Here is a 144179-nt window from a genome sequence, read left to right on the forward strand (position 1 = left end):
CGATGAAGAATGAACAAGGATCAATGATCAATGAAGAATGAACGATGAAGAATGAACAAGGGTCAATGATCAATGAAGAATGAACGATGAAGAATGAACAAGGATTAATGATCAATGCAGAATGAACGATGAAGAATAAACAAGGATCAATGATCAATGAAGAATGAACGATGAAGAATGAACAAGGATTAATGGTCAATAACGAATGAACGATGAAGAATGAACAAGGATCAATGATCAATGAAGGATGAACAATGAAGAATGAACAAGGATCAATGATCAATGAAGAACGAACGATGAAGAATGAACAAGGATCAATAATGAATGAAGAATGAACGATGAAGAGTGAACAAGGATCAATGATCAATGAAGAATGAACGATGAAGAATAAACAAGGATTAATGGTCAATGACGAATGAACGATGAAGAATGAACAAGGGTCAATGATCAATGAAGGATGAACGATGAAGAATGAACAAGGATCAATGATCAATGAAGAATGAACGATGAAGAATGAACAAGGATTAATGGTCAATGACGAATGAACGATGAAGAATGAACAAGGATCAATGCTCAATGAAGAATGAACGATGAAGAATGAACAAGGATCAATGATCAATGACGAATGAACGATGAAGAATGAACAAGGCTCAATGGTCAATGACGAATGAACGATGAAGAATGAACAAGGATAAATGATGAATGACGAATGAACAATGAAGAATGAACAAGGATCAATGATCAATGAAGAATGAACGATGAAGAATCAACAAGGATCAATGATCAATGAAGAATGAACGATGAAGAATGAACAAGGATCAATGATCAATGAAGAATGAACGATGAAGAATGAACAAGGATCAATTATCAATGACAAATGAACGATGAAGAATGAAAAAGGATCAATGATCAATGAAGAATGAACGATGAAGAATAAACAAGGATTAATGGTCAATGACGAATGAACGATGAAGAATGAACAAGGATCAATGGTCAATGACGAATGAATGATGAAGAATGAACAAGGATCAATGATCAATGAAGGATGAACGATGAAGAATGAACAAGGATCAATGATCAATGAAGAATGAACGATGAAGAATGAACAAGGATCAATGATGAATGACGAATGAACGATGAAGAATGAACAAGGATCAATGATCAATGAAGAATGAACGATGAAGAATGAACAAGGATCAATGATCAATGAAGAATGAACGATGAAGAATGAACAAGGGTCAATGATCAATGAAGAATGAACGATGAAGAATGAACAAGGATCAATGATCAATGAAGGATGAACGATGAAGAATGAACAAGGATCAATGATCAATGAAGAACGAACGATGAAGAATGAACAAGGATCAATGATGAATGAAGAATGAACGATGAAGAATGAACAAGGATCAATGATCAATGAAGAATGAACGATGAAGAATGAACAAGGATTAATGGTCAATGACGAATGAACGATGAAGAATGAACAAGGATCAATGATCAATGAAGGATGAACGATGAAGAATGAACAAGGATCAATGATCAATGAAGAACGAACGATGAAGAATGAACAAGGATCAATGATGAATGAAGAATGAACGATGAAGAATGAACAAGGATCAATGATCAATGAAGAATGAACGATGAAGAATGAACAAGGATTAATGGTCAATGACGAATGAACGATGAAGAATGAACAAGGATCAATGATCAACGAAGGATGAACGATGAAGAATGAACAAGGATCAATGATCAATGAAGAACGAACGATGAAGAATGAACAAGGATCAATGATGAATGAAGAATGAACAAGGATTAATGGTCAATGACGAATGAACGATGAAGAATGAACAAGGATCAATGATCAACGAAGGATGAACGATGAAGAATGAACAAGGATCAATGATCAATGAAGAACGAACGATGAAGAATGAACAAGGTTCAATGATGAATGAAGAATGAACGATGAAGAATGAACAAGCATCAATGATCAATGAAGAATGAACAAGGATCAATTATCAATGACAAATGAACGATGAAGAATGAAAATGGATCAATGATCAATGAAGAATGAACGATGAAGAATAAACAAGGATTAATGGTCAATGACGAATGAACGATGAAGAATGAGCAAGGATCAATGGTCAATGAAGAATGAACGATGAAGAATGAACAAGGATCAATGATCAATGAAGGATGAACGATGAAGAATGAACAAGGATCAATGATCAATGAAGAATGAACGATGAAGAATGAACAAGGATCAATGATGAATGACGAATGAACGATGAACAATTAACAAGGATCAATGATCAATGAAGAATGAACGATGAAGAATGAACGATGAAGAATGAACAAGGATCAATGATCAAAGAAGAATGAACGATGAAGAATGAACAAGGGTCAATGATCAATGAAGAATGAACGATGAAGAATGAACAAGGATTAATGATCAATAAAGAATGAACGATGAAGAATAAACAAGGATCAATGATCAATGAATAATGAACGATGAAGAATGAACTAGGATCAATGATCAATGACGAATGAACGATGAAGAATGAACAAGGATCAATGATCAATGAAGAATGAACGATGAAGAATGAACAAGGGTCAATGATCAATGAAGAATGAACGATGAAGAATGAACAAGGATTAATGATCAATGCAGAATGAACGATGAAGAATAAACAAGGATCAATGATCAATGAAGAATGAACGATGAAGAATGAACAAGGATTAATGGTCAATAACGAATGAACGATGAAGAATGAACAAGGATCAATGATCAATGAAGAATGAACAATGAAGAATGAACAAGGATCAATGATCAATGAAGAACGAACGATGAAGAATGAACAAGGATCAATAATGAATGAAGAATGAACGATGAAGAGTGAACAAGGATCAATGATCAATGAAGAATGAACGATGAAGAATGAACAAGGATTAATGGTCAATGACGAATGAACGATGAAGAATGAACAAGGATCAATGATCAATGAAGGATGAACGATGAAGAATGAACAAGGATCAATGATCAATGAAGAATGAACGATGAAGAATGAACAAGGATCAATGATCAAAGAAGAATGAACGATGAAGAATGAACAAGGGTCAATGATCAATGAAGAATGAACGATGAAGAATGAACAAGGATTAATGATCAACGAAGAATGAACGATGAAGAATAAACAAGGATCAATGATCAATGAATAATGAAAGATGAAGAATGAACTAGGATCAATGATCAATGAAGAATGAACGATGAAGAATGAACAAGGGTCAATGATCAATGAAGAATGAACGATGAAGAATGAACAAGGATTAATGATCAATGAAGAATGAACGATGAAGAATAAACAAGGATAAATGATTAATGAATAATGAACGATGAAGAATGAACAAGGATTAATGGTCAATGACGAATGAACGATGAAGAATGAACAAGGATCAATGATCAATGACGAATGAACGATGAAGAATGAACAAGGATCAATGATCAATGAAGGATGAACGATGAAGAATGAACAAGGATCAATGATCAATGAAGAACGAACGATGAAGAATGAACAAGGATCAATGATGAATGAAGGATGAACGATGAAGAATGAACAAGGATCAATGATCAATGAAGAATGAACGATGAAGAATGAACAAGGATCAATGATGAATGACGAATGAACGATGAAGAATGAACAAGGATCAATGATCAATGAAGAATGAACGATGAAGAATGAAAAAGGATCAATGATCAATGAAGAATGAACGATGAAGAATGAACAAGGGTCAATGATCAATGAAGAATGAACGATGAAGAATGAACAAGGATTAATGATCAATGAAGAATGAACGATGAAGAATAAACAAGGATCAATGATTAATGAATAATGAACGATGAAGAATGAACAAGGATTAATGGTCAATGACGAATGAACGATGAAGAATGAACAAGGATCAATGATCAATGAAGGATGAACGATGAAGAATGAACAAGGATCAATGATCAATGAAGAACGAACGATGAAGAATGAACAAGGATCAATGATGAATGAAGAATGAACGATGAAGAATGAACAAGGATCAATGATCAATGAAGAATGAACGATGAAGAATGAACAAGGATTAATGGTCAATGACGAATGAACGATGAAGAATGAACAAGGATCAATGATCAACGAAGGATGAACGATGAAGAATGAACAAGGATCAATGATCAATGAAGAACGAACGATGAAGAATGAACAAGGATCAATGATGAATGAAGAATGAACGATGAAGAATGAACAAGGATCAATGATAAATGAAGAATGAACGATGAAGAATGAACAAAGATTAATGCTCAATGAAGAATGAACGATGAAGAATGAACAAGGATCAATGAGCAATGACGAATGAACGATGAAGAATGAACATGGATCAATGATCAATGAAGAATGAACGATGAAGAATGAACAATGATCAATGATCAATGAAGAATGAACGATGAAGAATAAACAAGGATCAATTATCAATGACAAATGAACGATGAAGAATGAACAAGGATCAATGATCAATGAAGAATGAACGATGAAGAATGAAGAAGGATTAATGGTCAATGACGAATGAACGATGAAGAATGAACAAGGATCAATGATCAATGAAGGATGAACGATGAAGAATGAACAAGGATCAATGATCAATGAAGAATGAAGGATGAAGAATGAACAAGGATTAATGGTCAATGACGAATGAACGATGAAGAATGAACAAGGATCAATGATCAGTGAAGGATGAACGATGAAGAATGAACAAGGGTCAATGATCAATGAAGAATGAACGATGAAGAATGAACAAGGATTAATGATCATTGAAGAATGAACGATGAAGAATAAACAAGGATCAATGATCAATGAAGAATGAACGATGAAGAATGAACAAGGATTAATGATCAATGAAGAATGAACGATGAAGAATGAACAAGTAACAATGATCAATGAAGAATGAACGATGAAGAATGAACAAGGATCAATGATCAATGACGAATGGACGATGAAGAATGAACAAGGATCAATGGTCAATGACGAATGAACGATGAAGAATGAACAAGGATCAATGATCAATGAACAATGAACAATGAGGAATGAACAAGGATCCACGATCAATGAAGAATGAACGAAGAAGAATGAACAAGGATCAATGATAAATGAAGAATGAACAATGAAGAATGAACAAGGATCAACAGTCAATGAAGAATGAACAAGGATCAATGATCAATGAAGAATGAACGATGAAGAATGAACAAGATGAACGATGAAGAATGAACCAGGATCAATGATCAATGAAGAATGAACAAGGATCAATGATGAATGACGAATGAACGATGAAGAATGAACAAGGATCAATGATCAATGAAGAATGAACGATGAAGAATGAACAAGGATTAATGATCAATGCAGAATGAACGATGAAGAATAAACAAGGATCAATGATCAATGAAGAATGAACGATGAAGAATGAACAAGGATTAATGGTCAATAACGAATGAACGATGAAGAATGAACAAGGATCAATGATCAATGAAGGATGAACAATGAAGAATGAACAAGGATCAATGATCAATGAAGAACGAACGATGAAGAATGAACAAGGATCAATAATGAATGAAGAATGAACGATGAAGAGTGAACAAGGATCAATGATCAATGAAGAATGAACGATGAAGAATGAACAAGGATTAATGGTCAATGACGAATGAACGATGAAGAATGAACAAGGATCAATGATCAATGAAGGATGAACGATGAAGAATGAACAAGGATCAATGATCAATGAAGAATGAACGATGAAGAATGAACAAGGATCAATGATCAAAGAAGAATGAACGATGAAGAATGAACAAGGGTCAATGATCAATGAAGAATGAACGATGAAGAATGAACAAGGATTAATGATCAACGAAGAATGAACGATGAAGAATAAACAAGGATCAATGATCAATGAATAATGAAAGATGAAGAATGAACTAGGATCAATGATCAATGAAGAATGAACGATGAAGAATGAACAAGGGTCAATGATCAATGAAGAATGAACGATGAAGAATGAACAAGGATTAATGATCAATGAAGAATGAACGATGAAGAATAAACAAGGATAAATGATTAATGAATAATGAACGATGAAGAATGAACAAGGATTAATGGTCAATGACGAATGAACGATGAAGAATGAACAAGGATCAATGATCAATGACGAATGAACGATGAAGAATGAACAAGGATCAATGATCAATGAAGGATGAACGATGAAGAATGAACAAGGATCAATGATCAATGAAGAACGAACGATGAAGAATGAACAAGGATCAATGATGAATGAAGGATGAACGATGAAGAATGAACAAGGATCAATGATCAATGAAGAATGAACGATGAAGAATGAACAAGGATCAATGATGAATGACGAATGAACGATGAAGAATGAACAAGGATCAATGATCAATGAAGAATGAACGATGAAGAATGAAAAAGGATCAATGATCAATGAAGAATGAACGATGAAGAATGAACAAGGGTCAATGATCAATGAAGAATGAACGATGAAGAATGAACAAGGATTAATGATCAATGAAGAATGAACGATGAAGAATAAACAAGGATCAATGATTAATGAATAATGAACGATGAAGAATGAACAAGGATTAATGGTCAATGACGAATGAACGATGAAGAATGAACAAGGATCAATGATCAATGAAGGATGAACGATGAAGAATGAACAAGGATCAATGATCAATGAAGAACGAACGATGAAGAATGAACAAGGATCAATGATGAATGAAGAATGAACGATGAAGAATGAACAAGGATCAATGATCAATGAAGAATGAACGATGAAGAATGAACAAGGATTAATGGTCAATGACGAATGAACGATGAAGAATGAACAAGGATCAATGATCAACGAAGGATGAACGATGAAGAATGAACAAGGATCAATGATCAATGAAGAACGAACGATGAAGAATGAACAAGGATCAATGATGAATGAAGAATGAACGATGAAGAATGAACAAGGATCAATGATAAATGAAGAATGAACGATGAAGAATGAACAAGGATCAATGAGCAATGACGAATGAACGATGAAGAATGAACATGGATCAATGATCAATGAAGAATGAACGATGAAGAATGAACAATGATCAATGATCAATGAAGAATGAACGATGAAGAATAAACAAGGATCAATTATCAATGACAAATGAACGATGAAGAATGAACAAGGATCAATGATCAATGAAGAATGAACGATGAAGAATGAAGAAGGATTAATGGTCAATGACGAATGAACGATGAAGAATGAACAAGGATCAATGATCAATGAAGGATGAACGATGAAGAATGAACAAGGATCAATGATCAATGAAGAATGAAGGATGAAGAATGAACAAGGATTAATGGTCAATGACGAATGAACGATGAAGAATGAACAAGGATCAATGATCAGTGAAGGATGAACGATGAAGAATGAACAAGGGTCAATGATCAATGAAGAATGAACGATGAAGAATGAACAAGGATTAATGATCATTGAAGAATGAACGATGAAGAATAAACAAGGATCAATGATCAATGAAGAATGAACGATGAAGAATGAACAAGGATTAATGATCAATGAAGAATGAACGATGAAGAATGAACAAGTAACAATGATCAATGAAGAATGAACGATGAAGAATGAACAAGGATCAATGATCAATGACGAATGGACGATGAAGAATGAACAAGGATCAATGGTCAATGACGAATGAACGATGAAGAATGAACAAGGATCAATGATCAATGAACAATGAACAATGAGGAATGAACAAGGATCCACGATCAATGAAGAATGAACGAAGAAGAATGAACAAGGATCAATGATAAATGAAGAATGAACAATGAAGAATGAACAAGGATCAACAGTCAATGAAGAATGAACAAGGATCAATGATCAATGAAGAATGAACGATGAAGAATGAACAAGATGAACGATGAAGAATGAACCAGGATCAATGATCAATGAAGAATGAACAAGGATCAATGATGAATGACGAATGAACGATGAAGAATGAACAAGGATCAATGATCAACGAAGAATGAACGATGAAGAATGAACAAGGATTAATGCTCAATGAAGAATGAACGATGAAGAATGAACATGGATCAATGATCAATGAACAATGAACGATGAAGAATGAACAAGCATCAATGATCAATGAAGAGTGAACGATGAAGAATGAACAAGGATTAATGGTCAATGAAGAATGAACGATGAAGATTGAACAAGGATCAATGATCAATGACGAATGAACGATGAAGAATGAACAAAGATCAATGATCAATGAAGAATGAACGATGAAGAATGAACAAGGGTCAATGATCAATGAAGAATGAACGATGAAGAATGAACAAGGATTAATGATCAATGAAGAATGAACGATGAAAAATGAACAAGGATCAATGATCAATGAAGAATGAACGATGAAGAATGAACAAGGATTAATGGTCAATGACGAATGAACGATGAAGAATGAACAAGTATCAATGATCAATGAAGAATGAACGATGAAAAATGAACAAGGATCAATGATCAATGAAGAATGCACGATGAAGAATGAACAAGGCTCAATGATCAATGACGAATGAACGATGAAGAATGAACAAGGATCAATGATCAATGAAGAATGAACGATAAAGAATGAACAAGGGTCAATGATCAATGAAGAATGAACGATGAAGAATGAACAAGGGTCAATGATCAATGAAGAATGAACGATGAAGAATAAACAAGGATAAATGATCAATGAAGAATGAACGATGAAGAATGAACAAGGATCAATGATCAATGAAGAATGAACGATGAAGAATGAACAAGGATTAATGGTCAATGACGAATGAACGATGAAGAATGAACAAGTATCAATGATCAATGAAGAATGAACGATGAAGAATGAACAAGGATCAATGATCAATGAAGAATGAACGATGAAGAATGAACAAGGATCAATGAAGAATGACGAATGAACGATGAAGAATGAACAAGGATTAATGATCAATGAAGAATGAACAATGAAGAATGAACAAAGATTAATGCTCAATGAAGAATGAACGATGGAGAATGAATAAGGATCAATGATCAATGAAGAATGAACGATGAAGAATGAACAAGGATCAATGAAGAATGACGAATGAACGATGAAGAATGAACAAGGATCAATGATCAATGAAGAATAAACGATGAAGAATGAACAAAGATTAATGCTCAATGAAGAATGAACGATGGAGAATGAACAAGGATCAATGATCAATGAAGAATGAACGATGAAAAATGAACAAGGATTAATGGTCAATGACGAATGAACGATGAAGAATTAACAAGGATCAATGATCAATGAAGAATGAACGATGAAGAATGAACAAGGATTAATGCTCAATGAAGAATGAACGATGAAGAATGAACAAGGATCAATGATCAATGAAGAATGTACGTTGAAGAATGAACAAGGATTAATTGTCAATGACGAATGAACGATGAAGAATTAACAAGGATCAATGATCAATGAAGAATGAACTATGAAGAATGAACAAGGATCAATGGTCAATGATGAATGAACGATGAAGAATGAACAAGGATCAATGATCAAAGAAGAATGAACGATGAAGAATTAACAAGGATCAATGATCAATGAAGAATGAACGATGAAGAATGAACAAGGATCAATGATCAATGAAGAACGAACAAGGATCAATGCTCAATGACGAATGAACGATGAAGAATGAACAAGGATCAATGATCAATGTAGAATGAACGATGAAGAATGAACAAGGATCAATGATCAATGTAGAATGAACGATGAAGAATGAACAAGGATTAATGGTGAATGACGAATGAACGATGAAGAATGAACAAGGATCAATGATCAATGAAGAATGAACGATGAAGAATGAACAAGGATCAATGATCAATGAAGAATGAACGATGAAGAATGAACAAGAATCAACGATCAATGAAGAATGAACGACGAAGAATGAACAAGGATCAATTATCAATGACAAATGAACGATGAAGAATGAAAAAGGATCAATGATCAATGAAGAATGAACGATGAAGAATGAACAAGGATCAATGATCAATGAAGAATGCACGATGAAGAATGAACAAGGATCAATGATCAATGACGAATGAACGATGAAGAATGAACAAGGATCAATGATCAATGAAGAATGAACGATGAAGAATGAACAAGGGTCAATGATCAATGAAGAATGAACGATGAAGAATGAACAAGGGTCAATGATCAATGAAGAATGAACGATGAAGAATGAACAAGGATTAATGATCAATGAAGAATGAACGATGAAGAATGAACAAGGATCAATGATCAATGAAGAATGAACGATGAAGAATGAACAAGGATTAATGGTCAATGACGAATGAACGATGAAGAATGATCAAGTATCAATGATCAATGAAGAATGAACGATGAAGAATGAACAAGGATCAATGATCAATGAAGAATGAACGATGAAGAATGAACAAGTATCAATGATCAATGAAAAATGAACGATGAAGAATGAAAAAGGATCAATGATCAATGAAGAATGAACGATGAAGAATGAACAAGGATCAATGATCAATGAAGAATGCACGATGAAGAATGAACAAGGATCAATGATCAATGAAGAATGAACGATGAAGAATGAACAAGAATCAATGATCAATGAAGAATGAACGATGAAGAATGAACAAGGATCAATTATCAATGACAAATGAACGATGAAGAATGAAAAAGGATCAATGATCAATGAAGAATGAACGATGAAGAATGAACAAGGGTCAATGATCAATGAAGAATGAACGATGAAGAATGAACAAGGGTCAATGATCAATGAAGAATGAACGATGAAGAATGAACAAGGATTAATGATCAATGAAGAATGAACGATGAAGAATGAACAAGGATCAATGATCAATGAAGAATGAACGATGAAGAATGAACAAGGATTAATGGTCAATGACGAATGAACGATGAAGAATGAACAAGTATCAATGATCAATGAAGAATGAACGATGAAGAATGAACAAGGATCAATGATCAATGAAGAATGAACGATGAAGAATGAACAAGTATCAATGATCAATGAAAAATGAACGATGAAGAATGAAAAAGGATCAATGATCAATGAAGAATGAACGATGAAGAATGAACAAGGATCAATGATCAATGAAGAATGCACGATGAAGAATGAACAAGGATCAATGATCAATGAAGAATGAACGATGAAGAATGAACAAGAATCAATGATCAATGAAGAATGAACGATGAAGAATGAACAAGGATCAATTATCAATGACAAATGAACGATGAAGAATGAAAAAGGATCAATGATCAATGAAGAATGAACGATGAAGAATGAACAAGGATCAATGATCAATGAAGAATGCACGATGAAGAATGAACAAGGATCAATGATCAATGAAGAATGAACGATGAAGAATGAACAAGGATCAATGATCAATGAAGAATGAACGATGAAGAATGAACAAGGGTCAATGATCAATGAAGAATGAACGATGAAGAATGAACAAGGATTAATGATCAATGAAGAATGAACGATGAAGAATGAACAAGGATCAATGATCAATGAAGAATGAACGATGAAGAATGAACAAGGATTAATGGTCAATGACGAATGAACGATGAAGAATGATCAAGTATCAATGATCAATGAAGAATGAACGATGAAGAATGAACAAGGATCAATGATCAATGAAGAATGAACGATGAAGAATGAACAAGTATCAATGATCAATGAAAAATGAACGATGAAGAATGAAAAAGGATCAATGATCAATGAAGAATGAACGATGAAGAATGAACAAGGATCAATGATCAATGAAGAATGCACGATGAAGAATGAACAAGGATCAATGATCAATGAAGAATGAACGATGAAGAATGAACAAGAATCAATGATCAATGAAGAATGAACGATGAAGAATGAACAAGGATCAATTATCAATGACAAATGAACGATGAAGAATGAAAAAGGATCAATGATCAATGAAGAATGAACGATGAAGAATGAACAAGGGTCAATGATCAATGAAGAATGAACGATGAAGAATGAACAAGGGTCAATGATCAATGAAGAATGAACGATGAAGAATGAACAAGGATTAATGATCAATGAAGAATGAACGATGAAGAATGAACAAGGATCAATGATCAATGAAGAATGAACGATGAAGAATGAACAAGGATTAATGGTCAATGACGAATGAACGATGAAGAATGAACAAGTATCAATGATCAATGAAGAATGAACGATGAAGAATGAACAAGGATCAATGATCAATGAAGAATGAACGATGAAGAATGAACAAGTATCAATGATCAATGAAAAATGAACGATGAAGAATGAAAAAGGATCAATGATCAATGAAGAATGAACGATGAAGAATGAACAAGGATCAATGAAGAATGACGAATGAACGATGAAGAATGAACAAGGATCAATGATCAATGAAGAATAAACGATGAAGAATGAACAAAGATTAATGCTCAATGAAGAATGAACGATGGAGAATGAACAAGGATCAATGATCAATGAAGAATGAACGATGAAAAATGAACAAGGATTAATGGTCAATGACGAATGAACGATGAAGAATTAACAAGGATCAATGATCAATGAAGAATGAACGATGAAGAATGAACAAGGATTAATGCTCAATGAAGAATGAACGATGAAGAATGAACAAGGATCAATGATCAATGAAGAATGTACGTTGAAGAATGAACAAGGATTAATTGTCAATGACGAATGAACGATGAAGAATTAACAAGGATCAATGATCAATGAAGAATGAACTATGAAGAATGAACAAGGATCAATGGTCAATGATGAATGAACGATGAAGAATGAACAAGGATCAATGATCAAAGAAGAATGAACGATGAAGAATTAACAAGGATCAATGATCAATGAAGAATGAACGATGAAGAATGAACAAGGATCAATGATCAATGAAGAACGAACAAGGATCAATGCTCAATGACGAATGAACGATGAAGAATGAACAAGGATCAATGATCAATGTAGAATGAACGATGAAGAATGAACAAGGATCAATGATCAATGTAGAATGAACGATGAAGAATGAACAAGGATTAATGGTGAATGACGAATGAACGATGAAGAATGAACAAGGATCAATGATCAATGAAGAATGAACGATGAAGAATGAACAAGGATCAATGATCAATGAAGAATGAACGATGAAGAATGAACAAGAATCAACGATCAATGAAGAATGAACGACGAAGAATGAACAAGGATCAATTATCAATGACAAATGAACGATGAAGAATGAAAAAGGATCAATGATCAATGAAGAATGAACGATGAAGAATGAACAAGGATCAATGATCAATGAAGAATGCACGATGAAGAATGAACAAGGATCAATGATCAATGACGAATGAACGATGAAGAATGAACAAGGATCAATGATCAATGAAGAATGAACGATGAAGAATGAACAAGGGTCAATGATCAATGAAGAATGAACGATGAAGAATGAACAAGGGTCAATGATCAATGAAGAATGAACGATGAAGAATGAACAAGGATTAATGATCAATGAAGAATGAACGATGAAGAATGAACAAGGATCAATGATCAATGAAGAATGAACGATGAAGAATGAACAAGGATTAATGGTCAATGACGAATGAACGATGAAGAATGATCAAGTATCAATGATCAATGAAGAATGAACGATGAAGAATGAACAAGGATCAATGATCAATGAAGAATGAACGATGAAGAATGAACAAGTATCAATGATCAATGAAAAATGAACGATGAAGAATGAAAAAGGATCAATGATCAATGAAGAATGAACGATGAAGAATGAACAAGGATCAATGATCAATGAAGAATGCACGATGAAGAATGAACAAGGATCAATGATCAATGAAGAATGAACGATGAAGAATGAACAAGAATCAATGATCAATGAAGAATGAACGATGAAGAATGAACAAGGATCAATTATCAATGACAAATGAACGATGAAGAATGAAAAAGGATCAATGATCAATGAAGAATGAACGATGAAGAATGAACAAGGGTCAATGATCAATGAAGAATGAACGATGAAGAATGAACAAGGGTCAATGATCAATGAAGAATGAACGATGAAGAATGAACAAGGATTAATGATCAATGAAGAATGAACGATGAAGAATGAACAAGGATCAATGATCAATGAAGAATGAACGATGAAGAATGAACAAGGATTAATGGTCAATGACGAATGAACGATGAAGAATGAACAAGTATCAATGATCAATGAAGAATGAACGATGAAGAATGAACAAGGATCAATGATCAATGAAGAATGAACGATGAAGAATGAACAAGTATCAATGATCAATGAAAAATGAACGATGAAGAATGAAAAAGGATCAATGATCAATGAAGAATGAACGATGAAGAATGAACAAGGATCAATGATCAATGAAGAATGCACGATGAAGAATGAACAAGGATCAATGATCAATGAAGAATGAACGATGAAGAATGAACAAGAATCAATGATCAATGAAGAATGAACGATGAAGAATGAACAAGGATCAATTATCAATGACAAATGAACGATGAAGAATGAAAAAGGATCAATGATCAATGAAGAATGAACGATGAAGAATGAACAAGGATCAATGATCAATGAAGAATGCACGATGAAGAATGAACAAGGATCAATGATCAATGAAGAATGAACGATGAAGAATGAACAAGGATCAATGATCAATGAAGAATGAACGATGAAGAATGAACAAGGGTCAATGATCAATGAAGAATGAACGATGAAGAATGAACAAGGATTAATGATCAATGAAGAATGAACGATGAAGAATGAACAAGGATCAATGATCAATGAAGAATGAACGATGAAGAATGAACAAGGATTAATGGTCAATGACGAATGAACGATGAAGAATGATCAAGTATCAATGATCAATGAAGAATGAACGATGAAGAATGAACAAGGATCAATGATCAATGAAGAATGAACGATGAAGAATGAACAAGTATCAATGATCAATGAAAAATGAACGATGAAGAATGAAAAAGGATCAATGATCAATGAAGAATGAACGATGAAGAATGAACAAGGATCAATGATCAATGAAGAATGCACGATGAAGAATGAACAAGGATCAATGATCAATGAAGAATGAACGATGAAGAATGAACAAGAATCAATGATCAATGAAGAATGAACGATGAAGAATGAACAAGGATCAATTATCAATGACAAATGAACGATGAAGAATGAAAAAGGATCAATGATCAATGAAGAATGAACGATGAAGAATGAACAAGGGTCAATGATCAATGAAGAATGAACGATGAAGAATGAACAAGGGTCAATGATCAATGAAGAATGAACGATGAAGAATGAACAAGGATTAATGATCAATGAAGAATGAACGATGAAGAATGAACAAGGATCAATGATCAATGAAGAATGAACGATGAAGAATGAACAAGGATTAATGGTCAATGACGAATGAACGATGAAGAATGAACAAGTATCAATGATCAATGAAGAATGAACGATGAAGAATGAACAAGGATCAATGATCAATGAAGAATGAACGATGAAGAATGAACAAGTATCAATGATCAATGAAAAATGAACGATGAAGAATGAAAAAGGATCAATGATCAATGAAGAATGAACGATGAAGAATGAACAAGGATCAATGATCAATGAAGAATGCACGATGAAGAATGAACAAGGATCAATGATCAATGAAGAATGAACGATGAAGAATGAACAAGAATCAATGATCAATGAAGAATGAACGATGAAGAATGAACAAGGATCAATTATCAATGACAAATGAACGATGAAGAATGAAAAAGGATCAATGATCAATGAAGAATGAACGATGAAGAATGAACAAGGATCAATGATCAATGAAGAATGCACGATGAAGAATGAACAAGGATCAATGATCAATGAAGAATGAACGATGAAGAATGAACAAGGATCAATGATCAATGAAGAATGAACGATGAAGAATGAACAAGAATCAATGATCAATGAAGAATGAACGATGAAGAATGAACAAGGATCAATTATCAATGACAAATGAACGATGAAGAATGAAAAAGGATCAATGATCAATGAAGAATGAACGATGAAGAATGAACAAGGATCAATGATCAATGAAGAATGAACGATGAAAAATGAACAAGGATTAATGGTCAATGACGAATGAACGATGAAGAATGAACAAGGATCAATGATCAATGAATGATGAACGATGAAGAATGAACAAGGATCAATGATCAATGAAGCATGAACGATGAAGAATGAACAAGGATCAATGATGAATGACGAATGAACGATGAAGAATGAACAAGGATCAATGATGAATGAAGAATGAACGATGAAGAATGAACAAGGATCAATGATCAATGAAGAATGAACGATGAAGAATGAACAAGGATCAATGATCAATGTAGAATGAATGAAGAAGAATGAACAAGGATCAATGATCAATGTAGAATGAATGATGAAGAATGAACAAGGATTAATGGTGAATGATGAATGAACGATGAAGAATGAACAAGGATCAATGATCAATGAAGAATGAACGATGAAGAATGAACAAGGATCAATGATCAATGAAGAATGAACGATGAAGAATGAACAACGATCAATGATCAATGAAGAATGAACGATGAAGAATGAACAAGGATCAATTATCGATGAGAAATAAACGATGAAGAATGAAAAAGGATCAATGATCAATGAAGAATGAACGAAGAAGAATAAACAAGGATTAATGGTCAATGACGAATGAACGATGAAGAATGAACAAGGATTAATGATCAATGAAGAATGAACGATGAAGAATGAACAAGGATTAATGGTCAATGACGAATGAACGATGTAGAATGAACAAGGATCAATGATCAATGAAGAATGAATGATGAAGAATGAACAAGGATCAATGATCAATGACGAATGAACGATGAAGAATGAACAAGGATCAATGGTCGATGACGAATGAACGATGAAGAATGAACAAGGATCAATGCTCAATGAAGAATGAACGATGAGGAATGAACAAGGATCAATGATCAATGAAGAATGAACGAAGAAGAATGAACAAGGATCAATGATCAATGAAGAATGAACGATGAAGAATGAACAAGGATCAATAGTCAATGAAGAATGAACAAGGATTAATGATCAATGAAGAATGAACGATGAAGAATGAACAAGGATCAATGATCAATGAAGAATGAACGATCAAGAATGAACAAGGATCAATGATCAATGAAGAATGAACGATGAAGAATGAACAAGGATCAATAGTCAATGACGAATGAACGAAAAAGAATGAACAAGGATCAATGATCAATGAATAATGAACGATGAAGAATGAACAAGGATTAATGGTCAATGTCGAATGAACGATGAAGAATGAACAAGGATCAATGCTCAATGAAGAATGAACGATGAAGAATGAACAAGGATCAATGATCAATGAAGAATGAACGATGAAGAATGAACAAGGATCAATGATCAATGAATAATGAACGATGAAGAATGAACAAGGATTAATGGTCAATGTCGAATGAACGATGAAGAATGAACAAGGATCAATGATCAATGAAGAATGAACGATGAAGAATGAACAAGGATCAATGATCAATGAAGAATGCACGATGAAGAATGAACAAGGCTCAATGATCAATGACGAATGAACGATGAAGACTGAACAAGGATCAATGATCAATGAAGAATGAACGATGAAGAATGAACAAGGGTCAATGATCAATGAAGAATGAACGATGAAGAATGAACAAGGGTCAATGATCAATGAAGAATGAACGATGAAGAATAAACAAGGATAAATGATCAATGAAGAATGAACGATGAAGAATGAACAAGGATCAATGATCAATGAAGAATGAACGATGAAGAATGAACAAGGATTAATGGTCAATGACGAATGAACGATGAAGAATGAACAAGTATCAATGATCAATGAAGAATGAACGATGAAGAATGAACAAGGATCAATGATCAATGAAGAATGAACGATGAAGAATGAACAAGGATCAATGAAGAATGACGAATGAACGATGAAGAATGAACAAGGATCAATGATCAATGAAGAATGAACGATGAAGAATGAACAAAGATTAATGCTCAATGAAGAATGAACGATGGAGAATGAACAAGGATCAATGATCAATGAAGAATGAACGATGAAGAATGAACAAGGATCAATGAAGAATGACGAATGAACGATGAAGAATGAACAAGGATCAATGATCAATGAAGAATGAACGATGAAGAATGAACAAAGATTAATGCTCAATGAAGAATGAACGATGGAGAATGAACAAGGATCAATGATCAATGAAGAATGAACGATGAAAAATGAACAAGGATTAATGGTCAATGACGAATGAACGATGAAGAATTAACAAGGATCAATGATCAATGAAGAATGAACGATGAAGAATGAACAAGGATTAATGCTCAATGAAGAATGAACGATGAAGAATGAACAAGGATCAATGATCAATGAAGAATGTACGTTGAAGAATGAACAAGGATTAATTGTCAATGACGAATGAACGATGAAGAATTAACAAGGATCAATGATCAATGAAGAATGAACTATGAAGAATGAACAAGGATCAATGGTCAATGATGAATGAACGATGAAGAATGAACAAGGATCAATGATCAAAGAAGAATGAACGATGAAGAATTAACAAGGATCAATGATCAATGAAGAATGAACGATGAAGAATGAACAAGGATCAATGATCAATGAAGAACGAACAAGGATCAATGCTCAATGACGAATGAACGATGAAGAATGAACAAGGATCAATGATCAATGTAGAATGAACGATGAAGAATGAACAAGGATCAATGATCAATGTAGAATGAACGATGAAGAATGAACAAGGATTAATGGTGAATGACGAATGAACGATGAAGAATGAACAAGGATCAATGATCAATGAAGAATGAACGATGAAGAATGAACAAGGATCAATGATCAATGAAGAATGAACGATGAAGAATGAACAAGAATCAATGATCAATGAAGAATGAACGACGAAGAATGAACGAGGATCAATTATCAATGACAAATGAACGATGAAGAATGAAAAAGGATCAATGATCAATGAAGAATGAACGATGAAGAATGAACAAGGATCAATGATCAATGAAGAATGCACGATGAAGAATGAACAAGGATCAATGATCAATGACGAATGAACGATGAAGAATGAACAAGGATCAATGATCAATGAAGAATGAACGATGAAGAATGAACAAGGGTCAATGATCAATGAAGAATGAACGATGAAGAATGAACAAGGGTCAATGATCAATGAAGAATGAACGATGAAGAATGAACAAGGATTAATGATCAATGAAGAATGAACGATGAAGAATGAACAAGGATCAATGATCAATGAAGAATGAACGATGAAGAATGAACAAGTATCAATGATCAATGAAAAATGAACGATGAAGAATGAAAAAGGATCAATGATCAATGAAGAATGAACGATGAAGAATGAACAAGGATCAATGATCAATGAAGAATGCACGATGAAGAATGAACAAGGATCAATGATCAATGAAGAATGAACGATGAAGAATGAACAAGAATCAATGATCAATGAAGAATGAACGATGAAGAATGAACAAGGATCAATTATCAATGACAAATGAACGATGAAGAATGAAAAAGGATCAATGATCAATGAAGAATGAACGATGAAGAATGAACAAGGATCAATGATCAATGAAGAATGCACGATGAAGAATGAACAAGGATCAATGATCAATGAAGAATGAACGATGAAGAATGAACAAGGATCAATGATCAATGAAGAATGAACGATGAAGAATGAACAAGAATCAATGATCAATGAAGAATGAACGATGAAGAATGAACAAGGATCAATTATCAATGACAAATGAACGATGAAGAATGAAAAAGGATCAATGATCAATGAAGAATGAACGATGAAGAATGAACAAGGATCAATGATCAATGAAGAATGAACGATGAAAAATGAACAAGGATTAATGGTCAATGACGAATGAACGATGAAGAATGAACAAGGATCAATGATCAATGAATGATGAACGATGAAGAATGAACAAGGATCAATGATCAATGAAGCATGAACGATGAAGAATGAACAAGGATCAATGATGAATGACGAATGAACGATGAAGAATGAACAAGGATCAATGATGAATGAAGAATGAACGATGAAGAATGAACAAGGATCAATGATCAATGAAGAATGAACGATGAAGAATGAACAAGGATCAATGATCAATGTAGAATGAACGAAGAAGAATGAACAAGGATCAATGATCAATGTAGAATGAATGATGAAGAATGAACAAGGATTAATGGTGAATGATGAATGAACGATGAAGAATGAACAAGGATCAATGATCAATGAAGAATGAACGATGAAGAATGAACAAGGATCAATGATCAATGAAGAATGAACGATGAAGAATGAACAACGATCAATGATCAATGAAGAATGAACGATGAAGAATGAACAAGGATCAATTATCGATGAGAAATAAACGATGAAGAATGAAAAAGGATCAATGATCAATGAAGAATGAACGAAGAAGAATAAACAAGGATTAATGGTCAATGACGAATGAACGATGAAGAATGAACAAGGATTAATGATCAATGAAGAATGAACGATGAAGAATGAACAAGGATTAATGGTCAATGACGAATGAACGATGTAGAATGAACAAGGATCAATGATCAATGAAGAATGAATGATGAAGAATGAACAAGGATCAATGATCAATGACGAATGAACGATGAAGAATGAACAAGGATCAATGGTCGATGACGAATGAACGATGAAGAATGAACAAGGATCAATGCTCAATGAAGAATGAACGATGAGGAATGAACAAGGATCAATGATCAATGAAGAATGAACGAAGAAGAATGAACAAGGATCAATGATCAATGAAGAATGAACGATGAAGAATCAACAAGGATCAATAGTCAATGAAGAATGAACAAGGATTAATGATCAATGAAGAATGAACGATGAAGAATGAACAAGGATCAATGATCAATGAAGAATGAACGATCAAGAATGAACAAGGATCAATGATCAATGAAGAATGAACGATGAAGAATGAACAAGGATCAATAGTCAATGACGAATGAACGAAAAAGAATGAACAAGGATCAATGATCAATGAATAATGAACGATGAAGAATGAACAAGGATTAATGGTCAATGTCGAATGAACGATGAAGAATGAACAAGGATCAATGCTCAATGAAGAATGAACGATGAAGAATGAACAAGGATCAATGATCAATGAAGAATGAACGATGAAGAATGAACAAGGATCAATGATCAATGAATAATGAACGATGAAGAATGAACAAGGATTAATGGTCAATGTCGAATGAACGATGAAGAATGAACAAGGATCAATGATCAATGAAGAATGAACGATGAAGAATGAACAAGGATCAATGATCAATGAAGAATGAACGATGAAGAATGAACAAGGATCAATGATCAATGAAGAATGAACGATGAAGAATGAACAAGGATCAATGATCAATGAATAATGAACGATGAAGAATGAACAAGGATTAATGATCAATGACGAATGAACGATGAAGAATGAACAAGGATCAATGATCAATAAAGGATGAACGATGAAGAATGAACAAAGATCAATGATCATTGAAGAATGAACGATGAAGAATGAACAAGGATCAATGATCATTGAAGAATGAACGATGAAGAATGAACAAGGATCAATGATCAATGAACAATGAACGATGAAGAATGAACAAGGATCAATGCTCAATGAAGAATGAACGATGAAGAATGAACAAGGATCAATAGTCAATGACCAATGAACGATGAAGAATGAACAAGGATCAATGATCAATGAATAATGAACGATGAAGAATGAACAAGGATTAATGGTCAATGTCGAATGAACGATGAAGAATGAACAAGGATCAATGATCAATGAAGAATGAACGATGAAGAATGAACAAGGATCAATGATCAATGAAGAATGAACGATGAAGAATGAACAAGGATCAATGATCAATGACAAATGAACGATGAAGAATGAACAAGTATCAATGATCAATGAAGAATGAACGATGAAGAATAAACAAGGATCAATGGTCAATGACGAATGAACGATGAAGAATGAACAAGGATCAATGATCAATGAAGAATGAATGATGAAGAATGAACAAGTATCAATGATCAATGAATAATGAACGATGAAGAATGAACAAGGATCAATGCTCAATGAAGAATGAACGATGAAGAATGAACAAGGATCAATAGTCAATGACCAATGAACGATGAAGAATGAACAAGGATCAATGATCAATGAATAATGAACGATGAAGAATGAACAAGGATTAATGGTCAATGACGAATGAACGATGAAGAATTAACAAGGATCAATGATCAATGAAGAATGAACTATGAAGAATGAACAAGGATCAATGGTCAATGAAGAATGAACGATGAAGAATGCACAAGGATCAATGATCAATGAAGAATGTACGATGAAGAATGAACAAGGATTAATGGTCAATGACGAATGAACGATGAAGAATGAACAAGGATCAATGATCAATGAAGGATGAACGATGAAGAATGAACAAGGATCAATGATCAATGAAGAACGAACGATGAAGAATGAACAAGGATCAATGATGAATGAAGAATGAACGATGAAGAATGAACAAGGATCAATGATCAATGAAGAATGAACGATGAAGAATGAACAAGGATTAATGGTCAATGACGAATGAACGATGAAGAATGAACAAGGATCAATGATCAACGAAGGATGAACGATGAAGAATGAACAAGGATCAATGATCAATGAAGAACGAACGATGAAGAATGAACAAGGATCAATGATGAATGAAGAATGAACGATGAAGAATGAACAAGGATCAATGATCAATGAAGAATGACAATAGTCAATGAAGAATGAACAAGGATTAATGATCAATGACGAATGAACGATGAAGAATGAACAAGGATCAATGATCAATAAAGGATGAACGATGAAGAATGAACAAGGATCAATGATCATTGAAGAATGAACGATGAAGAATGAACAAGGATCAATGATCAATGAATAATGAACGATGAAGAATGAACAAGGATCAATGCTCAATGAAGAATGAACGATGAAGAATGAACAAGGATCAATAGTCAATGACCAATGAACGATGAAGAATGAACAAGGATCAATGATCAATGAATAATGAACGATGAAGAATGAACAAGGATTAATGGTCAATGTCGAATGAACGATGAAGAATGAACAAGGATCAATGATCAATGAAGAATGAACGATGAAGAATGAACAAGGATCAATGATCAAAGAAGAATGAACGATGAAGAATGAACAAGGATCAATGATCAATGAAGAATGAACGATGAAGAATGAACAAGGATCAATGATCAATGACAAATGAACGATGAAGAATGAACAAGTATCAATGATCAATGAAGAATGAACGATGAAGAATAAACAAGGATCAATGGTCAATGACGAATGAACGATGAAGAATGAACAAGGATCAATGATCAATGAAGAATGAATGATGAAGAATGAACAAGGATCAATGCTCAATGAAGAATGAACGATGAAGAATGAACAAGGATCAATAGTCAATGACAAATGAACGATGAAGAATGAACAAGGATCAATGATCAATGAATAATGAACGATGAAGAATGAACAAGGATTAATGGTCAATGTCGAATGAACGATGAAGAATGAAGAAGTATCAATGATCAATGAAGAAGGAACGATGAAGAATGAACAAGGATCAATGATCAAAGAAGAATGAACGATGAAGAATGAACAAGGATCAATGATCAATGAAGAATGCACAATGAAGAATGAACAAGGATCAATGATCAATGAAGCATGAACGATGAAGAATGAACAAGGATCAATTATCAATGACAAATGAACGATGAAGAATGAACAAGGATCAATGATCAATGACGAATGAACGATGAAGAATGAACAAGGATCAATGATCAATGAAGGATGAACGATGAAGAATGAACAAGGATCAATGATCAATGAAGAATGAACGATGAAGAATGAACAAGGATTAATGGTCAATGACGAATGAACGATGAAGAATAAACAAGGATCAATGATCAATGAAGGATGAACGATGAAGAATGAACAAGGATCAATGATCAATGAAGCATGAACGATGAAGAATGAACAAGGATCAATGATGAATGACGAATGAACGATGAAGAATGAACAAGGATCAATGATGAATGAAGAATGAACGATGAAGAATGAACAAGGATCAATGATGAATGAAGAATGAACGATGAAGAATGAACAAGGATCAATGATCAATGAAGAATGAACGATGAAGAATGAACAAGGATCAATGATCAATGAAGAATGAACGACGAAGAATGAACAAGGATCAATTATCAACGACAAATGAACGGTGAAGAATGAAAAAGGATTAATGATCAATGAAGAATGAACGATGAAGAATAAACAAGGATTAATGGTCAATGACGAATGAACGATGAAGAATGAACAAGGATTAATAATCAATGAAGAATGAACGATGAAGAATGAACAAGGATTAATGGTCAATGACGAATGAACTATGTAGAATGAACAAGGATCAATGATTAATGAAGAATGAATGATGAAGAATGAACAAGGATCAATGATCAATGAAGAATGAACGATGAAGAATGAACAAGGATCAATGATCAATAAAGGATGAACGATGAAGAATGAACAAGGATCAATGATCATTGAAGAATGAACGATGAAGAATGAACAAGGATCAATGCTCAATGAAGAATGAACGATGAAGAATGAACAAGGATCAATGATCAATGAAGAATGAACGATGAAGAATGAACAAGGATCAATGATCAATGAATAATGAACGATGAAGAATGAACAAGGATTAATGGTCAATGTCGAATGAACGATGAAGAATGAACAAGGATCAATGATCAATGAAGAATGAACGATGAAGAATGAACAAGGATCAATGATCAATGAAGAATGAACGATGAAGAATGAACAAGGATCAATGATTAATGAAGAATGAACGATGAAGAATGAACAAGGATCAATGATCAATGAATAATGAACGATGAAGAATGAACAAGGATTAATGATCAATGACGAATGAACGATGAAGAATGAACAAGGATCAATGATCAATAAAGGATGAACGATGAAGAATGAACAAGGATCAATGATCATTGAAGAATGAACGATGAAGAATGAACAAGGATCAATGATCATTGAAGAATGAACGATGAAGAATGAACAAGGATCAATGATCAATGAATAATGAACGATGAAGAATGAACAAGGATCAATGCTCAATGAAGAATGAACGATGAAGAATGAACAAGGATCAATAGTCAATGACCAATGAACGATGAAGAATGAACAAGGATCAATGATCAATGAATAATGAATGATGAAGAATGAACAAGGATTAATGGTCAATGTCGAATGAACGATGAAGAATGAACAAGGATCAATGATCAATGAAGAATGAAAGATGAAGAATGAACAAGGATCAATGATCAAAGAAGAATGAACGATGAAGAATGAACAAGGATCAATGATCAATGAAGAATGAACGATGAAGAATGAACAAGGATCAATGATCAATGACAAATGAACGATGAAGAATGAACAAGTATCAATGATCAATGAAGAATGAACGATGAAGAATAAACAAGGATCAATGGTCAATGACGAATGAACGATGAAGAATGAACAAGGATCAATGATCAATGAAGAATGAATGATGAAGAATGAACAAGTATCAATGATCAATGAATAATGAACGATGAAGAATGAACAAGGATCAATGCTCAATGAAGAATGAACGATGAAGAATGAACAAGGATCAATAGTCAATGACCAATGAACGATGAAGAATGAACAAGGATCAATGATCAATGAATAATGAACGATGAAGAATGAACAAGGATTAATGGTCAATGACGAATGAACGATGAAGAATTAACAAGGATCAATGATCAATGAAGAATGAACTATGAAGAATGAACAAGGATCAATGGTCAATGACGAATGAACGATGAAGAATGAACAAGGATCAATGATCAATGTAGAATGAACGATGAAGAATGAACAAGGATCAATGATCAATGTAGAATGAATAATGAAGAATGAACAAGGATTAATGGTGAATGATGAATGAACGATGAAGAATGAACAAGGATCAATGATCAATGAAGAATGAACGATGAAGAATGAACAAAGATCAATGATCAATGAAGAATGAACGATGAAGAATGAACAACGATCAATGATCAATGAAGAATGAACGATGAAGAATGAACAAGGATCAATTATCGATGAGAAATAAACGATGAAGAATGAAAAAGGATCAATGATCAATGAAGAATGAACGAAGAAGAATAAACAAGGATTAATGGTCAATGACGAATGAACGATGAAGAATGAACAAGGATTAATGATCAATGAAGAATGAACGATGAAGAATGAACAAGGATTAATGGTCAATGACGAATGAACGATGTAGAATGTACAAGGATCAATGATCAATGAAGAATGAATGATGAAGAATGAACAAGGATCAATGATCAATGACGAATGAACGATGAAGAATGAACAAGGATCAATGGTCGATGACGAATGAACGATGAAGAATGAACAAGGATCAATGCTCAATGAAGAATGAACGATGAGGAATGAACAAGGATCAATGATCAATGAAGAATGAACGAAGAAGAATGAACAAGGATCAATGATCAATGAAGAATGAACGATGAAGAATGAACAAGGATCAATAGTCAATGAAGAATGAACAAGGATTAATGATCAATGACGAATGAACGATGAAGAATGAACAAGGATCAATGATCAATAAAGGATGAACGATGAAGAATGAACAAGGATCAATGATCATTGAAGAATGAACGATGAAGAATGAACAAGGATCAATGATCAATGAATAATGAACGATGAAGAATGAACAAGGATCAATGCTCAATGAAGAATGAACGATGAAGAATGAACAAGGATCAATAGTCAATGACCAATGAACGATGAAGAATGAACAAGGATCAATGATCAATGAATAATGAATGATGAAGAATGAACAAGGATTAATGGTCAATGTCGAATGAACGATGAAGAATGAACAAGGATCAATGATCAATGAAGAATGAACGATGAAGAATGAACAAGGATCAATGATCAAAGAAGAATGAACGATGAAGAATGAACAAGGATCAATGATCAATGAAGAATGAACGATGAAGAATGAACAAGGATCAATGATCAATGACAAATGAACGATGAAGAATGAACAAGTATCAATGATCAATGAAGAATGAACGATGAAGAATAAACAAGGATCAATGGTCAATGACGAATGAACGATGAAGAATGAACAAGGATCAATGATCAATGAAGAATGAATGATGAAGAATGAACAAGTATCAATGATCAATGAATAATGAACGATGAAGAATGAACAAGGATCAATGCTCAATGAAGAATGAACGATGAAGAATGAACAAGGATCAATAGTCAATGACCAATGAACGATGAAGAATGAACAAGGATCAATGATCAATGAATAATGAACGATGAAGAATGAACAAGGATTAATGGTCAATGACGAATGAACGATGAAGAATTAACAAGGATCAATGATCAATGAAGAATGAACTATGAAGAATGAACAAGGATCAATGGTCAATGACGAATGAACGATGAAGAATGAACAAGGATCAATGATCAATGTAGAATGAACGATGAAGAATGAACAAGGATCAATGATCAATGTAGAATGAATAATGAAGAATGAACAAGGATTAATGGTGAATGATGAATGAACGATGAAGAATGAACAAGGATCAATGATCAATGAAGAATGAACGATGAAGAATGAACAAGGATCAATGATCAATGAAGAATGAACGATGAAGAATGAACAACGATCAATGATCAATGAAGAATGAACGATGAAGAATGAACAAGGATCAATTATCGATGAGAAATAAACGATGAAGAATGAAAAAGGATCAATGATCAATGAAGAATGAACGAAGAAGAATAAACAAGGATTAATGGTCAATGACGAATGAACGATGAAGAATGAACAAGGATTAATGATCAATGAAGAATGAACGATGAAGAATGAACAAGGATTAATGGTCAATGACGAATGAACGATGTAGAATGAACAAGGATCAATGATCAATGAAGAATGAATGATGAAGAATGAACAAGGATCAATGATCAATGACGAATGAACGATGAAGAATGAACAAGGATCAATGGTCGATGACGAATGAACGATGAAGAATGAACAAGGATCAATGCTCAATGAAGAATGAACGATGAGGAATGAACAAGGATCAATGATCAATGAAGAATGAACGAAGAAGAATGAACAAGGATCAATGATCAATGAAGAATGAACGATGAAGAATGAACAAGGATCAATAGTCAATGAAGAATGAACAAGGATTAATGATCAATGACGAATGAACGATGAAGAATGAACAAGGATCAATGATCAATAAAGGATGAACGATGAAGAATGAACAAGGATCAATGATCATTGAAGAATGAACGATGAAGAATGAACAAGGATCAATGATCAATGAATAATGAACGATGAAGAATGAACAAGGATCAATGCTCAATGAAGAATGAACGATGAAGAATGAACAAGGATCAATAGTCAATGACCAATGAACGATGAAGAATGAACAAGGATCAATGATCAATGAATAATGAACGATGAAGAATGAACAAGGATTAATGGTCAATGTCGAATGAACGATGAAGAATGAACAAGGATCAATGATCAATGAAGAATGAACGATGAAGAATGAACAAGGATCAATGATCAAAGAAGAATGAACGATGAAGAATGAACAAGGATCAATGATCAATGAAGAATGAACGATGAAGAATGAACAAGGATCAATGATCAATGACAAATGAACGATGAAGAATGAACAAGTATCAATGATCAATGAAGAATGAACGATGAAGAATAAACAAGGATCAATGGTCAATGACGAATGAACGATGAAGAATGAACAAGGATCAATGATCAATGAAGAATGAATGATGAAGAATGAACAAGGATCAATGCTCAATGAAGAATGAACGATGAAGAATGAACAAGGATCAATAGTCAATGACAAATGAACGATGAAGAATGAACAAGGATCAATGATCAATGAATAATGAACGATGAAGAATGAACAAGGATTAATGGTCAATGTCGAATGAACGATGAAGAATGAACAAGTATCAATGATCAATGAAGAAAGAACGATGAAGAATGAACAAGGATCAATGATCAAAGAAGAATGAACGATGAAGAATGAACAAGGATCAATGATCAATGAAGAATGCACAATGAAGAATGAACAAGGATCAATGATCAATGAAGCATGAACGATGAAGAATGAACAAGGATCAATTATCAATGACAAATGAACGATGAAGAATGAACAAGGATCAATGATCAATGACGAATGAACGATGAAGAATGAACAAGGATCAATGATCAATGAAGGATGAACGATGAAGAATGAACAAGGATCAATGATCAATGAAGAATGAACGATGAAGAATGAACAAGGATTAATGGTCAATGACGAATGAACGATGAAGAATGAACAAGGATCAATGATCAATGAAGGATGAACGATGAAGAATGAACAAGGATCAATGATCAATGAAGCATGAACGATGAAGAATGAACAAGGATCAATGATGAATGACGAATGAACGATGAAGAATGAACAAGGATCAATGATGAATGAAGAATGAACGATGAAGAATGAACAAGGATCAATGATGAATGAAGAATGAACGATGAAGAATGAACAAGGATCAATGATCAATGAAGAATGAACGATGAAGAATGAACAAGGATCAATGATCAATGAAGAATGAACGACGAAGAATGAACAAGGATCAATTATCAACGACAAATGAACGGTGAAGAATGAAAAAGGATTAATGATCAATGAAGAATGAACGATGAAGAATAAACAAGGATTAATGGTCAATGACGAATGAACGATGAAGAATGAACAAGGATTAATAATCAATGAAGAATGAACGATGAAGAATGAACAAGGATTAATGGTCAATGACGAATGAACTATGTAGAATGAACAAGGATCAATGATTAATGAAGATTGAACGATGAAGAATGAACAAGTATCAATGATCAATGACGAATGAACGATGAAGAATGAACAAGGATCAATGATCAATAAAGGATGAACGATGAAGAATGAACAAGGATCAATGATCATTGAAGAATGAACGATGAAGAATGAACAAGGATCAATGATCAATGAAGAATGAACGATGAAGAATGAACAAGGATCAATGCTCAATGAAGAATGAACGATGAAGAATGAACAAGGATCAATAGTCAATGACCAATGAACGATGAAGAATGAACAAGGATCAATGATCAATGAATAATGAACGATGAAGAATGAACAAGGATTAATGGTCAATGTCGAATGAACGATGAAGAATGAACAAGGATCAATGATCAATGAAGAATGAACAAGGATCAATGATCAAAGAAGAATGAACGATGAAGAATGAACAAGGATCAATGATCAATGAAGAATGAACGATGAAGAATGAACAAGGATCAATGATCAATGACAAATGAACGATGAAGAATGAACAAGTATCAATGATCAATGAAGAATGAACGATGAAGAATAAACAAGGATCAATGGTCAATGACGAATGAACGATGAAGAATGAACAAGGATCAATGATCAATGAAGAATGAATGATGAAGAATGAACAAGGATCAATGCTCAATGAAGAATGAACGATGAAGAATGAACAAGGATCAATGATCAATGAAGAATGAACAATGAAGAATGAACAAGGATCAACAGTCAATGAAGAATGAACAAGGATCAATGATCAATGAAGAATGAACGATGAAGAATGAACAAGATGAACGATGAAGAATGAACCAGGATCAATGATCAATGAAGAATGAACAAGGATCAATGATGAATGACGAATGAACGATGAAGAATGAACAAGGATCAATGATCAACGAAGAATGAACGATGAAGAATGAACAAGGATTAATGGTGAATGACGAATGAACGATGAAGAATGAACAAGGATCAATGATCAATGAAGAATGAACGATGAAGAATGAGCAAGCATCAATGATCAATGAAGAATGAACGATGAAGAATGAACAAGGATCAATGATCAATGACAAATGAACGATGAAGAATGAACAAGGATCAATGATCAATGAAGGATGAACGATGAAGAATGAACAAGGATCAATGATCAATGAAGCATGAACGATGAAGAATGAACAAGGATCAATGATGAATGACGAATGAACGATGAAGAATGAACAAGGATCAATGATGAATGAAGAATGAACGATGAAGAATGAACAAGGATCAATGATGAATGAAGAATGAACGATGAAGAATGAACAAGGATCAATGATGAATGAAGGATGAACGATGAAGAATAAACAAGGAACAATGGTCAATGACGAATGAACGATGAAGAATGAACAAGGATCAATGATCAATGAAGAATGAACGATGAAGAATGAACAAGGATAAATGCTCAATGAAGAATGAACGATGAAGAATGAACAAGGATCAATTATCAATGGCAAATGAACGATGAAGAATGAACAAGGATCAATGATCAATGAAGAATGAATGATGAAGAATAAACAAGGAATAATGGTCAATGACGAATGAACGATGAAGAATGAACAAGGATCAATGATCAAAGAAGAATGAACGATGAAGAATGAACAAGGATTAATGGTCAATGAAGAATGAATGATGAAGAATGAACAAGGATCAATGATCAATGACGAATGGACGATGAAGAATGAACAAGGATCAATGGTCAATGACGAATGAACGATGAAGAATGAACAAGGATCAATGATCAATGAACAATGAACAATGAGGAATGAACAAGGATCCACGATCAATGAAGAATGAACGAAGAAGAATGAACAAGGATCAATGATCAATGAAGAATGAACAATGAAGAATGAACAAGGATCAACAGTCAATGAAGAATGAACAAGGATCAATGATCAATGAAGAATGAACGATGAAGAATGAACAAGATGAACGATGAAGAATGAACCAGGATCAATGATCAATGAAGAATGAACAAGGATCAATGATCAACGAAGAATGAACGATGAAGAATGAACAAGGATTAATGCTCAATGAAGAATGAACGATGAAGAATGAACAAGGATCAATGATCAATGAACAATGAACGATGAAGAATGAACAAGCATCAATGATCAATGAAGAATGAACGATGAAGAATGAACAAGGATTAATGGTCAATGAAGAATGAACGATGAAGATTGAACAAGGATCAATGATCAATGACGAATGAACGATGAAGAATGAACAAGGATCAATGATCAATGAAGAATGAACGATGAAGAATGAACAAGGGTCAATGATCAATGAAGAATGAACGATGAAGGATGAATAAGGATTAATGATCAATGAAGAATGAACGATGAAGAATGAACAAGGATCAATGATCAATGAAGAATGAACGATGAAGAATGAACAAGGATTAATGGTCAATGACGAATGAACGATGAAGAATGAACAAGTATCAATGATCAATGAAGAATGAACGATGAAAAATGAACAAGGATCAATGATCAATGAAGAATGCACGATGAAGAATGAACAAGGATCAATGATCAATGACGAATGAACGATGAAGAATGAACAAGGATCAATGATCAATGAAGAATGAACGATGAAGAATGAACAAGGGTCAATGATCAATGAAGAATGAACGATGAAGAATGAACAAGGGTCAATGATCAATGAAGAATGAACGATGAAGAATGAACAAGGATTAATGATCAATGAAGAATGAACGATGAAGAATGAACAAGGATCAATGATCAATGAAGAATGAACGATGAAGAATGAACAAGGATTAATGGTCAATGACGAATGAACGATGAAGAATGAACAAGTATCAATGATCAATGAAGAATGAACGATGAAGAATGAACAAGGATCAATGATCAATGAAGAATGAACGATGAAGAATGAACAAGGATCAATGAAGAATGACGAATGAACGATGAAGAATGAACAAGGATCAATGATCAATGAAGAATGAACGATGAAGAATGAACAAAGATTAATGCTCAATGAAGAATGAACGATGGAGAATGAACAAGGATCAATGATCAATGAAGAATGAACGATGAAAAATGAACAAGGATTAATGGTCAATGACGAATGAACGATGAAGAATGAACAAGGATCAATGATCAGTGAAGGATGAACGATGAAGAATTAACAAGGGTCAATGATCAATGAAGAACGAACGATGAAGAATGAACAAGGATCAATGGTCAATGATGAATGAACGATGAAGAATGAACAAGGATCAATGATCAAAGAAGAATGAACGATGAAGAATTAACAAGGATCAATGATCAACGAAGAATGAACGATGAAGAATGAACAAGGATCAATGATCAATGAAGAATGAACAATGAAGAATGAACAAGGATCAATGCTCAATGACGAATGAACGATGAAGAATGAACAAGGATCAATGATCAATGTAGAGTGAACGATGAAGAATGAACAAGGATCAATGATCAATGAAGAATGTACGTTGAAGAATGAACAAGGATTAATTGTCAATGACGAATGAACGATGAAGAATTAACAAGGATCAATGATCAATGAAGAATGAACTATGAAGAATGAACAAGGATCAATGGTCAATGATGAATGAACGATGAAGAATGAACAAGGATCAATGATCAATGAAGGATGAACGATGAAGAATGAACAAGGATCAATGATCAATGAAGAACGAACGATGAAGAATGAACAAGGATCAATGATGAATGAAGAATGAACGATGAAGAATGAACAAGGATCAATGATCAATGTAGAATAAACGATGAAGAATGAACAAGGATTAATGGTGAATGACGAATGAACGATGAAGAATGAACAAGGATCAATGATCAATGAAGAATGAACGATGAAGAATGAACAAGCATCAATGATCAATGAAGAATGAACGATGAAGAATGAACAAGGATCAATGATCAATGACAAATGAACGATGAAGAATGAACAAGGATCAATGATCAATGAAGAATGAACGATGAAGAATGAACAAGGATAAATGCTCAATGAAGAATGAACGATGAAGAATGAACAAGGATCAATTATCAATGGCAAATGAACGATGAAGAATGAACAAGGATCAATGATCAATGAAGAATGAATGATGAAGAATAAACAAGGATTAATGGTCAATGACGAATGAACGATGAAGAATGAACAAGGATCAATGATCAAAGAAGAATGAACGATGAAGAATGAACAAGGATCAATGGTCAATGAAGAATGAATGATGAAGAATGAACAAGGATCAATGATCAATGACGAATGAACGATGAAGAATGAACAAGGATCAATGATCAATGAAGGATGAACGATGAAGAATGAACAAGGATCAATGATCAATGAAGAATGAACGATGAAGAATGAACAAGGATTAATAGTCAATGACGAATGAACGATGAAGAATGAACAAGGATCAATGATCAATGAAGGATGAACGATGAAGAATGAACAAGGATCAATGATCAATGAAGCATGAACGATGAAGAATGAACAAGGATCAATGATGAATGACGAATGAACGATGAAGAATGAACAAGGATCAATGATGAATGAAGAATGAACGATGAAGAATGAACAAGGATCAATGATGAATGAAGAATGAACGATGAAGAATGAACAAGGATCAATGATCAATGAAGAACGAACGATGAAGAATGAACAAGGATCAATGATCAATGAAGAATGAACGACGAAGAATGAACAAGGATCAATTATCAATGATAAATGAACGGTGAAGAATGAAAAAGGATTAATGATCAATGAAGAATGAACGATGAAGAATAAACAAGGATTAATGGTCAATGACGAATGAACGATGAAGAATGAACAAGGATTAATAATCAATGAAGAATGAACGATGAAGAATGAACAAGGATTAATGGTCAATGACGAATGAACTATGTAGAATGAACAAGGATCAATGATTAATGAAGAATGAATGATGAAGAATGAACAAGGATCAATGATCAATGAAGAATGAACGATGAAGAATGAACAAGGATCAATGATCAATAAAGGATGAACGATGAAGAATGAACAAGGATCAATGATCATTGAAGAATGAACGATGAAGAATGAACAAGGATCAATGATCAATGAAGAATGAACGATGAAGAATGAACAAGGATCAATGCTCAATGAAGAATGAACGATGAAGAATGAACAAGGATCAATAGTCAATGACCAATGAACGATGAAGAATGAACAAGGATCAATGATCAATGAATAATGAACGATGAAGAATGAACAAGGATCAATGATCAAAGAAGAATGAACGATGAAGAATGAACAAGGATCAATGATCAATGAAGAATGAACGATGAAGAATGAACAAGGATCAATGATCAATGACAAATGAACGATGAAGAATGAACAAGTATCAATGATCAATGAAGAATGAACGATGAAGAATAAACAAGGATCAATGGTCAATGACGAATGAACGATGAAGAATGAACAAGGATCAATGATCAATGAAGAATGAATGATGAAGAATGAACAAGGATCAATGCTCAATGAAGAATGAACGATGAAGAATGAACAAGGATCAATGGTCAATGATGAATGAACGATGAAGAATGAACAAGGATCAATGATCAAAGAAGAATGAACGATGAAGAATTAACAAGGATCAATGATCAACGAAGAATGAACGATGAAGAATGAACAAGGATCAATGATCAATGAAGAATGAACAATGAAGAATGAACAAGGATCAATGCTCAATGACGAATGAACGATGAAGAATGAACAAGGATCAATGATCAATGTAGAGTGAACGATGAAGAATGAACAAGGATCAATGATCAATGAAGAATGTACGTTGAAGAATGAACAAGGATTAATTGTCAATGACGAATGAACGATGAAGAATTAACAAGGATCAATGATCAATGAAGAATGAACTATGAAGAATGAACAAGGATCAATGGTCAATGATGAATGAACGATGAAGAATGAACAAGGATCAATGATCAATGAAGGATGAACGATGAAGAATGAACAAGGATCAATGATCAATGAAGAACGAACGATGAAGAATGAACAAGGATCAATGATGAATGAAGAATGAACGATGAAGAATGAACAAGGATCAATGATCAATGTAGAATAAACGATGAAGAATGAACAAGGATTAATGGTGAATGACGAATGAACGATGAAGAATGAACAAGGATCAATGATCAATGAAGAATGAACGATGAAGAATGAACAAGCATCAATGATCAATGAAGAATGAACGATGAAGAATGAACAAGGATCAATGATCAATGACAAATGAACGATGAAGAATGAACAAGGATCAATGATCAATGAAGAATGAACGATGAAGAATGAACAAGGATAAATGCTCAATGAAGAATGAACGATGAAGAATGAACAAGGATCAATTATCAATGGCAAATGAACGATGAAGAATGAACAAGGATCAATGATCAATGAAGAATGAATGATGAAGAATAAACAAGGATTAATGGTCAATGACGAATGAACGATGAAGAATGAACAAGGATCAATGATCAAAGAAGAATGAACGATGAAGAATGAACAAGGATCAATGGTCAATGAAGAATGAATGATGAAGAATGAACAAGGATCAATGATCAATGACGAATGAACGATGAAGAATGAACAAGGATCAATGATCAATGAAGGATGAACGATGAAGAATGAACAAGGATCAATGATCAATGAAGAATGAACGATGAAGAATGAACAAGGATTAATAGTCAATGACGAATGAACGATGAAGAATGAACAAGGATCAATGATCAATGAAGGATGAACGATGAAGAATGAACAAGGATCAATGATCAATGAAGCATGAACGATGAAGAATGAACAAGGATCAATGATGAATGACGAATGAACGATGAAGAATGAACAAGGATCAATGATGAATGAAGAATGAACGATGAAGAATGAACAAGGATCAATGATGAATGAAGAATGAACGATGAAGAATGAACAAGGATCAATGATCAATGAAGAACGAACGATGAAGAATGAACAAGGATCAATGATCAATGAAGAATGAACGACGAAGAATGAACAAGGATCAATTATCAATGATAAATGAACGGTGAAGAATGAAAAAGAATTAATGATCAATGAAGAATGAACGATGAAGAATAAACAAGGATTAATGGTCAATGACGAATGAACGATGAAGAATGAACAAGGATTAATAATCAATGAAGAATGAACGATGAAGAATGAACAAGGATTAATGGTCAATGACGAATGAACTATGTAGAATGAACAAGGATCAATGATTAATGAAGAATGAATGATGAAGAATGAACAAGGATCAATGATCAATGAAGAATGAACGATGAAGAATGAACAAGGATCAATGATCAATAAAGGATGAACGATGAAGAATGAACAAGGATCAATGATCATTGAAGAATGAACGATGAAGAATGAACAAGGATCAATGATCAATGAAGAATGAACGATGAAGAATGAACAAGGATCAATGCTCAATGAAGAATGAACGATGAAGAATGAACAAGGATCAATAGTCAATGACCAATGAACGATGAAGAATGAACAAGGATCAATGATCAATGAATAATGAACGATGAAGAATGAACAAGGATCAATGATCAAAGAAGAATGAACGATGAAGAATGAACAAGGATCAATGATCAATGAAGAATGAACGATGAAGAATGAACAAGGATCAATGATCAATGACAAATGAACGATGAAGAATGAACAAGTATCAATGATCAATGAAGAATGAACGATGAAGAATAAACAAGGATCAATGGTCAATGACGAATGAACGATGAAGAATGAACAAGGATCAATGATCAATGAAGAATGAATGATGAAGAATGAACAAGGATCAATGCTCAATGAAGAATGAACGATGAAGAATGAACAAGGATCAATAGTCAATGACAAATGAACGATGAAGAATGAACAAGGATCAATGATCAATGAATAATGAACGATGAAGAATGAACAAGGATTAATGGTCAATGTCGAATGAACGATGAAGAATGAACAAGTATCAATGATCAATGAAGAAGGAACGATGAAGAATGAACAAGGATCAATGATCAAAGAAGAATGAACGATGAAGAATGAACAAGGATCAATGATCAATGAAGAATGCACGATGAAGAATGAACAAGGATCAATGATCAATGAAGCATGAACGATGAAGAATGAACAAGCATCAATTATCAATGACAAATGAACGATGAAGAATGAACAAGGATCAATGATCAATGAAGGATGAACGATGAAGAATGAACAAGGATCAATGATCAATGAAGCATGAACGATGAAGAATGAACAAGGATCAATGGTCGATGACGAATGAACGATGAAGAATGAACAAGGATCAATGCTCAATGAAGAATGAACGATGAGGAATGAACAAGGATCAATGATCAATGAAGAATGAACGAAGAAGAATGAACAAGGATCAATGATCAATGAAGAATGAACGATGAAGAATGAACAAGGATCAATAGTCAATGAAGAATGAACAAGGATTAATGATCAATGACGAATGAACGATGAAGAATGAACAAGGATCAATGATCAATAAAGGATGAACGATAAAGAATGAACAAGGATCAATGATCATTGAAGAATGAACGATGAAGAATGAACAAGGATCAATGCTCAATGAAGAATGAACGATGAAGAATGAACAAGGATCAATAGTCAATGACCAATGAACGATGAAGAATGAACAAGGATCAATGATCAATGAATAATGAACGATGAAGAATGAACAAGGATTAATGGTCAATGTCGAATGAACGATGAAGAATGAACAAGGATCAATGATCAATGAAGAATGAACGATGAAGAATGAACAAGGATCAATGATCAAAGAAGAATGAACGATGAAGAATGAACAAGGATCAATGATCAATGAAGAATGAACGATGAAGAATGAACAAGGATCAATGATCAATGACAAATGAACGATGAAGAATGAACAAGTATCAATGATCAATGAAGAATGAACGATGAAGAATAAACAAGGATCAATGGTCAATGACGAATGAACGATGAAGAATGAACAAGGATCAATGATCAATGAAGAATGAATGATGAAGAATGAACAAGGATCAATGCTCAATGAAGAATGAACGATGAAGAATGAACATGGATCAATAGTCAATGACAAATGAACGATGAAGAATGAACAAGGATCAATGATCAATGAATAATGAACGATGAAGAATGAACAAGGATTAATGGTCAATGTCGAATGAACGATGAAGAATGAACAAGGATCAATGATCAATGAAGGATGAACGATGAAGAATGAACAAGGATCAATGATCAATGAAGCATGAACGATGAAGAATGAACAAGGATCAATGATGAATGACGAATGAACGATGAAGAATGAACAAGGATCAATGATGAATGAAGAATGAACGATGAAGAATGAACAAGGATCAATGATGAATGAAGAATGAACGATGAAGAATGAACAAGGATCAATGATCAATGAAGAATGAACGATGAAGAATGAACAAGGATCAATGATCAATGAAGAATGAACGACGAAGAATGAACAAGGATCAATTATCAACGACAAATGAACGGTGAAGAATGAAAAAGGATTAATGATCAATGAAGAATGAACGATGAAGAATAAACAAGGATTAATGGTCAATGACGAATGAACGATGAAGAATGAACAAGGATTAATAATCAATGAAGAATGAACGATGAAGAATGAACAAGGATTAATGGTCAATGACGAATGAACTATGTAGAATGAACAAGGATCAATGATTAATGAAGAATGAACGATGAAGAATGAACAAGTATCAATGATCAATGACGAATGAACGATGAAGAATGAACAAGGATCAATGATCAATAAAGGATGAACGATGAAGAATGAACAAGGATCAATGATCATTGAAGAATGAACGATGAAGAATGAACAAGGATCAATGATCAATGAAGAATGAACGATGAAGAATGAACAAGGATCAATGCTCAATGAAGAATGAACGATGAAGAATGAACAAGGATCAATAGTCAATGACCAATGAACGATGAAGAATGAACAAGGATCAATGATCAATGAATAATGAACGATGAAGAATGAACAAGGATTAATGGTCAATGTCGAATGAACGATGAAGAATGAACAAGGATCAATGATCAATGAAGAATGAACGATGAAGAATGAACAAGGATCAATGATCAAAGAAGAATGAACGATGAAGAATGAACAAGGATCAATGATCAATGAAGAATGAACGATGAAGAATGAACAAGGATCAATGATCAATGACAAATGAACGATGAAGAATGAACAAGTATCAATGATCAATGAAGAATGAACGATGAAGAATAAACAAGGATCAATGGTCAATGACGAATGAACGATGAAGAATGAACAAGGATCAATGATCAATGAAGAATGAATGATGAAGAATGAACAAGGATCAATGCTCAATGAAGAATGAACGATGAAGAATGAACAAGGATCAATAGTCAATGACAAATGAACGATGAAGAATGAACAAGGATCAATGATCAATGAATAATGAACGATGAAGAATGAACAAGGATTAATGGTCAATGTCGAATGAACGATGAAGAATGAACAAGTATCAATGATCAATGAAGAAGGAACGATGAAGAATGAACAAGGATCAATGATCAAAGAAGAATGAACGATGAAGAATGAACAAGGATCAATGATCAATGAAGAATGCACGATGAAGAATGAACAAGGATCAATGATCAATGAAGCATGAACGATGAAGAATGAACAAGGATCAATTATCAATGACAAATGAACGATGAAGAATGAACAAGGATCAATGATCAATGACGAATGAACGATGAAGAATGAACAAGGATCAATGATAATTGAAGGATGAACGATGAAGAATGAACAAGGATCAATGATCAATGAAGAATGAACGATGAAGAATGAACAAGGATTAATGGTCAATGACGAATGAACGATGAAGAATGAACAAGGATCAATGATCAATGAAGGATGAACGATGAAGAATGAACAAGGATCAATGATCAATGAAGCATGAACGATGAAGAATGAACAAGGATCAATGATGAATGACGAATGAACGATGAAGAATGAACAAGGATCAATGATGAATGAAGAATGAACGATGAAGAATGAACAAGGATCAATGATGAATGAAGAATGAACGATGAAGAATGAACAAGGATCAATGATCAATGAAGAATGAACGATGAAGAATGAACAAGGATCAATGATCAATGAAGAATGAACGACGAAGAATGAACAAGGATCAATTATCAACGACAAATGAACGGTGAAGAATGAAAAAGGATTAATGATCAATGAAGAATGAACGATGAAGAATAAACAAGGATTAATGGTCAATGACGAATGAACGATGAAGAATGAACAAGGATTAATAATCAATGAAGAATGAACGATGAAGAATGAACAAGGATTAATGGTCAATGACGAATGAACTATGTAGAATGAACAAGGATCAATGATTAATGAAGATTGAACGATGAAGAATGAACAAGTATCAATGATCAATGACGAATGAACGATGAAGAATGAACAAGGATCAATGATCAATAAAGGATGAACGATGAAGAATGAACAAGGATCAATGATTATTGAAGAATGAACGATGAAGAATGAACAAGGATCAATGATCAATGAAGAATGAACGATGAAGAATGAACAAGGATCAATGCTCAATGAAGAATGAACGATGAAGAATGAACAAGGATCAATAGTCAATGACCAATGAACGATGAAGAATGAACAAGGATCAATGATCAATGAATAATGAACGATGAAGAATGAACAAGGATTAATGGTCAATGTCGAATGAACGATGAAGAATGAACAAGGATCAATGATCAATGAAGAATGAACAAGGATCAATGATCAAAGAAGAATGAACGATGAAGAATGAACAAGGATCAATGATCAATGAAGAATGAACGATGAAGAATGAACAAGGATCAATGATCAATGACAAATGAACGATGAAGAATGAACAAGTATCAATGATCAATGAAGAATGAATGATGAAGAATAAACAAGGATCAATGGTCAATGACGAATGAACGATGAAGAATGAACAAGGATCAATGATCAATGAAGAATGAATGATGAAGAATGAACAAGGATCAATGCTCAATGAAGAATGAACGATGAAGAATGAACAAGGATCAATGATCAATGAAGAATGAACAATGAAGAATGAACAAGGATCAATGCTCAATGACGAATGAACGATGAAGAATGAACAAGGATCAATGATCAATGTAGAATGAACGATGAAGAATGAACAAGGATCAATGATCAATGTAGAATAAACGATGAAGAATGAACAAGGATTAATGGTGAATGACGAATGAACGATGAAGAATGAACAAGGATCAATGATCAATGAAGAATGAACGATGAAGAATGAACAAGCATCAATGATCAATGAAGAATGAACGATGAAGAATGAACAAGGATCAATGATCAATGACAACTGAACGATGAAGAATGAACAAGGATCAATGATCAATGAAGAATGAACGATGAAGAATAAACAAGGAACAATGGTCAATGACGAATGAACGATGAAGAATGAACAAGGATCAATGATCAATGAAGAATGAACGATGAAGAATGAACAAGGATAAATGCTCAATGAAGAATGAACGATGAAGAATGAACAAGGATCAATTATCAATGGCAAATGAACGATGAAGAATGAACTAGGATCAATGATCAATGAAGAATGAATGATGAAGAATAAACAAGGAATAATGGTCAATGACGAATGAACGATGAAGAATGAACAAGGATCAATGATCAAAGAAGAATGAACGATGAAGAATGAACAAGGATCAATGGTCAATGAAGAATGAATGATGAAGAATGAACAAGGATCAATGATCAATGACGAATGGACGATGAAGAATGAACAAGGATCAATGGTCAATGACGAATGAACGATGAAGAATGAACAAGGATCAATGATTAATGAACAATGAACAATGAGGAATGAACAAGGATCCACGATCAATGAAGAATGAACGAAGAAGAATGAACAAGGATCAATGATCAATGAAGAATGAACAATGAAGAATGAACAAGGATCAACAATCAATGAAGAATGAACAAGAATCAATGATCAATGAAGAATGAACGATGAAGAATGAACAAGATGAACGATGAAGAATGAACCAGGATCAATGATCAATGAAGAATGAACAAGGATCAATGATGAATGACGAATGAACGATGAAGAATGAACAAGGATCAATGATCAACGAAGAATGAACGATGAAGAATGAACAAGGATTAATGCTCAATGAAGAATGAACGATGAAGAATGAACAAGGATCAATGATCAATGAATAATGAACGATGAAGAATGAACAAGCATCAATGATCAATGAAGAATGAACGATGAAGAATGAACAAGGATTAATGGTCAATGAAGAATGAACGATGAAGATTGAACAAGGATCAATGATCAATGACGAATGAACGATGAAGAATGAACAAGGATCAATGATCAATGAAGAATGAACGATGAAGAATGAACAAGGGTCAATGATCAATGAAGAATGAACGTTGAAGAATGAACAAGGATTAATGATCAATGAAGAATGAACGATGAAGAATGAACAAGGATCAATGATCAATGAAGAATGAACGATGAAGAATGAACAAGGATTAATGGTCAATGACGAATGAACGATGAAGAATGAACAAGTATCAATGATCAATGAAGAATGAACGATGAAAAATGAACAAGGATCAATGATCAATGAAGAATGCACGATGAAGAATGAACAAGGATCAATGATCAATGACGAATGAACGATGAAGAATGAACAAGGATCAATGATCAATGAAGAATGAACGATGAAGAATGAACAAGGGTCAATGATCAATGAAGAATGAACGATGAAGAATGAACAAGGGTCAATGATCAATGAAGAATGAACGATGAAGAATGAACAAGGATTAATGATCAATGAAGAATGAACGATGAAGAATGAACAAGGATCAATGATCAATGAAGAATGAACGATGAAGAATGAACAAGGATTAATGGTCAATGACGATTGAACGATGAAGAATGAACAAGTATCAATGATCAATGAAGAATGAACGATGAAGAATGAACAAGGATCAATGATCAATGAAGAATGAACGATGAAGAATGAACAAAGATTAATGCTCAATGAAGAATGAACGATGGAGAATGAACAAGGATCAATGATCAATGAAGAATGAACGATGAAAAATGAACAAGGATTAATGGTCAATGACGAATGAACGATGAAGAATTAACAAGGATCAATGATCAATGAAGAATGAACTATGAAGAATGAACAAGGATCAATGGTCAATGATGAATGAACGATGAAGAATGAACAAGGATCAATGATCAAAGAAGAATGAACGATGAAGAATTAACAAGGATCAATGATCAATGAAGAATGAACGATGAAGAATGAACAAGGATCAATGATCAATGAAGAATGAACAATGAAGAATGAACAAGGATCAATGCTCAATGACGAATGAACGATGAAGAATGAACAAGGATCAATGATCAATGTAGAATGAACGATGAAGAATGAACAAGGATCAATGATCAATGAAGAATGTACGTTGAAGAATGAACAAGGATTAATTGTCAATGACGAATGAACGATGAAGAATTAACAAGGATCAATGATCAATGAAGAATGAACTATGAAGAATGAACAAGGATCAATGGTCAATGATGAATGAACGATGAAGAATGAACAAGGATCAATGATCAATGAAGGATGAACGATGAAGAATGAACAAGGATCAATGATCAATGAAGAACGAACGATGAACAATGAACAAGGATCAATGATGAATGAAGAATGAACGATGAAGAATGAACAAGGATCAATGATCAATGTAGAATAAACGATGAAGAATGAACAAGGATTAATGGTGAATGACGAATGAACGATGAAGAATGAACAAGGATCAATGATCAATGAAGAATGAACGATGAAGAATGAACAAGCATCAATGATCAATGAAGAATGAACGATGAAGAATGAACAAGGATCAATGATCAATGACAAATGAACGATGAAGAATGAACAAGGATCAATGATCAATGAAGAATGAACGATGAAGAATAAACAAGGAACAATGGTCAATGACGAATGAACGATGAAGAATGAACAAGGATCAATGATCAATGAAGAATGAACGATGAAGAATGAACAAGGATAAATGCTCAATGAAGAATGAACGATGAAGAATGAACAAGGATCAATTATCAATGGCAAATGAACGATGAAGAATGAACAAGGATCAATGATCAATGAAGAATGAATGATGAAGAATAAACAAGGATTAATGGTCAATAACGAATGAACGATGAAGAATGAACAAGGATCAATGATCAAAGAAGAATGAACGATGAAGAATGAACAAGGATCAATGGTCAATGAAGAATGAATGATGAAGAATGAACAAGGATCAATGATCAATGACGAATGAACGATGAAGAATGAACAAGGATCAATGATCAATGAAGGATGAACGATGAAGAATGAACAAGGATCAATGATCAATGAAGAATGAACGATGAAGAATGAACAAGGATTAATAGTCAATGACGAATGAACGATGAAGAATGAACAAGGATCAATGATCAATGAAGGATGAACGATGAAGAATGAACAAGGATCAATGATCAATGAAGCATGAACGATGAAGAATGAACAAGGATCAATGATGAATGACGAATGAACGATGAAGAATGAACAAGGATCAATGATGAATGAAGAATGAACGATGAAGAATGAACAAGGATCAATGATGAATGAAGAATGAACGATGAAGAATGAACAAGGATCAATGATCAATGAAGAATGAACGATGAAGAATGAACAAGGATCAATGATCAATGAAGAATGAACGACGAAGAATGAACAAGGATCAATTATCAATGACAAATGAACGGTGAAGAATGAAAAAGGATTAATGATCAATGAAGAATGAACGATGAAGAATAAACAAGGATTAATGGTCAATGACGAATGAACGATGAAGAATGAACAAGGATTAATAATGAATGAAGAATGAACGATGAAGAATGAACAAGGATTAATGGTCAATGACGAATGAACTATGTGGAATGAACAAGGATCAATGATTAATGAAGAATGAATGATGAAGAATGAACAAGGATCAATGATCAATGAAGAATGAACGATGAAGAATGAACAAGGATCAATGATCAATAAAGGATGAACGATGAAGAATGAACAAGGATCAATGATCATTGAAGAATGAACGATGAAGAATGAACAAGGATCAATGATCAATGAAGAATGAACGATGAAGAATGAACGAGGATCAATGCTCAATGAAGAATGAACGATGAAGAATGAACAAGGATCAATAGTCAATGACCAATGAACGATGAAGAATGAACAAGGATCAATGATCAATGAATAATGAACGATGAAGAATGAACAAGGATCAATGATCAAAGAAGAATGAACGATGAAGAATGAACAAGGATCAATGATCAATGAAGAATGAACGATGAAGAATGAACAAGGATCAATGATCAATGACAAATGAACGATGAAGAATGAACAAGTATCAATGATCAATGAAGAATGAACGATGAAGAATAAACAAGGATCAATGGTCAATGACGAATGAACGATGAAGAATGAACAAGGATCAATGATCAATGAAGAATGAATGATGAAGAATGAACAAGGATCAATGCTCAATGAAGAATGAACGATGAAGAATGAACAAGGATCAATAGTCAATGACAAATGAACGATGAAGAATGAACAAGGATCAATGATCAATGAATAATGAACGATGAAGAATGAACAAGGATTAATGGTCAATGTCGAATGAACGATGAAGAATGAACAAGTATCAATGATCAATGAAGAAGGAACGATGAAGAATGAACAAGGATCAATGATCAAAGAAGAATGAACGATGAAGAATGAACAAGGATCAATGATCAATGAAGAATGCACGATGAAGAATGAACAAGGATCAATGATCAATGAAGCATGAACGATGAAGAATGAACAAGGATCAATTATCAATGACAAATGAACGATGAAGAATGAACAAGGATCAATGATCAATGAAGGATGAACGATGAAGAATGAACAAGGATCAATGATCAATGAAGCATGAACGATGAAGAATGAACAAGGATCAATGATGAATGACGAATGAACGATGAAGAATGAACAAGGATCAATGATGAATGACGAATGAACAATGAAGAATGAACAAGGATCAATGATCAATGAAGAATGAACGATGAAGAATCAACAAGGATCAATGATCAATGAAGAATGAACGATGAAGAATGAACAAGGATCAATGATCAATGAAGAATGAACGATGAAGAATGAACAAGGATCAATTAGCAATGACAAATGAACGATGAAGAATAAAAAAGGATCAATGATCAATGAAGAATGAACGATGAAGAATAAACAAGGATTAATGGTCAATGACGAATGAACGATGAAGAATGAACAAGGATCAATGGTCAATGACGAATGAACGATGAAGAATGAACAAGGATCAATGATCAATGAAGGATGAACGATGAAGAATGAACAAGGATCAATGATCAATGAAGAATGAACGATGAAGAATGAACAAGGATCAATGATGAATGACGAATGAACGATGAAGAATGAACAAGGATCAATGATCAATGAAGAATGAACGATGAAGAATGAACAAGGATCAATGATCAATGAAGAATGAACGATGAAGAATGAACAAGGGTAAATGATCAATGAAGAATGAACGATGAAGAATGAACAAGGATTAATGATCAATGAAGAATGAACGATGAAGAATAAACAAGGATCAATGATTAATGAATAATGAACGATGAAGAATGAACAAGGATTAATGGTCAATGACGAATGAACGATGAAGAATGAACAAGGATCAATGATCAATGAAGGATGAACGATGAAGAATGAACATGGATCAATGATCAATGAAGAACGAACGATGAAGAATGAACAAGGATCAATGATGAATGAAGAATGAACGATGAAGAATGAACAAGGATCAATGATCAATGAAGAATGAACGATGAAGAATGAACAAGGATTAATGGTCAATGACGAATGAACGATGAAGAATGAACAAGGATCAATGATCAACGAAGGATGAACGATGAAGAATGAACAAGGATCAATGATCAATGAAGAACGAACGATGAAGAATGAACAAGGATCAATGATCAATGAAGAATGAACGATGAAGAATGAACAAGGATCAATGATCAATGAAGAATGAACGATGAAGAATGAACAAAGATTAATGCTCAATGAAGAATGAACGATGAAGAATGAACAAGGATCAATGATCAATGACGAATGAATGATGAAGAATGAACAAGGATCAATGCTCAATGAAGAATGAACGATGAAGAATGAACAAGGATCAATAGTCAATGACAAATGAACGATGAAGAATGAACAAGGATCAATGATCAATGAATAATGAACGATGAAGAATGAACAAGGATTAATGGTCAATGTCGAATGAACGATGAAGAATGAACAAGTATCAATGATCAATGAAGAAGGAACGATGAAGAATGAACAAGGATCAATGATCAAAGAAGAATGAACGATGAAGAATGAACAAGGATCAATGATCAATGAAGAATGCACGATGAAGAATGAACAAGGATCAATGATCAATGAAGCATGAACGATGAAGAATGAACAAGGATCAATTATCAATGACAAATGAACGATGAAGAATGAACAAGGATCAATGATCAATGAAGGATGAACGATGAAGAATGAACAAGGATCAATGATCAATGAAGCATGAACGATGAAGAATGAACAAGGATCAATGATGAATGACGAATGAACGATGAAGAATGAACAAGGATCAATGATGAATGACGAATGAACAATGAAGAATGAACAAGGATCAATGATCAATGAAGAATGAACGATGAAGAATCAACAAGGATCAATGATCAATGAAGAATGAACGATGAAGAATGAACAAGGATCAATGATCAATGAAGAATGAACGATGAAGAATGAACAAGGATCAATTAGCAATGACAAATGAACGATGAAGAATAAAAAAGGATCAATGATCAATGAAGAATGAACGATGAAGAATAAACAAGGATTAATGGTCAATGACGAATGAACGATGAAGAATGAACAAGGATCAATGGTCAATGACGAATGAACGATGAAGAATGAACAAGGATCAATGATCAATGAAGGATGAACGATGAAGAATGAACAAGGATCAATGATCAATGAAGAATGAACGATGAAGAATGAACAAGGATCAATGATGAATGACGAATGAACGATGAAGAATGAACAAGGATCAATGATCAATGAAGAATGAACGATGAAGAATGAACAAGGATCAATGATCAATGAAGAATGAACGATGAAGAATGAACAAGGGTAAATGATCAATGAAGAATGAACGATGAAGAATGAACAAGGATTAATGATCAATGAAGAATGAACGATGAAGAATAAACAAGGATCAATGATTAATGAATAATGAACGATGAAGAATGAACAAGGATTAATGGTCAATGACGAATGAACGATGAAGAATGAACAAGGATCAATGATCAATGAAGGATGAACGATGAAGAATGAACAAGGATCAATGATCAATGAAGAACGAACGATGAAGAATGAACAAGGATCAATGATGAATGAAGAATGAACGATGAAGAATGAACAAGGATCAATGATCAATGAAGAATGAACGATGAAGAATGAACAAGGATTAATGGTCAATGACGAATGAACGATGAAGAATGAACAAGGATCAATGATCAACGAAGGATGAACGATGAAGAATGAACAAGGATCAATGATCAATGAAGAACGAACGATGAAGAATGAACAAGGATCAATGATCAATGAAGAATGAACGATGAAGAATGAACAAGGATCAATGATCAATGAAGAATGAACGATGAAGAATGAACAAAGATTAATGCTCAATGAAGAATGAACGATGAAGAATGAACAAGGATCAATGATCAATGACGAATGAACGATGAAGAATGAACATGGATCAATGATCAATGAAGAATGAACGATGAAGAATGAACAATGATCAATGATCAATGAAGAACGAACGATGAAGAATGAACAAGGATCAATGATCAATGAAGAATGAACGATGAAGAATGAACAAGGATCAATGATCAATGAAGAATGAACGATGAAGAATGAACAAAGATCAATGATCAATGACAAATGAACGATGAAGAATGAACAAGTATCAATGATCAATGAAGAATGAACGATGAAGAATAAACAAGGATCAATGGTCAATGACGAATGAACGATGAAGAATGAACAAGGATCAATGATCAATGAAGAATGAATGATGAAGAATGAACAAGGATCAATGCTCAATGAAGAATGAACGATGAAGAATGAACAAGGATCAATAGTCAATGACAAATGAACGATGAAGAATGAACAAGGATCAATGATCAATGAATAATGAACGATGAGGAATGAACAAGGATTAATGGTCAATGTCGAATGAACGATGAAGAATGAACAAGTATCAATGATCAATGAAGAAGGAACGATGAAGAATGAACAAGGATCAATGATCAAAGAAGAATGAACGATGAAGAATGAACAAGGATCAATGATCAATGAAGAATGCACGATGAAGAATGAACAAGGATCAATGATCAATGAAGCATGAACGATGAAGAATGAACAAGGATCAATTATCAATGACAAATGAACGATGAAGAATGAACAAGGATCAATGATCAATGAAGGATGAACGATGAAGAATGAACAAGGATCAATGATCAATGAAGCATGAACGATGAAGAATGAACAAGGATCAATGATGAATGACGAATGAACGATGAAGAATGAACAAGGATCAATGATGAATGACGAATGAACAATGAAGAATGAACAAGGATCAATGATCAATGAAGAATGAACGATGAAGAATCAACAAGGATCAATGATCAATGAAGAATGAACGATGAAGAATGAACAAGGATCAATGATCAATGAAGAATGAACGATGAAGAATGAACAAGGATCAATTAGCAATGACAAATGAACGATGAAGAATAAAAAAGGATCAATGATCAATGAAGAATGAACGATGAAGAATAAACAAGGATTAATGGTCAATGACGAATGAACGATGAAGAATGAACAAGGATCAATGGTCAATGACGAATGAACGATGAAGAATGAACAAGGATCAATGATCAATGAAGGATGAACGATGAAGAATGAACAAGGATCAATGATCAATGAAGAATGAACGATGAAGAATGAACAAGGATCAATGATGAATGACGAATGAACGATGAAGAATGAACAAGGATCAATGATCAATGAAGAATGAACGATGAAGAATGAACAAGGATCAATGATCAATGAAGAATGAACGATGAAGAATGAACAAGGGTAAATGATCAATGAAGAATGAACGATGAAGAATGAACAAGGATTAATGATCAATGAAGAATGAACGATGAAGAATAAACAAGGATCAATGATTAATGAATAATGAACGATGAAGAATGAACAAGGATTAATGGTCAATGACGAATGAACGATGAAGAATGAACAAGGATCAATGATCAATGAAGGATGAACGATGAAGAATGAACAAGGATCAATGATCAATGAAGAACGAACGATGAAGAATGAACAAGGATCAATGATGAATGAAGAATGAACGATGAAGAATGAACAAGGATCAATGATCAATGAAGAATGAACGATGAAGAATGAACAAGGATTAATGGTCAATGACGAATGAACGATGAAGAATGAACAAGGATCAATGATCAACGAAGGATGAACGATGAAGAATGAACAAGGATCAATGATCAATGAAGAACGAACGATGAAGAATGAACAAGGATCAATGATCAATGAAGAATGAACGATGAAGAATGAACAAGGATCAATGATCAATGAAGAATGAACGATGAAGAATGAACAAAGATTAATGCTCAATGAAGAATGAACGATGAAGAATGAACAAGGATCAATGATCAATGACGAATGAACGATGAAGAATGAACATGGATCAATGATCAATGAAGAATGAACGATGAAGAATGAACAATGATCAATGATCAATGAAGAACGAACGATGAAGAATGAACAAGGATCAATGATCAATGAAGAATGAACGATGAAGAATGAACAAGGATCAATGATCAATGAAGAATGAACGATGAAGAATGAACAAAGATCAATGATCAATGACAAATGAACGATGAAGAATGAACAAGTATCAATGATCAATGAAGAATGAACGATGAAGAATAAACAAGGATTAATGGTCAATGACGAATGAACGATGAAGAATGAACAAGGATCAATGATCAATGAAGAATGAATGATGAAGAATGAACAAGGATCAATGCTCAATGAAGAATGAACGATGAAGAATGAACAAGGATCAATAGTCAATGACAAATGAACGATGAAGAATGAACAAGGATCAATGATCAATGAATAATGAACGATGAAGAATGAACAAGGATTAATGGTCAATGTCGAATGAACGATGAAGAATGAACAAGTATCAATGATCAATGAAGAAGGAACGATGAAGAATGAACAAGGATCAATGATCAAAGAAGAATGAACGATGAAGAATGAACAAGGATCAATGATCAATGAAGAATGCACGATGAAGAATGAACAAGGATCAATGATCAATGAAGCATGAACGATGAAGAATGAACAAGGATCAATTATCAATGACAAATGAACGATGAAGAATGAACAAGGATCAATGATCAATGAAGGATGAACGATGAAGAATGAACAAGGATCAATGATCAATGAAGCATGAACGATGAAGAATGAACAAGGATCAATGATGAATGACGAATGAACGATGAAGAATGAACAAGGATCAATGATGAATCACGAATGAACAATGAAGAATGAACAAGGATCAATGATCAATGAAGAATGAACGATGAAGAATCAACAAGGATCAATGATCAATGAAGAATGAACGATGAAGAATGAACAAGGATCAATGATCAATGAAGAATGAACGATGAAGAATGAACAAGGATCAATTAGCAATGACAAATGAACGATGAAGAATAAAAAAGGATCAATGATCAATGAAGAATGAACGATGAAGAATAAACAAGGATTAATGGTCAATGACGAATGAACGATGAAGAATGAACAAGGATCAATGGTCAATGACGAATGAACGATGAAGAATGAACAAGGATCAGTGATCAATGAAGGATGAACGATGAAGAATGAACAAGGATCAATGATCAATGAAGAATGAACGATGAAGAATGAACAAGGATCAATGATGAATGACGAATGAACGATGAAGAATGAACAAGGATCAATGATCAATGAAGAATGAACGATGAAGAATGAACAAGGATCAATGATCAATGATCAATGAAGAATGAACGATGAAGAATGAACAAGGGTAAATGATCAATGAAGAATGAACGATGAAGAATGAACAAGGATTAATGATCAATGAAGAATGAACGATGAAGAATAAACAAGGATCAATGATTAATGAATAATGAACGATGAAGAATGAACAAGGATTAATGGTCAATGACGAATGAACGATGAAGAATGAACAAGGATCAATGATCAATGAAGGATGAACGATGAAGAATGAACAAGGATCAATGATCAATGAAGAACGAACGATGAAGAATGAACAAGGATCAATGATGAATGAAGAATGAACGATGAAGAATGAACAAGGATCAATGATCAATGAAGAATGAACGATGAAGAATGAACAAGGATTAATGGTCAATGACGAATGAACGATGAAGAATGAACAAGGATCAATGATCAACGAAGGATGAACGATGAAGAATGAACAAGGATCAATGATCAATGAAGAACGAACGATGAAGAATGAACAAGGATCAATGATCAATGAAGAATGAACGATGAAGAATGAACAAGGATCAATGATCAATGAAGAATGAACGATGAAGAATGAACAAAGATTAATGCTCAATGAAGAATGAACGATGAAGAATGAACAAGGATCAATGATCAATGACGAATGAACGATGAAGAATGAACATGGATCAATGATCAATGAAGAATGAACGATGAAGAATGAACAATGATCAATGATCAATGAAGAACGAACGATGAAGAATGAACAAGGATCAATGATCAATGAAGAATGAACGATGAAGAATGAACAAGGATCAATGATCAATGAAGAATGAACGATGAAGAATGAACAAAGATTAATGCTCAATGAAGAATGAACGATGAAGAATGAACAAGGATCAATGATCAATGACGAATGAACGATGAAGAATGAACAAGGATCAATGATCAATGAAGAATGAACGATGAAGAATGAAGAAGGATTAATGGTCAATGACGAATGAACGATGAAGAATGAACAAGGATCAATGATCAATGAAGGATGAACGATGAAGAATGAACAAGGATCAATGATCAATGAAGAATGAAGGATGAAGAATGAACAAGGATTAATGGTCAATGACGAATGAACGATGAAGAATGAACAAGGATCAATGATCAGTGAAGGATGAACGATGAAGAATGAACAAGGGTCAATGATCAATGAAGAATGAACGATGAAGAATGAACAAGGATTAATGATCATTGAAGAATGAACGATGAAGAATAAACAAGGATCAATGATCAATGAAGAATGAACGATGAAGAATGAACAAGGATTAATGATCAATGAAGAATGAACGATGAAGAATGAACAAGGATCAATGATCAATGAAGAATGAACGATGAAGAATGAACAAGGATCAATGATCAATGACGAATGCACGATGAAGAATGAACAAGGATCAATGGTCAATGACGAATGAACGATGAAGAATGAACAAGGATCAATGATCAATGAACAATGAACAATGAGGAATGAACAAGGATCCACGATCAATGAAGAATGAACGAAGAAGAATGAACAAGGATCAATGATCAATGAAGAATGAACAATGAAGAATGAACAAGGATCAACAGTCAATGAAGAATGAACAAGGATCAATGATCAATGAAGAATGAACGATGAAGAATGAACAAGATGAACGATGAAGAATGAACCAGGATCAATGATCAATGAAGAATGAACAAGGATCAATGATGAATGACGAATGAACGATGAAGAATGAACAAGGATCAATGATCAACGAAGAATGAACGATGAAGAATGAACAAGGATTAATGCTCAATGAAGAATGAACGATGAAGAATGAACAAGGATCAATGATCAATGAACAATGAACGATGAAGAATGAACAAGCATCAATGATCAATGAAGAATGAACGATGAAGAATGAACAAGGATTAATGGTCAATGAAGAATGAACGATGAAGATTGAACAAGGATCAATGATCAATGACGAATGAACGATGAAGAATGAACAAGGATCAATGATCAATGAAGAATGAACGATGAATGAACAAGGGTCAATGATCAATGAACAATGAACGATGAAGAATGATCAAGGATTAATGATCAATGAAGAATGAACGATGAAGAATGAACAAGGATCAATGATCAATGAAGAATGAACGATGAAGAATGAACAAGGATTAATGGTCAATGACGAATGAACGATGAAGAATGAACAAGTATCAATGATCAATGAAGAATGAACGATGAAAAATGAACAAGGATCAATGATCAATGAAGAATGCACGATGAAGAATGAACAAGGATCAATGATCAATGACGAATGAACGATGAAGAATGAGCAAGGATCAATGATCAATGAAGAATGAACGATGAAGAATGAACAAGGGTCAATGATCAATGAAGAATGAACGATGAAGAATGAACAAGCATTAATGATCAATGAAGAATGAACGATGAAGAATGAACAAGGATCAATGATCAATGAAGAATGAACGATGAAGAATGAACAAGGATTAATGGTCAATGACGAATGAACGATGAAGAATGAACAAGTATCAATGATCAATGAAGAATGAACGATGAAGAATGAACAAGGATCAATGATCAATGAAGAATGAACGATGAAGAATGAACAAGGATCAATGAAGAATGACGAATGAACGATGAAGAATGAACAAGGATCAATGATCAATGAAGAATGAACGATGAAGAATGAACAAAGATTAATGCTCAATGAAGAATGAACGATGGAGAATGAACAAGGATCAATGATCAATGAAGAATGAACGATGAAAAATGAACAAGGATTAATGGTCAATGACGAATGAACGATGAAGAATTAACAAGGATCCATGATCAATGAAGAATGAACAAGGATCAATGGTCAATGATGAATGAACGATGAAGAATGAACAAGGATCAATGATCAAAGAAGAATGAACGATGAAGAATTAACAAGGATCAATGATCAACGAAGAATGAACGATGAAGAATTAACAAGGATCAATGATCAATGAAGAATGAACAATGAAGAATGAACAAGGATCAATGCTCAATGACGAATGAACGATGAAGAATGAACAAGGATCAATGATCAATGTAGAATGAACGATGAAGAATGAACAAGGATCAATGATCAATGAAGAATGTACGTTGAAGAATGAACAAGGATTAATTGTCAATGACGAATGAACGATGAAGAATTAACAAGGATCAATGATCAATGAAGAATGAACTATGAAGAATGAACAAGGATCAATGGTCAATGATGAATGAACGATGAAGAATGAACAAGGATCAATGATCAAAGAAGAATGAACGATGAAGAATTAACAAGGATCAATGATCAATGAAGAATGAACGATGAAGAATGAACAAGGATCAATGATCAATGAAGAATGAACAATGAAGAATGAACAAGGATCAATGCTCAATGACGAATGAACGATGAAGAATGAACAAGGATCAATGATCAATGTAGAATGAACGATGAAGAATGAACAAGGATCAATGATCAATGTAGAATGAACGATGAAGAATGAACAAGGATTAATGGTGAATGACGAATGAACGATGAAGAATGAACAAGGATCAATGATCAATGAAGAATGAACGATGAAGAATGAACAAGGATCAATGATCAATGAAGAATGAACGATGAAGAATGAACAAGGATCAATGATCAATGAAGAATGAACGATGAAGAATGAACAAGGATCAATTATCAATGACAAATGAACGATGAAGAATGAAAAAGAATCAATGATCAATGAAGAATGAACGATGAAGAATGAACAAGGATCAATGATCAATGAAGAATGCACGATGAAGAATGAACAAGGATCAATGATCAATGACGAATGAACGATGAAGAATGAACAAGGATCAATGATCAATGAAGAATGAAGGATGAAGAATGAACAAGGATTAATGGTCAATGACGAATGAACGATGAAGAATGAACAAGGATCAATGATCAGTGAAGGATGAACGATGAAGAATGAACAAGGGTCAATGATCAATGAAGAATGAACGATGAAGAATGAACAAGGATTAATGATCATTGAAGAATGAACGATGAAGAATAAACAAGGATCAATGATCAATGAAGAATGAACGATGAAGAATGAACAAGGATTAATGATCAATGAAGAATGAACGATGAAGAATGAACAAGGATCAATGATCAATGAAGAATGAACGATGAAAAATGAACAAGGATCAATGATCAATGACGAATGGACGATGAAGAATGAACAAGGATCAATGGTCAATGACGAATGAACGATGAAGAATGAACAAGGATCAATGATCAATGAACAATGAACAATGAGGAATGAACAAGGATCCACGATCAATGAAGAATGAACGAAGAAGAATGAACAAGGATCAATGATCAATGAAGAATGAACAATGAAGAATGAACAAGGATCAACAGTCAATGAAGAATGAACAAGGATCAATGATCAATGAAGAATGAACGATGAAGAATGAACAAGATGAACGATGAAGCATGAACCAGGATCAATGAACAATGAAGAATGAACAAGGATCAATGATGAATGACGAATGAACGATGAAGAATGAACAAGGATCAATGATCAACGAAGAATGAACGACGAAGAATGAACAAGGATTAATGCTCAATGAAGAATGAACGATGAAGAATGAACAAGGATCAATGATCAATGAACAATGAACGATGAAGAATGAACAAGCATCAATGATCAATGAAGAATGAACGATGAAGAATGAACAAGGATTAATGGTCAATGAAGAATGAACGATGAAGATTGAACAAGGATCAATGATCAATGACGAATGAACGATGAAGAATGAACAAGGATCAATGATCAATGAAGAATGAACGATGAATGAACAAGGGTCAATGATCAATGAACAATGAACGATGAAGAATGATCAAGGATTAATGATCAATGAAGAATGAACGATGAAGAATGAACAAGGATCAATGATCAATGAAGAATGAACGATGAAGAATGAACAAGGATTAATGGTCAATGACGAATGAACGATGAAGAATGAACAAGTATCAATGATCAATGAAGAATGAACGATGAAAAATGAACAAGGATCAATGATCAATGAAGAATGCACGATGAAGAATGAACAAGGATCAATGATCAATGACGAATGAACGATGAAGAATGAGCAAGGATCAATGATCAATGAAGAATGAACGATGAAGAATGAACAAGGGTCAATGATCAATGAAGAATGAACGATGAAGAATGAACAAGCATTAATGATCAATGAAGAATGAACGATGAAGAATGAACAAGGATCAATGATCAATGAAGAATGAACGATGAAGAATGAACAAGGATTAATGGTCAATGACGAATGAACGATGAAGAATGAACAAGTATCAATGATCAATGAAGAATGAACGATGAAGAATGAACAAGGATCAATGATCAATGAAGAATGAACGATGAAGAATGAACAAGGATCAATGAAGAATGACGAATGAACGATGAAGAATGAACAAGGATCAATGATCAATGAAGAATGAACGATGAAGAATGAACAAAGATTAATGCTCAATGAAGAATGAACGATGGAGAATGAACAAGGATCAATGATCAATGAAGAATGAACGATGAAAAATGAACAAGGATTAATGGTCAATGACGAATGAACGATGAAGAATTAACAAGGATCAATGATCAATGAAGAATGAACTATGAAGAATGAACAAGGATCAATGGTCAATGATGAATGAACGATAAAGAATGAACAAGGATCAATGATCAAAGAAGAATGAACGATGAAGAATTAACAAGGATCAATGATCAACGAAGAATGAACGATGAAGAATGAACAAGGATCAATGATCAATGAAGAATGAACAATGAAGAATGAACAAGGATCAATGCTCAATGACGAATGAACGATGAAGAATGAACAAGGATCAATGATCAATGTAGAATGAACGATGAAGAATGAACAAGGATCAATGATCAATGAAGAATGTACGTTGAAGAATGAACAAGGATTAATTGTCAATGACGAATGAACGATGAAGAATTAACAAGGATCAATGATCAATGAAGAATGAACTATGAAGAATGAACAAGGATCAATGGTCAATGATGAATGAACGATGAAGAATGAACAAGGATCAATGATCAAAGAAGAATGAACGATGAAGAATTAACAAGGATCAATGATCAATGAAGAATGAACGATGAAGAATGAACAAGGATCAATGATCAATGAAGAATGAACAATGAAGAATGAAGAATGAACAAGGATCAATGCTCAATGACGAATGAACGATGAAGAATGAACAAGGATCAATGATCAATGTAGAATGAACGATGAAGAATGAACAAGGATCAATGATCAATGTAGAATGAACGATGAAGAATGAACAAGGATTAATGGTGAATGACGAATGAACGATGAAGAATGAACAAGGATCAATGATCAATGAAGAATGAACGATGAAGAATGAACAAGGATCAATGATCAATGAAAAATGAACGATGAAGAATGAACAAGGATCAATGATCAATGAAGAATGAACGATGAAGAATGAACAAGGATCAATTATCAATGACAAATGAACGATGAAGAATGAAAAAGAATCAATGATCAATGAAGAATGAACGATGAAGAATGAACAAGGATCAATGATCAATGAAGAATGCACGATGAAGAATGAACAAGGATCAATGATCAATGACGAATGAACGATGAAGAATGAACAAGGATCAATGATCAATGAAGAATGAACGATGAAGAATGAACAAGGGTCAATGATCAATGAAGAATGAACGATAAAGAATGAACTAGGGTCAATGATCAATGAAGAATGAACGATGAAGAATGAACAAGGATTAATGATCAATGAAGAATGAACGATGAAGAATGAACAAGGATCAATGATCAATGAAGAATGAACGATGAAGAATGAACAAGGATTAATGGTCAATGACGAATGAACGATAAAGAATGAACAAGTATCAATGATCAATAAAGAATGAACGATGAAGAATGAACAAGGATCAATGATCAATGAAGAATGAACGATGAAGAATGAACAAGGATCAATGAAGAATGACTAATGAACGATGAAGAATGAACAAGGATCAATGATCAATGAAGAATGAACGATGAAGAATGAACAAAGATTAATGCTCAATGAAGAATGAACGATGAAGAATGAACAAGGATCAATGATCAATGAAGAATGAACGATGAAAAATGAACAAGGATTAATGGTCAATGACGAATGAACGATGAAGAATGAACAAGGATCAATGATCAATGAAGAATGAACAAGGATCAACGCTCAATGAAGAATGAACGATGAAGAATGCACAAGGATCAATGATCAATGAAGAATGTACGATGAAGAATGAACAAGGATTAATGGTCAATGACGAATGAACGATGAAGAATTAACAAGGATCAATGATCAATGAAGAATGAACTATGAAGAATGAACAAGGATCAATGGTCAAAGACGAATGAACGATGAAGAATGAACAAGGATCAATGATCAATGTAGAATGAACGATGAAGAATGAACAAGGATCAATGATCAATGTAGAATGAATGATGAAGAATGAACAAGGATTAATGGTGAATGACGAATGAACGATGAAGAATGAACAAGGATCAATGATCAATGAAGAATGAACGATGAAGAATGAACAAGGATCAATGATCAATGAAGAATGAACGATGAAGAATGAACAACGATCAATGATCAATGAAGAATGAACGATGAAGAATGAACAAGGATCAATTATCGATGAGAAATGAACGATGAAGAATGAAAAAGGATCAATGATCAATGAAGAATAAACGAAGAAGAATAAACAAGGATTAATGGTCAATGACGAATGAACGATGAAGAATGAACAAGGATTAATGATCAATGAAGAATGAACGATGAAGAATGAACAAGGATTAATGGTCAATGACGAATGAACGATGTAGAATGAACAAGGATCAATGATCAATGAAGAATGAATGATGAAGAATGAACAAGGATCAATGATCAATGACGAATGAACGATGAAGAATGAACAAGGATCAATGGTCGATGACGAATGAACGATGAAGAATGAACAAGGATCAATGCTCAATGAAGAATGAACGATGAGGAATGAACAAGGATCAATGATCAAAGAAGAATGAACGATGAAGAATGAACAAGGATCAATGATCAATGAAGAATGCACGATGAAGAATGAACAAGGATCAATGATCAATGAAGCATGAACGATGAAGAATGAACAAGGATCAATTATCAATGACAAATGAACGATGAAGAATGAACAAGGATCAATGATCAATGACGAATGAACGATGAAGAATGAACAAGGATCAATGATCAATGAAGGATGAACGATGAAGAATGAACAAGGATCAATGATCAATGAAGAATGAACGATGAAGAATGAACAAGGATTAATGGTCAATGACGAATGAACGATGAAGAATGAACAAGGATCAATGATCAATGAAGGATGAACGATGAAGAATGAACAAGGATCAATGATCAATGAAGCATGAACGATGAAGAATGAACAAGGATCAATGATGAATGACGAATGAACGATGAAGAATGAACAAGGATCAATGATGAATGAAGAATGAACGATGAAGAATGAACAAGGATCAATAATGAATGAAGAATGAACGATGAAGAATGAACAAGGATCAATGATCAATGAAGAATGAACGATGAAGAATGAACAAGGATCAATGATCAATGAAGAATGAACGACGAAGAATGAACAAGGATCAATTATCAATGACAAATGAACGGTGAAGAATGAAAAAGGATTAATGATCAATGAAGAATGAACGATGAAGAATAAAAAAGGATTAATGGTCAATGACGAATGAACGATGAAGAATGAACAAGGATTAATAATCAATGAAGAATGAACGATGAAGAATGAACAAGGATCAATGATCAATGAATAATGAACGATGAAGAATGAACAAGGATTAATGGTCAATGTCGAATGAACTATGTAGAATGAACAAGGATCAATGATTAATGAAGAATGAATGATGAAGAATGAACAAGGATCAATGATCAATGACGAATGAACGATGAAGAATGAACAAGGATCAATGATCAATAAAGGATGAACGATGAAGAATGAACAAGGATCAATGATCATTGAAGAATGAACGATGAAGAATGAACAAGGATCAATGATCAATGAAGAATGAACGATGAAGAATGAACAAGGATCAATGCTCAATGAAGAATGAACGATGAAGAATGAACAAGGATAAATAGTCAATGACCAATGAACGATGAAGAATGAACAAGGATCAATGATCAATGAAGAATGAATGATGAAGAATGAACAAGGATCAATGCTCAATGAAGAATGAACGATGAAGAATGAACAAGGATCAATAGTCAATGACAAATGAACGATGAAGAATGAACAAGGATCAATGATCAATGAATAATGAACGATGAAGAATGAACAAGGATTAATGGTCAATGTCGAATGAACGATGAAGAATGAACAAGTATCAATGATCAATGAAGAAGGAACGATGAAGAATGAACAAGGATCAATGATCAAAGAAGAATGAACGATGAAGAATGAACAAGGATCAATGATCAATGAAGAATGCACGATGAAGAATGAACAAGGATCAATGATCAATGAAGCATGAACGATGAAGAATGAACAAGGATCAATTATCAATGACAAATGAACGATGAAGAATGAACAAGGATCAATGATCAATGACGAATGAACGATGAAGAATGAACAAGGATCAATGATCAATGAAGGATGAACGATGAAGAATGAACAAGGATCAATGATCAATGAAGAATGAACGATGAAGAATGAACAAGGATTAATGGTCAATGACGAATGAACGATGAAGAATGAACAAGGATCAATGATCAATGAAGGATGAACGATGAAGAATGAACAAGGATCAATGATCAATGAAGCATGAACGATGAAGAATGAACAAGGATCAATGATGAATGACGAATGAACGATGAAGAATGAACAAGGATCAATGATGAATGAAGAATGAACGATGAAGAATGAACAAGGATCAATGATGAATGAAGAATGAACGATGAAGAATGAACAAGGATCAATGATCAATGAAGAATGAACGATGAAGAATGAACAAGGATCAATGATCAATGAAGAATGAACGACGAAGAATGAACAAGGATCAATTATCAATGACAAATGAACGGTGAAGAATGAAAAAGGATTAATGATCAATGAAGAATGAACGATGAAGAATAAAAAAGGATTAATGGTCAATGACGAATGAACGATGAAGAATGAACAAGGATTAATAATCAATGAAGAATGAACGATGAAGAATGAACAAGGATCAATGATCAATGAATAATGAACGATGAAGAATGAACAAGGATTAATGGTCAATGTCGAATGAACTATGTAGAATGAACAAGGATCAATGATTAATGAAGAATGAATGATGAAGAATGAACAAGGATCAATGATCAATGACGAATGAACGATGAAGAATGAACAAGGATCAATGATCAATAAAGGATGAACGATGAAGAATGAACAAGGATCAATGATCATTGAAGAATGAACGATGAAGAATGAACAAGGATCAATGATCAATGAAGAATGAACGATGAAGAATGAACAAGGATCAATGCTCAATGAAGAATGAACGATGAAGAATGAACAAGGATCAATAGTCAATGACCAATGAACGATGAAGAATGAACAAGGATCAATGATCAATGAATAATGAACGATGAAGAATGAACAAGGATTAATGGTCAATGTCGAATGAACGATGAAGAATGAACAAGGATCAATGATCAATGAAGAATGAACGATGAAGAATGAACAAGGATCAATGATCAAAGAAGAATGAACGATGAAGAATGAACAAGGATCAATGATCAATGAAGAATGAACGATGAAGAATGAACAAGGATCAATGATCAATGACAAATGAACGATGAAGAATGAACAAGTATCAATGATCAATGAAGAATGAACGATGAAGAATAAACAAGGATCAATGGTCAATGACGAATGAACGATGAAGAATGAACAAGGATCAATGATCAATGAAGAATGAACGATGAAGAATGAACAAGGATCAATGCTCAATGAAGAATGAACGATGAAGAATGAACAAGGATCAATGATCAATGAAGAATGAACCATGAAGAATGAACAAGGATCAATGCTCAATGACGAATGAACGATGAAGAATGAACAAGGATCAATGATCAATGTAGAATGAACGATGAAGAATGAACAAGGATCAATGATCAATGTAGAATAAACGATGAAGAATGAACAAGGATTAATGGTGAATGACGAAAGAACGATGAAGAATGAACAAGGATCAATGATCAATGAAGAATGAACGATGAAGAATGAACAAGCATCAATGATCAATGAAGAATGAACGATGAAGAATGAACAAGGATCAATGATCAATGACAAATGAACGATGAAGAATGAACAAGGATCAATGATCAATGAAGAATGAACGATGAAGAATAAACAAGGATCAATGGTCAATGACGAATGAACGATGAAGAATGAACAAGGATCAATGATCAATGAAGAATGAACGATGAAGAATGAACAAGGATAAATGCTCAATGAAGAATGAACGATGAAGAATGAACAAGGATCAATGATCAATGGCAAATGAACGATGAAGAATGAACAAGGATCAATGATCAATGAAGAATGAATGATGAAGAATAAACAAGGATTAATGGTCAATGACGAATGAACGATGAAGAATGAACAAGGATCAATGATCAAAGAAGAATGAACGATGAAGAATGAACAAGGATCAATGGTCAATGAAGAATGAATGATGAAGAATGAACAAGGATCAATGATCAATGACGAATGAACGATGAAGAATGAACAAGGATCAATGATCAATGAAGGATGAACGATGAAGAATGAACAAGGATCAATGATCAATGAAGAATGAACGATGAAGAATGAACAAGGATTAATGGTCAATGACGAATGAACGATGAAGAATGAACATGGATCAATGATCAATGAAGGATCAACGATGAAGAATGAACAAGGATCAATGATCAATGAAGCATGAACGATGAAGAATGAACAAGGATCAATGATGAATGAAGAATGAACAATGAAGAATGAACAAGGATCAATGATGAATGAAGAATGAACGATGAAGAATGAACAAGGATCAATGATCAATGAAGAATGAACGATGAAGAATGAACAAGAATCAATGATCAATGAAGAATGAACGACGAAGAATGAACAAGGATCAATTATCAATGACAAATGAACGGTGAAGAATGAAAAAGGATTAATGATCAATGAAGAATGAACGATGAAGAATAAACAAGGATTAATGGTCAATGACGAATGAACGATGAAGAATGAACAAGGATTAATAATCAATGAAGAATGAACGATGAAGAATGAACAAGGATTAATGGTCAATGACGAATGAACTATGTAGAATGAACAAGGATCAATGATCAATGACGAATGAACGATGAAGAATGAACAAGGATCAATGATCAATGACGAATGAACGATGAAGAATGAACAAGGATCAATCATCAATAAAGGATGAACGATGAAAAATGAACAAGGATCAATGATCAATGAAGAATGAACGATGAAGAATGAACAAGGATCAATGCTCAATGAAGAATGAACGATGAAGAATGAACAAGGATCAATAGTCAATGACCAATGAACGATGAAGAATGAACAAGGATCAATGATCAATGAATAATGAACGATGAAGAATGAACAAGGATTAATGGTCAATGTCGAATGAACGATGAAGAATGAACAAGGATCAATGATCAATGAAGAATGAACGATGAAGAATGAACAAGGATCAATGATCAAAGAAGAATGAACGATGAAGAATGAACAAGGATCAATGATCAATGAAGAATGAACGATGAAGAATGAACAAGGATCAATGATCAATGACAAATGAACGATGAAGAATGAACAAGTATCAATGATCAATGAAGAATGAACGATGAAGAATAAACAAGAATTAATGGTCAATGACGAATGAAAGATGAAGAATGAACAAGGATCAATGATCAATGAAGAATGAACGATGAAGAATGAACAAGGATCAATGCTCAATGAAGAATGAACGATGAAGAATGAACAAGGATCAATGATCAATGAAGAATGAACAATGAAGAATGAACAAGGATCAATGCTCAATGACGAATGAACGATGAAGAATGAACAAGGATCAATGATCAATGTAGAATGAACGATGAAGAATGAACAAGGATCAATGATCAATGTAGAATAAACGATGAAGAATGAACAAGGATTAATGGTGAATGACGAAAGAACGATGAAGAATGAACAAGGATCAATGATCAATGAAGAATGAACGATGAAGAATGAACAAGCATCAATGATCAATGAAGAATGAACGATGAAGAATGAACAAGGATCAATGATCAATGACAAATGAACGATGAAGAATGAACAAGGATCAATGATCAATGAAGAATGAACGATGAAGAATAAACAAGGATCAATGGTCAATGACGAATGAACGATGAAGAATGAACAAGGATCAATGATCAATGAAGAATGAACGATGAAGAATGAACAAGGATAAATGCTCAATGAAGAATGAACGATGAAGAATGAACAAGGATCAATGATCAATGGCAAATGAACGATGAAGAATGAACAAGGATCAATGATCAATGAAGAATGAATGATGAAGAATAAACAAGGATTAATGGTCAATGACGAATGAACGATGAAGAATGAACAAGGATCAATGATCAAAGAAGAATGAACGATGAAGAATGAACAAGGATCAATGGTCAATGAAGAATGAATGATGAAGAATGAACAAGGATCAATGATCAATGACGAATGAACGATGAAGAATGAACAAGGATCAATGATCAATGAAGGATGAACGATGAAGAATGAACAAGGATCAATGATCAATGAAGAATGAACGATGAAGAATGAACAAGGATTAATGGTCAATGACGAATGAACGATGAAGAATGAACATGGATCAATGATCAATGAAGGATGAACGATGAAGAATGAACAAGGATCAATGATCAATGAAGCATGAACGATGAAGAATGAACAAGGATCAATGATGAATGACGAATGAACGATGAAGAATGAACAAGGATCAATGATGAATGAAGAATGAACGATGAAGAATGAACAAGGATCAATGATGAATGAAGAATGAACGATGAAGAATGAACAAGGATCAATGATCAATGAAGAATGAACGATGAAGAATGAACAAGGATCAATGATCAATGAAGAATGAACGACGAAGAATGAACAAGGATCAATTATCAATGACAAATGAACGGTGAAGAATGAAAAAGGATTAATGATCAATGAAGAATGAATGATGAAGAATAAACAAGGATTAATGGTCAATGACGAATGAACGATGAAGAATAAACAAGGATTAATAATCAATGAAGAATGAACGATGAAGAATGAACAAGGATTAATAATCAATGAAGAATGAACGATGAAGAATGAACAAGGATCAATGATCAATGAATAATGAACGATGAAGAATGAACAAGGATTAATGGTCAATGACGAATGAACTATGTAGAATGAACAAGGATCAATGATTAATGAAGAATGAATGATGAAGAATGAACAAGGATCAATGATCAATGACGAATGAACGATGAAGAATGAACAAGGATCAATGATCAATAAAGAATGAACGATGAAGAATGAACAAGGATCAATGATCATTGAAGAATGAACGATGAAGAATGAACAAGGATCAATGATCAATGAAGAATGAACGATGAAGAATGAACAAGGATCAATGCTCAATGAAGAATGAACGATGAAGAATGAACAAGGATCAATAGTCAATGACCAATGAACGATGAAGAATGAACAAGGATCAATGATCAATGAATAATGAACGATGAAGAATGAACAAGGATTAATGGTCAATGTCGAATGAACGATGAAGAATGAACAATGATCAATGATCAATGAAGAATGAACGATGAAGAATGAACAAGGATCAATGATCAAAGAAGAATGAACGATGAAGAATGAACAAGGATCAATGATCAATGAAGAATGAACGATGAATAATGAACAAGGATCAATGATCAATGACAAATGAACTATGAAGAATGAACAAGTATCAATGATCAATGAAGAATGAACGATGAAGAATAAACAAGGATCAATGGTCAATGACGAATGAACGATGAAGAATGAACAAGGATCAATGATCAATGAAGAATGAATGATGAAGAATGAACAAGGATCAATGCTCAATGAAGAATGAACGATGAAGAATGAACAAGGATCAATAGTCAATGACAAATGAACGATGAAGAATGAACAAGGATCAATGATCAATGAATAATGAACGATGAAGAATGAACAAGGATTAATGGTCAATGTCGAATGAACGATGAAGAATGAACAAGTATCAATGATCAATGAAGAAGGAACGATGAAGAATGAACAAGGATCAATGATCAAAGAAGAATGAACGATGAAGAATGAACAAGGATCAATGATAAATGAAGAATGCACGATGAAGAATGAACAAGGATCAATGATCAATGAAGCATGAAAGATGAAGAATGAACAAGGATCAATTATCAATGACAAATGAACGATGAAGAATGAACAAGGATCAGTGATCAATGAAGGATGAACGATGAAGAATGAACAAGGATCAATGATCAATGAAGCATGAACGATGAAGAATGAACAAGGATCAATGATGAATGACGAATGAACGATGAAGAATGAACAAGGATCAATGATCAATGAAGAATGAACGATGAAGAATTAACAAGGATTAATGATCAATGATCAATGAAGAATGAACGATGAAGAATGAACAAGGATCAATGATCAATGAAGAATGAACGATGAAGAATGAACAAAGATTAATGCTCAATGAAGAATAAACGATGAAGAATGAACAAGGATCAATGATCAATGAAGCATGAACGATGAAAAATGAACAAGGATTAATGGTCAATGACGAATGAACGATGAAGAATGAACAAGGATCAATGATCAATGAAGAATAAACGATGAAGAATGAACAAGGATTAATGCTCAATGAAGAATGAACGATGAAGAATGAACAAGGATCAATGATCAATGAAGAATGCACGATGAAGAATGAACAAGGATCAATGGTCAATGACGAATGAACGATGAAGAATGAACAAGGATCAATGATCAAAGAAGAATGAACGATGAAGAATTAACAAGGATCAATGATCAATGAAGAATGAACGATGAAGAATGAACAAGGATCAATGATCAATGAAGAATGAACAAGGATCAATGCTCAATGACGAGTGAACGATGAAGAATGAACAAGGATCAATGATCAATGTAGAATGAACGATGAAGAATGAACAAGGATCAATGATCAATGTAGAATAAACGATGAAGAATGAACAAGGATCAATGATCAATGAAGAATGAACGATGAAGAATAAACAAGGATCAATGGTCAATGACGAATGAACGATGAAGAATGAACAAGGATCAATGATCAATGAAGAATGAACGATGAAGAATGAACAAGGATAAATGCTCAATGAAGAATGAACGATGAAGAATGAACAAGGATCAATTATCAATGGCAAATGAACGATGAAGAATGAACAAGGATCAATGATCAATGAAGAATGAATGATGAAGAATAAACAAGGATTAATGGTCAATGACGAATGAACGATGAAGAATGAACAAGGATCAATGATCAAAGAAGAATAAACGATGAAGAATGAACAAGGATCAATGATCAATGACGAATGAACGATGAAGAATAAACAAGGATCAATGATCAATAAAGGATGAACGATGAAGAATGAACAAGGATCAATGATCATTGAAGAATGAACGATGAAGAATGAACAAGGATCCATGATCAATGAAGAATGAACGATGAAGAATGAACAAGGATCAATGCTCAATAAAGGATGAACGATGAAGAATGAACAAGGATCAATGATCATTGAAGAATGAACGATGAAGAATGAACAAGGATCAATGATCAATGAAGAATGAACGATGAAGAATGAACAAGGATCAATGCTCAATGAAGAATGAACGATGAAGAATGAACAAGGATCAATAGTCAATGACCAATGAACGATGAAGAATGAACAAGGATCAATGATCAATGAATAATGAACGATGAAGAATGAACAAGGATCAATGATCAAAGAAGAATGAACGATGAAGAATGAACAAGGATCAATGATCAATGAAGAATGAACGATGAAGAATGAACAAGGATCAATGATCAATGACAAATGAACGATGAAGAATGAACAAGTATCAATGATCAATGAAGAATGAACGATGAAGAATAAACAAGGATCAATGGTCAATGACGAATGAACGATGAAGAATGAACAAGGATCAATGATCAATGAAGAATGAATGATGAAGAATGAACAAGGATCAATGCTCAATGAAGAATGAACGATGAAGAATGAACAAGGATCAATAGTCAATGACAAATGAACGATGAAGAATGAACAAGGATCAATGCTCAATGAAGAATGAACGATGAAGAATGAACAAGGATCAATGATCAATGAAGAATGAACAATGAAGAATGAACAAGGATCAATGCTCAATGACGAATGAACGATGAAGAATGAACAAGGATCAATGATCAATGTAGAATGAATGATGAAGAATGAACAAGGATCAATGCTCAATGAAGAATGAACGATGAAGAATGAACAAGGATCAATAGTCAATGACAAATGAACGATGAAGAATGAACAAGGATCAATGATCAATGAATAATGAACGATGAAGAATGAACAAGGATTAATGGTCAATGTCGAATGAACGATGAAGAATGAACAAGTATCAATGATCAATGAAGAAGGAACGATGAAGAATGAACAAGGATCAATGATCAAAGAAGAATGAACGATGAAGAATGAACAAGGATCAATGATAAATGAAGAATGCACGATGAAGAATGAACAAGGATCAATGATCAATGAAGCATGAAAGATGAAGAATGAACAAGGATCAATTATCAATGACAAATGAACGATGAAGAATGAACAAGGATCAGTGATCAATGAAGGATGAACGATGAAGAATGAACAAGGATCAATGATCAATGAAGCATGAACGATGAAGAATGAACAAGGATCAATGATGAATGACGAATGAACGATGAAGAATGAACAAGGATCAATGATCAATGAAGAATGAACGATGAAGAATTAACAAGGATCAATGATCAATGATCAATGAAGAATGAACGATGAAGAATGAACAAGGATCAATGATCAATGAAGAATGAACGATGAAGAATGAACAAAGATTAATGCTCAATGAAGAATAAACGATGAAGAATGAACAAGGATCAATGATCAATGAAGCATGAACGATGAAAAATGAACAAGGATTAATGGTCAATGACGAATGAACGATGAAGAATGAACAAGGATCAATGATCAATGAAGAATAAACGATGAAGAATGAACAAGGATTAATGCTCAATGAATAATGAACGATGAAGAATGAACAAGGATCAATGATCAATGAAGAATGCACGATGAAGAATGAACAAGGATCAATGGTCAATGACGAATGAACGATGAAGAATGAACAAGGATCAATGATCAAAGAAGAATGAACGATGAAGAATTAACAAGGATCAATGATCAATGAAGAATGAACGATGAAGAATGAACAAGGATCAATGATCAATGAAGAATGAACAAGGATCAATGCTCAATGACGAGTGAACGATGAAGAATGAACAAGGATCAATGATCAATGTAGAATGAACGATGAAGAATGAACAAGGATCAATGATCAATGTAGAATAAACGATGAAGAATGAACAAGGATCAATGATCAATGAAGAATGAACGATGAAGAATAAACAAGGATCAATGGTCAATGACGAATGAACGATGAAGAATGAACAAGGATCAATGATCAATGAAGAATGAACGATGAAGAATGAACAAGGATAAATGCTCAATGAAGAATGAACGATGAAGAATGAACAAGGATCAATTATCAATGGCAAATGAACGATGAAGAATGAACAAGGATCAATGATCAATGAAGAATGAATGATGAAGAATAAACAAGGATTAATGGTCAATGACGAATGAACGATGAAGAATGAACAAGGATCAATGATCAAAGAAGAATAAACGATGAAGAATGAACAAGGATCAATGATCAATGACGAATGAACGATGAAGAATAAACAAGGATCAATGATCAATAAAGGATGAACGATGAAGAATGAACAAGGATCAATGATCATTGAAGAATGAACGATGAAGAATGAACAAGGATCCATGATCAATGAAGAATGAACGATGAAGAATGAACAAGGATCAATGCTCAATAAAGGATGAACGATGAAGAATGAACAAGGATCAATGATCATTGAAGAATGAACGATGAAGAATGAACAAGGATCAATGATCAATGAAGAATGAACGATGAAGAATGAACAAGGATCAATGCTCAATGAAGAATGAACGATGAAGAATGAACAAGGATCAATAGTCAATGACCAATGACCGATGAAGAATGAACAAGGATCAATGATCAATGAATAATGAACGATGAAGAATGAACAAGGATCAATGATCAAAGAAGAATGAACGATGAAGAATGAACAAGGATCAATGATCAATGAAGAATGAACGATGAAGAATGAACAAGGATCAATGATCAATGACAAATGAACGATGAAGAATGAACAAGTATCAATGATCAATGAAGAATGAACGATGAAGAATAAACAAGGATCAATGGTCAATGACGAATGAACGATGAAGAATGAACAAGGATCAATGATCAATGAAGAATGAATGATGAAGAATGAACAAGGATCAATGCTCAATGAAGAATGAACGATGAAGAATGAACAAGGATCAATAGTCAATGACAAATGAACGATGAAGAATGAACAAGGATCAATGCTCAATGAAGAATGAACGATGAAGAATGAACAAGGATCAATGATCAATGAAGAATGAACAATGAAGAATGAACAAGGATCAATGCTCAATGACGAATGAACGATGAAGAATGAACAAGGATCAATGATCAATGTAGAATGAACGATGAAGAATGAACAAGGATCAATGATCAATGTAGAATAAACGATGAAGAATGAACAAGGATTAATGGTGAATGACGAATGAACGATGAAGAATGAACAAGGATCAATGATCAATGAAGAATGAACGATGAAGAATGAACAAGCATCAATGATCAATGAAGAATGAACGATGAAGAATGAACAAGGATCAATGATCAATGACAAATGAACGATGAAGAATGAACAAGGATCAATGATCAATGAAGAATGAACGATGAAGAATAAACAAGGATCAACGGTCAATGACGAATGAACGATGAAGAATGAACAAGGATCAATGATCAATGAAGAATGAACGATGAAGAATGAACAAGGATAAATGCTCAATGAAGAATGAACGATGAAGAATGAACAAGGATCAATTATCAATGGCAAATGAACGATGAAGAATGAACAAGGATCAATGATCAATGAAGAATGAATGATGAAGAATAAACAAGGATTAATGGTCAATGACGAATGAACGATGAAGAATGAACAAGGATCAATGATCAAAGAAGAATGAACGATGAAGAATGAACAAGGATCAATGGTCAATGAAGAATGAATGATGAAGAATGAACAAGGATCAATGATCAATGACGAACGAACGATGAAGAATGAACAAGGATCAATGATCAATGAAGGATGAACGATGAAGAATGAACAAGGATCAATGATCAATGAAGAATGAACGATGAAGAATGAACAAGGATTAATGGTCAATGACGAATGAACGATGAAGAATGAACAAGGATCAATGATCAATGAAGGATGAACGATGAAGAATGAACAAGGATCAATGATCAATGAAGCATGAACAATGAAGAATGAACAAGGATCAATGATGAATGACGAATGAACGAAGAAGAATGAACAAGGATCAATGATGAATGAAGAATGAACGATGAAGAATGAACAAGGATCAATGATGAATGAAGAATGAACGATGAAGAATGAACAAGGATCAATGATCAATGAAGAATGAACGATGAAGAATGAACAAGGATCAATGATCAATGAAGAATGAACGACGAAGAATGAACAAGGATCAATTATCAATGACAAATGAACGGTGAAGAATGAAAAAGGATTAATGATCAATGAAGAATGAACGATGAAGAATAAACAAGGATTAATGGTCAATGACGAATGAACGATGAAGAATGAACAAGGATTAATAATCAATGAAGAATGAACGATGAAGAATGAACAAGGATTAATGGTCAATGACGAATGAACTATGTAGAATGAACAAGGATCAATGATTAATGAAGAATGAATGATGAAGAAATAACAAGGATCAATGATCAATGACGAATGAACGATGAAGAATGAACAAGGATCAATGATCAATAAAGGATGAACGATGAAGAATGAACAAGGATCAATGATCATTGAAGAATGAACGATGAAGAATGAACAAGGATCAATGATCAATGAAGAATGAACGATGAAGAATGAACAAGGATCAATGCTCAATAAAGAATGAACGATGAAGAATGAACAAGGATCAATAGTCAATGACCAATGAACGATGAAGAATGAACAAGGATCAATGATCAATGAATAATGAACGATGAAGAATGAACAAGGATTAATGGTCAATGTCGAATGAACGATGAAGAATGAACAAGGATCAATGATCAATGAAGAATGAACGATGAAGAATGAACAAGGATCAATGATCAAAGAAGAATGAACGATGAAGAATGAACAAGGATCAATGATCAATGAAGAATGAACGATGAAGAATGAACAAGGATCAATGATCAATGACAAATGAACGATGAAGAATGAACAAGTATCAATGATCAATGAAGAATGAACGATGAAGAATGAACAAGGATCAATGATCAATGACAAATGAACGATGAAGAATGAACAAGGATCAATGATCAATGAAGAATTAACGATGAAGAATGAACAAAGATTAATGCTCAATGAAGAATGAACGATGAAGAATGAACAAGGATCAATGATCAATGCAGAATGAACGATGAAGAATGAACAAGGATTAATGGTCAATGACGAATGAACGATGAAGAATGAACAAGGATCAATGATCAATGAAGAATGAACGATGAAGAATGAACAAGGATCAATGATCAATGACAAATGAACGATGAAGAATGAACAAGTATCAATGATCAATGAAGAATGAACGATGAAGAATAAACAAGGATCAATGGTCAATGACGAATGAACGATGAAGAATGAACAAGGATCAATGATCAATGAAGAATGAATGATGAAGAATGAACAAGGATCAATGCTCAATGAAGAATGAACGATGAAGAATGAACAAGGATCAATAGTCAATGACAAATGAACGATGAAGAATGAACAAGGATCAATGCTCAATGAAGAATGAACGATGAAGAATGAACAAGGATCAATGATCAATGAAGAATGAACAATGAAGAATGAACAAGGATCAATGCTCAATGACGAATGAACGATGAAGAATGAACAAGGATCAATGATCAATGTAGAATGAACGATGAAGAATGAACAAGGATCAATGATCAATGTAGAATAAACGATGAAGAATGAACAAGGATTAATGGTGAATGACGAATGAACGATGAAGAATGAACAAGGATCAATGATCAATGAAGAATGAACGATGAAGAATGAACAAGCATCAATGATCAATGAAGAATGAACGATGAAGAATGAACAAGGATCAATGATCAATGACAAATGAACGATGAAGAATGAACAAGGATCAATGATCAATGAAGAATGAACGATGAAGAATAAACAAGGATCAATGGTCAATGACGAATGAACGATGAAGAATGAACAAGGATCAATGATCAATGAAGAATGAACGATGAAGAATGAACAAGGATAAATGCTCAATGAAGAATGAACGATGAAGAATGAACAAGGATCAATTATCAATGGCAAATGAACGATGAAGAATGAACAAGGATCAATGATCAATGAAGAATGAATGATGAAGAATAAACAAGGATTAATGGTCAATGACGAATGAACGATGAAGAATGAACAAGGATCAATGATCAAAGAAGAATGAACGATGAAGAATGAACAAGGATCAATGGTCAATGAAGAATGAATGATGAAGAATGAACAAGGATCAATGATCAATGACGAACGAACGATGAAGAATGAACAAGGATCAATGATCAATGAAGGATGAACGATGAAGAATGAACAAGGATCAATGATCAATGAAGAATGAACGATGAAGAATGAACAAGGATTAATGGTCAATGACGAATGAACGATGAAGAATGAACAAGGATCAATGATCAATGAAGGATGAACGATGAAGAATGAACAAGGATCAATGATCAATGAAGCATGAACAATGAAGAATGAACAAGGATCAATGATGAATGACGAATGAACGAAGAAGAATGAACAAGGATCAATGATGAATGAAGAATGAACGATGAAGAATGAACAAGGATCAATGATGAATGAAGAATGAACGATGAAGAATGAACAAGGATCAATGATCAATGAAGAATGAACGATGAAGAATGAACAAGGATCAATGATCAATGAAGAATGAACGACGAAGAATGAACAAGGATCAATTATCAATGACAAATGAACGGTGAAGAATGAAAAAGGATTAATGATCAATGAAGAATGAACGATGAAGAATAAACAAGGATTAATGGTCAATGACGAATGAACGATGAAGAATGAACAAGGATTAATAATCAATGAAGAATGAACGATGAAGAATGAACAAGGATTAATGGTCAATGACGAATGAACTATGTAGAATGAACAAGGATCAATGATTAATGAAGAATGAATGATGAAGAAATAACAAGGATCAATGATCAATGACGAATGAACGATGAAGAATGAACAAGGATCAATGATCAATAAAGGATGAACGATGAAGAATGAACAAGGATCAATGATCATTGAAGAATGAACGATGAAGAATGAACAAGGATCAATGATCAATGAAGAATGAACGATGAAGAATGAACAAGGATCAATGCTCAATAAAGAATGAACGATGAAGAATGAACAAGGATCAATAGTCAATGACCAATGAACGATGAAGAATGAACAAGGATCAATGATCAATGAATAATGAACGATGAAGAATGAACAAGGATTAATGGTCAATGTCGAATGAACGATGAAGAATGAACAAGGATCAATGATCAATGAAGAATGAACGATGAAGAATGAACAAGGATCAATGATCAAAGAAGAATGAACGATGAAGAATGAACAAGGATCAATGATCAATGAAGAATGAACGATGAAGAATGAACAAGGATCAATGATCAATGACAAATGAACGATGAAGAATGAACAAGTATCAATGATCAATGAAGAATGAACGATGAAGAATGAACAAGGATCAATGATCAATGACAAATGAACGATGAAGAATGAACAAGGATCAATGATCAATGAAGAATTAACGATGAAGAATGAACAAAGATTAATGCTCAATGAAGAATGAACGATGAAGAATGAACAAGGATCAATGATCAATGCAGAATGAACGATGAAGAATGAACAAGGATTAATGGTCAATGACGAATGAACGATGAAGAATGAACAAGGATCAATGATCAATGAAGAATGAACGATGAAGAATGAACAAGGATCAATGATCAATGAAGAATGAACGATGAAGAATGAACAAGGATCAATAGTCAATGAAGAATGAACAAGCATCAATGATGAATGACGAATGAACGATGAAATATGAACAAGGATCAATGATCAATGAAGAATGAACGATGAAGAATGAACAAGGATCAATGATCAATGACAAATGAACGATGAAGAATGAACAAGTATCAATGATCAATGAAGAATGAACGATGAAGAATAAACAAGGATCAATGGTCAATGACGAATGAACGATGAAGAATGAACAAGGATCAATGATCAAAGAAGAATGAACGATGAAGAATGAACAAGGATCAATGATCAATGAAGAATGAACGATGAAGAATGAACAAGGATCAATGATCAATGACAAATGAACGATGAAGAATGAACAAGTATCAATGATCAATGAAGAATGAACGATGAAGAATGAACAAGGATCAATGATCAATGACAAATGAACGATGAAGAATGAACAAGGATCAATGATCAAAGAAGAATGAACGATGAAGAATGAACAAGGATCAATGATCAATGAAGAATGAACGATGAAGAATGAACAAGGATCAATGATCAATGCAGAATGAACGATGAAGAATGAACAAGGATTAATGGTCAATGACGAATGAACGATGAAGAATGAACAAGGATCAATGATCAATGAAGAATGAACGATGAAGAATGAACAAGGATCAATGATCAATGAAGAATGAACGATGAAGAATGAACAAGGATCAATAGTCAATGAAGAATGAACAAGCATCAATGATGAATGACGAATGAACGATGAAATATGAACAAGGATCAATGATCAATGAAGAATGAACGATGAAGAATGAACAAGGATCAATGATCAATGACAAATGAACGATGAAGAATGAACAAGTATCAATGATCAATGAAGAATGAACGATGAAGAATAAACAAGGATCAATGGTCAATGACGAATGAACGATGAAGAATGAACAAGGATCAATGATCAAAGAAGAATGAACGATGAAGAATGAACAAGGATCAATGATCAATGAAGAATGAACGATGAAGAATGAACAAGGATCAATGATCAATGACAAATGAACGATGAAGAATGAACAAGTATCAATGATCAATGAAGAATGAACGATGAAGAATGAACAAGGATCAATGATCAATGACAAATGAACGATGAAGAATGAACAAGGATCAATGATCAATGAAGAATGAACGATGAAGAATGAACAAAGATTAATGCTCAATGAAGAATGAACGATGAAGAATGAACAAGGATCAATGATCAATGCAGAATGAACGATGAAGAATGAACAAGGATTAATGGTCAATGACGAATGAACGATGAAGAATGAACAAGGATCAATGATCAATGAAGAATGAACGATGAAGAATGAACAAGGATCAATGATCAATGAAGAATGAACGATGAAGAATGAACAAGGATCAATTGTCAATGAAGAATGAACAAGCATCAATGATGAATGACGAATGAACGATGAAATATGAACAAGGATCAATGATCAATGAAGAATGAACGATGAAGAATGAACAAGGATCAATGATAAATGACAAATGAACGATGAAGAATGAACAAGTATCAATGATCAATGAAGAATGAACGATGAAGAATAAACAAGGATCAATGGTCAATGACGAATGAACGATGAAGAATGAACAAGGATCAATGATCAATGAAGAATGAATGATGAAGAATGAACAAGAATCAATGCTCAATGAAGAATGAACGATGAAGAATGAACAAGGATCAATTGTCAATGACAAATGAACGATGAAGACTGAACAAGGATCAATGCTCAATGAAGAATGAACGATGAAGAATGAACAAGGATCAATGATCAATGAAGAATGAACAATGAAGAATGAACAAGGATCAATGCTCAATGACGAATGAACGATGAAGAATGAACAAGGATCAATGATCAATGAAGAATGAACGATGAAGAATGAACAAGGATCAATGCTCAATAAAGAATGAACGATGAAGAATGAACAAGGATCAATAGTCAATGACCAATGAACGATGAAGAATGAACAAGGATCAATGATCAATGAATAATGAACGATGAAGAATGAACAAGGATTAATGGTCAATGTCGAATGAACGATGAAGAATGAACAAGGATCAATGATCAATGAAGAATGAACGATGAAGAATGAACAAGGATCAATGATCAAAGAAGAATGAACGATGAAGAATGAACAAGGATCAATGATCAATGAAGAATGAACGATGAAGAATGAACAAGGATCAATGATCAATGACAAATGAACGATGAAGAATGAACAAGTATCAATGATCAATGAAGAATGAACGATGAAGAATGAACAAGGATCAATGATCAATGACAAATGAACGATGAAGAATGAACAAGGATCAATGATCAATGAAGAATTAACGATGAAGAATGAACAAAGATTAATGCTCAATGAAGAATGAACAAGGATCAATGATCAATGCAGAATGAACGATGAAGAATGAACAAGGATTAATGGTCAATGACGAATGAACGATGAAGAATGAACAAGGATCAATGATCAATGAAGAATGAACGATGAAGAATGAACAAGGATCAATGATCAATGAAGAATGAACGATGAAGAATGAACAAGGATCAATAGTCAATGAAGAATGAACAAGCATCAATGATGAATGACGAATGAACGATGAAATATGAACAAGGATCAATGATCAATGAAGAATGAACGATGAAGAATGAACAAGGATCAATGATCAATGACAAATGAACGATGAAGAATGAACAAGTATCAATGATCAATGAAGAATGAACGATGAAGAATAAACAAGGATCAATGGTCAATGACGAATGAACGATGAAGAATGAACAAGGATCAATGATCAAAGAAGAATGAACGATGAAGAATGAACAAGGATCAATGATCAATGAAGAATGAACGATGAAGAATGAACAAGGATCAATGATCAATGACAAATGAACGATGAAGAATGAACAAGTATCAATGATCAATGAAGAATGAACGATGAAGAATGAACAAGGATCAATGATCAATGACAAATGAACGATGAAGAATGAACAAGGATCAATGATCAATGAAGAATGAACGATGAAGAATGAACAAAGATTAATGCTCAATGAAGAATGAACGATGAAGAATGAACAAGGATCAATGATCAATGCAGAATGAACGATGAAGAATGAACAAGGATTAATGGTCAATGACGAATGAACGATGAAGAATGAACAAGGATCAATGATCAATGAAGAATGAACGATGAAGAATGAACAAGGATCAATGATCAATGAAGAATGAACGATGAAGAATGAACAAGGATCAATTGTCAATGAAGAATGAACAAGCATCAATGATGAATGACGAATGAACGATGAAATATGAACAAGGATCAATGATCAATGAAGAATGAACGATGAAGAATGAACAAGGATCAATGATAAATGACAAATGAACGATGAAGAATGAACAAGTATCAATGATCAATGAAGAATGAACGATGAAGAATAAACAAGGATCAATGGTCAATGACGAATGAACGATGAAGAATGAACAAGGATCAATGATCAATGAAGAATGAATGATGAAGAATGAACAAGAATCAATGCTCAATGAAGAATGAACGATGAAGAATGAACAAGGATCAATAGTCAATGACAAATGAACGATGAAGACTGAACAAGGATCAATGCTCAATGAAGAATGAACGATGAAGAATGAACAAGGATCAATGATCAATGAAGAATGAACAATGAAGAATGAACAAGGATCAATGCTCAATGACGAATGAACTATGAAGAATGAACAAGGATCAATGATCAATGTAGAATAAACGATGAAGAATGAACAAGGATCAATGATCAATGTAGAATAAACGATGAAGAATGAACAAGGATTAATGGTGAATGACGAATGAACGATGAAGAATGAACAAGGATCAATGATCAATGAAGAATGAACGATGAAGAATGAACAAGCATCAATGATCAATGAAGAATGAACGATGAAGAATGAACAAGGATCAATGATCAATGACAAATGAACGATGAAGAATGAACAAGGATCAATGATCAATGAAGAATGAACGATGAAGAATAAACAAGGATCAATGGTCAATGACGAATGAACGATGAAGAATGAACAAGGATCAATGATCAATGAAGAATGAACGATGAAGAATGAACAAGGATAAATGCTCAATGAAGAATGAACGATGAAGAATGAACAAGGATCAATTATCAATGGCAAATGAACGATGAAGAATGAACAAGGATCAATGATCAATGAAGAATGAATGATGAAGAATAAACAAGGATTAATGGTCAATGACGAATGAACGATGAAGAATGAACAAGGATCAATGATCAAAGAAGAATGAACGATGAAGAATGAACAAGGATCAATGGTCAATGAAGAATGAATGATGAAGAATGAACAAGGATCAATGATCAATGACGAATGAACGATGAAGAATGAACAAGGATCAATGATCAATGAAGGATGAACGATGAAGAATGAACAAGGATCAATGATCAATGAAGAATGAACGATGAAGAATGAACAAGGATTAATGGTCAATGACGAATGAACGATGAAGAATGAACAAGGATCAATGATCAATGAAGGATGAACGATGAAGAATGAACAAGGATCAATGATCAATGAAGCATGAACAATGAAGAATGAACAAGGATCAATGATGAATGACGAATGAACGAAGAAGAATGAACAAGGATCAATGATGAATGAAGAATGAACGATGAAGAATGAAAAAGGATCAATGATGAATGAAGAATGAACGATGAAGAATGAACAAGGATCAATGATCAATGAAGAATGAACGATGAAGAATGAACAAGGATCAATGATCAATGAAGAATGAACGACAAAGAATGAACAAGGATCAATTATCAATGACAAATGAACGGTGAAGAATGAAAAAGGATTAATGATCAATGAAGAATGAACGATGAAGAATAAACAAGGATTAATGGTCAATGACGAATGAACGATGAAGAATGAACAAGGATTAATAATCAATGAAGAATGAACGATGAAGAATGAACAAGGATTAATGGTCAATGACGAATGAACTATGTAGAATGAACAAGGATCAATGATTAATGAAGAATGAATGATGAAGAATGAACAAGGATCAATGATCAATGACGAATGAACGATGAAGAATGAACAAGGATCAATGATCAAAGAAGAATGAACGATGAAGAATGAACAAGGATCAATGATCAATGAAGAATGAACGATGAAGAATGAACAAGGATCAATGATCAATGACAAATGAACGATGAAGAATGAACAAGTATCAATGATCAATGAAGAATGAACGATGAAGAATGAACAAGGATCAATGATCAATGACAAATGAACGATGAAGAATGAACAAGGATCAATGATCATTGAAGAATGAACGATGAAGAATGAACAAGGATCAATGATCAATGAAGAATGAACGATGAAGAATGAACAAGGATCAATGCTCAATAAAGAATGAACGATGAAGAATGAACAAGGATCAATAGTCAATGACCAATGAACGATGAAGAATGAACAAGGATCAATGATCAATGAATAATGAACGATGAAGAATGAACAAGGATTAATGGTCAATGTCGAATGAACGATGAAGAATGAACAAGGATCAATGATCAATGAAGAATGAACGATGAAGAATGAACAAGGATCAATGATCAAAGAAGAATGAACGATGAAGAATGAACAAGGATCAATGATCAATGAAGAATGAACGATGAAGAATGAACAAGGATCAATGATCAATGACAAATGAACGATGAAGAATGAACAAGTATCAATGATCAATGAAGAATGAACGATGAAGAATGAACAAGGATCAATGATCAATGACAAATGAACGATGAAGAATGAACAAGGATCAATGATCAATGAAGAATGAACGATGAAGAATGAACAAAGATTAATGCTCAATGAAGAATGAACGATGAAGAATGAACAAGGATCAATGATCAATGCAGAATGAACGATGAAGAATGAACAAGGATTAATGGTCAATGACGAATGAACGATGAAGAATGAACAAGGATCAATGATCAATGAAGAATGAACGATGAAGAATGAACAAGGATCAATGATCAATGAAGAATGAACGATGAAGAATGAACAAGGATCAATAGTCAATGAAGAATGAACAAGCATCAATGATGAATGACGAATGAACGATGAAATATGAACAAGGATCAATGATCAATGAAGAATGAACGATGAAGAATGAACAAGGATCAATGATCAATGACAAATGAACGATGAAGAATGAACAAGTATCAATGATCAATGAAGAATGAACGATGAAGAATAAACAAGGATCAATGGTCAATGACGAATGAACGATGAAGAATGAACAAGGATCAATGATCAATGAAGAATGAACGATGAAGAATGAACAAGGATCAATGATCAATGAAGAATGAACGATGAAGAATGAACAAGGATCAATGATCAATGACAAATGAACGATGAAGAATGAACAAGTATCAATGATCAATAAAGAATGAACGATGAAGAATGAACAAGGATCAATGATCAATGAAGAATGAACGATGAAGAATGAACAAGGATCAATGCTCAATGACGAATGAACGATGAAGAATGAACAAGGATCAATGATCAATGTAGAATAAACGATGAAGAATGAACAAGGATCAATGATCAATGTAGAATAAACGATGAAGAATGAACAAGGATTAATGGTGAATGACGAATGAACGATGAAGAATGAACAAGTATCAATGATCAATGAAGAATGAACGATGAAGAATGAACAAGGATCAATGATCAATGAAGAATGAACGATGAAGAATGAACAAGGATCAATGATCAATGACAAATGAACGATGAAGAATGAACAAGGATCAATGATCAATGAAGAATGAACGATGAAGAATAAACAAGGATCAATGGTCAATGACGAATGAACGATGAAGAATGAACAAGGATCAATGATCAATGAAGAATGAACGATGAAGAATGAACAAGGATAAATGCTCAATGAAGAATGAACGATGAAGAATGAACAAGGATCAATTATCAATGGCAAATGAACGATGAAGAATGAACAAGGATCAATGATCAATGAAGAATGAATGATGAAGAATAAACAAGGATTAATGGTCAATGACGAATGAACGATGAAGAATGAACAAGGATCAATGATCAAAGAAGAATGAACGATGAAGAATGAACAAGGATCAATGGTCAATGAAGAATTAATGATGAAGAATGAACAAGGATCAATGATCAATGACGAATGAACGATGAAGAATGAACAAGGATCAATGATCAATGAAGGATGAACGATGAAGAATGAACAAGGATCAATGATCAATGAAGAATGAACGATGAAGAATGAACAAGGATTAATGGTCAATGACGAATGAACGATGAAGAATGAACAAGGATCAATGATCAATGAAGGATGAACGATGAAGAATGAACAAGGATCAATGATCAATGAAGCATGAACAATGAAGAATGAACAAGGATCAATGATGAATGACGAATGAACGAAGAAGAATGAACAAGGATCAATGATGAATGAAGAATGAACGATGAAGAATGAACAAGGATCAATGATGAATGAAGAATGAACGATGAAGAATGAACAAGGATCAATGATCAATGAAGAATGAACGATGAAGAATGAACAAGGATCAATGATCAATGAAGAATGAACGACAAAGAATGAACAAGGATCAATTATCAATGACAAATGAACGGTGAAGAATGAAAAAGGATTAATGATCAATGAAGAATGAACGATGAAGAATAAACAAGGATTAATGGTCAATGACGAATGAACGATGAAGAATGAACAAGGATTAATAATCAATGAAGAATGAACGATGAAGAATGAACAAGGATTAATGGTCAATGACGAATGAACTATGTAGAATGAACAAGGATCAATGATTAATGAAGAATGAATGATGAAGAATGAACAAGGATCAATGATCAATGACGAATGAACGATGAAGAATGAACAAGGATCAATGATCAATAAAGGATGAACGATGAAGAATGAACAAGGATCAATGATCATTGAAGAATGAACGATGAAGAATGAACAAGGATCAATGATCAATGAAGAATGAACGATGAAGAATGAACAAGGATCAATGCTCAATAAAGAATGAACGATGAAGAATGAACAAGGATCAATAGTCAATGACCAATGAATGATGAAGAATGAACAAGGATCAATGATCAATGAATAATGAAAGATGAAGAATGAACAAGGATTAATGGTCAATGTCGAATGAACGATGAAGAATGAACAAGGATCAATGATCAATGAAGAATGAACGATGAAGAATGAACAAGGGTCAATGATCAAAGAAGAATGAACGATGAAGAATGAACAAGGATCAATGATCAATGAAGAATGAACGATGAAGAATGAACAAGGATCAATGATCAATGACAAATGAACGATGAAGAATGAACAAGGATCAATGATCAATGAAGAATGAACGATGAAGAATGAACAAGGATCAATTATCAATGACAAATGAACGATGAAAAATGAACAAGGATCAATGATCATTGAAGAATGAACGATGAAGAATGAACAAGGATCAATGATCAATGAAGAATGAACGATGAAGAATGAACAAGGATCAATGCTCAATAAAGAATGAACGATGAAGAATGAACAAGGATCAATAGTCAATGACCAATGAACGATGTAGAATGAACAAGGATCAATGATCAATGTAGAATGAACGATGAAGAATGAACAAGGATTAATGGTCAATGTCGAATGAACGATGAAGAATGAACAAGGATCAATGATCAATGAAGAATGAACGATGAAGAATGAACAAGGATCAATGATCAAAGAAGAATGAACGATGAAGAATGAACAAGGATCAATGATCAATGAAGAATGAACGATGAAGAATGAACAAGGATCAATGATCAATGACAAATGAACGATGAAGAATGAACAAGTATCAATGATCAATGAAGAATGAATGATGAAGAATGAACAAGGATCAATGATCAATGACAAATGAACGATGAAGAATGAACAAGGATCAATGATCAATGAAGAATGAACGATGAAGAATGAACAAAGATTAATGCTCAATGAAGAATGAACGATGAAGAATGAACAAGGATCAATGATCAATGCAGAATGAACGATGAAGAATGAACAAGGATTAATGGTCAATGACGAATGAACGATGAAGAATGAACAAGGATCAATGATCAATGAAGAATGAACGATGAAGAATGAACAAGGATCAATGATCAATGAAGAATGAACGATGAAGAATGAACAAGGATCAATAGTCAATGAAGAATGAACAAGGATCAATGATGAATGACGAATGAACGATGAAATATGAACAAGGATCAATGATCAATGAAGAATGAACGATGAAGAATGAACAAGGATCAATGATCAATGACAAATGAACGATGAAGAATGAACAAGTATCAATGATCAATGAAGAATGAACGATGAAGAATAAACAAGGATCAATGGTCAATGACGAATGAACGATGAAGAATGAACAAGGATCAATGATCAATGAAGAATGAATGATGAAGAATGAACAAGGATCAATGCTCAATGAAGAATGAACGATGAAGAATGAACAAGGATCAATAGTCAATGACAAATGAACGATGAAGAATGAACAAGGATCAATGCTCAATGAAGAATGAACGATGAAGAATGAACAAGGATCAATGATCAATGAAGAACGAACAATGAAGAATGAACAAGGATCAATGCTCAATGACGAATGAACGATGAAGAATGAACAAGGATCAATGATCAATGTAGAATGAACGATGAAGAATGAACAAGGATCAATGATCAATGTAGAATAAACGATGAAGAATGAACAAGGATTAATGGTGAATGACGAATGAACGATGAAGAATGAACAAGGATCAATGATCAATGAAGAATGAACGATGAAGAATGAACAAGCATCAATGATTAATGAAGAATGAACGATGAAGAATGAACAAGGATCAATGATCAATGACAAATGAACGATGAAGAATGAACAAGGATCAATGATCAATGAAGAATGAACGATGAAGAATAAACAAGGATCAATGGTCAATGACGAATGAACGATGAAGAATGAACAAGGATCAATGATCAATGAAGAATGAACGATGAAGAATGAACAAGGATAAATGCTCAATGAAGAATGAACGATGAAGAATGAACAAGGATCAATTATCAATGGCAAATGAACGATGAAGAATGAACAAGGATCAATAATCAATGAAGAATGAATGATGAAGAATAAACAAGGATTAATGGTCAATGACGAATGAACGATGAAGAATGAACAAGGATCAATGATCAAAGAAGAATGAACGATGAAGAATGAACAAGGATCAATGGTCAATGAAGAATGAATGATGAACAATGAACAAGGATCAATGATCAATGACGAATGAACGATGAAGAATGAACAAGGATCAATGATCAATGAAGGATGAACGATGAAGAATGATCAAGGATCAATGATCAATGAAGAATGAACGATGAAGAATGAACAAGGATTAATGGTCAATGACGAATGAACGATGAAGAATGAACAAGGATCAATGATCAATGAAGGATGAACGATGAAGAATGAACAAGGATCAATGATCAATGAAGCATGAACGATGAAGAATGAACAAGGATCAATGATGAATGACGAATGAACGATGAAGAATGAACAAGGATCAATGATGAATGAAGAATGAACGATGAAGAATGAACAAGGATCAATGATGAATGAAGAATGAACGATGAAGAATGAACAAGGATCAATGATCAATGAAGAATGAACGATGAAGAATGAACAAGGATCAATGATCAATGAAGAATGAACGACGAAGAATGAACAAGGATCAATTATCAATGACAAATGAACGGTGAAGAATGAAAAAGGATTAATGATCAATGAAGAATGAACGATGAGGAATAAACAAGGATTAATGGTCAATGACGAATGAACGATGAAGAATGAACAAGGATTAATAATCAATGAAGAATGAACGATGAAGAATGAACAAGGATTAATGGTCAATGACGAATGAACTATGTAGAATGAACAAGGATCAATGATTAATGAAGAATGAATGATGAAGAATGAACAAGGATCAATGATCAATGACTAATGAACGATGAAGAATGAACAAGGATCAATGATCAATAAAGGATGAACGATGAAGAATGAACAAGGATCAATGATCATTGAAGAATGAACGATGAAGAATGAACAAGGATCAATGATCAATGAAGAATGAACGATGAAGAATGAACAAGGATCAATGCTCAATAAAGAATGAACGATGAAGAATGAACAAGGATCAATAGTCAATGACCAATGAACGATGAAGAATGAACAAGGATCAATGATCAATGACAAATGAACGATGAAGAATGAACAAGGATCAATGATCAATGAAGAATGAACGATGAAGAATGAACAAAGATTAATGCTCAATGAAGAATGAACGATGAAGAATGAACAAGGATCAATGATCAATGCAGAATGAACGATGAAGAATGAACAAGGATTAATGGTCAATGACGAATGAACGATGAAGAATGAACAAGGATCAATGATCAATGAAGAATGAACGATGAAGAATGAACAAGGATCAATGATCAATGAAGAATGAACGATGAAGAATGAACAAGGATCAATAGTCAATGAAGAATGAACAAGGATCAATGATGAATGACGAATGAACGATGAAATATGAACAAGGATCAATGATCAATGAAGAATGAACGATGAAGAATGAACAAGGATCAATGATCAATGAAGAATTAACGATGAAGAATGAACAAAGATTAATGCTCAATGAAGAATGAACGATGAAGAATGAACAAGGATCAATGATCAATGCAGAATGAACGATGAAGAATGAACAAGGATTAAAGGTCAATGACGAATGAACGATGAAGAATGAACAAGGATCAATGATCAATGAAGAATGAACGATGAAGAATGAACAAGGATCAATGATCAATGAAGAATGAACGATGAAGAATGAACAAGGATCAATAGTCAATGAAGAATGAACAAGGATCAATGATCAATGAAGAATGAACGATGAAGAATGAACAAGGATCAATGATCAATGAAGAATTAACGATGAAGAATGAACAAGGATCAATGAAGAATGACGAATGAACGATGAAGAATGAACAAGGATCAATGATCAATGAAGAATGAACGATGAAGAATGAACAAAGATTAATGCTCAATGAAGAATGAACGATGAAGAATGAACAAGGATCAATGATCAATGAAGAATGAACGATGAAGAATGAACAAGGATTAATGGTCAATGACGAATGAACGATGAAGAATGAACAAGGACCAATGATCAATGAAGAATGAACAAGGATTAATGCTCAATGAAGAATGAACGATGAAGAATGAACAAGGATTAATGGTCAATGTCGAATGAACGATGAAGAATGAACAAGGATCAATGATCAATGAATAATGAACGATGAAGAATGAACAAGGATCAATGATCAATGAAGAATGAACAAGGATCAATGAAGAATGACGAATGAACGATGAAGAATGAACAAGGATCAATGATGAATGAAGAATGAACGATGAAGAATGAACAAGGATCAATGATCAAAGAAGAATGAACGATGAAGAATTAACAAGGATCAATGATCAATGAAGAATGAACGATGAAGAATGAACAAGGATCAATGATCAATCAAGAATGAACGATGAAGATTGAACAAGGATTAATGGTCAATGACGAATGAACGATGAAGAATGAACAAGGATCAATGATCAATGAAGAATGAACGATGAAGAATGAACAAGGATCAATGATCAATGAAGAATGAACGATGAAGAATGAACAAGGATTAATGGTCAATGACGAATGAACGATGAAGAATGAACAAGGATCAATGATCAATGAAGAATGAACGATGAAGAATGAACAAGGATTAATGGTCAATGTCGAATGAACGATGAAGAATGAACAAGGATCAATGATCAATGACGAATGAACGATGAAGAATGAACAAGGATCAATAATCAATGACGAATGAACGATGAAGAATGAACAAGGATCAATGATCAATGACGAATGGACGATGTAGAATGAACAAGGATCAATGGTCAATGACGAATGAACGATGAAGAATGAACAAGGATCAATGATCAAAGAAGAATGAACGATGAAGAATTCACAAGGATCAATGATCAATGAAGAATGAACGATGAAGAATGAACGATGAAGAATGAACAAGGATCAATGATCAATGAAGAATGAACAAGGATCAATGATAAATGAAGAATGAACGATGAAGAATGAACAAGGATCAATAGTCAATGACGAATGAACGATGAAGAATGAACAAGGATCAATAATCAATGAAGAATGAACGATGAAGAATGAACAAGGATCAATGATCAATGACGAATGAACGATGAAGAATGAACAAGGATCAATGATCAAAGAAGAATGAACGATGAAGAATTCACAAGGATCAATGATCAATGAAGAATGAACGATGAAGAATGAACAAGGAGCAATGATCAATGAAGAATGAACAATGAAGAATGAACAAGGATCAATGCTCAATGACGAATGAACGATGAAGAATGAACAAGGATCAATGATCAATGTAGAATGAACGATGAAGAATGAACAAGGATTAATGGTGAATGACGAATGAACGATGAAGAATGAACAACGATCAATGATCAATGAAGAACGAACGATGAAGAATGAACGAGGATCAATGATTAATGAAGAATGAACGATGAAGAATGAACAAGGATCAATGATCAATGACAAATGAACGATGAAGAATGAACAAGGATCAATGATCAATGAAGAATGAACGATGAAGAATAAACAAGGATCAATGGTCAATGACGAATGAACGATGAAGAATGAACAAGGATCAATGATCAAAGATGAATGAACGATGAAGAATTTACAAGGATCAATGATCAATGAAGAATGAACGATGAAGAATGAAAAAGGATCAATGATCAATGAAGAATAACAATGAAGAATGAACAAGGATCAATGATCAATGAAGAATGAACGATGAAGAATGAACAAGGATCAATGATCAATGACGAATGAACGATAAAGAATGAACAAGGATCAATGGTCAATGACGAATGAACGAAGAAGAATGAACAAGGATCAATGATCAATGAAGAATGAACGATGAGGAATGAACAAGGATCAATGATCAATGAAGAATGATCGAAGAAGAATGAACAAGGATCAATGATCAATGAAGAATGAACGATGAAGAATGAACAAGGATCAATGATCAATGAAGAATGAACGATGAAGAATGAACAAGGATCAATGATCAATGAAGAATGCACGATGAAGAATGAACAAGGATCAATGATCAATGAAGCATGAAAGATGAAGAATGAACAAGGATCAATTATCAATGACAAATGAACGATGAAGAATGAACAAGGATCAGTGATCAATGAAGGATGAACGATGAAGAATGAACAAGGATCAATGATCAATGAAGCATGAACGATGAAGAATGAACAAGGATCAATGATGAATGACGAATGAACGATGAAGAATGAACAAGGATCAATGATCAATGAAGAATGAACGATGAAGAATTAACAAGGATCAATGATCAATGATCAATGAAGAATGAACGATGAAGAATGAACAAGGATCAATGATCAATGAAGAATGAACGATGAAGAATGAACAAAGATTAATGCTCAATGAAGAATAAACGATGAAGAATGAACAAGGATCAATGATCAATGAAGCATGAACGATGAAAAATGAACAGGGATTAATGGTTAATGACGAATGAACGATGAAGAATGAACAAGGATCAATGATCAATGAAGAATAAACGATGAAGAATGAACAAGGATTAATGCTCAATGAAGAATGAACGATGAAGAATGAACAAGGATCAATGATCAATGAAGAATGCACGATGAAGAATGAACAAGGATTAATGGTCAATGACGAATGAACGATGAAGAATTAACAAGGATCAATGATCAATGAAGAATGAACTATGAAGAATGAACAAGGATCAATGGTCAATGACGAATTAACGATGAAGAATGAACAAGGATCAATGATCAAAGAAGAATGAACGATGAAGAATGAACAAGGATCAATGATGAATGAAGAATGAACGATGAAGAATGAACAAGGATCAATGATGAATGAAGAATGAACGATGAAGAATGAACAAGGATCAATGATCAATGAAGAATGAACGATGAAGAATGAACAAGGATCAATGATCAATGAAGAATGAACGACGAAGAATGAACAAGGATCAATTATCAATGACAAATGAACGGTGAAGAATGAAAAAGGATTAATGATCAATGAAGAATGAACGATGAAGAATAAACAAGGATTAATGGTCAATGACGAATGAACGATGAAGAATGAACAAGGATTAATAATCAATGAAGAATGAACGATGAAGAATGAACAAGGATTAATGGTCAATGACGAATGAACTATGTAGAATGAACAAGGATCAATGATTAATGAAGAATGAATGATGAAGAATGAACAAGGATCAATGATCAATGACGAATGAACGATGAAGAATGAACAAGGATCAATGATCAATAAAGGATGAACGATGAAGAATGAACAAGGATCAATGATCATTGAAGAATGAACGATGAAGAATGAACAAGGATCAATGATCAATGAAGAATGAACGATGAAGAATGAACAAGGATCAATGCTCAATAAAGAATGAACGATGAAGAATGAACAAGGATCAATAGTCAATGACCAATGAACGATGAAGAATGAACAAGGATCAATGATCAATGAATAATGAAAGATGAAGAATGAACAAGGATTAATGGTCAATGTCGAATGAACGATGAAAAATGAACAAGGATCAATGATCAATGAAGAATGAACGATGAAGAATGAACAAGGATCAATGATCAAAGAAGAATGAACGATGAAGAATGAACAAGGATCAATGATCAATGAAGAATGAACGATGAAGAATGAACAAGGATCAATGATCAATGACAAATGAACGATGAAGAATGAACAAGTATCAATGATCAATGAAGAATGAACGATGAAGAATGAACAAGGATCAATGATCAATGACAAATGAACGATGAAGAATGAACAAGGATCAATGATCAATGAAGAATGAACGATGAAGAATGAACAAAGATTAATTCTTAATGAAGAATGAACGATGAAGAATGAACAAGGATCAATGATCAATGCAGAATGAACGATGAAGAATGAACAAGGATTAATGTTCAATGACGAATGAACGATGAAGAATGAACAAGGATCAATGATCAATGAAGAATGAACGATGAAGAATGAACAAGGATCAATGATCAATGAAGAATGAACGATGAAGAATGAACAAGGATCAATAGTCAATGAAGAATGAACAAGGATCAATGATGAATGACGAATGAACGATGAAATATGAACAAGGATCAATGATCAATGAAGAATGAACGATGAAGAATGAACAAGGATCAATGATCAATGACAAATGAACGATGAAGAATGAACAAGTATCAATGATCAATGAAGAATGAACGATGAAGAATAAACAAGGATCAATGGTCAATGACGAATGAACGATGAAGAATGAACAAGGATCAATGATCAATGAAGAATGAATGATGAAGAATGAACAAGGATCAATGCTCAATTAAGAATGAACGATGAAGAATGAACAAGGATCAATAGTCAATGACAAATGAACGATGAAGAATGAACAAGGATCAATGCTCAATGAAGAATGAACGATGAAGAATGAACAAGGATCAATGATCAATGAAGAATGAACAATGAAGAATGAACAAGGATCAATGCTCAATGACGAATGAACGATGAAGAATGAACAAGGATCAATGATCAATGTAGAATGAACGATGAAGAATGAACAAGGATCAATGATCAATGTAGAATAAACGATGAAGAATGAACAAGGATTAATGGTGAATGACGAATGAACGATGAAGAATGAACAAGGATCAATGATCAATGAAGAATGAACGATGAAGAATGAACAAGCATCAATGATCAATGAAGAATGAACGATGAAGAATGAACAAGGATCAATGATCAATGACAAATGAACGATGAAGAATGAACAAGGATCAATGATCAATGAAGAATGAACGATGAAGAATAAACAAGGATCAATGGTCAATGACGAATGAACGATGAAGAATGAACAAGGATCAATGATCAATGAAGAATGAACGATGAAGAATGAACAAGGATAAATGCTCAATGAAGAATGAACGATGAAGAATGAACAAGGATCAATTATCAATGGCAAATGAACGATGAAGAATGAACAAGGATCAATGATCAATGAAGAATGAATGATGAAGAATAAATAAGGATTAATGGTCAATGACGAATGAACGATGAAGAATGAACAAGGATCAATGATCAAAGAAGAATAAACGATGAAGAATGAACAAGGATCAATGATCAATGACGAATGAACGATGAAGAATGAACAAGGATCAATGATCAATAAAGGATGAACGATGAAGAATGACAAGGATCAATGATCATTGAAGAATGAACGATGAAGAATGAACAAGGATCAATGATCAATGAAGAATGAACGATGAAGAATGAACAAGGATCAATGCTCAATAAAGGATGAACGATGAAGAATGAACAAGGATCAATGATCATTGAAGAATGAACGATGAAGAATGAACAAGGATCAATGATCAATGAAGAATGAACGATGAAGAATGAACAAGGATCAATGCTCAATGAAGAATGAACGATGAAGAATGAACAAGGATCAATAGTCAATGACCAATGAACGATGAAGAATGAACAAGGATCAATGATCAATGAATAATGAACGATGAAGAATGAACAAGGATCAATGATCAAAGAAGAATGAACGATGAAGAATGAACAAGGATCAATGATCAATGAAGAATGAACGATGAAGAATGAACAAGGATCAATGATCAATGACAAATGAACGATGAAGAATGAACAAGTATCAATGATCAATGAAGAATGAACGATGAAGAATAAACAAGGATCAATGGTCAATGACGAATGAACGATGAAGAATGAACAAGGATCAATGATCAATGAAGAATGAATGATGAAGAATGAACAAGGATCAATGCTCAATGAAGAATGAACGATGAAGAATGAACAAGGATCAATAGTCAATGACAAATGAACGATGAAGAATGAACAAGGATCAATGCTCAATGAAGAATGAACGATGAAGAATGAACAAGGATCAATGATCAATGAAGAATGAACAAGGATCAATGCTCAATGACGAATGAACGATGAAGAATGAACAAGGATCAATGATCAATGTAGAATGAACGATGAAGAATGAACAAGGATCAATGATCAATGTAGAATAAACGATGAAGAATGAACAAGGATTAATGGTGAATGACGAATGAATGATGAAGAATGAACAAGGATCAATGATCAATGAAGAATGAACGATGAAGAATGAACAAGCATCAATGATCAATGAAGAATGAACGATGAAGAATGAACAAGGATCAATGATCAATGACAAATGAACGATGAAGAATGAACAAGGATCAATGATCAATGAAGAATGAACGATGAAGAATAAACAAGGATCAATGGTCAATGACGAATGAACGATGAAGAATGAACAAGGATCAATGATCAATGAAGAATGAACGATGAAGAATGAACAAGGATCAATGATGAATGACGAATGAACGATGAAGAATGAACAAGGATCAATGATGAATGAAGAATGAACGATGAAGAATGAACAAGGATCAATGATGAATGAAGAATGAACGATGAAGAATGAACAAGGATCAATGATCAATGAAGAATGAACGATGAAGAATGAACAAGGATCAATGATCAATGAAGAATGAACGACGAAGAATGAACAAGGATCAATTATCAATGACAAATGAACGGTGAAGAATGAAAAAGGATTAATGATCAATGAAGAATGAACGATGAAGAATAAACAAGGATTAATGGTCAATGACGAATGAACGATGAAGAATGAACAAGGATTAATAATCAATGAAGAATGAACGATGAAGAATGAACAAGGATTAATGGTCAATGACGAATGAACTATGTAGAATGAACAAGGATCAATGATTAATGAAGAATGAATGATGAAGAATGAACAAGGATCAATGATCAATGACGAATGAACGATGAAGAATGAACAAGGATCAATGATCAATAAAGGATGAACGATGAAGAATGAACAAGGATCAATGATCATTGAAGAATGAACGATGAAGAATGAACAAGGATCAATGATCAATGAAGAATGAACGATGAAGAATGAACAAGGATCAATGCTCAATAAAGAATGAACGATGAAGAATGAACAAGGATCAATAGTCAATGACCAATGAACGATGACGAATGAACAAGGATCAATGATCAATGAATAATGAACGATGAAGAATGAACAAGGATTAATGGTCAATGTCGAATGAACGATGAAGAATGAACAAGGATCAATGATCAATGAAGAATGAACGATGAAGAATGAACAAGGATCAATGATCAAAGAAGAATGAAAGATGAAGAATGAACAAGGATCAATGATCAATGAAGAATGAACGATGAAGAATGAACAAGGATCAATGATCAATGACAAATGAACGATGAAGAATGAACAAGTATCAATGATCAATGAAGAATGAACGATGAAGAATGAACAAGGATCAATGATCAATGACAAATGAACGATGAAGAATGAACAAGGATCAATGATCATTGAAGAATGAACGATGAAGAATGAACAAGGATCAATGATCAATGAAGAATGAACGATGAAGAATGAACAAGGATCAATGCTCAATAAAGAATGAACGATGAAGAATGAACAAGGATCAATTATCAATGGCAAATGAACGATGAAGAATGAACAAGGATCAATGATCAATGAAGAATGAATGATGAAGAATAAACAAGGATTAATGGTCAATGACGAATGAACGATGAAGAATGAACAAGGATCAATGATCAAAGAAGAATGAACGATGAAGAATGAACAAGGATCAATGGTCAATGAAGAATGAATGATGAAGAATGAACAAGGATCAATGATCAATGACGAATGAACGATGAAGAATGAACAAGGATCAATGATCAATGAAGGATGAACGATGAAGAATGAACAAGGATCAATGATCAATGAAGAATGAACGATGAAGAATGAACAAGGATTAATGGTCAATGACGAATGAACGATGAAGAATGAACAAGGATCAATGATCAATGAAGGATGAACGATGAAGAATGAACAAGGATCAATGATCAATGAAGAATGAACGATGAAAAATGAACAAGGATCAATGATGAATGACGAATGAACGATGAAGAATGAACAAGGATCAATGATGAATGAAGAATGAACGATGAAGAATGAACAAGGATCAATGATGAATGAAGAATGAACGATGAAGAATGAACAAGGATCAATGATCAATGAAGAATGAACGATGAAGAATGAACAAGGATCAATGATCAATGAAGAATGAACGACGAAGAATGAACAAGGATCAATTATCAATGACAAATGAACGGTGAAGAATGAAAAAGGATTAATGATCAATGAAGAATGAACGATGAAGAATAAACAAGGATTAATGGTCAATGACGAATGAACGATGAAGAATGAACAAGGATTAATAATCAATGAAGAATGAACGATGAAGAATGAACAAGGATTAATGGTCAATGACGAATGAACTATGTAGAATGAACAAGGATCAATGATTAATGAAGAATGAATGATGAAGAATGAACAAGGATCAATGATCAATGACGAATGAACGATGAAGAATGAACAAGGATCAATGATCAATAAAGGATGAACGATGAAGAATGAACAAGGATCAATGATCATTGAAGAATGAACGATGAAGAATGAACAAGGATCAATGATCAATGAAGAATGAACGATGAAGAATGAACAAGGATCAATGCTCAATAAAGAATGAACGATGAAGAATGAACAAGGATCAATAGTCAATGACCAATGAACGATGAAGAATGAACAAGGATCAATGATCAATGAATAATGAACGATGAAGAATGAACAAGGATTAATGGTCAATGTCGAATGAACGATGAAGAATGAACAAGGATCAATGATCAATGAAGAATGAACGATGAAGAATGAACAAGGATCAATGATCAATGACAAATGAACGATGAAGAATGAACAAGGATCAATGATCATTGAAGAATGAACGATGAAGAATGAACAAGGATCAATGATCAATGAAGAATGAACGATGAAGAATGAACAAGGATCAATGCTCAATAAAGAATGAACGATGAAGAATGAACAAGGATCAATTATCAATGGCAAATGAACGATGAAGAATGAACAAGGATCAATGATCAATGAAGAATGAATGATGAAGAATAAACAAGGATTAATGGTCAATGACGAATGAACGATGAAGAATGAACAAGGATCAATGACCAAAGAAGAATGAACGATGAAGAATGAACAAGGATCAATGGTCAATGAAGAATGAATGATGAAGAATGAACAAGGATCAATGATCAATGACGAATGAACGATGAAGAATGAACAAGGATCAATGATCAATGAAGGATGAACGATGAAGAATGAACAAGGATCAATGCTCAATGAAGAATGAACGATGAAGAATGAACAAGGATTAATGGTCAATGACGAATGAACGATGAAGAATGAACAAGGATCAATGATCAATGAAGGATGAACGATGAAGAATGAACAAGGATCAATGATCAATGAAGAATGAACGATGAAGAATGAACAAGGATCAATGATGAATGACGAATGAACGATGAAGAATGAACAAGGATCAATGATGAATGAAGAATGAACGATGAAGAATGAACAAGGAACAATGATGAATGAAGAATGAACGATGAAGAATGAACAAGGATCAATGATCAATGAAGAATGAACGATGAAGAATGAACAAGGATCAATGATCAATGAAGAATGAACGACGAAGAATGAACAAGGATCAATTATCAATGACAAATGAACGGTGAAGAATGAAAAAGGATTAATGATCAATGAAGAATGAACGATGAAGAATAAACAAGGATTAATGGTCAATGACGAATGAACGATGAAGAATGAACAAGGATTAATAATCAATGAAGAATGAACGATGAAGAATGAACAAGGATTAATGGTCAATGACGAATGAACTATGTAGAATGAACAAGGATCAATGATTAATGAAGAATGAATGATGAAGAATGAACAAGGATCAATGATCAATGACGAATGAACGATGAAGAATGAACAAGGATCAATGATCAATAAAGGATGAACGATGAAGAATGAACAAGGATCAATGATCATTGAAGAATGAACGATGAAGAATGAACAAGGATCAATGATCAATGAAGAATGAACGATGAAGAATGAACAAGGATCAATGCTCAATAAAGAATGAACGATGAAGAATGAACAAGGATCAATAGTCAATGAACAATGAACGATGAAGAATGAACAAGGATCAATGATCAATGAATAATGAACGATGAAGAATGAACAAGGATTAATGGTCAATGTCGAATGAACGATGAAGAATGAACAAGGATCAATGATCAATGAAGAATGAACGATGAAGAATGAACAAGGATCAATGATCAAAGAAGAATGAACGATGAAGAATGAACAAGGATCAATGATCAATGAAGAATGAACGATGAAGAATGAACAAGGATCAATGATCAATGACAAATGAACGATGAAGAATGAACAAGTATCAATGATCAATGAAGAATGAACGATGAAGAATGAACAAGGATCAATGATCAATGACAAATGAACGATGAAGAATGAACAAGGATCAATGATCATTGAAGAATGAACGATGAAGAATGAACAAGGATCAATGATCAATGAAGAATGAACGATGAAGAATGAACAAGGATCAATGCTCAATAAAGAATGAACGATGAAGAATGAACAAGGATCAATAGTCAATGACCATTGAACGATGAAGAATGAACAAGGATCAATGATCAATGAATAATGAACGATGAAGAATGAACAAGGATTAATGGTCAATGTCGAATGAACGATGAAGAATGAACAAGGATCAATGATCAATGAAGAATGAACGATGAAGAATGAACAAGGATCAATGATCAAAGAAGAATGAACGATGAAGAATGAACAAGGATCAATGATCAATGAAGAATGAACGATGAAGAATGAACAAGGATCAATGATCAATGACAAATGAACGATGAAGAATGAACAAGTATCAATGATCAATGAAGAATGAACGATGAAGAATGAACAAGGATCAATGATCAATGACAAATGAACGATGAAGAATGAACAAGGATCAATGATCAATGAAGAATGAACGATGAAGAATGAACAAAGATTAATGCTCAATGAAGAATGAACGATGAAGAATGAACAAGGATCAATGATCAATGCAGAATGAACGATGAAGAATGAACAAGGATTAATGGTCAATGACGAATGAACGATGAAGAATGAACAAGGATCAATGATCAATGAAGAATGAACGATGAAGAATGAACAAGGATCAATGATCAATGAAGAATGAACGATGAAGAATGAACAAGGATCAATAGTCAATGAAGAATGAACAAGGATCAATGATGAATGACGAATGAACGATGAAATATGAACAAGGATCAATGATCAATGAAGAATGAACGATGAAGAATGAACAAGGATCAATGATCAATGACAAATGAACGATGAAAAATGAACAAGTATCAATGATCAATGAAGAATGAACGATGAAGAATAAACAAGGATCAATGGTCAATGACGAATGAACGATGAAGAATGAACAAGGATCAATGATCAATGAAGAATGAATGATGAAGAATGAACAAGGATCAATGCTGAATGAAGAATGAACGATGAAGAATGAACAAGGATCAATAGTCAATGACAAATGAACGATGAAGAATGAACAAGGATCAATGCTCAATGAAGAATGAACGATGAAGAATGAACAAGGATCAATGATCAATGAAGAATGAACAATGAAGAATGAACAAGGATCAATGCTCAATGACGAATGAACGATGAAGAATGAACAAGGATCAATGATCAATGTAGAATGAACGATGAAGAATGAACAAGGATCAATGATCAATGTAGAATAAACGATGAAGAATGAACAAGGATTAATGGTGAATGACGAATGAACGATGAAGAATGAACAAGGATCAATGATCAATGAAGAATGAACGATGAAGAATGAACAAGCATCAATGATCAATGAAGAATGAACGATGAAGAATGAACAAGGATCAATGATCAATGACAAATGAACGATGAAGAATGAACAAGGATCAATGATCAATGAAGAATGAACGATGAAGAATAAACAAGGATCAATGGTCAATGACGAATGAACGATGAAGAATGAACAAGGATCAATGATTAATGAAGAATGAACGATGAAGAATGAACAAGGATAAATGCTCAATGAAGAATGAACGATGAAGAATGAACAAGGATCAATTATCAATGGCAAATGAACGATGAAGAATGAACAAGGATCAATGATCAATGAAGAATGAATGATGAAGAATAAACAAGGATTAATGGTCAATGACGAATGAACGATGAAGAATGAACAAGGATCAATGATCAAAGAAGAATGAACGATGAAGAATGAACAAGGATCAATGGTCAATGAAGAATGAATGATGAAGAATGAACAAGGATCAATGATCAATGACGAATGAACGATGAAGAATGAACAAGGATCAATGATCAATGAAGGATGAACGATGAAGAATGAACAAGGATCAATGATCAATGAAGAATGAACGATGAAGAATGAACAAGGATTAATGGTCAATGACGAATGAACGATGAAGAATGAACAAGGATCAATGATCAATGAAGGATGAACGATGAAGAATGAACAAGGATCAATGATCAATGAAGCATGAACGATGAAGAATGAACAAGGATCAATGATAAATGACGAATGAACGATGAAGAATGAACAAGGATCAATGATGAATGAAGAATGAACGATGAAGAATGAACAAGGATCAATGATGAATGAAGAATGAACGATGAAGAATGAACAAGGATCAATGATCAATGAAGAATGAACGATAAAGAATGAACAAGGATCAATGATCAATGAAGAATGAACGACGAAGAATGAACAAGGATCAATTATCAATGACAAATGAACGGTGAAGAATGAAAAAGGATTAATGATCAATGAAGAATGAACGATGAAGAATAAACAAGGATTAATGGTCAATGACGAATGAACGATGAAGAATGAACAAGGATTAATAATCAATGAAGAATGAACGATTAAGAATGAACAAGGATTAATGGTCAATGAAGAATGAAATATGTAGAATGAACAAGGATCAATGATTAATGAAGAATGAATGATGAAGAATGAACAAGGATCAATGATCAATGACGAATGAACGATGAAGAATGAACAAGGATCAATGATCAATAAAGGCTGAACGATGAAGAATGAACAAGGATCAATGATCATTGAAGAATGAACGATGACGAATGAACAAGGATCAATGATCAATGAAGAATGAACGATGAAGAATGAACAAGGATCAATGCTCAATAAAGAATGAACGATGAAGAATGAACAAGGATCAATAGTCAATGACCAATGAACGATGAAGAATGAACAAGGATCAATGATCAATGACAAATGAACGATGAAGAATGAACAAGGATCAATGATCAATGAAGAATGAACGATGAAGAATGAACAAAGATTAATGCTCAATGAAGAATGAACGATGAAGAATGAACAAGGATCAATGATCAATGCAGAATGAACGATGAAGAATGAACAAGGATTAATGGTCAATGTCGAATGAACGATGAAGAATGAACAAGGATCAATGATCAATGAAGAATGAACGATGAAGAATGAACAAGGATCAATGATCAATGAAGAATGAACGATGAAGAATGAACAAGGATCAATAGTCAATGAAGAATGAACAAGGATCAATGATGAATGACGAATGAACGATGAAATATGAACAAGGATCAATGATCAATGAAGAATGAACGATGAAGAATGAACAAGGATCAATGATCAATGAAGAATGAACGATGAAGAATGAACAAGGATCAATGAAGAATGACGAATGAACGATGAAGAATGAACAAGGATCAATGATCAATGAAGAATGAACGATGAAGAATGAACAAAGATTAATGCTCAATGAAGAATGAACGATGAAGAATGAACAAGGATCAATGATCAATGAAGAATGAACGATGAAGAATGAACAAGGATTAATGGTCAATGACGAATGAACGATGAAGAATGAACAAGGACCAATGATCAATGAAGAATGAACAAGGATTAATGCTCAATGAAGAATGAACGATGAAGAATGAACAAGGATTAATGGTCAATGTCGAATGAACGATGAAGAATGAACAAGGATCAATGATCAATGAATAATGAACGATGAAGAATGAACAAGGATTAATGGTCAATGTCGAATGAACGATGAAGAATGAACAAGGATCAATGATCAATGAAGAATGAACGATGAAGAATGAACAAGGATCAATGATCAATGAAGAATGAACAAGGATCAATGAAGAATGACTAATTAACGATGAAGAATGAACAAGGATCAATGATGAATGAAGAATGAACGATGAAGAATGAACAAGGATCAATGATCAAAGAAGAATGAACGATGAAGAATTAACAAGGATCAATGATGAATGAAGAATGAACGATGAAGAATGAACAAGGATCAATGATCAATCAAGAATGAACGATGAAGATTGAACAAGGATTAATGGTCAATGACGAATGAACGATGAAGAATGAACACGGATCAATGATCAATGAAGAATGAACGATGAAGAATGAACAAGGATCAATGATCAATGAAGAATGAACGATGAAGAATGAACAAGGATTAATGGTCAATGACGAATGAACGATGAAGAATGAACAAGGATCAATGATCAATGAAGAATGAACGATGAAGAATGAACAAGGGTTAATGGTCAATGTTGAATGAACGATGAAGAATGAACAAGGATCAATGATCAATGACGAATGAACGATGAAGAATGAACAAGGTGATGTAAATGCTAACTCAAGACTTCCTAAATGATTAAGGAAGGAGAAGGACAAAAGAAAAGAAAGAAGAAGTAATTTGGGCAGAATGTATATTTGAATGAAAATAGGACAACCAAAGCACAAGAACAAACTCAATGCAATAGTATTTAGGCTAGAGACAAGACAAACTCAATCTCCCCTAGTTTAATACTCAAGAACACACTCAAAGTATTAAAGAACTCTTGTTAACCTTGGACAAACACAAAGATAGGCAAGAAGAAAACACAAAGGTTGATTCATAAAACAAGTCTGAACTTTCATTCATGAATAGCTCTCTTTAAATAGAGTTACAACAGCAAAAGGAAGCTAAAAAAAAGCAAGAGAAATTAAGGTGGGACGTCCAAGCATGGGGAACAAGCATTGGAACTCACAAAACAGCATTAAATAGCCTCCAAAGCATGCATTAGGCTGATTTAAGTTGTTCCCCAAGCATGCAGTAGCTAATTAATCAGATTTAAGTGGTAAAAGACTTTAAAAAAAACATAACTAAACTTGGACCTATCAAAGTGACGTCCAACCAATATATAGGTAGCTTTACTTAATCTTCAACCCAAGTTAGACATGTAACAAATTCAGATTTAAAAGGATTAAAACCAAGTACTTCAAGAACTAAAGCAATCGGCTCATGAGATAACGTATTTGATAATGGATCATTCTCTCCTTCTTTTGAAGAGTTTGTCCTCAAACTTGAATCATCCAAGTACGGTGACAAATCGCCCACATTAAAAGTAGCACTAACACCCATCAACTCATCAGGAAGTTCAATCTTGTATGCATTATCATTTACCCTCTCAAGTACTTTAAACGGACCATCAGAACGAGGCATGAGCTTGTTTTTGCGAAGCTTCGGAAATCTCTCTTTTCTCAAATGAAGCCAAACCAAATCCCCAGGGTTAAATATGGGTTGTTTCCTTTTTTTGTTTGCTCTCTCTTGGTATTTTTTATTCATCTCCTCAATTCTTTTCTTTACTTGCTCACAGGTTTTTTGAAAGGTTTCCACCCTCTTTTTTGCATCTTTTTCTACCATATTAGTTTTCAGCAAGGGAATCAAATCAACAGGCACAAATGGATTCACTCCATACACTACTTCAAAAGGAGAACGAGAAGTAGTTAAAGAATAAGCCCTATTGTAAGCAAACTCCGCATGGGCTAGTTTCATGTCCCAATCTTTCTGCGTTTTGCTCACAAGACCACGTAACAAAGCACCCAAAGTTCTATTTGTCACCTCTGTTTGTCCATCAGTTTGGGGATGATGAGAGGTGCTAAATAGTAACTTGGTACCAACCAACTTCCATAGGGTCCTCCAAAAGTGACTTAAAAACTTGGAGTCCCTATCCGAAACTATACTTCGAGGAATGCCATGTAGTTTGACAATTTCCTTGAAGTACAATTCAGCCACTTTTACTGCATCATCTGTTTTATTACAAGCTACAAAATGAGCCATTTTGGAAAATCTATCTACCACCACCATAATGCTATCTCTACCCCTTTGAGTCCGTGGTAGCCCAACAATGAAATCCATGCTAACACTTTCCCAAGGAGAATCTGGAACAGGTAATGGAGTATAAAGCCCTTTTGTGAAATGCCCTTTTGACTTTTGACATGTAGCACATCTCTCCACAACTAAAGTAACATCCCTGATCATCCTTGGCCAATAGAAATGCTCACCAAGAATATCAAGAGTCTTTTGAATGCCAAAATGACCAGCCAATCCACCACTATGAACTTCTCTTACCAATAATTCACGAATGCCACTTTTAGGAACACACAACTTGTTACCTTTAAAAAGATAACCATCTTGATCAACGTAATCTTTCGATGGCTTTGGAAATTCATTAGCAAAATCAGGATCATCTTTGTAATACTCCTTGAGTTGTTCAAAACCCAAAACCTTAGCATCCACCATAGAAAGCAAGTATGCTCTTCGAGATAAAGCATCAGCTACAATATTACTTTTTCCATCTTTATATTTGGAGCTAAAGGTAAATGATTGAAGAAATTCTACCCACTTTGCATGTCTTTTATTAAGTTTTTGTTGCCCATTTATGAATTTTAAAGCTTCATGATCAGAATGAAGAACAAAGGGTTTTGGTCTAAGGTAATGAGACCAATGATCAAGAGCTCTAACGATGGCATAAAATTCACGATCATAAGTAGAGTAATTCAATTTAGCCTCACTTAACTTCTCACTAAAGAAACTTACTGGCTTCTTTTCTTGAATAAGGACAGCCCCTATTCCAACCCCACTTGCATCACACTCTACTTCAAACACGTTGTTAAAATCAGGGAGAACAAGTATAGGTGCATTGCAAAGCATGTATTTGACTTTATCAAAAGCCCTTTGAGCATTTTCAGTCCATTCAAATTCACCCTTTTTTGTTAACTCGGTAATGGGAGCCATAATAGAAGAGAAGTTTCTAATGAACCGCCTATAGAAAGAAGCAAGCCCATGAAAACTCCTTACCTCATGCACATTGGTTGGAGCCAACCAAGACTTAACTGCCTTAACCTTTTCTGGATCTACTTGCACTCCTTCTCTAGTCACAATGTATCCCAAAAATGACACACTAGGGGTCATAAAAAAACACTTCTCAAGCTTTCCATACAACTTTACTTCCCTCAATTTTTCAAACAACCTCTTCAAATGCACCATATGGTCTTCATTGTTTTTACTATACACTAGAATATCATCCAAGTAAACAACAACAAAATTATTAAGAAAAGGACGGAGAACCTCATTCATTAACCTCATGAAAGAACTTGGAGCATTGCAAAGTCCAAATGGCATCACTAACCACTCATATAACCCTTGTTTTGTTTTAAAAGCAGTTTTCCATTCATCCCCTTCCCTTATTCTCATTTGATGATAACCACTCCTTAAATCTATTTTTGAAAAGACTAAGGCTCCACTTAATTCATCAAGCATATCTTGCAACCTAGGCATAGGAAAACGGTATTTGATGGTTATGTTATTTATGGATCTACTATCTACACACATTCTCCAAGTGCCATCTTTCTTAGGCACTAAAAGGGCAGGGACAGCACAAGGACTAAGACTTTCTCTCACGTAGCCCCTTTCAATCAACTCACTCACTTGCCTCTCAAGCTCTTTACTTTCCTCGGGGTTACATCTATAAGCAGCTTTATTTGGCAAAGGTGCTCCAGGAATCAAGTCAATGGCGTGCTCAATGCCTCTTATTGGTGGGAGGCCCTTGGGCAAGTCATTTGGAAATACATCTTTGTACTCTTCTAATAACTCATTTAAGGAAGATGAGTTATCACAAGAAGTACTAATCTGATCTTTGGTCCTTAGAACCAAAGCATAACCACCACCATATTCATCCACTATTTTTTCAAACTCATTACATGTTACAAGATAGTTGCTTTTGTCTTTTTCTTTCTTAGCAACTTTAGGGGGTAAGGGAATTAATTTGACTTTTCTACCATCTTTTTTTGTTACAATATACTCATTACTTTTTCCTCTATGCTCCGAATTGTGATCAAATTGCCATGGTCTTCCAAGCAGCAAGTGACAAGCATCCATGGGAATTACATCGCACCATCTTTCATCTTCAAAGCCTCCAATAGAATAAGAAACCAAAGCTTGCTTCCTCACCCTTATTCCAGTGCTATCATTCAACCAATTCAACTTGTAAGGTTCTTCATGATCTCTAGTAGCTAACTTCAGCTTACTCACAACTTCAGATGATACTACATCAGTTTGTGCACCACTATCAACTATAACATTGCAAGTATTCTCTCCAATTTTGCATCTAGCATGAAACAAATTGTGCCGTTGCTTCAAATCAGCTTGTGGCTCACTAAATAGCACTTTTCGAACCACCATCATATTGTACTCATCTTCTGGTTGTATTTCCTCCTCATAATCATCCTCCAAATCTTCCACTTCATTTGCCACAAAATTATACATTTTTTCCTCTTCATCCATAATAGCACACTGAGTAGATGTTAAAACAGCCTTGCTAGGACATTCACTAGCAATATGTCCTCTTCCATGACATTTAAAACATTTCCTCCTTGTTGCAAGTTCACTAGGCGACACAACAGCCTTTTCTTTTGATTTTTCGCTTATAAAACTAGATGGGAAAGCCTTACTTTGAAAAGTACTCCCTTTTGAGTTGGAAGGAGTAAACTTCGAAGTACCTTTGTAAGGAAACTTAGGCTTTTCCTTCTCTTTCTCTTCCTTGGATTGTGCTTCATATTTCAAAGCCAATTTGCAAACATCACTAAAAGAAGCATAATGAGTAACTTCCACTTTTCTACAAATATTTTTGGACAGCCCTTTAATGAAACGAGCAATTTTAAAGGCTTCCTTCTCTTGCAAATCACAAATCAAACATAGTTTTTCAAACTCTCTAATGTATTCTTCCACACTCATCTCATTTTCTTGTGAAAGATGTGTAAGTTTCAAGTATTGCTCCTGCTCATACTCCTTACTCACCCATTTATCCCTCATCTTTTTTTTAAATTTTTCCCAAGAGTCCATTTTATTTTTTCCTTCTCTTCTTCTATTTGCTTTAACATTTTCGTACCATAAGGCAGCAAGTTTAGTGAGTTTAAGAACAGCAAGCTTAAACTTCTTTTTATCATCATACTCCTTATATTCAAACACGGTTTCAATTTGCCTTAGCCAATCAAGAAATGATTCGCTATCATGACCTCCATCAAATTCTGGAAGATCAATTCTAAGCCCCCTATCTTCATCAAAAGATTTATAATTATTTCCACTACTAGAATCCTCATTTTCAATCTCACCAATTTTTCTTGTAGCTTTTAAAAGTATATCAGCCATAGCATCCATTCTTGTATCTTGCTTTTGTTTTTCAATCTCACGCTCTTCATTTTTTTTCTCCATTCTTTCTAACCTCAAATTGATTGATCTCAATAGCTCAGCGAGGTTTTCTTCAGCCATAGTTTTTTTTTTTGTGTTTATTTTGAATGAATTAACACTTTGAAACACTCTTTAAAATACCAAAGCTCTGATACCAAATGATGTAAATGCTAACTCAAGACTTCCTAAATGATTAAGGAAGGAGAAGGACAAAAGAAAAGAAAGAAGAAGTAATTTGGGCAGAATGTATATTTGAATGAAAATAGGACAACCAAAGCACAAGAACAAACTCAATGCAATAGTATTTAGGCTAGAGACAAGACAAACTCAATCTCCCCTAGTTTAATACTCAAGAACACACTCAAAGTATTAAAGAACTCTTGTTAACCTTGGACAAACACAAAGATAGGCAAGAAGAAAACACAAAGGTTGATTCATAAAACAAGTCTGAACTTTCATTCATGAATAGCTCTCTTTAAATAGAGTTACAACAGCAAAAAGAAGCTAAAAAGCAAGAGAAATTAAGGTGGGACGTCCAAGCATGGGGAACAAGCATTGGAACTCACAAAACAACATTAAATAGCCTCCAAAGCATGCATTAGGCTGATTTAAGTTGTTCCCTAAGCATGCAGTAGCTAATTAATCAGATTTAAGTGGTAAAAAGACTTTAAAAAACATAACTAAACTTGGACCTATCAAAGTGACGTCCAACCAATATATATGTAGCTTCACTTAATCTTCAACCCAAGTTAGACATGTAACAAATTCAGATTTAAAAGGATTAAAACCAAGTACTTCAAGAACTAAAGCAATCGGCTCATGAGATAACGTATTTGATAATGGATCACAAGGATCAATAATCAATGACGAATGAACGATGAAGAATGAACAAGGATCAATGATCAATGACGAATGGACGATGAAGAATGAACAAGGATCAATGGTCAATGACGAATGAACGATGAAGAATGAACAAGGATCAATGATCAAAGAAGAATGAACGATGAAGAATTCACAAGGATCAATGATCAATGAAGAATGAACGATGAAGAATGAAAGATGAAGAATGAACAAGGATCAATGATCAATGAAGAATGAACAAGGATCAATGATAAATGAAGAATGAACGATGAAGAATGAACAAGGATCAATAGTCAATGACGAATGAACGATGAAGAATGAACAAGGATCAATGATCAATGAAGAATGAACGATGAAGAATGAACAAGGATCAATGATCAATGACGAATGAACGATGAAGAATGAACAAGGATCAATGATCACAGAAGAATGAACGATGAAGAATTCACAAAGATCAATGATCAATGAAGAATGAACGATGAAGAATGAACAAGGAGCAATGATCAATGAAGAATGAACAATGAAGAATGAACAAGGATCAATGCTCAATGACGAATGAACGATGAAGAATGAACAAGGATCAATGATCAATGTAGAATGAACGATGAAGAATGAACAAGGATTAATGGTGAATGACGAATGAACGATGAAGAATGAACAACGATCAATGATCAATGAAGAACGAACGATGAAGAATGAACGAGGATCAATGATTAATGAAGAATGAACGATGAAGAATGAACAAGGATCAATGATCAATGACAAATGAACGATGAAGAATTAACAAGGATCAATGATCAATGAAGAATGAACGATGAAGAATAAACAAGGATCAATGGTCAATGACGAATGAACGATGAAGAATGAACAAGGATCAATGATCAAAGAAGAATGAACGATGAAGAATTTACAAGGATCAATAATCAATGAAGAATGAACGATGAAGAATGAACAAGGATCAATGATCAATGAAGAATGAACAATGAAGAATGAACAAGGATCAATGATCAATGAAGAATGAACGATGAAGAATGAACAAGGATCAATGATCAATGACGAATGAACGATAAAGAATGAACAAGGATCAATGGTCAATGACGAATGAACGTTGAAGAATGAATAAGGATCAATGATCAATGAAGAATGAACGATGAGGAATGAACAAGGATCAATGATCAATGAAGAATGAACGAAGAAGAATGAACAAGGATCAATGATCAATGAAGAATGAACGATGAAGAATGAACAAGGATCAATGATCAATGAAGAATGAACGATGAAGAATGAACAAGGATCAATGAAAAATGACGAATGAACGATGAAGAATGAACAAGGATCAATGATCAATGAAGAATGAACGATGAAGAATGAACAAAGATTAATGCTCAATGAAGAATGAACGATGAAGAATGAACAAGGATCAATGATGAATGAAGAATGAACGATGAAGAATGAACAAGGATCAATGATCAAAGAAGAATGAACGATGAAGAATTAACAAGGATCAATGATCAATGAAGAATGAACGATGAAGAATGAACAAGGATCAATGATCAATCAAGAATGAACGATGAAGATTGAACAAGGATTAATGGTCAATGACGAATGAACGATGAAGAATGAACAAGGATCGTTGATCAATGAAGAATGAACGATGAAGAATGAACAAGGATCAATGATCAATGAAGAATGAACGATGAAGAATGAACAAGGATTAATGGTCAATGACGAATGAACGATGAAGAATGAACAAGGATCAATGATCAATGAAGAATGAACGATGAAGAATGAACAAGGATTAATGGTCAATGTCGAATGAACGATGAAGAATGAACAAGGATCAATGATCAATGACGTATGAACGATGAAGAATGAACAAGGATCAATAATCAATGACGAATGAACGATGAAGAATGAACAAGGATCAATGATCAATGACGAATGGACGATGAAGAATGAACAAGGATCAATGGTCAATGACGAATGAACGATGAAGAATGAACAAGGATCAATGATCAAAGAAGAATGAACGATGAAGAATTCACAAGGATCAATGATCAATGAAGAATGAACGATGAAGAATGAACGATGAAGAATGAACAAGGATCAATGATCAATGAAGAATGAACAAGGATCAATGATAAATGAAGAATGAACGATGAAGAATGAACAAGGATCAATAGTCAATGACGAATGAACGATGAAGAATGAACAAGGATCAATGATCAATGAAGAATGAACGATGAAGAATGAACAAGGATCAATGATCAATGACGAATGAACGATGAAGAATGAACGATGAAGAATGAACAAGGATCAATGATCAATGAAGAATGAACAAGGATCAATGATAAATGAAGAATGAACGATGAAGAATGAACAAGGATCAATAGTCAATGACGAATGAACGATGAAGAATGAACAAGGATCAATGATCAAAGAAGAATGAACGATGAAGAATTTACAAGGATCAATAATCAATGAAGAATGAACGATGAAGAATGAAAAAGGATCAATGATCAATGAAGAATGAACAATGAAGAATGAACAAGGATCAATGATCAATGAAGAATGAACGATGAAGAATGAACAAGGATCAATGATCAATGACGAATGAACGATAAAGAATGAACAAGGATCAATGGTCAATGACGAATGAACGATGAAGAATGAACAAGGATCAATGATCAATGAAGAATGAACGATGAGGAATGAACAAGGATCAATGATCAATGAAGAATGAACGAAGAAGAATGAACAAGGATCAATGATCAATGAAGAATGAACGATGAAGAATGAACAAGGATCAATGATCAATGAAGAATGAACGATGAAGAATGAACAAGGATCAATGAAAAATGACGAATGAACGATGAAGAATGAACAAGGATCAATGATCAATGAAGAATGAACGATGAAGAATGAACAAAGATTAATGCTCAATGAAGAATGAACGATGAAGAATGAACAAGGATCAATGATCAATGAAGAATGAACGATGAAAAATGAACAAGGATTAATGGTCAATGACGAATGAACGATGAAGAATGAACAAGGATCAATGATCAATGAAGAATGAACGATGAAGAATGAACAAGGATTAATGCTCAATGAAGAATGAACGATGAAGAATGAACAAGGATCAATGATCAATGAAGAATGCACGATGAAGAATGAACAAGGATTAATGGTCAATGACGAATGAACGATGAAGAATTAACAAGGATTAATGGTCAATGACGAATGAACGATGAAGAATGAAAAAGGATCAATGATCAATGAAGAATGAACGATGAAGAATAAACAAGGATCAATGGTCAATGACAAATGAACGATGAAGAATGAACAAGGATCAATGATCAATGAAGAATGAACGATGAAAAATGAACAAGGATTAATGATCAATGACGAATGAACGATGAAGAATGAACAAGGATCAATGATCAATGAAGAATGAACGATGAAGAATGAACAAGGATTAATGCTCAATGAAGAATGAACGATGAAGAATGAACAAGGATCAATGATCAATGAAGAATGCACGATGAAGAATGAACAAGGATTAATGGTCAATGACGAATGAACGATGAAGAATGAACAAGGATCAATGATCAATGAAGAATGAACGATGAAGAATGAACAAGGATTAATGGTCAATGTCGAATGAACGATGAAGAATGAACAAGGATCAATGATCAATGACGAATGAACGATGAAGAATGAACAAGGATCAATAATCAATGACGAATGAACGATGAAGAATGAACAAGGATCAATGATCAATGACGAATGGACGATGAAGAATGAACAAGGATCAATGGTCAATGACGAATGAACGATGAAGAATGAACAAGGATCAATGATCAAAGAAGAATGAACGATGAAGAATTCACAAGGATCAATGATCAATGAAGAATGAACGATGAAGAATGAACGATGAAGAATGAACAAGGATCAATGATCAATGAAGAATGAACAAGGATCAATGATAAATGAAGAATGAACGATGAAGAATGAACAAGGATCAATAGTCAATGACGAATGAACGATGAAGAATGAACAAGGATCAATGAAAAATGACGAATGAACGATGAAGAATGAACAAGGATCAATGATCAATGAAGAATGAACGATGAAGAATGAACAAAGATTAATGCTCAATGAAGAATGAACGATGAAGAATGAACAAGGATCAATGATGAATGAAGAATGAACGATGAAGAATGAACAAGGATCAATGATCAAAGAAGAATGAACGATGAAGAATTAACAAGGATCAATGATCAATGAAGAATGAACGATGAAGAATGAACAAGGATCAATGATCAATCAAGAATGAACGATGAAGATTGAACAAGGATTAATGGTCAATGACGAATGAACGATGAAGAATGAACAAGGATCGTTGATCAATGAAGAATGAACGATGAAGAATGAACAAGGATCAATGATCAATGAAGAATGAACGATTAAGAATGAACAAGGATTAATGGTCAATGACGAATGAACGATGAAGAATGAACAAGGATCAATGATCAATGAAGAATGAACGATGAAGAATGAACAAGGATTAATGGTCAATGTCGAATGAACGATGAAGAATGAACAAGGATCAATGATCAATGACGTATGAACGATGAAGAATGAACAAGGATCAATAATCAATGACGAATGAACGATGAAGAATGAACAAGGATCAATGATCAATGACGAATGGACGATGAAGAATGAACAAGGATCAATGGTCAATGACGAATGAACGATGAAGAATGAACAAGGATCAATGATCAAAGAAGAATGAACGATGAAGAATTCACAAGGATCAATGATCAATGAAGAATGAACGATGAAGAATGAACGATGAAGAATGAACAAGGATCAATGATCAATGAAGAATGAACAAGGATCAATGATAAATGAAGAATGAACGATGAAGAATGAACAAGGATCAATAGTCAATGACGAATGAACGATGAAGAATGAACAAGGATCAATGATCAATGAAGAATGAACGATGAAGAATGAACAAGGATCAATGATCAATGACGAATGAACGATGAAGAATGAACAAGGATCAATGATCAATGAAGAATGAACGATGAAGAATGAACAAGGATTAATGCTCAATGAAGAATGAACGATGAAGAATGAACAAGGATCAATGATCAATGAAGAATGCACGATGAAGAATGAACAAGGATTAATGGTCAATGACGAATGAACGATGAAGAATTAACAAGGATTAATGGTCAATGACGAATGAACGATGAAGAATGAAAAAGGATCAATGATCAATGAAGAATGAACGATGAAGAATAAACAAGGATCAATGGTCAATGACAAATGAACGTTGAAGAATGAACAAGGATCAATGATCAATGAAGAATGAACGATGAAAAATGAACAAGGATTAATGATCAATGACGAATGAACGATGAAGAATGAACAAGGATCAATGATCAATGAAGAATGAACGATGAAGAATGAACAAGGATTAATGCTCAATGAAGAATGAACGATGAAGAATGAACAAGGATCAATGATCAATGAAGAATGCACGATGAAGAATGAACAAGGATTAATGGTCAATGACGAATGAACGATGAAGAATGAACAAGGATCAATGATCAATGAAGAATGAACGATGAAGAATGAACAAGGATTAATGGTCAATGTCGAATGAACGATGAAGAATGAACAAGGATCAATGATCAATGACGAATGAACGATGAAGAATGAACAAGGATCAATAATCAATGACGAATGAACGATGAAGAATGAACAAGGATCAATGATCAATGACGAATGGACGATGAAGAATGAACAAGGATCAATGGTCAATGACGAATGAACGATGAAGAATGAACAAGGATCAATGATCAAAGAAGAATGAACGATGAAGAATTCACAAGGATCAATGATCAATGAAGAATGAAGGATGAAGAATGAAGGATGAAGAATGAACAAGGATCAATGATCAATGAAGAATGAACAAGGATCAATGATAAATGAAGAATGAACGATGAAGAATGAACAAGGATCAATAGTCAATGACGAATGAACGATGAAGAATGAACAAGGATCAATGAAAAATGACGAATGAACGATGAAGAATGAACAAGGATCAATGATCAATGAAGAATGAACGATGAAGAATGAACAAAGATTAATGCTCAATGAAGAATGAACGATGAAGAATGAACAAGGATCAATGATGAATGAAGAATGAACGATGAAGAATGAACAAGGATCAATGATCAAAGAAGAATGAACGATGAAGAATTAACAAGGATCAATGATCAATGAAGAATGAACGATGAAGAATGAACAAGGATCAATGATCAATCAAGAATGAACGATGAAGATTGAACAAGGATTAATGGTCAATGACGAATGAACGATGAAGAATGAACAAGGATCGTTGATCAATGAAGAATGAACGATGAAGAATGAACAAGGATCAATGATCAATGAAGAATGAACGATGAAGAATGAACAAGGATTAATGGTCAATGACGAATGAACGATGAAGAATGAACAAGGATCAATGATCAATGAAGAATGAACGATGAAGAATGAACAAGGATTAATGGTCAATGTCGAATGAACGATGAAGAATGAACAAGGATCAATGATCAATGACGTATGAACGATGAAGAATGAACAAGGATCAATAATCAATGACGAATGAACGATGAAGAATGAACAAGGATCAATGATCAATGACGAATGGACGATGAAGAATGAACAAGGATCAATGGTCAATGACGAATGAACGATGAAGAATGAACAAGGATCAATGATCAAAGAAGAATGAACGATGAAGAATTCACAAGGATCAATGATCAATGAAGAATGAACGATGAAGAATGAACGATGAAGAATGAACAAGGATCAATGATCAATGAAGAATGAACAAGGATCAATGATAAATGAAGAATGAACGATGAAGAATGAACAAGGATCAATAGTCAATGACGAATGAACGATGAAGAATGAACAAGGATCAATGATCAATGAAGAATGAACGATGAAGAATGAACAAGGATCAATGATCAATGACGAATGAACGATGAAGAATGAACAAGGATCAATGATCAAAGAAGAATGAACGATGAAGAATTCACAAGGATCAATGATCAATGAAGAATGAACGATGAAGAATGAACAAGGAGCAATGATCAATGAAGAATGAACAATGAAGAATGAACAAGGATCAATGCTCAATGACGAATGAACGATGAAGAATGAACAAGGATCAATGATCAATGTAGAATGAACGATGAAGAATGAACAAGGATTAATGGTGAATGACGAATGAACGATGAAGAATGAACAACGATCAATGATCAATGAAGAACGAACGATGAAGAATGAACGAGGATCAATGATTAATGAAGAATGAACGATGAAGAATGAACAAGGATCAATGATCAATGACAAATGAACGATGAAGAATGAACAAGGATCAATGATCAATGAAGAATGAACGATGAAGAATAAACAAGGATCAATGGTCAATGACGAATGAACGATGAAGAATGAACAAGGATCAATGATCAAAGAAGAATGAACGATGAAGAATTTACAAGGATCAATAATCAATGAAGAATGAACGATGAAGAATGAAAAAGGATCAATGATCAATGAAGAATGAACAATGAAGAATGAACAAGGATCAATGATCAATGAAGAATGAACGATGAAGAATGAACAAGGATCAATGATCAATGACGAATGAACGATAAAGAATGAACAAGGATCAATGGTCAATGACGAATGAACGATGAAGAATGAACAAGGATCAATGATCAATGAAGAATGAACGATGAGGAATGAACAAGGATCAATGATCAATGAACAATGAACGAAGAAGAATGAACAAGGATCAATGATCAATGAAGAATGAACGATGAAGAATGAACAAGGATCAATGATCAATGAAGAATGAACGATGAAGAATGAACAAGGATCAATGAAAAATGACGAATGAACGATGAAGAATGAACAAGGATCAATGATCAATGAAGAATGAACGATGAAGAATGAACAAAGATTAATGCTCAATGAAGAATGAACGATGAAGAATGAACAAGGATCAATGATCAATGAAGAATGAACGATGAAAAATGAACAAGGATTAATGGTCAATGACGAATGAACGATGAAGAATGAACAAGGATCAATGATCAATGAAGAATGAACAAGGATCAATGATAAATGAAGAATGAACGATGAAGAATGAACAAGGATCAATAGTCAATGACGAATGAACGATGAAGAATGAACAAGGATCAATGAAAAATGACGAATGAACGATGAAGAATGAACAAGGATCAATGATCAATGAAGAATGAACGATGAAGAATGAACAAAGATTAATGCTCAATGAAGAATGAACGATGAAGAATGAACAAGGATCAATGATGAATGAAGAATGAACGATGAAGAATGAACAAGGATCAATGATCAAAGAAGAATGAACGATGAAGAATTAACAAGGATCAATGATCAATGAAGAATGAACGATGAAGAATGAACAAGGATCAATGATCAATCAAGAATGAACGATGAAGATTGAACAAGGATTAATGGTCAATGACGAATGAACGATGAAGAATGAACAAGGATCGTTGATCAATGAAGAATGAACGATGAAGAATGAACAAGGATCAATGATCAATGAAGAATGAACGATGAAGAATGAACAAGGATTAATGGTCAATGACGAATGAACGATGAAGAATGAACAAGGATCAATGATCAATGAAGAATGAACGATGAAGAATGAACAAGGATTAATGGTCAATGTCGAATGAACGATGAAGAATGAACAAGGATCAATGATCAATGACGTATGAACGATGAAGAATGAACAAGGATCAATAATCAATGACGAATGAACGATGAAGAATGAACAAGGATCAATGATCAATGACGAATGGACGATGAAGAATGAACAAGGATCAATGGTCAATGACGAATGAACGATGAAGAATGAACAAGGATCAATGATCAAAGAAGAATGAACGATGAAGAATTCACAAGGATCAATGATCAATGAAGAATGAACGATGAAGAATGAACGATGAAGAATGAACAAGGATCAATGATCAATGAAGAATGAACAAGGATCAATGATAAATGAAGAATGAACGATGAAGAATGAACAAGGATCAATAGTCAATGACGAATGAACGATGAAGAATGAACAAGGATCAATGATCAATGAAGAATGAACGATGAAGAATGAACAAGGATCAATGATCAATGACGAATGAACGATGAAGAATGAACAAGGATCAATGATCAAAGAAGAATGAACGATGAAGAATTCACAAGGATCAATGATCAATGAAGAATGAACGATGAAGAATGAACAAGGAGCAATGATCAATGAAGAATGAACAATGAAGAATGAACAAGGATCAATGCTCAATGACGAATGAACGATGAAGAATGAACAAGGATCAATGATCAATGTAGAATGAACGATGAAGAATGAACAAGGATTAATGGTGAATGACGAATGAACGATGAAGAATGAACAACGATCAATGATCAATGAAGAACGAACGATGAAGAATGAACGAGGATCAATGATTAATGAAGAATGAACGATGAAGAATGAACAAGGATCAATGATCAATGACAAATGAACGATGAAGAATGAACAAGGATCAATGATCAATGAAGAATGAACGATGAAGAATAAACAAGGATCAATGGTCAATGACGAATGAACGATGAAGAATGAACAAGGATCAATGATCAAAGAAGAATGAACGATGAAGAATTTACAAGGATCAATAATCAATGAAGAATGAACGATGAAGAATGAAAAAGGATCAATGATCAATGAAGAATGAACAATGAAGAATGAACAAGGATCAATGATCAATGAAGAATGAACGATGAAGAATGAACAAGGATCAATGATCAATGACGAATGAACGATAAAGAATGAACAAGGATCAATGGTCAATGACGAATGAACGATGAAGAATGAACAAGGATCAATGATCAATGAAGAATGAACGATGAGGAATGAACAAGGATCAATGATCAATGAAGAATGAACGAAGAAGAATGAACAAGGATCAATGATCAATGAAGAATGAACGATGAAGAATGAACAAGGATCAATGATCAATGAAGAATGAACGATGAAGAATGAACAAGGATCAATGAAAAATGACGAATGAACGATGAAGAATGAACAAGGATCAATGATCAATGAAGAATGAACGATGAAGAATGAACAAAGATTAATGCTCAATGAAGAATGAACGATGAAGAATGAACAAGGATCAATGATCAATGAAGAATGAACGATGAAAAATGAACAAGGATTAATGGTCAATGACGAATGAACGATGAAGAATGAACAAGGATCAATGATCAATGAAGAATGAACGATGAAGAATGAACAAGGATTAATGCTCAATGAAGAATGAACGATGAAGAATGAACAAGGATCAATGATCAATGAAGAATGCACGATGAAGAATGAACAAGGATTAATGGTCAATGACGAATGAACGATGAAGAATTAACAAGGATTAATGGTCAATGACGAATGAACGATGAAGAATGAAAAAGGATCAATGATCAATGAAGAATGAACGATGAAGAATAAACAAGGATCAATGGTCAATGACAAATGAACGATGAAGAATGAACAAGGATCAATGATCAATGAAGAATGAACGATGAAAAATGAACAAGGATTAATGATCAATGACGAATGAACGATGAAGAATGAACAAGGATCAATGATCAATGAAGAATGAACGATGAAGAATGAACAAGGATTAATGCTCAATGAAGAATGAACGATGAAGAATGAACAAGGATCAATGATCAATGAAGAATGCACGATGAAGAATGAACAAGGATTAATGGTCAATGACGAATGAACGATGAAGAATGAACAAGGATCAATGATCAATGAAGAATGAACGATGAAGAATGAACAAGGATTAATGGTCAATGTCGAATGAACGATGAAGAATGAACAAGGATCAATGATCAATGACGAATGAACGATGAAGAATGAACAAGGATCAATAATCAATGACGAATGAACGATGAAGAATGAACAAGGATCAATGATCAATGACGAATGGACGATGAAGAATGAACAAGGATCAATGGTCAATGACGAATGAACGATGAAGAATGAACAAGGATCAATGATCAAAGAAGAATGAACGATGAAGAATTCACAAGGATCAATGATCAATGAAGAATGAACGATGAAGAATGAACGATGAAGAATGAACAAGGATCAATGATCAATGAAGAATGAACAAGGATCAATGATAAATGAAGAATGAACGATGAAGAATGAACAAGGATCAATAGTCAATGACGAATGAACGATGAAGAATGAACAAGGATCAATGATCAAAGAAGAATGAACGATGAAGAATTCACAAGGATCAATGATCAAAGAAGAATGAACGATAAAGAATTCACAAGGATCAATGATCAATGAAGAATGAACGATGAAGAATGAACAAGGAGCAATGATCAATGAAGAATGAACAATGAAGAATGAACAAGGATCAATGCTCAATGACGAATGAACGATGAAGAATGAACAAGGATCAATGATCAATGTAGAATGAACGATGAAGAATGAACAAGGATTAATGGTGAATGACGAATGAACGATGAAGAATGAACAACGATCAATGATCAATGAAGAACGAACGATGAAGAATGAACGAGGATCAATGATTAATGAAGAATGAACGATGAAGAATGAACAAGGATCAATGATCAATGACAAATGAACGATGAAGAATGAACAAGGATCAATGATCAATGAAGAATGAACGATGAAGAATAAACAAGGATCAATGGTCAATGACGAATGAACGATGAAGAATGAACAAGGATCAATGATCAAAGAAGAATGAACGATGAAGAATTTACAAGGATCAATAATCAATGAAGAATGAACGATGAAGAATGAAAAAGGATCAATGATCAATGAAGAATGAACAATGAAGAATGAACAAGGATCAATGATCAATGAAGAATGAACGATGAAGAATGAACAAGGATCAATGATCAATGACGAATGAACGATAAAGAATGAACAAGGATCAATGGTCAATGACGAATGAACGATGAAGAATGAACAAGGATCAATGATCAATGAAGAATGAACGATGAGGAATGAACAAGGATCAATGATCAATGAAGAATGAACGAAGAAGAATGAACAAGGATCAATGATCAATGAAGAATGAACGATGAAGAATGAACAAGGATCAATGATCAATGAAGAATGAACGATGAAGAATGAACAAGGATCAATGAAAAATGACGAATGAACGATGAAGAATGAACAAGGATCAATGATCAATGAAGAATGAACGATGAAGAATGAACAAAGATTAATGCTCAATGAAGAATGAACGATGAAGAATGAACAAGGATCAATGATCAATGAAGAATGAACGATGAAAAATGAACAAGGATTAATGGTCAATGACGAATGAACGATGAAGAATGAACAAGGATCAATGATCAATGAAGAATGAACGATGAAGAATGAACAAGGATTAATGCTCAATGAAGAATGAACGATGAAGAATGAACAAGGATCAATGATCAATGAAGAATGCACGATGAAGAATGAACAAGGATTAATGGTCAATGACGAATGAACGATGAAGAATTAACAAGGATTAATGGTCAATGACGAATGAACGATGAAGAATGAAAAAGGATCAATGATCAATGAAGAATGAACGATGAAGAATAAACAAGGATCAATGGTCAATGACAAATGAACGATGAAGAATGAACAAGGATCAATGATCAATGAAGAATGAACGATGAAAAATGAACAAGGATTAATGGTCAATGACGAATGAACGATGAAGAATGAACAAGGATCAATGATCAATGAAGAATGAACGATGAAGAATGAACAAGGATTAATGCTCAATGAAGAATGAACGATGAAGAATGAACAAGGATCAATGATCAATGAAGAATGAACGATGAAGAATGAACAAGGATCAATTATCAATGACAAATGAACGATGAAGAATGAACAAGGATCAATGGTCAATGACGAATGAACGATGAAGAATGAACAAGGATCAATGATCAATGAAGAATGAACGATGAAGAATGAACAAGGATCAATGATCAATGAAGAATGAACGATGAAAATTGAACAAGGATTAATGGTCAATGACGAATGAACGATGAAGAATTAACAAGGATCAATGATCAATGAAGAATGAACTATGAAGAATGAACAAGGATCAATGGTCAATGACGAATGAACGATGAAGAATGAACAAGGATCAATGATCAAAGAAGAATGAACGATGAAGAATTAACAAGGATCAATGATCAATGAAGAATGAACGATGAAGAATGAACATGATCAATGAAGAATGAACAATGAAGAATGAACAAGGATCAATGCTCAATGACGAATGAACGATGAAGAATGAACAAGGATCAATGATCAATGTAGAATGAACGATGAAGAATGAACAAGGATTAATGGTGAATGACGAATGAACGATGAAGAATGAACAACGATCAATGATCAATGAAGAATGAACAAGGATCAATGATCAATGAAGAATGAACGATGAAGAATGAACAAGGATCAATGATCAATGACAAATGAACAATGAAGAATGAACAAGGATCAATGATCAATGAAGAATGAACGATGAAGAATAAACAAGGATCAATGGTCAATGACGAATGAACGATGAAGAATGAACAAGGATCAATGATCAATGAAGAATGAACGATGAAGAATGAACAAGGATCAATGATCAATGACAAATGAACAATGAAGAATGAACAAGGATCAATGATCAATGAAGAATGAACGATGAAGAATAAACAAGGATCAATGGTCAATGACGAATGAACGATGAAGAATGAACAAGGATCAATGATCAATGAAGAATGAACGATGAAGAATGAACAAGGATCAATGCTCAATGAAGAATGAACGATGAAGAATGAACAAGTATCAATTATCAATCACAAATGAACGATGAAGAATGAACAAGGATCAATGATCAATGAAGAATGAACGATGAAGAATAAACAAGGATGAATGGTCAATGACGAATGAACGATGAAGAATGAACAAGGATCAATGATCAATGAAGGATGAACGATGAAGAATGAACAAGGATCAATGATCAATGAAGCATGAACGATGAAGAATGAACAAGGATCAATGATGAATGACGAATGAACGATGAAGAATGAACAAGGATCAATGATCAATGAAGAATGAACGATGAAGAATAAACAAGGATTAATGGTCAATGACGAATGAACGATGAAGAATGAACAAGGATTAATGGTCAATGACGAATGAACGATGTAGAATGAACCACGATCAATGATCAATGAAGAATGAATGATGAAGAATGAACAAGGATCAATGATCAATGACGAATGAACGATGAAGAATGAACAAGGATCAATGATCAATGAAGAATGAACGATGAAGAATGAACAAGGATCAATGATCAATGACGAATGAACGATAAAGAATGAACAAGGATCAATGGTCAATGACGAATGAACGATGAAGAATGAACAAGGATCAATGATCAATGAAGAATGAACGATGAGGAATGAACAAGGATCAATGATCAATGAAGAATGAACGAAGAAGAATGAACAAGGATCAATGATCAATGAAGAATGAACGATGAAGCATGAACAAGGATCAATGATCAATGAAGAATGAACGATGAAGAATGAACCAGGATCAATGAAGAATGACGAATGAACGATGAAGAATGAACAAGGATCAATGATCAATGAAGAATGAACGATGAAGAATGAACAAAGATTAATGCTCAATGAAGAATGAACGATGAAGAATGAACAAGGATCAATGATCAATGAAGAATGAACGATGAAAAATGCACAAGGATTAATGGTCAATGATGAATGAACGATGAAGAATGAACAAGGATCAATGATCAATGAAGAATGAACGATGAAGAATGAACAAGGATTAATGCTCAATGAAGAATGAAAGATGAAGAATGAACAAGGATCAATGATCAATGAAGAATGCACGATGAAGAATGAACAAGGATTAATGGTCAATGACGAATGAACGATGAAGAATTAACAAGGATTAATGGTCAATGACGAATGAACGATGAAGAATGAACAAGGATCAATGATCAATGAAGAATGAACGATGAAGAATAAACAAGGATCAATGGTCAATGACAAATGAACGATGAAGAATGAACAAGGATCAATGATCAATGAAGAATGAACGATGAAGAATGAACAAGGATCAATGATCAATGAAGAATGAACGATGAAGAATGAACAAGGATCAATTATCAATGACAAATGAACGATGAAGAATGAACAAGGATCAATGGTCAATGACGAATGAACGATGAAGAATGAACAAGGATCAATGATCAATGAAGAATGAACGATGAAGAATGAACAAGGATCAATGATCAATGAAGAATGAACGATGAAAATTGAACAAGGATTAATGGTCAATGACGAATGAACGATGAAGAATGAAAAGGGATCAATGATCAATGAAGAATGAACGATGAAGAATGAACAAGGATTAATGCTCAATGAAGAATGAACGATGAAGAATGAACAAGGATCAATGATCAATGAAGAATGCACGATGAAGAATGAACAAGGATTAATGGTCAATGACGAATGAACGATGAAGAATTAACAAGGATCAATGATCAATGAAGAATGAACTATGAAGAATGAACAAGGATCAATGGTCAATGACGAATGAACGATGAAAAATGAACAAGGATCAATGATCAAAGAAGAATGAACGATGAAGAATTAACAAGGATCAATGATCAATGAAGAATGAACGATGAAGAATGAACAAGGATCAATGATCAATGAAGAATGAACAAGGATCAATGCTCAATGACGAATGAACGATGAAGAATGAACAAGGATCAATGATCAATGTAGAATGAACGATGAAGAATGAACAAGGATTAATGGTGAATGACGAATAAACGATGAAGAATGAACAACGATCAATGATCAATGAAGAATGAACAAGGATCAATGATCAATGAAGAATGAACGATGAAGAATGAACAAGGATCAATGATCAATGACAAATGAACAATGAAGAATGAACAAGGATCAATGATCAATGAAGAATGAACGATGAAGAATAAACAAGGATCAATGGTCAATGACGAATGAACGATGAAGAATGAACAAGGATCAATGCTCAATGAAGAATGAACGATGAAGAATGAACAAGGATTAATGCTCAATGAAGAATGAACGATGAAGAATGAACAAGGATCAATTATCAATGACAAATGAACGATGAAGAATGAACAAGGATCAATTATCAATGAAGAATGAACGATGAAGAATGAACAAAGATTAATGCTCAATGAAGAATGAACGATGAAGAATGAACAAGGATCAATGATCAATGAAGAATGAACGATGAACAATAAACAAGGATCAATCGTCAATGACAAATGAACGATGAAGAATGAACAAGGATCAATGATCAATGAAGAATGAACGATGAAGAATGAACAAGGATCAATGATCAATGAAGAATGAACGATGAAGAATGAACAAGGATCAAATATCAATGACAAATGAATGATGAAGAATGAACAAGGATCAATGGTCAATGACGAATGAACGATGAAGAATGAACAAGGATCAATGATCAATGAAGAATGAACGATGAAGAATGAACAAGGATCAATGATCAATGAAGAATGAACGATAAAAATTGAACAAGGATTAATGGTCAATGACGAATGAACGATGAAGAATGAAAAGGGATTAATGATCAATGAAGAATGAACGATGAAGAATGAACAAGGATTAATGCTCAATGAAGAATGAACGATGAAGAATGAACAAGGATCAATGATCAATGAAGAATGCACGATGAAGAATGAACAAGGATTAATGGTCAATGACGAATGAACGTTGAAGAATTAACAAGGATCAATGATCAATGAAGAATGAACTATTAAGAATGAACAAGGATCAATGGTCAATGACGAATGAACGATGAAGAATGAACAAGGATCAATGATCAAAGAAGAATGAACGATGAAGAATTAACAAGGATCAATGATCAATGAAGAATGAACGATGAAGAATGAACAAGGATCAATGATCAATGAAGAATGAACAATGAAGAATGAACAAGGATCAATGCTCAATGACGAATGAACGATGAAGAATGAACAAGGATCAATGATCAATGTAGAATGAACGATGAAGAATGAACAAGGATTAATGGTGAATGACGAATGAACGATGAAGAATGAACAACGATCAATGATCAATGAAGAATGAATAAGGATCAATGATCAATGAAGAATGAACGATGAAGAATGAACAAGGATCAATGATCAATGACAAATGAACAATGAAGAATGAACAAGGATCAATGATCAATGAAGAATGAACGATGAAGAATAAACAAGGATCAATGGTCAATGACGAATGAACGATGAAGAATGAACAAGGATCAATGATCAATGAAGAATGAACGATGAAGAATGAACAAGGATCAATGCTCAATGAAGAATGAACGATGAAGAATGAACAAGGATCAATTATCAATGACAAATGAACGATGAAGAATGAACAAGGATCAATGATCAATGAAGAATGAACGATGAAGAATAAACAAGGATTAATGGTCAATGACGAATGAACGATGAAGAATGAACAAGGATCAATGATCAATGAAGGATGAACGATGAAGAATGAACAAGGATCAATGATCAATGAAGCATGAACGATGAAGAATGAACAAGGATCAATGATGAATGACGAATGAACGATGAAGAATGAACAAGGATTAATGGTCAATAACGAATGAACGATGTAGAATGAACCACGATCAATGATCAATGAGGAATGAATGATGAAGAATGAACAAGGATCAATGATCAATGACGAATGAACGATGAAGAATGAACAAGGATCAATGATCAATGAAGAATGAACGATGAAGAATGAACAAGGATCAATGATCAATGAAGAATGAACGATGAAAAATGAACAAGGATTAATGGTCAATGACGAATGAACGATGAAGAATGAACAAGGATCAATGATCAATGAAGAATGAACGATGAAGAATGAACAAGGATTAATGCTCAATGAAGAATGAACGATGAAGAATGAACAAGGATCAATGATCAATGAAGAATGCACGATGAAGAATGAACAAGGATTAATGGTCAATGACGAATGAACGATGAAGAATTAACAAGGATTAATGGTCAATGACGAATGAACGATGAAGAATGAAAAAGGATCAATGATCAATGAAGAATGAACGATGAAGAATAAACAAGGATCAATGGTCAATGACAAATGAACGATGAAGAATGAACAAGGATCAATGGTCAATGAAGAATGAACGATGAAAAATGAACAAGGATTAATGGTCAATGACGAATGAACGATGAAGAATGAACAAGGATCAATGATCAATGAAGAATGAACGATGAAGAATGAACAAGGATTAATGCTCAATGAAGAATGAACGATGAAGAATGAACAAGGATCAATGATCAATGAAGAATGCACGATGAAGAATGAACAAGGATTAATGGTCAATGACGAATGAACGATGAAGAATTAACAAGGATTAATGGTCAATGACGAATGAACGATGAAGAATGAAAAAGGATCAATGATCAATGAAGAATGAACGATGAAGAATAAACAAGGATCAATGGTCAATGACAAATGAACGATGAAGAATGAACAACGATCAATGATCAATGAAGAATGAACAAGGATCAATGATCAATGAAGAATGAACGATGAAGAATGAACAAGGATCAATTATCAATGACAAATGAACGATGAAGAATGAACAAGGATCAATGGTCAATGACGAATGAACGATGAAGAATGAACAAGGATCAATGATCAATGAAGAATGAACGATGAAGAATGAACAAGGATCAATGATCAATGAAGAATGAACGATGAAAATTGAACAAGGATTAATGGTCAATGACGAATGAACGATGAAGAATGAAAAGGGATCAATGATCAATGAAGAATGAACGATGAAGAATGAACAAGGATTAATGCTCAATGAAGAATGAACGATGAAGAATGAACAAGGATCAATGATCAATGAAGAATGCACGATGAAGAATGAACAAGGATTAATGGTCAATGACGAATGAACGATGAAGAATTAACAAGGATCAATGATCAATGAAGAATGAACTATGAAGAATGAACAAGGATCAATGGTCAATGACGAATGAACGATGAAGAATGAACAAGGATCAATGATCAAAGAAGAATGAACGATGAAGAATTAACAAGGATCAATGATCAATGAAGAATGAACGATGAAGAATGAACATGATCAATGAAGAATGAACAATGAAGAATGAACAAGGATCAATGCTCAATGACGAATGAACGATGAAGAATGAACAAGGATCAATGATCAATGTAGAATGAACGATGAAGAATGAACAAGGATTAATGGTGAATGACGAATGAACGATGAAGAATGAACAACGATCAATGATCAATGAAGAATGAACAAGGATCAATGATCAATGAAGAATGAACGATGAAGAATGAACAAGGATCAATGATCAATGACAAATGAACAATGAAGAATGAACAAGGATCAATGATCAATGAAGAATGAACGATGAAGAATAAACAAGGATCAATGGTCAATGACGAATGAACGATGAAGAATGAACAAGGATCAATGATCAATGAAGAATGAACGATGAAGAATGAACAAGGATCAATGCTCAATGAAGAATGAACGATGAAGAATGAACAAGTATCAATTATCAATCACAAATGAACGATGAAGAATGAACAAGGATCAATGATCAATGAAGAATGAACGATGAAGAATAAACAAGGATGAATGGTCAATGACGAATGAACGATGAAGAATGAACAAGGATCAATGATCAATGAAGGATGAACGATGAAGAATGAACAAGGATCAATGATCAATGAAGCATGAACGATGAAGAATGAACAAGGATCAATGATGAATGACGAATGAACGATGAAGAATGAACAAGGATCAATGATCAATGAAGAATGAACGATGAAGAATAAACAAGGATTAATGGTCAATGACGAATGAACGATGAAGAATGAACAAGGATTAATGGTCAATGACGAATGAACGATGTAGAATGAACCACGATCAATGATCAATGAAGAATGAATGATGAAGAATGAACAAGGATCAATGATCAATGACGAATGAACGATGAAGAATGAACAAGGATCAATGATCAATGAAGAATGAACGATGAAGAATGAACAAGGATCAATGATCAATGACGAATGAACGATAAAGAATGAACAAGGATCAATGGTCAATGACGAATGAACGATGAAGAATGAACAAGGATCAATGATCAATGAAGAATGAACGATGAGGAATGAACAAGGATCAATGATCAATGAAGAATGAACGAAGAAGAATGAACAAGGATCAATGATCAATGAAGAATGAACGATGAAGCATGAACAAGGATCAATGATCAATGAAGAATGAACGATGAAGAATGAACAAGGATCAATGAAGAATGACGAATGAACGATGAAGAATGAACAAGGATCAATGATCAATGAAGAATGAACGATGAAGAATGAACAAAGATTAATGCTCAATGAAGAATGAACGATGAAGAATGAACAAGGATCAATGATCAATGAAGAATGAACGATGAAAAATGCACAAGGATTAATGGTCAATGACGAATGAACGATGAAGAATGAACAAGGATCAATGATCAATGAAGAATGAACGATGAAGAATGAACAAGGATTAATGCTCAATGAAGAATGAACGATGAAGAATGAACAAGGATCAATGATCAATGAAGAATGCACGATGAAGAATGAACAAGGATTAATGGTCAATGACGAATGAACGATGAAGAATTAACAAGGATTAATGGTCAATGACGAATGAACGATGAAGAATGAACAAGGATCAATGATCAATGAAGAATGAACGATGAAGAATAAACAAGGATCAATGGTCAATGACAAATGAACGATGAAGAATGAACAAGGATCAATGATCAATGAAGAATGACCGATGAAGAATGAACAAGGATCAATGATCAATGAAGAATGAACGATGAAAATTGAACAAGGATTAATAGTCAATGACGAATGAACGATGAAGAATGAAAAGGGATCAATGATCAATGAAGAATGAACGATGAAGAATGAACAAGGATTAATGCTCAATGAAGAATGAACGATGAAGAATGAACAAGGATCAATGATCAATGAAGAATGCACGATGAAGAATGAACAAGGATTAATGGTCAATGACGAATGAACGATGAAGAATTAACAAGGATCAATGATCAATGAAGAATGAACTATGAAGAATGAACAAGGATCAATGGTCAATGACGAATGAACGATGAAAAATGAACAAGGATCAATGATCAAAGAAGAATGAACGATGAAGAATTAACAAGGATCAATGATCAATGAAGAATGAACGATGAAGAATGAACAAGGATCAATGATCAATGAAGAATGAACAATGAAGAATGAACAAGGATCAATGCTCAATGACGAATGAACGATGAAGAATGAACAAGGATCAATGATCAATGTAGAATGAACGATGAAGAATGAACAAGGATTAATGGTGAATGACGAATAAACGATGAAGAATGAACAACGATCAATAATCAATGAAGAATGAACAAGGATCAATGATCAATGAAGAATGAACGATGAAGAATGAACAAGGATCAATGATCAATGACAAATGAACAATGAAGAATGAACAAGGATCAATGATCAATGAAGAATGAACGATGAAGAATAAACAAGGATCAATGGTCAATGACGAATGAACGATGAAGAATGAACAAGGATCAATGCTCAATGAAGAATGAACGATGAAGAATGAACAAGGATTAATGCTCAATGAAGAATGAACGATGAAGAATGAACAAGGATCAATTATCAATGACAAATGAACGATGAAGAATGAACAAGGATCAATTATCAATGAAGAATGAACGATGAAGAATGAACAAAGATTAATGCTCAATGAAGAATGAACGATGAAGAATGAACAAGGATCAATGATCAATGAAGAAAGAACGATGAAGAATAAACAAGGATCAATCGTCAATGACAAATGAACGATGAAGAATGAACAAGGATCAATGATCAATGAAGAATGAACGATGAAGAATGAACAAGGATCAATGATCAATGAAGAATGAACGATGAAGAATGAACAAGGATCAAATATCAATGACAAATGAACGATGAAGAATGAACAAGGATCAATGGTCAATGACGAATGAACGATGAAGAATGAACAAGGATCAATGATCAATGAAGAATGAACGATGAAGAATGAACAAGGATCAATGATCAATGAAGAATGAACGATGAAAATTGAACAAGGATTAATGGTCAATGACGAATGAACGATGAAGAATGAAAAGGGATTAATGATCAATGAAGAATGAACGATGAAGAATGAACAAGGATTAATGCTCAATGAAGAATGAACGATGAAGAATGAACAAGGATCAATGATCAATGAAGAATGCACGATGAAGAATGAACAAGGATTAATGGTCAATGACGAATGAACGATGAAGAATTAACAAGGATCAATGATCAATGAAGAATGAACTATTAAGAATGAACAAGGATCAATGGTCAATGACGAATGAACGATGAAGAATGAACAAGGATCAATGATCAAAGAAGAATGAACGATGAAGAATTAACAAGGATCAATGATCAATGAAGAATGAACGATGAAGAATGAACAAGGATCAATGATCAATGAAGAATGAACAATGAAGAATGAACAAGGATCAATGCTCAATGACGAATGAACGATGAAGAATGAACAAGGATCAATGATCAATGTAGAATGAACGATGAAGAATGAACAAGGATTAATGGTGAATGACGAATGAACGATGAAGAATGAACAACGATCAATGATCAATGAAGAATGAATAAGGATCAATGATCAATGAAGAATGAACGATGAAGAATGAACAAGGATCAATGATCAATGACAAATGAACAATGAAGAATGAACAAGGATCAATGATCAATGAAGAATGAACGATGAAGAATAAACAAGGATCAATGGTCAATGACGAATGAACGATGAAGAATGAACAAGGATCAATGATCAATGAAGAATGAACGATGAAGAATGAACAAGGATCAATGCTCAATGAAGAATGAACGATGAAGAATGAACAAGGATCAATTATCAATGACAAATGAACGATGAAGAATGAACAAGGATCAATGATCAATGAAGAATGAACGATGAAGAATAAACAAGGATTAATGGTCAATGACGAATGAACGATGAAGAATGAACAAGGATCAATGATCAATGAAGGATGAACGATGAAGAATGAACAAGGATCAATGATCAATGAAGCATGAACGATGAAGAATGAACAAGGATCAATGATGAATGACGAATGAACGATGAAGAATGAACAAGGATTAATGGTCAATAACGAATGAACGATGTAGAATGAACCACGATCAATGATCAATGAAGAATGAATGATGAAGAATGAACAAGGATCAATGATCAATGACGAATGAACGATGAAGAATGAACAAGGATCAATGATCAATGAAGAATGAACGATGAAGAATGAACAAGGATCAATGATCAATGACGAATGAACGATAAAGAATGAACAAGGATCAATGGTCAATGACGAATGAACGATGAAGAATGAACATGGATCAATGATCAATGAAGAATGAACGATGAGGAATGAACAAGGATCAATGATCAATGAAGAATGAACGAAGAAGAATGAACAAGGATCAATGATCAATGAAGAATGAACGATGAAGAATGAACAAGGATCAATGATCAATGAAGAATGAACGATGAAGAATGAACAAGGATCAATGAAGAATGACGAATGAACGATGAAGAATGAACAAGGATCAATGATCAATGAAGAATGAACGATGAAGAATGAGCAAAGATTAATGCTCAATGAAGAATGAACGATGAAGAATGAACAAGGATCAATGATCAATGAAGAATGAACGATGAAAAATGCACAAGGATTAATGGTCAATGACGAATGAACGATGAAGAATGAACAAGGATCAATGATCAATGAAGAATGAACGATGAAGAATGAACAAGGATTAATGCTCAATGAAGAATGAACGATGAAGAATGAACAAGGATCAATGATCAATGAAGAATGCACGATGAAGAATTAACAAGGATTAATGGTCAATGACGAATGAACGATGAAGAATTAACAAGGATTAATGGTCAATGACGAATGAACGATGAAGAATGAACAAGGATCAATGATCAATGAAGAATGAACGATGAAGAATTAACAAGGATCACTGATCAATGAAGAATGAACGATGAAGAATGAACAAGGATCAATGATCAATGAAGAATGAACAATGAAGAATGAACAAGGATCAATGCTCAATGACGAATGAACGATGAAGAATGAACAAGGATCAATGATCAATGTAGAATGAACGATGAAGAATGAACAAGGATTAATGGTGAATGACGAATAAACGATGAAGAATGAACAACGATCAATGATCAATGAAGAATGAACAAGGATCAATGATCAATGAAGAATGAACGATGAAGAACTAACAAGGATCAATGATCAATGACAAATGAACAATGAAGAATGAACAAGGATCAATGATCAATGAAGAATGAACGATGAAGAATAAACAAGGATCAATGGTCAATGACGAATGAACGATGAAGAATGAACAAGGATCAATGCTCAATGAAGAATGAACGATGAAGAATGAACAAGGATTAATGCTCAATGAAGAATGAACGATGAAGAATGAACAAGGATCAATTATCAATGACAAATGAATGATGAAGAATGAACAAGGATCAATGATCAATGAAGAATGAACGATGAAGAATGAACAAAGATTAATGCTCAATGAAGAATGAACGATGAAGAATGAACAAGGATCAATGATCAATGAAGAATGAACGATGAAGAATAAACAAGGATCAATCGTCAATGAAAAATGAACGATGAAGAATGAACAAGGATCAATGATCAATGAAGAATGAACGATGAAGAATAAACAAGGATCAATGATCAATGAAGAATGAACGATGAAGAATGAACAAGGATCAAATATCAATGACAAATGAACGATGAAGAATGAACAAGGATCAATGGTCAATGACGAATGAACGATGAAGAATGAACAAGGATCAATGATCAATGAAGAATGAACGATGAAGAATGAACAAGGATCAATGATCAATGAAGAATGAACGATGAAAATTGAACAAGGATTAATGGTCAATGACGAATGAACGATGAAGAATGAAAAGGGATCAATGATCAATGAAGAATGAACGATGAAGAATGAACAAGGATTAATGCTCAATGAAGAATGAACGATGAAGAATGAACAAGGATCAATGATCAATGAAGAATGCACGATGAAGAATGAACAAGGATTAATGGTCAATGACGAATGAACGATGAAGAATTAACAAGGATCAATGATCAATGAAGAATGAACTATTAAGAATGAACAAGGATCAATGGTCAATGACGAATGAACGATGAAGAATGAACAAGGATCAATGATCAAAGAAGAATGAACGATGAAGAATTAACAAGGATCAATGATCAATGAAGAATGAACGATGAAGAATGAACAAGGATCAATGATCAATGAAGAATGAACAATGAAGAATGAACAAGGATCAATGCTCAATGACGAATGAACGATGAAGAATGAACAAGGATCAATGATCAATGTAGAATGAACGATGAAGAATGAACAAGGATTAATGGTGAATGACGAATGAACGATGAAGAATGAACAACGATCAATGATCAATGAAGAATGAATAAGGATCAATGATCAATGAAGAATGAACGATGAAGAATGAACAAGGATCAATGATCAATGACAAATGAACAATGAAGAATGAACAAGGATCAATGATCAATGAAGAATGAACGATGAAGAATAAACAAGGATCAATGGTCAATGACGAATGAACGATGAAGAATGAACAAGGATCAATGATCAATGAAGAATGAACGATGAAGAATGAACAAGGATCAATGCTCAATGAAGAATGAACGATGAAGAATGAACAAGGATCAATTATCAATGACAAATGAACGATGAAGAATGAACAAGGATCAATTATCAATGAAGCATGAACGATGAAGAATGAACAAGGATCAATGATGAATGACGAATGAACGATGAAGAATGAACAAGGATTAATGGTCAATAACGAATGAACGATGTAGAATGAACCACGATCAATGATCAATGAAGAATGAATGATGAAGAATGAACAAGGATCAATGATCAATGACAAATGAACGATGAAGAATGAACAAGGATCAATGATCAATGAAGAATGAACGATGAAGAATGAACAAGGATCAATGATCAATGACGAATGAACGATAAAGAATGAACAAGGATCAATGGTCAATGACGAATGAACGATGAAGAATGAACAAGGATCAATGATCAATGAAGAATGAACGATGAGGAATGAACAAGGATCAATGATCAATGAAGAATGAACGAAGAAGAATGAACAAGGATCAATGATCAATGAAGAATGAACGATGAAGAATGAACAAGGATCAATGATCAATGAAGAATGAACGATGAAGAATGAACAAGGATCAATGAAGAATGACGAATGAACGATGAAGAATGAACAAGGATCAATGATCAATGAAGAATGAACGATGAAGAATGAGCAAAGATTAATGCTCAATGAAGAATGAACGATGAAGAATGAACAAGGATCAATGATCAATGAAGAATGAACGATGAAAAATGCACAAGGATTAATGGTCAATGACGAATGAACGATGAAGAATGAACAAGGATCAATGATCAATGAAGAATGAACGATGAAGAATGAACAAGGATTAATGCTCAATGAAGAATGAACGATGAAGAATGAACAAGGATCAATGATCAATGAAGAATGCACGATGAAGAATTAACAAGGATTAATGGTCAATGACGAATGAACGATGAAGAATTAACAAGGATTAATGGTCAATGACGAATGAACGATGAAGAATTAACAAGGATCAATGATCAATGAAGAATGAACTATTAAGAATGAACAAGGATCAATGGTCAATGACGAATGAACGATGAAGAATGAACAAGGATCAATGATCAAAGAAGAATGAACGATGAAGAATTAACAAGGATCAATGATCAATGAAGAATGAACGATGAAGAATGAACAAGGATCAATGATCAATGAAGAATGAACAATGAAGAATGAACAAGGATCAATGCTCAATGACGAATGAACGATGAAGAATGAACAAGGATCAATGATCAATGTAGAATGAACGATGAAGAATGAACAAGGATCAATGATCAATGAAGAATGAACGATGAAGAATGAACAAAGATTAATGCTCAATGAAGAATGAACGATGAAGAATGAACAAGGATCAATGATCAATGAAGAATGAACGATGAAAAATGAACAAGGATTAATGGTCAATGACGAATGAACGATGAAGAATGAACAAGGATAAATGATCAATGAAGAATGAACGATGAAGAATGAACAAGGATTAATGGTCAATGACGAATGAACGATGAAGAATGAACAAGGATCAATGATCAATGAAGAATGAACTATGAAGAATGAACAAGGATCAATGGTCAATGACGAATGAACGATGAAGAATGAACAAGGATCAATGATCAAAGAAGAATGAACGATGAAGAATCAACAAGGATCAATGATCAATGAAGAATGAACGATGAAGAATGAACAAGGATCAATGATTAATGAAGAATGAACAATGAAGAATGAACAAGTATCAATGCTCAATGACGAATGAACGATGAAGAATGAACAAGGATCAATGATCAATGTAGAATGAACGATGAAGAATGAACAAGGATCAATGATCAATGTAGAATGAACGATGAAGAATCAACAAGGATTAATGGTGAATGACGAATGAACGATGAAGAATGAACAAGGATCAATGATCAATGAAGAATGAACGATGAAGAATGAACAAGGATCAATGATCAATGAAGAATGAACGATGAAGAATGAACAAGGATCAATGAAGAATGACGAATGAACGATAAAGAATGAACAAGGATCAATGATTAATGAAGAATGAACGATGAAGAATGAACAAAGATTAATGCTCAATGAAGAATGAACGATGAAGAATGAACAAGGATCAATGATCAATGAAGAATGAACGATGAAAAATGAACAAGGATTAATGGTCAATGATGAATGAACGATGAAGAATGAACAAGGGTCAATGATCAATGAAGAATGAACGATGAAGAATGAATATGGATTAATGCTCAATGAAGAATGAACGATGAAGAATGAACAAGGATCAATGATCAATGAAGAATGCACGATGAAGAATGAACAAGGATTAATGGTCAATGACGAATGAACGATGAAGAATGAACAAGGATCAATGATCAATGAAGAATGAACTATGAAGAATGAACAAGGATCAATCGTCAATGACGAATGAACGATGAAGAATGAACAAGGATCAAAGATCAAAGAAGAATGAACGATGAAGAATTAACAAGGATCAATGATCAATGAAGAATGAACGATGAAGAATGAACAAGGATCAATGATCAATGAAGAATGAACAATGAAGAATGAACAAGGATCAATGCTCATTGACGAATGAAGGATGAAGAATGAACAAGGATCAATGATCAATGAAGAATGAACGATGAAGAATGAACAAGGATCAACGATCAATGAAGAATGAACGATGAAGAACAAGGATCAATGATGAATAACGAATGAACGATGAAGAATGAACAAGGATTAATGGTCAATGACGAATGAACGAAGAAGAATGAACAAGGATCAATGATCAATGAAGAATGAACCATGAAGAATGAACAAGGATCAATGGTCAATGAAGAATGAACGATGAAGAATGAACAAGGATCAATGATCAATGACGAATGAACGATGAACAATTAACAAGGATCAATGATCAATGCAGAATGAACGATGAAGAATGAACAAGGATTAATGCTCAATGAAGAATGAACGATGAAGAATGAACAAGGATAAATGATCAATGAAGAATGCACGATGAAGAATGAACAAGGATTAATGGTCAATGACGAATGAACGATGAAGAATGAACAAGGATCAATGATCAATGAAGAATGAACGATGAAGAATGAACAAGGATCAATTATCAATGACAAATGAACGATGAAGAATGAACAAGGATCAATGGTCAATGACGAATGAACGATGATGAATGAACAATGATCAATGATCAATGAAGAATGAACGATGAAGAATGAACAAGGATCAATGATCAATGAAGAATGAACGATGAAAAATGAACAAGGATTAATGGTCAATGACGAATGAACGATGAAGAATGAACAAGGATCAATGATCAATGAAGAATGAACGATGAAGAATGAACAAGGATTAATGCTCAATGAAGAATGAACGATGAAGAATGAACAAGGATCAATGATCAATGAAGAATGCACGATGAAGAATTAACAAGGATTAATGGTCAATGACGAATGAACGATGAAGAATTAACAAGGATTAATGGTCAATGACGAATGAACGATGAAGAATGAACAAGGATCAATGATCAATGAAGAATGAACGATGAAGAATAAACAAGGATTAATGGTCAATGACGAATGAACGATGAAGAATGAACAAGGATCAATGATCAATGAAGGATGAACGATGAAGAATGAACAAGGATCAATGATCAATGAAGAATGAACGATGAAGAATGAACAAGGATCAATGAAGAATGACGAATGAACGATGAAGAATGAACAAGGATCAATGATCAATGAAGAATGAACGATGAAGAATGAACAAAGATTAATGCTCAATGAAGAATGAACGATGAAGAATGAACAAGGATCAATGATCAATGAAGAATGAACGATGAAGAATGAACAAAGATTAATGCTCAATGAAGAATGAACGATGAAGAATGAACAAGGATCAATGATCAATGAAGAATGAACGATGAAAAATGAACAAGGATTAATGGTCAATGACGAATGAACGATGAAGAATGAACAAGGATAAATGATCAATGAAGAATGAACGATGAAGAATGAACAAGGATTAATGGTCAATGACGAATGAACGATGAAGAATGAACAAGGATCAATGATCAATGAAGAATGAACTATGAAGAATGAACAAGGATCAATGGTCAATGACGAATGAACGATGAAGAATGAACAAGGATCAATGATCAAAGAAGAATGAACGATGAAGAATCAACAAGGATCAATGATCAATGAAGAATGAACAAGGATCAATGATTAATGAAGAATGAACAATGAAGAATGAACAAGTATCAATGCTCAATGACGAATGAACGATGAAGAATGAACAAGGATCAATGATCAATGTAGAATGAACGATGAAGAATGAACAAGGATCAATGATCAATGTAGAATGAACGATGAAGAATCAACAAGGATTAATGGTGAATGACGAATGAACGATGAAGAATGAACAAGGATCAATGATCAATGAAGAATGAACGATGAAGAATGAACAAGGATCAATGATCAATGAAGAATGAACGATGAAGAATGAACAAGGATCAATGAAGAATGACGAATGAACGATAAAGAATGAACAAGGATCAATGATTAATGAAGAATGAACGATGAAGAATGAACAAAGATTAATGCTCAATGAAGAATGAACGATGAAGAATGAACAAGGATCAATGATCAATGAAGAATGAACGATGAAAAATGAACAAGGATTAATGGTCAATGATGAATGAACGATGAAGAATGAACAAGGGTCAATGATCAATGAAGAATGAACGATGAAGAATGAATATGGATTAATGCTCAATGAAGAATGAACGATGAAGAATGAACAAGGATCAATGATCAATGAAGAATGCACGATGAAGAATGAACAAGGATTAATGGTCAATGACGAATGAACGATGAAGAATGAACAAGGATCAATGATCAATGAAGAATGAACTATGAAGAATGAACAAGGATCAATCGTCAATGACGAATGAACGATGAAGAATGAACAAGGATCAAAGATCAAAGAAGAATGAACGATGAAGAATTAACAAGGATCAATGATCAATGAAGAATGAACGATGAAGAATGAACAAGGATCAATGATCAATGAAGAATGAACAATGAAGAATGAACAAGGATCAATGCTCATTGACGAATGAAGGATGAAGAATGAACAAGGATCAATGATCAATGAAGAATGAACGATGAAGAATGAACAAGGATCAACGATCAATGAAGAATGAACGATGAAGAACAAGGATCAATGATGAATAACGAATGAACGATGAAGAATGAACAAGGATTAATGGTCAATGACGAATGAACGAAGAAGAATGAACAAGGATCAATGATCAATGAAGAATGAACCATGAAGAATGAACAAGGATCAATGGTCAATGAAGAATGAACGATGAAGAATGAACAAGGATCAATGATCAATGACGAATGAACGATGAACAATTAACAAGGATCAATGATCAATGCAGAATGAACGATGAAGAATGAACAAGGATTAATGCTCAATGAAGAATGAACGATGAAGAATGAACAAGGATAAATGATCAATGAAGAATGCACGATGAAGAATGAACAAGGATTAATGGTCAATGACGAATGAACGATGAAGAATGAACAAGGATCAATGATCAATGAAGAATGAACGATGAAGAATGAACAAGGATCAATTATCAATGACAAATGAACGATGAAGAATGAACAAGGATCAATGGTCAATGACGAATGAACGATGATGAATGAACAAGGATCAATGATCAATGAAGAATGAACGATGAAGAATGAACAAGGATCAATGATCAATGAAGAATGAACGATGAAAAATGAACAAGGATTAATGGTCAATGACGAATGAACGATGAAGAATGAACAAGGATCAATGATCAATGAAGAATGAACGATGAAGAATGAACAAGGATTAATGCTCAATGAAGAATGAACGATGAAGAATGAACAAGTATCAATGATCAATGAAGAATGCACGATGAAGAATGAACAAGGATTAATGGTCAATGACGAATGAACGATGAAGAATTAACAAGGATCAATGATCAATGAAGAATGAACTATGAAGAATGAACAAGGATCGATGGTCAATGACGAATGAACGATGAAGAATGAACAGGATCAATGATCAAAGAAGATTGAACGATGAAGAATTAACAAGGATCAATGATCAATGAAGAATGAACGATGAAGAATGAACAAGGATCAATGATCAA

The sequence above is a fragment of the Amaranthus tricolor genome, chromosome 11 (genome assembly GCF_026212465.1).
Source record: "Amaranthus tricolor cultivar Red isolate AtriRed21 chromosome 11, ASM2621246v1, whole genome shotgun sequence".
Taxonomy (NCBI): domain Eukaryota; kingdom Viridiplantae; phylum Streptophyta; class Magnoliopsida; order Caryophyllales; family Amaranthaceae; genus Amaranthus; species Amaranthus tricolor.